Source organism: Globicephala melas, chromosome 12, assembly GCF_963455315.2.
Source record: "Globicephala melas chromosome 12, mGloMel1.2, whole genome shotgun sequence".
Taxonomy (NCBI): domain Eukaryota; kingdom Metazoa; phylum Chordata; class Mammalia; order Artiodactyla; family Delphinidae; genus Globicephala; species Globicephala melas.
The window spans coordinates 58,577,665-58,699,560 of record NC_083325.1 but is presented as its reverse complement, the minus strand read 5'-3'; the positions used below and the strand labels follow the sequence as shown (position 1 = coordinate 58,699,560).

The following is a 121,896-nucleotide window of genomic DNA, read 5'->3' as shown; positions in this document are numbered from 1 at the left end:
GGCCAAAAAGCCCTGTCAGCACCATTGTCTGAAACAAATGAGACTGTTTAAATATTTCCTGGGGAAGGAATGGCACAATCTCTCCCATTAATTGATACATTGTTAGGCAGCTCAGAAACACTTTTAAAATTAAGCTTGTATATTGCTCTCTATAATTTTCAAGTTCTTCAGCTGATTGATTTTCCTCAACCTTATCAAAGACTAATTTCTATAAAGTTGATCCATCATTCAAGTAGTTGGTACAAATTAGGTTGGACTAAGCAAGGTCAGTTCCAGGCCAAATTATGAATAAGGTTCTCCAGCGGAGTTTACTTTCATTGTCCTTAATCATGTGTTTTCCTTTAGGGACAGCCCCTTCTCACCCTCTCCAGTCTAACTTTTCTTCCCCCATCAGAATTCCCGCTGTCAGAAAAAATTTGGAAACTTAGCCACCAGGGGTAAGTGAATGATAAAACATGATTGTCTCCTCCTAAGAGCATTTATACTTTTTTTTTTTTTAAGGATGAAGTCTTGAAAGGTTTGGCATAAAGGAATAAAATGAATCTAAGTCATCAGGCAGTTGAAGGGAGGGTGGGGTAAGGGAACATAGCTTCCCAGCAATTCTGATATTGAAACAGCACGTAAAACATTGATCAGCTTCAGCTAGTTTTGCCTCCTTAAACAGAGCGTTGATTAATCAAATTGAAACAGCACCAGCTTAAACTGGTTTTGCCTCTGTAACTAGGTTGATTAATCAAACCTTGAGTTACTTTACAGAGGCAGCACTGCGCATGTGCAAGACGCGAACCCACCTCTCCAGGATGACCCCAGAACCTAGGATCTTCAGTCCACAGAACTCAAAGAATAGAAGTGTTGCCACCGGAGCCCTTTACGAAGCAAGAAGTCCTTCAATAAGGAAAATCTGGCCTCCTGCACCGTAAGTAGCTTATATGGACTAATTCAAGACTAGCCAATCAGCTTCCAAGTTTGAAATTCCCCTAACTCCTTAAATTTTGCCCTGAAGCCTGGATAGAGAGACAGATTTGAGAACTTTGTCTCCAGTTTCCTTGCCGGTCAATCTCACAATAAAGCTCTTCCTTTTCTCAAAAGCTAATGCCGTAATATTGGCTTCTGTGCGCCTGGGGCAGCCAGCCCTTGCTCGGTAGCAATCTTGCGTCATGTAGGACACCTGACTCGCCAACGTGAGCCTGGTCCTACGTCTCCATGCTGGGCTGCTGCCTGGTCAGATGACGATCTCCGCTCTGTGAACACCGGTGGTCTCATGGGAAGATGGAATAGAAGAGCATAGGGAGATCAGGGACCAGTGTTACTTGAGGTCTAAGTAAAATAGAAAGTGGCTGGTTGGCTCAAAGTAAAGCCCAGTAGGATTCGAATAGCCACCCTGAGTTTGATGATCTGTTTTCATTCCCTTCTCAAAGATGGCAACGCCCACAGTGCAGTCTCCACTCCACCCTTCCCGCTGCCAAAACAGGAGTCAGCGATCATTTGGAGAGGAGTTTTCCTCAGGAAAAACAGCCGTGTCTTTTGATGCAGAGCATACACATTCCTTGAAAGGCTTTCTGTCGAAACAGACAAGATCCCAGCCTGCCTTCCTTTCAGAGAGATGAAAATATCACAGCCTGCGGTGGTTGAGAGCGCCGTGAAAACTAAATTCCTTCGCCTTGAGGTGTAGGGATGGGTGTGTGTGTTTTATTTATTATTTACTGAGAAGCCTGCCCAAACACTGCATTTTAGGAACTGGTAAGAAATACCGATGAAAATATGAGCACCCGGGGCATGAAAGAGCCTTTGAAACTAGGACAGACTTTCATTAGAGCCCTACCTGGAGTCTGTGGGCAAGGCAGTTTGTATGCACTACCCTGTCATCCTCGCAAATCAGTTTTTAAACTTGGTTTAGGCTCCGGGAAGCAGTGAAATTGGGAATTTCAAATGAACCTCTCATTTCAGATGTGTCCATAATAGAAACCACTGGGCAGTGGGGCATAATTAACAGTCTCTCCTTCACTGAGACCGCAGAATGGCATTCATTTCACCAACTGGGCTTGACAAGAATTGGCTAGAATGTCTGAGTAGCTTTCCAGCTGCTGCTCCTGTAGCTCTGGCTTCCAGCAGTATTTGCATTCCAAATAAAACGAGGCCTGAAATAGATGTGCAATACATGTTCAAAGCTATTTTTAATCAATGATCACTTGGTTCGCTGTGAAAGATTATCAGCAGGTCACAATCCATTTCGGATTTTGCTGTGTCCTGCAGAACTGCTCTAAACACACAGCGACTTCAACTTCCTTGTGCTTCGTCAGCTCTGTGGATGAAGGGGAGGAGGGGCTTGAGTGGACGGGGCCGCACAGACATGTTTACAGTTACAAGGACCAGAGCTGGAGGGCCATTTACTTGAACTGTTTAAGTTTGTCCTGGTCCCACAGAGAAACTTTGTGGGGCAGTCATAAGCCCGGAGGATTCTGTCCTCAGAACCTCCATCCTGAAACTCGCCATGTTACTGTCCAGGAAGGCAATCAATTTCAATTCAAGGGAGAACTCAGAAAGAAATGTTTCTCATTTCTAAGCCCCTTCTAGCTGTGGGGATGCTGTGATTCCTGCATATTTCTTTATAGATAGTATCTTCCTGGAAGCTTGAGCTTTCAATAGGGACTGCTGCCAATATTATCCACTAGTTATTGTTGTTGTTTTAAATAATAGCACCTTACATTTATTTAGCACGATTACTGTTTGCAAGCAAGTCTATAATCTCATTTGCAAAAAGAATTTACATAGTATGAATATTCAAATAGTTATAATTGCATATTAATTTTGTTTAACAGAATATGCTCATATTACTTTTCCCACCCCTGTTTCTCTCTTTTCTTTTACTATAATGTGTTTTCCTTTTTGATCCAGCTCTTCTGACTTTTTTTTTTTGACTTTTTTTTTACACATCCATTGGCAACTGTATTTCAATTGATCCCCAGGACTATTAGTCTTAATCTTACAACTTAAAAATAAACCCTCTGTCTTTTACCCATAATATTCATTTTGCCGTCATTTTCCATCCTCCCCAAATGCTAGTTTATAATTTCCAAAAACATTTTGCTGTGATTTACTTAAGAGTTCAGATGTGGCTTCGTCTTTTTTCAAATTATAATAGTTGATACCAACTCATGCACATATAAACTCTGCACAAGGTTTCTAACCTCTCTGTGCCTCAGTTTCCTCATTAGTTAATTTGAGTTCATTAGCTATTGTGAGGGGTAACTGAGTTATAACACTGTAAAGTGCTGAGTGCATCTGGCACGTGGTCAGCATTCACTGAACGTTTGCTGTTACTATGTTGTTTGTCTTCCTCCACGAGAATGTGTGCTCTGTGAGGGCCAGCTCTGTGCTGAACGGCTTCCCTTTGGCCCTCCAGGTCCATGCTCTGCCTTCTCCACCCTGTGCGTTGACCCAGCAGACAGGTGTTGTATGGACCACATCAACAGTCCTTACCTGTGGCTCCAGGTTGGGTTTTGCTCCTTGTGGAGCACTGGCAGGAGACTGGAGGGAGCCGGGAGAGTGAGTTTGGGGAATTTGTTCCTCTAGATCCCTCCCTGGGGGAGTCACATCAGGATGGCTGTGTCCTTGACTGAAAGTCACAGGTCCTGTCGGATGGCCTCTCCACAAGCTTTCTATCCAGGCGCCACTGACTACTTCCTCCCTTTGCCTGCTCAAGCCCAGTGCTGGCCACTGTGACCATCCTTTGTTATTCCCCTACACTCTGCCGACACCTTAAATTACCCCTGTTTAAAGTCCCCTCAAATTCTCCAATGTGAACGTGGCTTTCTTTGCCTTCCATGACTTTGATATTTTTGAAGAGTCTGATCAGATATTTTGTAGAATGTTGCTCAGTTTGGGTTTGCCTGGTGTTTTTTCACGGTGAGCTTGCAATTTTGCGTTTTTGGGAAGGATACTTTAAGGGGTCATGTACCCTTCTCAGTGCATCGTATTGGTGGATACAGGATTCAATATGTTTTATTACTAGTGATGTTAACCTTGATCACTTGGTTAAGGTGATGTCTGCTTTACTTTATTATACCGTTACTATTTTCCTATTGTAATTAATAAGTAATTTTTGGACTATATATATATATTTTTTCTTTTCTTTTCTTTTCTTTTTTTGCGGTACGCGGGCCTCTCACTGTTGTGACTCCTCCCGTTGCGGAGCACAGGCTCCAGACGCGCAGGCTTAGCAGCCATGGCTCACGGGCCTAGCCGCTCCGCAGCATGTGGGATCTTCCCGGACCGGGGCACGAACCCGTGTCCCCTGCCTCGGCAGGTGGACTCTCAACCACTGCACCACCAGGGAAGCCCAAGGACAATATTTTGAGACTATGCAAATATCCTGTTTCTCTTCATGCTTTCACTCATTAGTTTGAGCATTCATCAGTAGATCTTGCCTGCAACAGCTAACACGGTAGTGTTCTAATGCCAATTTTCTATTTCCCTCATTCCTTCCATATTTCTTTTTTTTAAAGTATTTTATTTATTTATTTATTTATTTATTTATTTATTTATTTATAGCTGCGTTGGGTCTTCATTGCTGTGCACGGGCTTTCTCTAGCTGCTGCGAGCAGGGGCTACTCTTTGTTGCAGTGTGCGGGCTTCTCATTGTGGTGGCTTCTCTTGTTGCGGAGCATGGGCTCTAGGTGCGCCGGCTTCACTAGGTGTGGCTCGTGGGCTCTAGAGTGCAGGCTCAGTAGTTGTGGCGCATGGGCTTAGTTGTTCCGCGGCATGTGGGATCTTACCAGACCAGGGCTCGAACCCCTATCCCCTGCATTGGCAGGCGGATTCTTAACCGCTGCACCACCAGGGAAGTCCTCCATATTTCTTAATTGGAATTCATTCTTCCATAAGGAAGAGCTGTATCTTATTTATTTATTTCAGTATGGACTTGTGGATATTTATTTTATTATTAGGATTATATACAACCCCATGCTATCATTATTTATGAAGTTGATCCAGCTTTGGCTACTGGGAGCTCTTTTAGACTGGATCCTATGTCCTTTTCACATACACACATTTTTGAGCACTTCCTTATTTCTGGTACCAAAAGATGCTTCTGCTATTTGTATTTTTCTTTTTTTAAATGAGTACACTTTATTTTTTAGAGCAGTTTCAGGTTTACAAAGAAAGTGAGCAAAAAGTACAGGGAGTTCCCATATACCCCCCTCGGTTTTCCCTACTATTAATATCTTGCATTGATATGGTGTATTTATTACAATTGATGAACCAATATTGATATATTACTATTAACTTAAGTCCATAGTTTAAATTAGGGTTCACTCTTTGTGCTGTCTAGTTCTGTGGGTTTTGACAAATGCATAATGTCATGTGTCCACAATGACAGTAGCATACAGAAGAGTTTCACTAGCCTAAAAATTCCCTGTGTTCCATCTATTCTTCCCTCCTTCCCCCCAACCCAAACTGCTGGAAACCACTGACCTTGTCACTGTCTCTGTAGATTTGCCTTTTCCAGAATGTCACATAGTTGGAATCATACAGTATGATGTGTCTTCTTTCACTTAGCAATAGGTAAGGTTCTTCTATGTCTTTTCATGGCTTCATAGCTCATTTCTTATTATTACTGTATAATATTTCATTGTATGGATGTACCACCATTGATCCACTCACTGACTGAAGGACATCTTGGGTGCTTCCAAGTTTTGGCAATTATGAATAAAGCTTCTGTAAACATTTATGTGCAGGTTTTTGGAGGACATACGTTTTCAACTCATTGGCGTAAATACCTAGGAGTGTGATTGTTGCCTCATATGGTGAGACTATGTTTAACTTTGTAGGCAGCCGCCAAGCTGTCTCCCGAAGTGGCTGTTACCATTCTGCATTCTCATCAGCAGTGAATTCTTGTTGTCTTAACATCCTTCAGCATTTGGTGTTGTCAGTATTTTGGATTGTATCCATGCTAGTAGTTATGTACCAACTGTGTTGTTTAACTGGTCAAATCCAATAAAAGGTGCTGTCTGAAATGTTTGATGAAGGATGTGTCGTGAGAATCAGATTTCTTGGAATTGGGAAAGGAGCCAAAGCAGAAGCTAAGTTGAAAACAAAAAAAGAGGGACCAAGTCTCAGCCCAGTATGGCAAAATCTACCTGAAAGCAAAAATAAAACTGAATTCCCAAGTCTAGAGTCAAACTGAGGAAAGGAAGTACATTGGTATTTTTTAGTATGTGGATATCTCCTGTCTTAGTGTCTTAATTTGGGTTAGCTGGAATTTCTTCTTCAAGTACATTTATCAGAAAAGATAAATGGGTAATGTATTTTCTGACCCCATGCATCTTGGGAATGTTGGGAATGCCTTCAGGCATAGAAGACAAGTAAGCTGGAGTAGGTGGAACGTCTGTTGTGCTTTTCTGCTCAGCTTTTCTTGTTTGTCTTTTGTTGTCGTTGTTTTTGTTTTGTTTTGTTTTCAACTGAGGAAGGTTTACTCCCTCAACCCATGTATTTTTGGTATAATTATCACTTCAGAGTCGGTATGTACCTAGACCTGGTTAACTGTGATAACCTGTCCTTAATGACTTCTACAAGGGGTGGGAATATAATCCAAATAGGGCCAGTCAGGGCCTTTGAATTAAATTACATGCATGGCTTGTGAGCTGTATGGATGTACAGCTGGGCTGCGAGGGGCCATCTTCTCTGCCATGTGAATAGAGTTCATCTGTGGCAAGAGAGAATGAGGCCAACGTAAGCAAAATGAAACAAACAAAATGAAACACGCAGATCTTAGAGATGGAGAGAGAGAACGCGAGTGCTGGAGGGAAGAGAATGAGAAAATGAGAGTGGGGCTAGCTGAATTGTTTGAGATCTTTGATCAGCTGCACTGGAAGTCTTACTCTTGGACCTTCCAGTCAGACAAGCCAATAAATTTCCTTTGCTTTTCTTAAGATAGTTTGAGTTGGTTTTCTGTCCTTTACAACTAAAAAATAGTAAATATAGAATTGCTATTAGGAAAAGGCCATTGCTAGGAATAAACTCTACAGTAAAGATTTGGTTGAGTCTAAGTGTATCACAGGATGGAGAGGACCCCCATACCAAGGGCAAGAAAATCGTCCATCGTTGTTATGCTGTTCCAAAACATATGGTTAAAGGGTGACCTCTTCTTTCTTTGGGCTCAGACATGTGCCTGCTGAGACTGGAGCTTTAGAGGAATTGTCAGAATTTCAGGATGTTGCCTGCTTCTTGCACGTCTTTCAAGAAAAGAAAAAGCTTCAGTATAAATTGGTCCCTGTGAAAGCAGGAAGGAAATAGTATATAACTTCGTTAAGAGGTGCCTTTCCTCCATTTGGATGTGGGCAGTAATCTAAGACTGCTGGGGGGTCAGATAATCATGCACCTCATGGAACTACAAAAGCCAAAATCCCTGACCCAAGCTGAAGTTAGTGTTGGCAGAGGTTGGGAGGTGAGAGATGGAGTAGGGGTTGTGATTGGGAGGAATTTGAGAAATCCGGAAGCCTGATCCTTTAAGCCCCTCCCCAAACTATCCTGCTGAGCACTGGCTGGTGGGGAAGGTAACAATTCATTCCCTAGTAAACAGCCAACCCACCGGTTCAGCCTGGGCACAGCACTGATCCGTTCTGCCTCAATACCTCAGCCTGAGTCATTTAGGACTCTCGTAGCTGAAGGCTAAGAACTGCAGCTAAGAAACAGGTATGCAGAAGAGTCTGGTCTATAATCAAGGACAAGACAAGATTTCTGATTTTCACCTACGGAAGTAGACCCCATCAGTAGATGACTAGGGGTTTAAAAGTGTTGAACTTCCAGAGAAATATCAACTGGAAAGCACTTGCGATTGTTGGATTGCTAAGGCAATCCCCAGGTCCTTGTAATAACACCAAATGCAAGAGAGATGTTAAGGGGCAGGACCTCCAGAAGGATTTTTTCCTACATTCATTTTAGGCACAGCCTTGAAGAATAATGAATGTGGGCGATCTGTGCACAGGGAGAAGCCTGGGGTTGTCAGATTGGTTTCGCTGTCAAGATGTAAATTCTTGCTGTGTTATTCTGTAGGGTCTGGTACATGCTGTGGCATACATCATGGCACCCTTTCTGAATGGAGTTTTTGTTTTTTAGTTTTTTTGGCCGCACCACGAGGCATGTGGTATCTTAGTTCCCAGACCAGGGATTGAACTGCGCCCCCTGCAGTGGAAGCACGGCGTCTTAACCACTGGACCACCAGGAAAGTCCCCTGAATGGAGTTTTATTGGAAGATATGCTATTTTTCCTCCTCTACTGTGTAAGGGAGCTATAGGGGATCATTACATTGATCATAAACTGCAGGTTATTTTTTTATTATAACTATTATTATTGTACCTTTATAGTGAAAAATTTCAAACAACCACTATAAATATCAATAGAATAATGAACCCTGATGTATCCAACCTCAACAATGGTCAGCTTATAGTCAATCTGGTTTTATGCATATCTCCACTCACTAGATTATTTTGAAGCAAACCCTACGCATCGTATCATTACATCTGTTCATAAGTCGTAAGTATTATTTTAAAAAACCCGTAATACAATAACACCCAAAAAATTAACAATGATTCATTATTATTATTAAATATCCAGGTAGTGTTCAGACTTCCAGTTGTTTCTTGAATGTAATTTTAAAAATATATATTGCAGGGGCTTCCCTGGTGGCACAGTGGTTGAGAATCTGCCTGCTAATGCAGGGGACACGGGTTCGAGCCCTGGTCTGGGAGCATCCCACATGCCGTGGAGCAACTGGGCCCGTGAGCCACAACTACTGAGCCTGCGCGTCTGGAGCCTGTGCTCCGCAACGGGAGAGGCCGCAATAGTGAGAGGCCCGCGCACCGTGATGAAGAGTGGCCCCCGCTTGCCACAACTAGAGAAAGCCCTCGCACAGAAACGAAGACCCAACACAGCCAAAAATAAATAAATAAATAAAAATTAAAATATATATATATATATATATATATTGCAGGTTATTGAATCAAGAGAAACCATATCTGGATATCAGAGATGTGTACATCACCCAGAGATCCTGGGCATGGAGGTGGGGTAGTAACTGGATGTGATTCTGTGTTGTCTCTCTTTGGAGTAAGTGTGACTTTAGTTATACATTAGTTGGACATACATTTGTTGGACAAATATCAGGTGGAGGGACTTTTGAAATTGTTTGAGTTTGTGTTAAGTAGGCATGGGGGAAATGTAGTTCATATTTGCTCTTATTGTCTGCCCCCTCTTTCTTTCTATGAAGGAACTGTCTCCCTCTCATCTCATTAGGTTCTTGTGAGACTGTTAATCTAAGTGTATGTGCTGTCTGCAGGACCAGTGTGTGACTCAGGCCTGACCAATAATGGGCCAACTTCGCATCCATGGTGATTAGACATGGTCTGAATACAAGCAACCAAAGTATTCTCATGAGATTGAAAATCTCATGGATGCAGGGAGTCTGTCATCCGTTTGAATCATGAGCTAAAACAATGTGGGTATGGAATTTTTTCCTTGGCCACACTCCCTGGGATAGGGAAAGAGTGTACATAACAGTGGGAGAGAATGAGGCCAATATAGAGAGAAAAGCAGAGACAGGATGAAGCAAGAGTTGGCGGGGTTGATGGCAGGGAGGAAGAGAGAGAGGGGCAATGACAATATTTGAGCCCTTGGGTTTAGCTGTACCTAAAGTTACCTTGGAAGTTTTGTGAAACAATATATTCATTTATTTCCCCTTAAGCTAGTTAGAACTGGGTTTCCTCTCGGTTGCAACTAAAAGAGTCATAAAAACTGGGTATAAAAATCTTGAATTACAACTTTTGCCCCTCAAAATTCTATATACTCTGCTTAATTTCCTGCTAACATTTAATAATACAAAAGAGTGGAATTCCTGGTGGTCCAGTGGTTAGGATTCTGAGCTTCCAGTGCCAGGGTCTGGGGTTCCATCCCTGACTGGGGAACTAAGATCCCGCAAGCCATGTGGCACGGCCAAAATAATAATAATAATAATAGGAAGGAGAAGTTTGTGATCAGCCTGACTTCCCTCCCTTTATTATGCAATTCATTATTCCTGTCTGGATGCTTGAAGAGTTTTTTCTTTATATATATTTTCCCTCTGAAACATTATGGGCTCCTTACACCTGCATAATTGAGGCTTTTTCCAATTTGTGATTTTTTTTCAACTGTGTCTTTGATTATAATTTCTATTCCACTTGCTTTGGTTTCTTTCGCCTATAATTCATAGGTTGGATGTTTATAAGTTGGGGATGGTGGGAAATAACAACATTCTGACAGCCTCCAAAAGCAGCAGCTAGTCAGTAAAGGTCAGCTATCCAGTTTCTGGGTTGGGACAGGTCTTGCATTCTTATTCCAGGGAGCCAGAACGTTTGGGAGAATTGAACGGACTTTGTACCTTTTTTTCAGATGGGTAGTCTTTCTATTAAGGCAGCATAACACAAGGATTTACCAACTGCACTCTTCAGCACAGTTCCATCAGTATGGTGGTTAATGAAAATGTTAGTTTTTAAGTCCCCCCCTCCCTTCTGATTCATGGTTATTTTAAGGGAAATTTTAGAGAGACTGTGTCAGATGCCATTTAAAGTTGAAAGTCTTTTCTGTTGACTTAAGAGCCAGTTTCTATCATGTACTTTGTATTTTCAGCATTTACTTAATTAATTAATTCAATTCTCAAACCAGCATTATTGAGCAACTTTTATATGGCAGACCCTGTGGTTGGCTAGGCTATAAAATTGAATAAGATGCTATTCTAATTCTTAAGGACCTAGCAATCTAGTGGGTAGATAGATGTACAAAACAACCAACTACAAAGGACTGGTAAGCCTATGATATACACAGTGCTCTGGGAGCAAATTGGGAGGTGACAGACATTTGTATCCAGCTTTGTAGAATCAGTAGGAGCTTACCAAATAAATGGAGAAGAAGCATTGCTGTATTATTCTGCTATCATTGACCTGTGTCATTTGAATGGGATGTGATGGGGGCTCTGCCTGTATATGGATATTTCTTTTCAAAATTTCCCTCCACTGCCTTTAAATTTCACAAGCGTTTTCTTACAACTGACCGATCTGCATGCCACACACAGTATATGGGATGAGACGGGCAGCTTTGCCTCTCTCCTTGTCAGTTTAATTTCGCTTTTTCTCTACCCACTGGGTATGGAGATGCTGGGTTCTTACACATTTTAATTGCTTATCTATTGCAAAATATATTTATGTAATTTTGAAGGAAAGCAGTGATTTATATTAGCAGAGAATGCGAGAGTTTAAAGGGGTAATCTAGTCTAACCTCCTCATTTCCAGTTCCATTTTCTAGTTGTTAAGGTCATACAGCTAAGTAGGACCAGAGCAGGAATTACGATCACGATGATGAAGATTGCACAGCACTGGCAATTTTCACAAACATTGTTGCATTTAATGTTCACAAAGATCCTCTGAGCCTTGTATTATTATTATACCCCATTTACCAGGGAGGAAATTAAACTTAGCAATACCAAGGTATTTGTTTTAAAATGTTGTATTAAATCTCTGGACTTTCAGTCTAGTACTTTCTTTGTTACTCAGTGAAACCTCATTGGTTTTTGTTTGTTTAATTGAATTCTAATTTAAAATACTTTTCAAACTAGGATCTAGGATTATCTTTTTTTCTTTTTGTGTTTTTTTTTCTTTTAGGATTATCTTTTAAAAAAATAATAAAATGCATAAATGGTATCTAGCCCAATATCTGATTTCCTATATTTCTTATAGTCTATATCACAGGTAATATTTCCCATACTCCTTGATATTATACCGCTTTGTATTATTGTCTAGTTTGTATTTATATGATTCGTGTTATCTGAGCAAAAAGCCTTTTCCCTGTTCAAAATCTAGTAATTTTCTATTACACCCCCTCTTTGTGACTTCTTCTAAGTTCACCAACTGTCAGCTCTTTCCCGCCTCTCCATGGCAGATTGCCAGATTGTATAAATCATGCCTTTGGCTATTCTTGTCAACAACTGAAGCAGAATTTTTGCAAAAATCTTGTAAACAGTGTGTTGCAATGTTAGTGGCCTCTGCTACTAATGCCTCCCTTTTCTTTCTTTTAATATGAGGCTCAGTCCCCTTGTTTTATGAAGTGGACCATTTCATCTTTCCTCCACATGCAGCTAGCTAGGCTTTTCTCATGGATTTAGTAGAAGCTGATCTTGAAATTTTCACAAAGGTGCTTCTTCTCTTGCTCCTTTAGTTTCCATTTGGATCCCTAATGGGAGTGATGTTGAACACCCATCATCTCAAAGAGTCCTATTTTCGAATCCTGACCCTGCCACTTTCTGGTTGAGTCATCTGGGGCAAACTTTTCCAACCTCGTCTGTAAAACGGGATCACATTGCACATACCTAATGGCAGAATTGAGAAGATGGAATTACCATTGTGTTTTTCAGCCACACCACATGGCATGTGGGATCTTAGTTCCCTGACCAGGGATCGAACCCACGCCCCCTGCATTGGAAGCACAGAGTCTTAACCACTGGACTGCCAGGGAAGTCCCAAGAAGATGGAATTAGATGAGAATAGTGCCAGATACATAATGTTTACAAAAAAGAATGTTGATTGCCACTTTTATTATTCTTGTAAATAATTCTTTCTTTGGTTGAAGTTTCTCTTTGTTGTCAAGCTAACCATTCAGTAATATATCACAAACTCACCACTGCCTTCTCTCTTTTGAAACATTGTAAGTCAGTTGTTTTGTTTTTGCCTAAACTCTATTTCTTGAGCATCTTGACCCAACTCTCTTTTTAATTATTTTGCTTCATTCTTTTCCTATGAATTTTAGGGCCTACTACTCTCTGGCATCTTTAGATTGGAGCAAATGGTCCCTTTGAGTCATTCCTCTGACATTTTTAGCCACTTTATATCTCTCAGTAGTTTGGTAACTCCACATATGATCTGATAAACCAGTTCCCAAGAAGTCAGTTTTAAGATAGTGGAAAAATTGGTATCTATCACTTTACAGTGATATGCTCTGGTAGTTCTATTGCCTCATTTCCTGTTTTCCCCCCAAGCTTTTAGAAAATGCATTCACATAAATATTCTTCAATTCTGTATTGTTCATATTAATTTCATAGGCTGTGATTGATTATTTCCAATCCTGTCCCTTTTAGTTGAAGGGCAGTCAAGATCCTCTTCCAATTCTAATGCTTCTTTTTATATTCAGGAAACTCACCATTTAACAGATATAGCACCAACCGTAAATGCTAGGATACAGGGACACAGAGGGATAAAAAACATGGTCCATCCTTCAAGGAACCCATAATAAGTAAGTTGTCCCTTCCTTATTTCTTTAAAAGACATTCATATCGTTTTATTTGCATAATCGTTAAACTTGGCTTCTTACATAAATGAGTATCTAGTCCTACATCCTTGGAATAATTCTTACCATCAGGACTATCCTAAGGCTTATATTAAGGGGAAAAAAATATTAGATGGTTCCCAAAAGAAGTGGTTTGTGGTTTGGGTATAATTTGCTTAGTATTTGCATATGCCTATTTTGAAAAGACCTAGTGTTTCAAGTTAAAACACTAAGGCTATAAATGAGAGCAGATTTCTTGCTTCATGTTTGGCTGCCATAATTGATACCGATTCCAGAAACGTATAGCCAGAAGTGAGTCAACAGTTAAATGGAACAGAGAAGAGGAAAAAAAAAAAGTCTCAAGAACTCTTCTAAGACAGTAATAGCCCCCATCTGGAATTTTCCTCTCCTCTGTAAGAGCTTTTGCAGTTAGAGTGCAGTGTGGCTGGATGGAGCTCTGGTTTGCATGCTGCCGGCTGAGGGTCACTCCAAGTCCACCCCGTGCTCAGCTATTTCCCTTACTGGCCTTTGAGTTAGAGCATGGAAGACCCCCTGCCAGAATAGAAATGTTTAGACACAGAATTTTATTGCTGAAAGGGATCTTACAGATCATTATACCACAGAGATTCCCAAGCCTTTTCAAGTGTGAGAACCCCTTTTCAATCTCAATGTTTTTTGGATTCCCATGTAGTAGAACTTAAACTTGTAGTATGCATGGATTGAGAAGGTATATAATGACAATATGCCACTATGAGTTCAATAATCATTTGCATGAATTTAAACTTCGTTAATCAGAACAGCAGTTACATAAATTTGAAACAAATAGCTATACCTGTATGAGTGAGACATATCATGTATTTCATCTATAGCCTACTGGGTATACAAATGGATTTGGAGATCCCATGAATTTGGAGGGCCCTGGGGACCTGCACCTTGGAAACCATTGATCTAATCCAGTCTCCTGTTTTAACAGATGAAGATAAATGTGGTTTATGGATATTAAGTGACTTTCTAAGGATACAGCTAGTTGGTGGCAGAGTCCAGTTCATTGACACCTTTTCCACTGTGCCTCAGCTGTCTTAAACTTATCTGAAATTATTATTCATCCAGATCAGCAGAGAGAGGTACTGTAAATGAACTAGCTCAGAGGAAACTATGATTGTGTACCACACACAGGAAAACATGCTCCTGTATATAACAATAACAAAACAGATCAATTAGACTAATTAATTAGTTTGTATATAGAATTAATTAGATTGTATGCAGTTAATTAGATTGTATATAGAATTCTTGCATAACTTGTCTCACTTGACAATTACATATTTCTTGAGGATTGTAAGGAATTAGAGACCTGTGTTAGGTACTTTATAAACTGTGGAGTGAATATGAAAAATGTTGACTTTCTGGCCACAAATAATAACCCCTCTCAAAAAAAAATGCAGAGGAAGAATTAAAAACCTTAAATATTATGGGTTTTTGGCAATGAACGGGCACAAAAGTCAGCAAGAATGGACATCCTCAACTTCTGCCAAGTCAGGAGGAGCAGTTCTGGCTGCTGAGTTGAGAAGAGAAATGAGAAAAATCACCAGCCAAATAATACATTCTAATACTGGCAGACACAGGAGGGGGAGTGTGTCAGAGATATTAAAAAGCCATTCAGTGTGAGAATGATGCGATTCAGCTGGGGAAAGAAGAAAAGAACAATTGATATTTCCTGGATATTTATTAATGTTTAGATACAAGAGGTTGTACTGAGAGTCGCCAAGTCTTCAGCTTGTTTTCTCTGAGGGCTTGATACGACGTGAAAGATGCTGAACAGAGTGCGGTTCAGATCCATGCTCTCCCTGGGTGACCCATTTCTGCCAGTACTGCACTGGGTTAGAAAACTTCAGGGGTTTCCTAGACTAGCTTTAGGTCTCTTTTGATCTGGATGCCCCTTGGGAGTCTGAGTTGGTTTTGATTCCTGTGAAAATTTGGGTCATTTGGGGGTAGATCTTGCCTGGTCCAATCATATCTTTTGTGTGGATATGGTAATAATGAGGGTCCATTCAGTTATATCCAATAGTGTCTCAAGAAGGTCAAGGCTACTTATCTAGTTATGCTGTGTATCTGTTTTCCATAGATAGAGGATCTATTTCATGAGCAAAGTTTGCCATCTTCATTCCAACCAAATGATCTGAAACTATGAGCTGCAAAAGGAATCTTAAGGGAAAATAGGGCTGAACGTGAGCAAATCCATTCTCACCACCGGAAGCTGTAATTCCACCTGCATTGTCTCTGGGGGACAGCCCATCTGACTGAGTACTTAGAGAAACAGAGTAGTTATAACTGATATTGACAGAAAAGTTGTACAAACAGATCGTGATTAATTCTGTAGTCCTTACAGCTGAATATAACAAAACTGGGGTCCAGGGACTGTTGCTTTGCCTCCATGTTCTCTACCCGCTTGTTCCCGAGACTCTAGGTGTCAGAGGGAGGGAATGGCGTTTGCCATAGAGCAGAACCCTTCCTCTTCTGAGTAACTCGCCTGTTAGCGCTGCAGTGCTGGCAGCGGTCCTGAGAAGGGCTCTGCAACGTGGGCTGGTTAGCAGGAGCATTTTCACTGCAGGCAGGTTCCGTTGCCTTGGTGAAGTCCCCACGCATCTGAAGAGTGGCTCATCTGTTTCCGGCTGGGGATCGCTTGTGCTCACCCAGGCACCCATGAGAAACCTGGGAGACTGGTGAGCAGGTGCTGGCTGAACCGGGAACCTTTAAGAATCAGCCAACAAAATAGATAATTTTACTCAGTACTATTCCAGGAGGACTAAGTTTTGGAGGAAATGCTGTCAGAGAAGCGTTTTCAGTGTCAGGGGCCTAGGGCAGGAATGGTGAGTGGAGAAGGAGGAGGGAAGAGGAAGAACAGAACGAAGCAGTGAGGGGGTGAGTTGGGGGGTGAACGGGCTGAGAGATTCTTAGCACTCGGGTGGAGAGAGTTGTCTAAGAAAGATTTTAAGGATGTAGCCTTTATGATATGCTTGTAAAACCTCTCACCCTGCTGCTTCCTGAAAAATCACAGTAAACATCTACATTGTGCTCTTTCCAGTGTGGGCGTCGGACCCACCTTTGGCTATTGAGCCGTTGAAGTGTGGCTGGTCCGAACTGAGGTGCTCAGCAAGTGTAACATACGCACTGGATTTTTGGCGACTTAGTGTAGAAAAAAGAATGTAAAATATCTATTGCATTGATAATTTTTTACATTGAATACTTGTTGAAACGATAATATTTTTAGTATATTGGGTTAAAGTATATCATTAATGTTAATTTTACCTGTTTCTTTTTACTTAAAAAAATGTGTCTATTAGAACGCTTAAAACATAACGTGACTGATGTTCTATTTCTACTGGATAGCACTAATCTACATGATTCTTCAGAGCTACTGGAGTTAGATTTGTGTTTATTTTGGGTTGGTATGGGTGGTGCTACAGGGCTGTACAAGCAGACACTCACACCCTTGTCTGTTGATGGCCAAAACGGAAGGGAGGGTCAGACTTGATAAATCTCAGGCTCCAGAAGGAGCATTGGTCAGCAGCCTTTGGCAAGTACGTCTGAGTGCCGAGACCTGCAGACATTTGGAAAGATTCAGAGTCAGAGAAATATCTGGGAGAAATGGGGCCTGACTTAAATATATCGAAAGGAGACCAAGTTTTCCTACAAGAACAGAACTGGTATTAACAGAGAAACCTCAGAGGGCAAAGATGGGAAACAGCGGGGTTGGGAGAGAAGGTGCAGCCTTCTTTGCGAGTGTGTCATGCCTCAGTAAGACGGGAATAAAGACACAGACCTACTAGAGAATGGACTTGAGGACACGGGGAGGGGGAAGGATAAGCTGGGACAAAGTGAGAAAGTGGCATGGACATATATACACTACCAAATATAAAATAGATAGCTAGTGGGAAGCAGCCGCATAGCACAGGGAGATCAGCTCGGTGCTTTGTGACCACCTAGAGGAGTGGGATAGGGAGGGTGGGAGGGAGATGCAAGTGGAAGGAGATATGGGGACATATGTATACGTATAGCTGATTCACTTTGTTATAAAGCAGAAACTAACACACCATTGTAAAGCAATTATACTCCAATAAAGATGTTTAAAAAAAAACAAAAACAAGAATGCCTGATGCCTGGGAGGGAGGAGAAAGAGGAAAAGAAGAAAGGACGGAGGGGAGAGAGGAGAAGGAAGGAAATAGAACTGAATTGAGAAAAATAGCCACACAAGGCTAGACGTGGTTCGTGTGGTCCCTGATAGATCTTGTGAGTTTGAAACAGCTTGAGAAATGACCACTCCGCGGAGCAGAAATCCTCTGTAAAACCCCCACAAGTAAAGAAAAACAGGTTTCCTGAATGTTCAGTAGCAGCAGTCGTGCATCTGTTTATTTGAGAAACGGCTTTGAAGCTGCCCCAATTCTTTGTTAAGACAAGACTGGGGAGAAAGGAGTATTTGCATAAGTGATGAGGTGAAAGGGCTGCTGGCGTCCTCAAGGTTGAATGCTTCCCAGGGATACGTCCTTTAGCGCCCTCCATAGGAGGGCAGGGAGTCCCTGGCTGCATCCCTGGCACAGTGTTATTCTGTAGCGGTGTGTATATATATCGCTCAACTATTTGGAGCGACTGGGCCCTTCAAGTAACCAGAATAACATCCTTCATTTCACTTCACGGCCAGCAAAGACACTCATTCCAAAGAGTTAGTAGAAACACGTAAAACCCTTCAGTGGAGTACAGCCTCTGCTCTGGGTCTGAACAAGTTCAGTCCAATTTCTCATCCCATAACTCCTGCGTCTATGGAGCCAGGCAGTTAAAATGAATGACCCGAGGCGCTGCAAGGGTCTGAAGTGCCTCACAAATCATCAGAGAAAGATTAAATTATGTCCTGAACTTACCAAAGCCAAAAAGTGAACTAATAATATATTTTAGAAACAGTTGCTCCAAGAGCTGAAACTGAAAACATGGTGATGTTTAACTCCAATTTAATGGGAACATCCAAGTAATTAAAAGGCCCCACTCTTAAAGCTTTCTGGTTGATTGAAGGTGCTTTGCATATTGGAAACAGGTATGAAAAGCTTTTATATGTTAAGGGTTCTCTGAGGCAAAATTGTTAACACTACCCACCTGGTGGACCACCTGCATCGGTTTAGCTAGAACTAGTTAGAAATGCAAATTCTCAGGGCCCACCCCCAAATCTGCATGTTATCAACATCTTTAGGGGATTCTAGGCACGCTGAAGTTTGAGAAGCACGGGCCTAGGGGACTAGTGTGTCTCTTGGAAAGGAAGGAACACCCTTTCCTTGAACCGGGCCTCTGGGGACCACAGGTAATCCTTATTTTATGTTCTAGGCACTGGGCTAAGAACTTTACACAACTTACCTCATTTTAATCCTTCAGCAGTTCTAAGGAGGCAGTATTAGAATTAATGCCACTTTACAGATAAGGAAACTGAGATATAAAATCATTAAGCAATTTGCCCAAACCCACATGCCCTAAGTAGGAGAACCGGGATTTACATCTAGGCTGCCACTCTTTGGCAGGACGTGATTCAGTCTTTTTCACTTGGGTTTTCTTTTTTTTTTTTCTTTTTTTTTTTGCGGTACACGGGCCTCTCACTGTTGCGCCCTCTCCCGTTGTGGAGCACAGGCTCCGGACACGCAGGCTCAGCAGCCATGGCTCACGGGCCCAGCTGCTCTGCGGCATGTGGGATCCTCCTGGACCGGGGCATGAACCCGCGTCCCCTGCATCGGCAGGCGGACCCCCAACCACTGCGCCATCAGGGAAGCCCTTCATTTGGGTTTTGAGCCATCTACAAGATGGGCAGATAGGGAGTTCTGTGGGTCCTGCCCACATGGGTTTGCTTTGTCCTTTCCAAAAAGCCTGGGATTTCCTGCTTAAAAGTCCCACAGAATCTAGATGGTGGAGTGACTTCCCCAGATCACATAGTTAATGGCATAATCCTGGCTGGAGTGCAGGCTCTCTGACCTTTCATCTCATATGTTACAATAAAAAAAAAAAAACAAAAAGCAAAACTGAGACCATAAAATTGAACTGAAATACCGTCTTTTAGGAATAATGTCTGTTAAATTTGGAGGTTTACTCTTACATGACTCAAGATAGCTCAAGGAAAGGGGACTTATTTAAAAGTGGGGGTGGAGGGAGTCAGTGACACCCCTCCTTTCACCCATCGCAGTCTCTTGAAGCACACGTTCTGTTTCTCTGTTCTCTTCCTCTCCCTTCTGCAGGCAAGGCTGTCTCCACTACTGCTCTGCTTATGGGTGAATGAAAATGGCCACCCCAGCCCTGATTGGACAACATCCTTCATTTCACACGTCAGCAATCATGTGAGCATGGTTTTGTGTCTCTTATTTCTAATTCTCCAGTCAGAGGATTCTAAGCTATTCACTGATCTCTCCTATTAATCAGCCAAGTCAAGTTGTTATTAAAATAAAGGCAAGAAGGCTACCCCTTTCAGTAGGGGCATGGGGGTAATTCCAAATAATGGATTGTAGAGTAGGCAACCCTGCCCAAATGTTCTACTACATTTAAAAAAAAAATAAGATCATACCTCTTGTAGCTTTTTTTTTTTTTTTTTTACTATTTTGCCAAAATACTTCCCTGCCTATAAATAATATCGTACCTCCTCAGTTTTTGTGATGGTGATACAAACGGCATATCCACTGTGTATGGCTCTGCCTCGGTTTGCTCAACCAGTTGCTGTTGGTGGGTTTTCTTTCCTCCAGGTATTTGCCAATATAGTCAATGTTGTAATGAACAACTTTGTCATAAATCTTTGTGCCCAGTCTTAGTTCTTTTTTTAGGATAAATTCTTAAAAGGCAAAACTGCTATGTGAAGAAGTGTGGCCATTTTTAAGGCTTTAGAAAGAAATACATACCCCAGTTACCTTCTGGAAAAGCTGTCCCAGTTCAGACTCCTACCGGCAAGGGAGTAAACCTTCCCACAACCTCACCAGCACTGGGGATTATTCTTTTTTATCTTTGCCAATTTTATAGGTAAAAATTGAGCTCATTGTTCTTTTAATTTGTGTTCTGGCTGAGGTGGAGCAATTTTTTCACATGTTCACTGGCCTTTTGTATTTCTGGTTTTGCAACATATGTCTTTTGAAAACCTCAGCTGCGCTTTACACAGGAAAAAGATTTTGGCAGTTGTTATTAAATGTCTGCTTGTTCCTTATTCTAGTGGCGTCCTTTATTTGATTACCCCAACCTGAAGGTAAACCAGCATCGCGTTATTAGGATAATAGTATTTGAGTCTTCAAACAACATGTAAAGCTAAGCCTTTAGTTTATTACACTGTCCTTTATGAAGATGTTCTAGGAGAGGTGAATCGATCTTCCAAGCTATGTGATAAAATGTCTGAGACCAGAATACCTAGTTGGCTGAAATGGTGGGATAGGGGTAAAGTGAGAATATGAAAGATGTCAAAGCAGTTGGAGTTCTTAAGGGAAGAGAGTTTTTCATACTATCCTGATCTCTAAGGAGGGGGAGAGTAATCTGTATGGGAAGTTGACTGTTTCTTTTTCATCCTTGCTTTACATCCAGCATTGAAAGGATGGACCCCTATCTTCTGTTCAAGTTGAAGTGTGGGTAGTTTTGAGCCTCACAGTTACTTCCTGGGACTTTGAAAGTGATTCAGGATAGAAGACTCCCAAGAGATCAGATTGAGGTGACAGTAGGCTCATTGAGAATCACAGGTCAAGACATTCTGAGGAATGCGGGATGGTGGAGCTTGGCTACACGGGTCAGAGATGTCCTTCTGTATAGGCAGTCGCCTCTGGTTTGATTCGACAGGGTTTCCCAAGCTTCCCTCATGATAATGATCACCTGATGTATTCACTAAAAACAAACATTCCAGGCCCACTTATTCAGACTCTTCAGGCAAGGGCCTGATGATTCTACCATTAGAGAAATTTGGAAAACACAAATTCAGAGGTTCTGCGGGAAGGCCTTTTATAGCAGATAGCTTTTAGGATGTCCATTCAGCCTATATGATAGCCACCAATACAATACAATACAATTCCCTACCCCTAGGTCGGACCTTAGTACTCATGGTTGGGCTTTGTCATACCCATGTCCCTGGCTGCAAAAGAAGCCAGGCTGTGCCAGTCAGATTTTCTCTTTGTAAATTAAAAATGGTATTTAGAGGTAGCCAGTCTGTCTCTACAATTGCAATATGGAATCTCAAGAGCATGGGGCAGCTATATTCTGCCATGTGGATGAAGAAGCTGTTAAGATGGTATACAGGAAGACAGAAGAATGAAACACAGATGCCCTCTTGGCTTGCAATAGCTTGACTTGCTTTCAATAACATGTATCTCTACTAAAACACTCTAATATAAAAAAAAATCATCTGCATGTAACTAAAACCTTTACCTTGAACATCAAGTGAAGTTAATGGGTCTTCTATTTTATTTTATTTTATTTTTTGAATTAATTATTTGAAAAATTTTGCATTTTATTTTATTTATTTTTTATACAGCAGGTTCTTATTAGCCATCAGTTTTATACACATCAGTGTATACATGTCAATCCCAATCGCCCAACTCATCACACCCCCACCCCCACCCCCCGCCACTTCCCCCCTTGGTATCCATACGTTTGTTCTCTACATCTGTGTCTCTATTTCTGCCTTGCAAACAGGTTCATCTGTACCATTTTTCTAGGTTCCACATATATGCGTTAATATACTATATTTGTTTTTCTCTCTCTGACTTACTTCACTCTGTATGACAGTCTCTAGATCCATCCACGTCTCTACAAATGACCCAATTTTGTTCCTTTTTATGGCTGAGTAATATTCCATTGTATATATGTACCACATCTTCTTTATCCATTCGTCTGTTGATGGGCATTTAGGTTGCTTCCATGACCTGGCTGTTGTAAATAGTGCTGCAATGAACACTGGGGTGCATGTGTCTTTTTGAATTATGGTTTTCTCTGGGTATATGCCCAGTAGTGGGATTGCTGGGTCATGTGGTAATTCTATTTTTAGTTTTTTAAGGAACCTGCATACTGTTCTCCATACTGGCTGTATCAATTTCCATTCCCACCAACCGTGCAAGAGGGTTCCCTTTTCTCCACATCCTCTCCAGCATTTGTTGTTTGTAGATTTTCTGATGATGCCCATTCTAACTGGTGTGAGGTGATACCTCATTGTAGTTTTGATTTGCATTTCTCTAATAATTAGTGATGTTGAGCAGCTTTTCATGTGCTTCTTAGCCATCTGTATGTCTTCTTTGGAGAAATGTCTATTTAGGTCTTCTGCCCATTTTTGGGTTGGGTTGTTTGTTTTCTTAATATTGACCTGCATGAGCTGTTTATATATTTTGGAGATTAATCCTTTGTCTGTGGATTCGTTTGCAAATATTTTCTCCCATTCTGAGGGTTGTCTTTTTGTCTTGTTTATGGTTTCCTTTGCTGTGCAAAAGCTTTTAAGTTTCTTTAGGTCCCATTTGTTTATTTTTATTTCCATTACTCTAGGAGGTGGATCAAAAAAGATCTTGCTATGATTTATGTTAAAGAGTGTTCTTCTTATGTTTTCCTGTAAGAGTTTTATAGTGTCCAGTCTTACATTTAGGCCTCTAATCCATTTTGAGTTTATTTTTGTGTATGGTGTTAGGGAGTGTTATAATTTCATTCTTTTACATGTAGCTGTCCAGTTTGCCCAGCACCACTTATTGAAGAGACTGTCTTTTCTCCATTGTATATCCTTGCCTCCTTTGTCATAGATTAGTTGACCATAGGTGTGTGGGTTTACCTCTGGGCTTTCTGTCTTGTTCCATTGATCTATGTTTCTATTTTTGTTCCAGTACCATATTGTCTTGATTACTGTAGCTTTGTAGTGTAGTCTGAAGTCAGGGAGTCTGATTCCTCCAGCTCTGCTTTTTTCCCTCAAGACTGCTTTGGCTATTCGGGGTCTTTTGTGTCTCCATACAAATTTTAAGATTTTTTGTTCTAGTTCTGTAAAAAATGCCATTGGTAATTTGATAGGGATTGCATTGAATCTGTAGATTGCTTTGGGTAGTATAGTCATTTTCACAATGTTGATTCTTCCAATCCAAGAACATGGTATATCTCTCCATCTGTTGGTATCATCTTTAATTTCTTTCATCAGTGTCTTATAGTTTTCTGCATACAGGTCTTTTGTCTCCCTAGGTAGGTTTATTCCTAGGTATTTGATTCTTTTTGTTGCAGTGGTAAATGGAAGTGTTTCCTTAATTTCTCTTTCAGATTTTTCATCATTAGTGTATAGGAATGCAAGAGATTTCTGTGCATTAATTTTGTATCCTGCAACTTTACCAAATTCATTGATTAGCTCTAGTAGTTTTCTGGTGGCATCTTTAGGATTCTCTATGTATAGTATCATGTCATCTGCAAACAGTGACAGTTTTACTTCTTCTTTTCCAATTTGGCTTCCTTTTATTTCTTTTTCTTCTCTGATTGCCGTGGCTAGGACTTCTAAAACAATGTTGAATAATAGTGGTGAGAGTGGACATCCTTGTCTTGTTCCTGATCTTAGAGGAAATGCTTTCAGTTTTTCACCATTGAGAATGATGTTTGCTGTGGGTTTGTCGTATATGGCCTTTATTATGTTGAGGTAGGTTCCCTCTGTGCCCACTTTCTGGAGAGTTTTTATCATAAATGGGTGTTGAATATTGTCAAAAGCTTTTTCTGCATCTATTGAGATGATCATATGGTTTTTATTCTTCACTTTGTTAATAATGGTGTATCACATTGATTGATTTGCATATGTTGAAGAATCCTTGCATCCCTGGGATAAATCCCACTTGATCATGGTGTATGATCCTTTTAATGTGTTGTTGGATTCTGTTTGCTAGTATTTTGTTGAGGATTTTTGCATCTATATTCATCATGATACTGGTCTGTAATTTTCTTTTTTTGTAGTATCTTTTTCTGGTTTTGGTGTCAGGGTGATGGTGGCCTCATAGAATGAGTTTGAGAGTGTTCTTTCCTCTGAAATTTTTTGGAAGAGTTTGAGAAGGATGGGTGTTAGCTCTTCTGTAAATGTTTCATAGAATTCACCTGTGAGGCCATCTGGTCCTAGACTTCTGTTTGTTGGAAGATTTTTAACCACAGTTTCAATTTCATGACTTGTGATTGGCCTGTTCATATTTTCTATTTCTTCCTGGTTCAGTCTTGGGAAGTTATACCTTTCTAAGAATTTGTCCATTTCTTCCAGGTTGTCCATTTTATTGGCATAGAGTTGCTTGTAGTAGTCTCTTAGGATGCTTTGTATTTCTGCAGTGTCTGTTGTAACTTCTTTTTCATTTTTAATTTTATTGATTTGAATCCTCTCCCTTTTTTTCTTGCCGAGTCTGGCTAATGGTTTATCAATTTTGTTTATCTTCTCAAAGAACTAGCTTTTAGTTTTATTGATCTTTGCTATTGTTTTCTTAGTTTCCATTTCATTTATTTCTGCTCTGATCTTTATGATTTCTTTCCTTCTGCTAACTTTGGGTTTTGTTTGTTCTTCTTTCTCTAGATCCTTTAGGTGTAAGGTTAGATTGTTTATTTGAGATTTTTTTGTTTCTTGATGTAGGCTTGTATAGCTATAAACTTCCCTCTTAGAACTGCTTTTGCTGCATCCCATAGGCTTGGGATTGTCGTGTTTTCATTTGTCTCTAGGTATTTTTTGATTTCCTCTTTGACTTCTTCAGTGATCTCTTGGTTATTTAGTGACGTATTGTTTAGCCTCCATGTGTTTGTGTTTTTTACGTTTTTTCCCCTCTAATTCATTTCTAATCTCATAGTATTGTGGTCAGAAAAGATGCTTGAAATGATTTCAATTTTCTTAAATGTACTGAGGCTTGATTTCGGACCCAAGATATGTTCTATCCTGGAGAATGTTCCATGCGCACTTGAGAAGAAAGTGTAAACTGCTGTTTTTGGATGGAATGTCCTATAAATATCAATTAAATCTATCTGATCTATTGTGTCATTTAAAGCTTCTGTTTCCTTATTTATTTTCATTTTGGATGATCTGTCCATTGGTGTAAGTAAGGTGTTAAAGTCGCCCACAATTATTGTGTTACTGTTGATTTCCTCTTTTATAGCTGTTAGCAGTTGCCTTATGTTGAGGTGCTCCTATGTTGGGTGCATATATATTTTTAATTGTTATATCTTCTTCTTGGATTGATCCCTTGATCATTATGTAGTGTCCTTCCTTGTCTCTTGTAACATTCTTTATTTTACAGTCTATTTTATCTGATATGAGTATTGCTACTCCAGTTTTCTTTTGATTTCCATATGCATGTAATATCTTTTTCCATCCCGTCACTTTCAGTCTGTATGTGTCCCTAGGTCTGAAGTGGGTCTCTTGTAGACAGCAATATATATGGGTCTTATTTTTGTATCCATTCAGCAAGCCTGTGTCTTTTGTTTGGAGCATTTAATCCATTCACGTTTAAGGTGATTATCGATATGTATGTTCCTATGACCATTTTCTTAATTGTTTTGGGTTTGTTTTTGTAGGTCCTTTTCTTCTCTTGTGTTTCCCACTTAGAGAAGTTCCTTTAGCATTTGTTGTAGAGCTGGTTTGGTGGTGCTGAATTCTCTTAGCTTTTGCTTGTCTGTAAAGCTTTTGATTTCTCCATAGAATCTGAATGAGATCCTTGCTGGGTAGAGTAATCTTTGTTGTAGGTTCTTCCATTTCATCACTTTAAGTATATCATGCCACTCCCTCTGGCTTGTAGAGTTTCTACTGAGAAATCAGCTATTAACCTTATGGGAGTTCCCTTGTATGTTATTTGTCATTTTTCCCTTGCTGCTTTCAATAATTATTCTTTGTCTTTAATTTTTGGCAATTTGATTACTATGTGTCTCAGTGTGTTTCTCCTTGGATTTATCCTGTATGGGACTCTCTGTGCTTCCTGGACTTGATTAACTATTTCCTTTCCCATATTAGGGAAGTTTTCAACTATAATCTCTTCAAATATTTTCTCGGGTCCTTTCTCTCTCTCTTCTTCTTCTGGGACCCCTATAATGCGAACGTTGTTGCATTTAATGTTGTCCCAGAGGTCTCTTAGGCTGTCTTCATTTCTTTTCATTCTTTTTTCTTTATTCTCTTCCACAGCAGTGAATTCCACCATTCTGTCTTCCAGGTCACTTATCTGTTCTTCTGCCTCAGTTATTCTGCTATTGATTCCTTTTAGTGTAGTTTTCATTTCAGTTATTGTATTGTTCATCTCTTTGTTTGTTCTTTAATTCTTCTGGGTCTTTGTTCAACATTTCTTGCATCTTCTCGATCTTTGCCTCCATTCTTTTTCTGAGGTCCTGGGTCATCTTCAGTATCATTATTCTGAATTCTTTTTCTGGAAGGTTGCTTATCTCCACTTCATTTAGTTGTCTTTCTGGGCTTTTATCTTGTTCCTTCATCTGGTACATAGCCTTCTGCCTTTTCATGTTGTCTATCTCTCTGTGAATGTGGTTTTCGTTCCACAGGCTGCAGGATTGTAGTTCTTCTTGCTTCTGCTGTCTGCCCTCTGGTGGATGAGGCTATCTAAGAGGATTGTGCATGTTTCCTGATGGGACAGACTCTGAGTCTTCTATTTTAAAAATGAAAATTATTCTGGAAAGATTAGGGCTATCAAAAATACATAATTTGATGTAAATTACTTTAACCAGATTACTGCAAACTCTGGCAACAGGAGTGTTATTTTTAGGGAAGAGGGTGGGGAGTGGGCCATGAAGGTGATGTGAGGAGAGGCAAAATAGGTGAAGAGTCACAGCAATGGTTTTAGAGACTAACAAGGGAGCATGGAGCCTGGATATGGTCATTTCTATGTGGTGTTTACACATTTTCCCCTTGTGCTGGAGAGTGTGCAGGTATTTCCAATCTAGGCTGATCTAACCACCAGTGTGAATGTCAGGTGGCATTTAGGACCTGTCAGTTTCAGTTTTTGCTGCTGTAAATAATACCTGGTTAGGATTCTCGAACTGAAGATTAAAAACATGAGTGGGTTATTTGAAGACAACACAGTGTGCTTAGTAGAGTTGATTTAGTGTTCATTCAACTAGTCAACTCATTACACAGGTAGTTATGTTTAGCTCTTTCTCATCACACAAGGGCAAGACAAATTTTTCCTCCCTAACTCTCAGGGCTGAGTGCATATCTCTTCTGGGTGTCTTGATCCATTTTTCCCTTTTGTTCATGATTAAAGGTCTATGGACTCCTTCAGGAAGTTGTCTCAGAATTCCATTAGCATCACAGTTTCTAGACTTTCCTACCAGGTTAGTAACTTGTTTAAAGCTCACCTTCTGGTTCCTGAGATTTCTCTTTTGCTTTCTGCACATTTGGTCCTCATCCATTCTACTATCTCCTGTTTTTCCCACTATTTTCCTATTTTTCTTTCATGTGTGTAGCTGGAAGGGGAGCTCCATATCTCCCAGGAAGGCTTGCTGTTGAAGAGGGAAATATCTGACTTCCCAGGAGCTTAAGGTTCTTCATATTCTTTTAAAACAAGCCCCAACATGGGACTTCCCGGGCGGTCCAGTGGTTAAGGCTCTGCGCTTCCACTGCAGGGGCCGGTGGGGCAGGGTGTGGGTTTAATCCCTGGTCAGGGAATTAAGATCCTGCATGCCAGTGGTGTGGCTGAAAAGAAAAGGAAAAAAACAAAAAAACGCAACCCATGGAAGGAGGAAAAGCCACTGAGCTTTGAAGACATTGGCAAACCTTTCAGGATCTGAGGCACTGCTGCCTCTAACCCTTTATTGCCACATCAATGATTCATTTTGTTGTTTTAAGGACCTCCCTTCCTTTGCTAGGGAGGTACTTTTGCATTTCACTCTAAGTTCCCCAGAAAGCTACAGATGTGAGCTTAATCTAGGTTGTTTGATGCAATTACAAATTTATCTGATGGTCTGGGTGATACGTTTAGAAAAGCAGTATCTGAGGGCTGGTCCTGGAGGTCCAGTTCTAGGTCCCTGGCTGAGTTCACAAGGAAAACACATCGCAAGGAGGACATATCTGATCTCTGGGAGCCAAAAGGACCCTAAGGTTACATTCTGCCTGAGAATGGCTGGCTATGGCTCCCTGATGCTCTTCAGCTGTGGGCTGGGAAGGCATACTAGAATGAAGCTAAGAAAATCTGTGCTTTCTTGAGAGCTTCTTTTTTTAAAATTTTTTTTAAAAATTAAAAAAAAAATTTAATTGAAGTATAGTTGGTTTACAATGTTGTGTTAGTTTCTGGTGTACAGTAAGGTGATTCAGTTTTATATGTGTGTGTGTGTGTGTGTGTATATATATATGTATATTCTTTTTCAGATTCTTTTCCATTATAGGTTATTACAAGATACTGAATATGGTTCCCTGTGCTATACAGTAGGACCTTTTTGTTTATCTGTTTTATATACAGTAGTGTGTATCTGTTAATCCCAAGCTCCTAATTTATCCCTCCCCCACTTCCCCTCTGGTAACCATAAGCTTGTTTTCTATGTCTGTGAGTCTGTTTCTGTTTTGTAAATAAGGTCATTTGTATCTTTTTTAGATTCCACACATAAGAGATATCCTATGACCTTTGTCTTGACACCTTCTTAAGGAAGGGGTGTAACAATATGGAGATTTGCATGTGTAATAAATTTTTATTAACTCCTATGTCAGTTTTCAGAGTACTTTGCAAATGCGAACTCCCAGCTCTCACTGTGCATGATTTTTCTCATTTATGGCTGGGCAAACAGAAGCATAAAGAGCAGCAATGACTGGTCTGAGATCACCGAGTTAGTGAAATAGGCAGAGCTCATAGACTAATTATCTCTTACTGCACCTCTTGCCCAGCCAGTCACCCTCACCCTTAGTCTTCCCTGACAGCTGCCATCCACAGCTCCTTAGGAAAAGGGAAATTCAAGCACAGATGAAGGAAAGGAAATTGTTTCAGTCCAGTGTTCTCTTAACATTTAATTCAAACCTGTGCTGTTGGACTAGCAGCCCCCATGTGATTTAACATAGTGACGATTAAGTCTAAAGAGAAAAGCATATGTACAGTAAACTAACACTGATGCATTTTGGGGGAGAGAACTGCTGACTCGCGAAATACACATTTATTTCCACCACGTGGCTGTAGTGACTGCTATTTGTTTCTTTCTGTTCACTCAGGGATTAAATTGAGTTTAAGCAGCCTGGAACAGTTTGATGCCTTCTCCTTTCAGCCATGGCAAGTGCCAGGTGGCTCGCCTCTAGAATCTGACATCCTGTTGGTGAGGATAACGACCCACAACTGAGACCCTTTGGCTTTCTTTAGGCCCGTCTACGAGAAATAAATCAGAATGATGCAGAGCTAAGAGCGTGAACTTCGGCCACAAATGGTCTTAGGTTCGAATTCTGTCAGTAATGGTGTGACTGGGTCCTCTGTGAGAATTGTCTTTCAGGTCATGATTAAATAGCATATGATAGGTGGGTAATAATAATGATAGTAGTAATAGTAATTGTTATTAAAGCAGCCACCATTAAATGAGTACTTACCACACACCAACCACTGTGCTAAGTGGTCTCAATCTTGACAACAGCAATAGGAAACGGGTACTGCTAATAAATGTATACTTAATGTCAGTTGCTCTTTTCCTTGACTGAGTAGGTATTTACTGAGCATTGGATACATGCAGACATCATACTAGGTGTTGGTGATGTAGCATTAAATGGGTCGTGATACCACCTCTCGAGGAGTTCTTGTACTCTTGGGGGAATGGGGAAGAAGACAAAGGAAATATGAAATGATAAGGACTATCAGGGGGTATGATGGGAGCAAATGGAGGGGAGAATATGAAACAAAGTAGGAGTTAGGGAAGGTTGAACCCTCAGGGTTCTGTGGCTCAGGAGATTGCTGGACTGCTAAGGTCATGGACTTCTGAGTTCAAGTCCAACGCCCTCTACTAATCCTTCCCTCCTAGATGAGCGTCATCACTAAGACAAGACTCTGGGAAGCTTCTTCCCAAGGAAAGGATTACTTTAAGGAAAAAAAAAACAAGAACCTTTATTGTGAAAGTTTTCAAATTCACAAAAACAGAGGGAACAGAATAATAGACTCTTTTACTCATCCTCCACATTCAGTAATCATCAACATTTTGCCACATAAGCTACATGCAAAGGACACTTTTACTGGGGGGCTCTGCGGGTGATTCCGAAGAGACTATATAAATCCTTTGTCCATTTCCCCTTGTCCTATATCCATAAACTGGATCTTCTCTCCTCCCTCCGTTGTGAAGACACCCCTTGATTCTAACAGGAGAGTGAGCGTCGGGCCTGTGATCCAACCTCCATCACTGCTGGAGTAGAACAGCCCCACATATATGCTGGAATAGCATCTCCTTTTAAACAAAGACAGGATTATTATTTGCAGTAGTCAGATTTGCATTTTGCACATACGCACTTTTTTTTTAAACATCAGTCATAATGCCTGGTTTGGTGAACAATGCCTTAATCATCACATGGTCGGTGTAGTAAGACCATCTTTAGCAAATGGATTGGACACAATAGACATCTTGGTTAAGATGCTAGACCTCACTGGGTGACTATTGTCACCCACATCTATTATGTGGCAATCATCTGGTGAATGCTAGATCTGACTGTGAAAATAGATTTGCACTTTGTCTTTTTTTTTCCCTCCTTATTCTCCATCAGTCCCAGCCCCTGGAAAGGAGTCTGTCTCAGGCAGCATGCTCTGAGTAGCGATTTTGAAGGCAGGGGAAAGAAAAAACCAAAAACCAAAAATGAGTGCTTAGACTACTAACCCATGGAATTTATTTTGCGGTGCATATTTTCGATTACAAAAGAACTGATTGAGCTTATGAAACAAGACTAAGTCATATCTGGAAGGGAAATTCTCTCTAGCATTCAGTAAAGAGATTGATTGGGTTTACCAAAGTTAGAATAAGGCTGCTTTTGTTAAAAAGGAAGTGATTAGGTACAGGGGAAATCATTTTGGATTGTCAGATAAGAGTCTTAATTTCAACTCCCAGGTTCTGCTTTGATGAACCAGGCTATATTTGGCAAGGCACCTCACACCTCTGGTCTCAGTTTCCTTATCTGTAAAATACAGGTAAGGGTTTAATGATCTTCTTAGTCTCTGATATTTTGGGACTTTAAGAGGGTTTAATGCAATGCAGTGGTTAAAAGCAAGTCTTTAGGAGTTGGATAAAGCTGGGTTTCAGGCCTATGTCAGCTGCCTGTTAGCTGTGTGATCTTAAAAAATTCACTTAACCTTTCTGTTCTCCATCTTCACAGTCTGTAAAACTAGTACAGTAGTAATAGTTCAGCCAAGAACTATTAGATCAAATGTGTTGTGCTTCACATAGTTCCTGGCACATTTAAACTCAATAAATGGGATTTCTTCCTATTATGTGCTCTTGTTACCTAAATAATCAGAGATCCAGGAAGAAAAACAAAGCCCTCAACAAAATTTTACTGGAAAATGAAGCAAGATCCCTGTCCCCAGCTAGCAATATTTTCACAAGGACTTTGCTCTGATCCAGTCCTAGCATGCGTGAAGATGCCTTATGAGCTCAGTGCCGTGTCTGTGGTTCATTTCTAATTTCATTCATTTAAACAACCAGCCAGCATTCACCCAGTGCCCTCTAGGTTCTTGAGATCCTACTGGCCTTGAGGATGAAAAGGCAAATGTACCGTCTTCCCTGCTATCACGGGGCTTACAGTAGAGAGGGCAGAGGTAGACCTAAGCAATATTATCGCATTACTTTCTTCACCAGCTCTTTCTTTCTTTGTGCTTTCTGGAAATTCTTTCAGATTTGGAACTCAGAGGCCGATGCCCATTTTAAGTTTGCCTTAAAGTCAGATTTCTCTGTGATCTGAAATTCAGATGCCTCACTGGGTATCTTCTCAAACCACATAACTTCAGATTCTCTGTGTTGAAGTCTGTTATCGGTTCAATTCTTCTCCTTCTAAAAAGAGTTAAGAATATTTGAAACAAACTGGGAAAGTGTGCAGATGTTTGTACAGCTATTTGAAACAAACAAGCAAACAAAACGAGAAGAGTGAGCAGCCCGGTTCCACTTTAAAAAATAATAACCTTAGTTAACTTCTGCTGGGTCCTCTTTATAATATAAACAGGCAGTGCTCGAAGCAATTTGTATATAATCATTTATTAATCCTCACAACAGCCGTGGTAAATAGATTCGAGGATAATTCCCATTTTGCTGGTGAGAAAAACTGAGGGACAGGCAGGTTGAGTCAGTTGCTAGTCAGACAACTAGTATGTGGCTAAATTGGGATTTAATCTTACCATCTGACCCCAGAACGAGGCACATATCCAGTGGTTTCTGAATGGCACGAGATACTTGTAATAATTTTCTATTGTTTTATTAAATATTGAGCTCAAGAAAATTAAATCACAGGGGACTGCAAATATAATTCAAACTTTTATTAAATGTCAGAATATCAGATAGTTGGATGCACTTTACTTCTGGGCAATGATCCCGGTTTGAAGCATATATTTAAGTATTTGCTGCTGTGATTATTGTGTTGATTTATAGTGGCAAATCAGATTACACAGTGAGGAGGATTAAGTTACTGACACACACTTTGGGGAGGACACCTTTTGATCTTGGTTTGGGAGTTCAGATGTTCCCTTATAAGGAGCAGGCCTTCTCCTTGTCTATTTCCTTTGAACTATCTGCTCTATGGAGAGAGTTGTCATTTAACTTGAACTTGTGAGTTCTGAAAGGGACATTTATTCTTTTTCCTTCTGCAAGATGCATGCCACCAGAAATAAATGCTCTTGGTTTGTAAGTTTAGAGCTGCTATCATAACCACTTTTTGTTTAGTTTGGAAAACTCCAATCTGCTACCTACTCCATCTTTTTTTTTCTTCCTAAAAGTTCTTTCAAACATAATTCTTTTAGTGGAATAAAAGATTTTTTTTCTGCCTTAATGTACTATAAATAGTCATCTTTTTTTTAAAATTGGGGTATAGTTGCTTTACAATGTTGTGTTTCTGCTGTACAACGAAGTGAATCAGCTCTATGTATAACTATATCCCCTCCCTCTTGGACCTCCCTCCCCACCCCCCCATCCCACCCCTCTAGGTCACCACAGAGCACCGAGCTGAGCTCCCTGTGCTATACAGCAGGTTCCCACCAGCTATCTACTTTACACATGGTAATGGATATATGTCAGTCCCAATCTCCCAATTCATCTCCCGTCTCCTTCCCCCAACCCATGTCCACATGTCTGTTCTCTACGTCTGTGTCTCTATTCCTGCAAATAGGTTCATCTGTGCCATTTTTCTAGATTCCACATATATGCGTTAATATACGATATTCGTTTTTCTCTTTCTGACTCACTTCACTCTGTATGACAGACTCTAGGTCCATCCATGTCTCTACAAATGACCCAGTTTCGTTCCTTTTTATGGCTAATATTCCATATTATATATATGTACCACATCTTCTTTATCCATTCATCTGTCAGTGGACACTTAGGTTGCTTCCATGTCCTGGCTATTGTAAATAGAGCTGCAATGACCATTGTGGTACATGACGTTTTTTTTTTTTTTTTTGCTGATTCACTTTTTTTTTTAACATCTTTATTGGAGTATAATTGCTTTACAATGGTGTGTTAGTTTCTGCTTTATAAGAAAGTGAATCAGCTATACATATATCCCCATATCTCTTTCCTCTTGTGTCTCCCTCCCTCCCACCCTCCCTATCCCACCCCTCTAGGTGGTCACAAAGCACAGAGCTGATCTCCCTGTGCTATGCGGCTGCTTCCCACTAGCTATCTATTTTACATTTGGTAGTGTATATATGTCCATGCCACTCTCTCACTTCATCCCAGCCTAACCTTCCCCCTCCCTGTGTCCTCAAGTCCATTCTCTACATCTGCTTCTTTATTCCTGTCCTGCTCCTAGGTTCATCAGAACCATTTTTTTTTTTACATTCCATATATATGTGTTAGCATACGGTATTTGTTTTTCTCTTTCTGACTTACTTCACTCTGTATGACAGACTCTAGGTCCATCCACCTCACTACAAATAACTCCATTTCTTTTTATGGCTGAGTAATACTCCATTGTGTATATGTGCCACATCTTCTTTATCCATTCATCTGTCGATGGACACTTAGGTTGCTTCCATGACCTGGCTATTGTAAATAGAGCTGCAGTGAACATTGTGGTACATGACTCTTTTTGAATTATGGTTTTCTCAGTAGTGGGATTGCTGGGTCATATGGTAGCTCTCCTTTTAGTTTTTTAAAGAACCTCCATACTGTTCTCCATAGTGGCTGTATCAATTTCCATTCCCACCAACACTGCAAGAGGGTTCCCTTTTTCCACACCCTCTCCAGCGTTTATTGTTTGTAGATTTTTTGATGATGACCATTCTGACCGGTGTGAGGTGATACCTCTTTGTAGTTTGATTTGCATTTCGCTAATGATTAGTGATGTTGAGCATCTTTTCATGTGCCTCTTGGTCACCTGTATGTCTTCTTTGGAGAAATGTCTATTTAGGTGTTCTGCCCATTTTTTGATTGGGCTGTTTGGGTTTTTTTGCTACTGAGTTGCATGAGCTGTTTATATATTTTGGAGATTAATCCTTTGTCAGTTACTTCGTTTACAAATATTTTCCCCCATTCTGAGGGTTGTCTTTTACAGCTACACGTAAAAGAATGAAATTAGAACACTCCCTAACACCATACACAAAAATAAACTCAAAATGGATTAGAGACCTAAATGTAAGACCAGACACTATAAAACTCTTAGAGGAAAACATAGGAAGAACACTCTTTGACATAAATCCCAGCAGGATCTTTTTTGACCTACCTCCTAGAGTAATGGAAATAAAACCCAAAATAAACAAATGGGACCTAAAGAAACTGCAATAGTCATCTTTTAAGTCTGTATCTCCTCCAAGAAGCATCTAGATCACTTGCTTCTTGGACCGTCTTTATTCCTCTGACTTCACCCTCCATAACTCCTGAAAGCTGGCCTTAAAAATGGCCCTAATTCCAACTTCCTTTCCACCTCAGTTCCAGAATCAATCCTGGCAGGAAGTGTATCAGTCTCACCTCTGGGATTAGTTCACATTCCCGGCCTGGGCACCCAGTGACACGGTGGGCCCCATGCTCTTCCTCGTCACCCAATCCTGATAGCAGCCTCTTACCTGACATTGCAGTTGAGCCTTTCCTAAGACTCTCTTGCTACTGTGTTCCTCCCTTTGGGCTGAAACTCTGCATATCCACAAACTGTGAACTGCGCCTGACCTCATTATGCCCTTGGATAATTATGCCTCGAGACTGAGTCTGACTCTCTCCGCCCAGAGCCGAGGGCAAAGCATAAGCTGGGAATGCTGGGCTGAACGCTCTGGTTGCCTGTGGGGGCAGTTATAGGAGTGAGTGCCGAGGATAGGCTCAAGGGGCCGCGATGCCCGAGATTCTAGAAAAGGAGTTGAAGCATCACTAAACGAGGAAGGAGAAACATCATGAGCTTAGAGTTGAAGGGGTACATTATTGTACAAAAAAACAGGTGGACAGAGGTGCCCAGACTGAAACTGGGGCTGAAATGAACGGTTGGCTAGCACAGAGGCCAGGCAGGGCACTAGGTGAGGGATGGTGGTAGAAAGGACGAGTCCTGTGGGCCCTGTGACCCTTTTGTATGGCAGGCAGTGTACCTGTCAGGATGGGCTCAGGACCTTCAATTGTGCAGCTGGCCCGGCGTGTACTCTGGTTCAGGACGCCCATTCCTGCCTGCTCTTGGCTGCCAAGGCCTCAGCAAGCCTCCTGCCTGCCCGAGTCTGGGCTCTGTCCCATTTTCAGTTTAATAGAATTGATGTTACTCAGCGCTCCCAGGACACATGGCATTGCCCTGTTTGGCTCTGGTCCTGATTTCAACAGAAGGGGAAAAGAAAAGAGGGCTGCCAACAAGGCCATTTCCTTCAACTCTAAGTCCCACTGTGCCCCCGGCTTCTTATGAGTGACAAGCCTGAAGGATTCTGAGTAGCATTTTTCAATTAAAGTGTTTCATTTTATGTTTGTCTATCATAGAACATAAATAGTGGAGGGAAGAGATCATCTCTAATTAAAGTCAGCAAGTGTTTATCAAATGTCTATTAGTTATTGGTCTTACTTGTATCCCTAACCTTGTTATAAAAGTCACAGAGGCAAAAATGATATAAAATATGGTTCTAGACTTCAGGGGCTTACCCAGAAATCATTATGAATTAAAGTCTTTAATGTATATAGAAGTATAACTACTATCACAATATGATTTATGGGTTTAGATATACCATGACTCAAATTATACCAACCAAAAAGAAACCACACAGAGAAACTTTGTTGTAATCTTGCTTTCTAGCACCAGTCTCTAAAGGAATTCTAACTTTAAGCCCCAAAGTTCCAAGAGTCCCTTTGTTATAACTAGTAATAAAATCTCTCTCTCTCTCTCTCTCACTCACTCACACACACACACACACACACACACACACCCCCCCACACACACACACACTTCCACCTTGCAATGTTACTAGCAAGTCAGATCAGCTATAACGCTGGCCAGTGAATAGCTCCTGGCTGGCTGGCTGATCAGCCCATACATTGTTTGGCAAATTGGATCAAGCCACAGAAAAGTAGCCTCAGATAAAGTGAGCGATTTAACGTAATTTACTTTCTCATAGTGGGAGGCTCTGTTTAATTTTCACACCCCTGTGTCTGATGTCTTTTCATGAAATATAGTAGTCTACTTCTCAAAACTTCCCTGCTGGTGAAAAGCATGCATTTATTTTTTAAAATACATTCTTAATTTCTGGTCCATAGGAATAAACCATGCCTCTGGGATAGAAATGCATTGCATGGATACACTTTGTGAAGGTAAACACACAGAGGCATCCTACTTTCTGTTAATTAACGATAGTGATGCCAAGTTTTTATAGGAAACCAATTTTGCTTTTAAACACCAGGGAGATCTTTGAGCGTAAGAAACATTTCAATTTAGGAAAACTGTAGCATGCCCCAAAGTCCAAATGTAGCAGGTGAATTACAGTTGGTATAGAAAATTAGATGCATCAGGAATTGTTCCATGAATGTTCAGTAAATACAACTGGACCACTGAAGGCATTTTCTCAAAGCTGAAGACAACTCCAAAAGTTGGGATTTGTTCCAGCATTTTCCCAAGAGTTGGAGTTCACATGCATGGACTGGGACTGTGGGAGCTGAGAAAGGCCATAGTAGTGAACAGCCCACTGGGTAGAACCATGCCCTGGGCGGGCCAGGGCTTTGCCAGACTGATGAAGCATGGATATTCCTTGTCTCCAAATGGAGACCAAGTCTGACCTTTTTGGAGGATGGGAGTTTCAGCTTCCTCTTGTTTCTATTCATTAGGAAGTTATTTATGAATGTTCACTAACTGTGACATGACCTCCTTGGTGTATTTAAAGCAACCCTAGGCTGGTGTTGTCAAAAGTTTCATTGTACACACAGATGCTGCAAGTCAGCAGGAGCACAGAGTTTGACAGGGTGAGTGGCAAACGATGCGAGGGCTGAGTCACTGCAGAGCATGCCACACAACCCCTCTCATGTAACGGGTTCTGTTCTCGTGCCCTTACTGACTGCCCCATCTAGACTCGTCTGCCTTGGACTCTGCACCATCGTCTGCCTAGAAGCATAGTTGGTGATAAAGAATGGTGAAAGTGAGGACAGTTACTTAAAGTGGAAACCCCCAAGTCTAGGTCCTCTGAGCCCCCATAAAGGTGTCTGCACTTTGACTTCCAGGAATCAGTTCTACAGAAATACTCAAACAAGTGTCTACAAGTCCAACCGCAATGAAGACACTTACAAGAATGACAAATTGGAAACAACCTAAATGGGAGGAGGGCCATCAATTATGGTATTATTTATGCAATGGAATATAATGTAGCTGTGAAAACAGCCAAGCAGCTTTATGTGAATAAAGCTGCCCACTGTAGATTGCTGAGGAAAAAACTATCTGTCTAATCTATCTATCTATCTATCTATCTATCTATCATGATCCCATTTCTGTGTTTAAAAAATTATGTGTGTGTAGCAGTGCTGCCCTGGGGGACTGGAATTGGGAGAGCTGAGGGAAGGATCATCACTGGCTTTCTACATTTCTGTTTTACTGGGAAGTTTGCAGTTAACATGTATTACTTTTGTAACTAAATATATATTTGCAAAAAGGAGATTAAATAATTTAAAAGCTTTTCGGTCAAGATGCCCAGAGTAATCCTGGGATTACACAGTAGCCAAAAAGAATAAATCCATAATTATAAACAGAGGTTCCATCATTGCTCCAGGCTCTTGAATGAAGCATTTCATCTGAGTGTACTTCTAGGAATATGTGTTCTGTCTTTTAAGAGAAGGTGCAACTATAAGTCCAAGTTGTTTATTGGCCTGACCCCTTTGTTCTAACAGCTTAGTGATACTATTAATAACATTCATTATTCATTTCCTATTTTATGGTTTACAAAGCACTTTTCACGTCTTGAATAATACAACAAAGCTGTGAAGGGGTACTAGTATCCTTGTTTTCAGAAAAAGTAATTGGGGTTCAGGGAAATTTGGAGATATGCTCTAAATCACACAATTAAGGCAGAACTGCAGTAGGAGTCAAATAGGGATTCTATCCCCAGTTAGCCATTAATTCTAGAAGTCACTGTTTTTCTAGGTCTCAGATTCCTCAACTATGCAACTGGGACGGTGAAGTTCTCCAAGTATAAAAGTATACAATTGTTTAAGTGAAACCAAGTAGATCCTTCCTATCTAACACCCTGCAATTAACTTTGGGACAATTCTATGGATGTGTTTAAAGATACATTGTAAAGACATGGCAGTCATTCTTTCTATTAGCACATTTAGGTGTGAAGTTAAAGGCTGTATATTTGTGAAGTGATTCAAAGGACAAATTATTGCAGATTGGTTGGAAGGAACCCAAGGTGATATGGTCACATCCCTGCCATGACCCTCCATCCCAGGTGGCACAGATGGTCCTGGCCCACCAGAGGTGAATTGTAGTTCTTTCCTGGCCTTGGTAATTCCAGCTACTTATATAAGCATTCCACGTGAATTAGAGTCGAGAGATGGTTTTATACAGGTCTAGTTGGTACATGGTAGTTCTAAATAACTGTTTGCTAATAACTGGATTTGCAGTGTAAATATTTGGCGATGGGTCATAAAAGAAATTTACTTTTCCTGTGACTGAACTATTGGTCTTATTAGTACCATCTCCCAAGTAACCGATTCCTAATCTTTTCACTAATCAACACAATTTTCATGAACCTACCGCCATAAGGCTGTGTTTTTGTTTTGTTTTGTTTTTTACGGTACACGGGCCTCTCACTATTGTGGCCTCTCCCGTTGCGGAGCACAGGCTCCGGACGCGCAGGCTCGGCGGCCATGGCTCACGGGCTCAGCCGCTCTGCGGCATGTGGGATCTTCCCGGAACGGGGCACGAACCCGTGTCCCCTGCATCGGCAGGCGGACTCTCAACCACTGCGCCACCAGGGAAGCCTGGGCTGTGTTTTAAGACATAGCTTTTTGTTTTTATTCAGGAATGGTGAGGACAATAGATCAAGAGATGACTGTCATTGAAAAATTAGTTTGTTACAGTTCCCAAGGGGAGGGGCTCCGCCATGCCTGGGGGAGGGGGAGGAGAATGCGGGGAAGCGGCGGAATCAGTCAGGAGGCGGAAGGACCAAAGGAAAAACAACGGCAAGATCCCTCTTTGTGGTTTCCGCGGGGAGAAGCAGATGAGGCAGGGTAAACAAGTTTAGGATTGACTAGTTTGAATAACTCCAATGGGTTCTGGGATATAAGGGCTGTCTCTGGCTCTTTGGTACCCTGGGCCTGGTGTGATTAGGGCAGGGGGACAGTGGCTCAGCGTGCAGAAGCCCAATAAAGGCGGTGGTTAGGCTCCCACGGCTCTGAGTGGGTTGGTTTGCATATGAAAGGCGTGCTCCTGGCCCGGTCCTTAATTCTCTCTGGAATTGGCTGGCCCTGGGAGAGGCAGTCTCTCCAGGGTCAACAAGACCCCAGGTGTCCAAGCTTCAGAATAAAAAGGCATGCTACAAGGCTGATCTAAATTAGGGCAGCCTTAGAAGGAAGCAAAGAATTGTCAAGCAGCGGTGCTAATAAAAATTGGGCATATAACCTATCATTCTGTATAATATTATGTGTACTGACATAGCACACTTTCATCGTGGATCACTGGTTTGGCATTAGTAAGTCTGGGAAAGGCTTGTATGTGTTTTCTTCCAAGAGCACTAGATCACTTTGTCCTATGAGCTAGTTTATTTCTTCAGTTCTCCAGCAATGAAGCTGTACAATTAACAGGTGGCGGTGGGTTCTTAGTGGTGGGATTTTCTAGCCCCTCCCACCTCACCCCCTATACATACACACATTATTAACTTATATATATTGAGGTAGTACATACTTACAAATATGTGTGAGTGCAAGCTGACATATATACATACCTTTAATCAAGGTATAGGAAGACAAAACATAAACCTTAATTTAAGTACCATGGACTTTCAACAAAAAAGCATCTTAAAGTTGAACAGGATTTATCACATTATTGCCCCTCCACTCCCAACACCTGCCCCTTCCCTTGTCTAGTTAGAGATCTCTGAACAACGTACAAGTAAGCACACATCTTTCATTTTTTCAGGAATGACTTATGTAAAGACATCATCAGGATCAATAGATTTGTGTGCTGCTGTAATGTATGATGCCCTTGAGCAAGCCTACTTAAAAAATTAGCCCACATGTATTATTGAACACTGGTCTTATTTTTACATGTGAATGATGAGTGCCATTTGACTCTATCCTCTTCTACACACACCCACGGGGCAGGCACACCCTCTTGAACACCAGTGAGACGGGGCGAGCCACTGGCTTCTACAGAGCACCACTGGCCTGTGTTCTGAGAATTTTCTCCCCTGTAGGTCTGGCAAGACAATGCTTATACACAAACATGTTTTATACCCATTTGCTGGTCCAGCCAGAGAAGCGACGGGGCCGGGGTAGGGTGGTTTCTGAGCCAGAAGCTCTCTCTGTTGGAAGGTCCAGCTTATTAACCTCTTAGAGGTAACTAATTCCTTTCTTTCATGACCTCGCTCATGGCTGCACAGCCACCTTCCTCTAAACCCTTGCTCAAATCTCCTCTCAAGATGGTGCCAATCAGACACATGTAACCCAGTTTCTAATAACCAACCTAATGCGCTTTTCCTCTTGTCATAACATCATTCACAAGAGAACTAAGCCCCAATGCAGCAGTGACTGGGGCAGACCTTCTGCGCTTTACGTCTACACCCCAACTGTATTCTTCACACCCTTCACTGTTACGGTGCTAAGAATATAAACATTCTTCAGTGTCTCCTTCCTTTTCTTTTGTATGTTTGCTTTTGGCTGTTTCTCCATGAAGTATTCATGACCTGTCCACATTCCCCTGGATTTATTAACTTAGCTCCTTTTATATCTACTAGTTAACCTTGATGTCTTTCCTTCCTCCTGTACAACAAATTCCTCCTCTGGATCAACACTCCTCATTCAGTACACGCCTGCCTTATAAGTAACTCTCAAGATACTTGGGTCCTTTTTCAGAGTCCATGTTCACAGTTCAAAGCAACCTCTAGGGCTTTGATAACTTGGTTCAGGTAATCAGGGCAATAGCTACATATGCTCCATTGTTTTAAATTCTTGTCAGGTGGAAATCCATTCTGACTACATTCAAAGTGAAGGTGAAAAAAATAATCTTTCCAGCTGTTTGATACAGGAAAGAGCTCATTGCTCTGCACAGATCTTTAGAGCTCACCCTATGCATCTTTCCTGTGACTGTAGTGGACACATCGTTGGCGCTCAGGTTTCTCTGTTGCTTCCTGGAGCGTCCACCCACAGTCATTCTCCAGCCTTTCCCATTCCTGGATGGCAGGCAGAGCAGCACCTCGGGCGAAGGAGTGAGTGCTCAGCTGAAATAAATGCCTGGAAAAGAAGGATGCCTGCGGTGCAGGAGGATTGGCCAAGGCATTCACTCTCCAGCTGTTAGGAATTTTAATTGTCCTGTCTTGGAATTCAGTAGAACCTTGGACCATGATCAAAGGGGGAACAGGGTCAGGGAGGAGGGGAAGTAGTGGAGAATTGCGGGCTACCGTCCTACAAAGAAAGCATTTTAACAAGTATTAGTTTCCAATTGCTGTTATAACGAATTACCACCACCTTAAGGACTTAAGACAGTTTATTACCTAACAGTTGTGTAGGTCAGAAGTCCAAAGTTAGTCTCACCTGGCTAAAGCCAAGGCATCAGCGGGGCTGCATTCCTGTCTAAAAACTCTAGGGGAGAATCTGTTTCCTTGTCTTTTCCAGAGGTTTCCTGCATTCCTTGACTTGCGGTCTACTTCCTCTATCTTCAACGCCAGCAACAATGCATCTCTCTAACACTTTTTCCATTTTACACGTCTCTCTGACGGTACCCAGGAAATGTTCTCTGGTTTTAGGAATGCGTGTGATTAGATTGGACCCACTGGAGTAATCCAGGATAAACTCCCCATTTCAAGACGCTTAATCACATCTGCCATGTCCCTTTTGCCTAAGGTAACACGTTCATAGGTCCCCGGGGTGGAGTGGGCAGGTTATTCTATCCTACCACACCATGAAGTCGATATCCTCCCTGAGACAGAAAAAAGAAGTTTCTACCTTTAGACCTACCTTCTTTGTCTCCCTCAGATCTAATGGGACAGCCATAGATCTTTAAAAATTCTCTATTTGACATCAAGTAAGTGATAAGTGAAATTTTATTATAGGCAAGCAATAATAATATTATCAGTTCCATCACAATTTTTCTTTATTCAAATTACTACTTTAAGGTTTAGGGGTAACTTTCATTTCTCCTTCTCCATGTCTCTCCTTCACACATCCAGTAGCTTCCTCTGCCTTCAAGTAACTTTAATCTTCCTGACCTCCCTAGCTGTAGAATGATTCCCTCCTGCCTTTGACTGCCAAAGTTCTCCAAAAATTAATCAGCGCGTTACCGTTTTTTCCTTCACCTTCTATCCACCCCTCAGACCTCAGACGTTTGGCTCCTGCCTTAACTCCTCAACGGATGATGACCTGCCAAAGGCCCCAGGTATTATGTCACTGAGACACTTTCTCACTTTTCTATCTGCTATTGGATATTCCCATGATTCTCAACACCGTTGACCAGGCCTTTCTTGAAACTCCCCGTCCCTGGCTTGTGTGGCTCTCCTGAGTCACTCACACCATGCTGCCAGACCCTGGTCCCTCGTCCTCCACCCAGCCCTCGCCTCCAGACACGACCTCTGCTCTGCTTTTCTACCCAGACTCCCACAGATACCCGCCGAGTCTACTTTTCTAACTATTTGGTGGACATTTCTACACAGGTATCCTTCTGCCCTCTCAAACCCAAATGACCAGAGCTTAAATCTCCAAATCTCTTCTCCTTCCTGATTTATGTACCGACTTGCTTATATAAAGGTTTTTTATTCACTTTAGTCAACAGATCCATCATGATCCTAATTGTCTTGCCTTGAATTCCAGCATTGGTGTGGGACTTCTTTTATCCCATTTGGTTGACTTATTCTTTTTTTTTTTTTTTTTTTTTTTTGTGGTACACGGGCCTCTCACTGTTGCGGCCCCTCCCGCTGTGGAGCACAGGCTCCAGACGCGCAGGCCCAGCCGCTCCGAAGCATGTGGGATCTTCCCGGACCAGGGCACGAACCCGTGTCCCCTGCATCGGCAGGCGGACCCTCAACCACTGCGCCACCAGGGAAGCCCAGACTTACCTATTTTTATTCATAATGTTTCTGGCATCTCTTCCTTTGCTTCCAGTGCTGCCCTCGTGATTCTCACCACCATGGCCTGGGTGATCTGAAGTCCTTCTCAGCACTTACTTTACCACCACTGCTAGATTAATTCCTAATCTCTCTTCTTCCATCATGTCATTCTTCCTTTCTTCATTTCCTATTGTTTAAACCCTCTGCTGTCTGAATCTAATCAATATTTCCAAGTTTATCAAACTTTTCATGACAAAAATTCTAGGAGGACCAGGGTGTTCACTATCCCGTGAACATACCTTGTTCATTACTCTCGCTGGGTTCACATGGTTTTCCATTCCTGAAATACTATCTCCTTCACCACCTACTTACTCTCATAGATCTTTTGAAACTCAAGTACCAATCTCCCCATCAATACTTCTTTGGCCGTCTCCATTTTTAAGATTTCTCCTTCCTCTGAACGTATTAACATTTGCAGAGCACATGGCAAATCAGCAGAGAACTTCCATAAGGTCCAATCATCCACCCACTCATCTTCCCGCAACTGTCACCATGTCCTCATTTCTTTCCACTGTTACTATGGATGAACTCTGCAGGCACCTACCTAAGACAAGCTCTCCATTTATCTACCAGATCCCACTCCAGTATTTCTGCTTCTCTTTTCTGTATCAATTTCTCCATCCCTCCTGGATCATTTCCATCAGTACATAAGCATGCTGTTATCTTCTTATCTTCAAACAAACAAACAAACCTCTCTTAATCCCACTCCTTGCCTCTAGCTATTCATTTTTCTCCTTCCCTTTACAGCAAAACTCCTTTGAAAAAGTGATCTATCTGCACTGCTCTAACTTCTCTCTTCCTGTTCTGTCTGGAACGCATTCTAGTTGAGCTTACATCCCCAACAGTCTGCTGAAAATGCTCTTATTAAGGTCACCAAGGACCTCCTCTTTGCTAAATCCAGTGGTCAGTTCTCATTTCCCATCTTGCTTGACCAATCAGAAACGTTGTGACCTTGATGACTCTCTTCTATTTGAAACACCTTCTTCACTTGGTGTTCCAGACCCACCCTCTCCTGTCTCTCTGTCCATGCCCCTCCAGTCTCCTTTGCTAGTTCTTACTCAACTCATCATGCTTCTCAACTTGTAGCAGATTTCCATGTCTCAGTCCTTGGCCCTTTTTTCTTTTCTATCAACACTCAGTCCTTGGGTGACATCTTCCAGTCTCATGGTTTAAAGTACCATCTATATGTGGATTCTGTTGGCTTTCAAATTTATCTCTTTGCCTGAACCCCTTCCCCAAGCCCTAGATGTGTGTTTCCAATTGCTCACTCAGCATCTCCACTTAGAGATCTAATAGGCATCTCAATTTAGTGCATCCCAAACCTAGCTCTTGAGAGCGTCACTGCTCCAACCTACACTTCCCATAGTCTCCCCGTGTCCACTGATGACAACTCCACCCAGTCCCTTTCTTTCTTTTTTACCATCAGCAAATCCTGTGGGCACTACTCTCAATATCTATCTGGAATCCAACCACTCATTGTCATTCTACTATTATCACCTGGTCTAAAACACTGTCCTCTCTGTAATGATACAAATAACAGATAAGAGTGCAGGCCCTGGAGTCATAGCATGCAGGGTTCAGTCCTGGCTCTGCCACTTACTAAGGGTCTGACCTTGGGCAAGTTATTTACCCTTTCTGTGCTTCCGTTTCCTCATTTATAAAATAAGGATGATGATGAGGATGAGGAGGAGGAGGAGGGGGATGATAACTGTTACAAGGATTAAGTGAAAAACCATATAAAGTGCTTAGAACAATGCCTGGCAAATGGTATGTGATCAACAAATGTCAGATCCATACTATTATTCTATAAATCCATAAAAGCTCCATGACTGTAGGCGGGAAGTAGTAGGCAGGAAGATCGGGGAAACCGTGGACATCGCCATTCTCCTAAGGGTAAGCCATCTAGATCTTTAAATACCCAAACCCATGCTGAACCAGGCTGGGGGATAATTGTTCCCACCAACTCTGACCTGTGCCTACCACTTGATATGCTGCTTATTTTGTGCAGTTTTTACCTACTGATTTATAGAATAATAGTACATAGCTAGCATTTCTTTTTTTTTACATTTATGCTAACCATCTTTTTAAAAATTAATTAATTTATTTTTGGCTGTGTCGGGTCTTTGTTGCTGTGTGTGGGCTTTCTCTAGTTGTGGCGAGTGGGGGCTTCTCATTTCCGTGGTTTCTGTTGTTGTGGAGCACGGGCTCTAGGCACGCGGGCTTCAGTAGTTGTGGCTTGTGGGCTCTAGAGCACAGGCTCAGTAGTTGTGGCACACGGGCTTAGCTGCTCCTCAGTGTGTGGGATTTTCCTGGATCAATGCTCAAACCAGTGTCCCCTGCATTGGCAGGCAGATTCTTACCCACTGCACCACCAGGAAAGTCCCTCTAAAATTTCTTTCTTTTTAAAAAATATTTATTTATTTTATTTATGGCTGCGTTGGGTCTTCGTTGCTGTGTGCGGGCTTTCTCTAGTTGTGACAAGCGGGGGCTACTCTTCGTTGTGGTGCGTGGGCTTCTCATTGTGGTGGCTTCTCTTGTTGTGGAGCACGGGCTCTAGGTGTGTGGGCTTCAGTAGTTGTGGCTCGCGGGCTCTAGAGTGTAGGCTCAGTAGTTGTGGTGCATGGGCTTAGTTGCTCTGCAGCATGTGGGATCTTCCTGCATCAGGGCTCAAACCTGTGTCCCCTGCATTGGCAGGTGGATTCCTAACCACTGCGCCACCAGGGAAGCCCCCTCTAACATTTCTTGATCATGCACTATTTGCTATTGTCACCTCTTTTCCTTTGTCTCTAGAGTACTTCCGATAGCTCCTCTTCTCCAAATCTCCTTAGTCCTGATCCTGGCTCTATTCTGTGTTGACCTCCCCCTTTCAGGATTCTATATCTAGAGTTTGCTGTCATTGCTACCAAATATAACATTTAAAAGAGTGTTCTATAAACCCAGTTAACAATACTGCCGTGAGAGCCATTTTCAATTGTCATTTTATTGACACAAAGAACCTGGGCTTCTTTGCAAAAGTGGTTGATATGGAAAAGGGTGAACTGCTGAGTGAGGATGGAAAAAGGAAGTAATTCAAACTATGTCCACATTATTCAGGACCAAAAAAGCCAGGCAGCGTTCAGAAAAGGAAATTGAGAAATGGAAGCATTTCCCTAAATATTCAGAAAGTCCAGAAGTGGGGATTAAACTTCAGTGTTTGAAACTTCAGGGATTTCTTTTGGCTAAATTCCAGGATTCTTTGGAGAGAATCCCTTTCTGTTGTGTTTTTGTCTCAGCGGGGCTCATAAGGGCACATGCTGGCCTGGCTGGAAAACACTAAGTGACATCTCCCCCACTGTCAGCCCCCTCCCTGACTTGCCACTCACCTAGTCCAGGGCTCTTGATCACATGCAGACTACAGACACCAAATAAATTAGGCAGATGGAACTCATACATCAAAGCCACCTACTTGGACTCCTTTTTGGCCATTGGTACATTTTCTCTCTTTTTTAATCGGCCTCATAAATCTGACCCTGACAAGGTCCTACCTCTCTATACCAGCAGTCAGAGGTGAGATGGTAATTTGTCCTCAAGCTTTCATCTGCTTCTCCACTTGAGTGACCGTCAGTGCCACGTGGCACCCATTCATTACAGGGGCTCAGGTGTGGCTGTGGGGGTGTGTGTACCAAGTCCTGCCAAACTGGTGACTCCTTCCAAAAGAACAGGATGGTTCTCCAAGCACCGTGCGCAGCAGATGATCACACGCCACAGCGCCTGATGAAATACCGGCATGCTGAGAGCTGTAGAGAACACGACACGTTGTTCTGTGTTCTTCGGAGTATCTGATTCATGATAGCTGTTCACATACTGGCTAATGATTACCTGGACTCAAATAATGTTTCAAGAGGCTTACCCAAATCAAGAACTGAAAAAAAAAACAGAGTTGTCCGGGCTGGTGATGTTGCTCTCTGAAGTGGGGGGAAAATGCCTCCAGACCTGGGTTGAATTCCCATATTCGGGGTCATTTGACTCAATCTTCGTCCCCTGGTGACATTCCAGATGTGAATCTGGAATGTCGACTTTGGTCACGTGGGCAAAGTTTGGATCTCTCATCACTTGTGAAGAGCTGCCTCATGGCTTCTAGGAGCCGCAACGTGGCTGGGTCTTGGGTCCTTCCCGAGTCTGCCTTTTTCTGCCTGCCCCTTTTTAGAGGAGGCTGTCTCTTTTTCTTCTCTCATCCAGATGCTGTTTACAGCTGGCTTAATGTCCTCCTGTCCTCTCTGGGCTTTTCCAGCCCCTTGCACGGGGAGGGGACATCCAGGTTCTACCTAGGTTCCCCTAATGTGTTTTGTTTCCATAAAAACGGGCAGTCATTTTCTACAGAGGCCTTTCTCTCTAATCCATTTAGAGACCTTGAGGACTGGAGATACCTTATCGTACTCTGGCAGTTCATTTTGGTTATTTACAAAACACCATTGAAGGCTTCCCCGGTGGCGCAGTGGTTGAGAGTCCGCCTGCCGATGCAGGGGACGCGGGTTCGTGCCCCGGTCCGGGAAGATCCCACATGCCGCGGAGCGGCTGGGCCCGTAAGCCATGGCCGCTAAGCCTAAGTGTCCAGAGCCTGTGCTCCGCAACGGGAGGGGCCACAACAGTGAGAGGCCCGCGTAACGCAAAAAAACCCACAAAAAAACACCATTGAACCCCTTTATGGGCTCATAACAAAATAGCCTATCGCAAGAGCATAATGGTTTCTTGCACTTTTGAACGCCCATCATTCCACCAATGCTACAGATGATTTATGTTTGCAGGAGCCTTATGGTAAGCCTCCAGGCTTTTCACTGGGGTTCAACCCTGGGGAGAGTAACGTTCTGTACCGCACGAGGGTCATGACCTGCAGATGTGAGCAGCCACCAGATATTATTGTTGGAGATGGTAAATCACAACAGTCACAACAGCTGCCATACACATGGGGCACTTATTACACGTCAGCCTTCACATTCACTGTGTTGCTAATGCTTTATTTTCATTGTGTGTTTGATTCTCATAGCAGCTCTATTATTACTCTGATCCCCATTTTATAGATGAGGAAACAGAAGCTTGGAGTAGCTAAGCAAATCCTACTCCCCACAAAATAATCACATAGAATTTGAGCCCAAGTCCCTCCGACCCCACAGCCCAGACTCTATATGTCTTGTTGCTGTGTCATCAGAGCATATCGTGAGACTCCCCTGCCTTGGCTTTGGGGACATGCATTTTCTTGGCTTCCTTCCTGGTCCCCTTTGTGGCTCTTCCTCCCTCCATGGAGGTTTAAATGCTCCAGTGTCTTCGAGCCTGCCTTGACCCAAACCTACTGGTTTTTCTAGCCACACTCTCCCCTAAGCAGTCTCACCTAGTCCTGTGAATTTAAATATCAACATGCATTTAACACCTATCTGCTGACATTCTACAATCGAAATCTTCCCTTCCAGACTGCTGCCCTTACTCTCAGATTCATACATCCAATTGAGATTTCTAAATGGCATCTCAAACTTAACATGCCCCAAACAGAATTTTTTACTTTGTTCTCAAGAATATTCCACACCTCACTTCATGATACCACCATTCAAACACTCAAACGAGAAATGTAGGCCTGGTTCTTGATTTTTCCTTTCCCTCATCTGGACTCCCAGTAATTCCATGAGTTCAACCTCGACCCACCTCTCTTCCTCCACTGCTGTGTCTTTAGTCTGAGCTACTGACATCCCTTGTCTGAACTATTGAAATAGCCTCCTGACTGGTTTCCCTGCTTTCATACTTGCCATCCCCAGCCCCAGTTCATTTTTCACTTAGTCGTCTGTGACGTTTAATATATGAATCAACTCGTGCCCCTCCCCTCCTTAAAACCCTGCCAAGGTTTTCTTATGACCGAAGTCCAAACTTCATAGGATGCCCTTCTAGGCCATGTGTGAACTGGCTGCTGACCAACTTTGCAGCTGAATCTCATACTGCTCACTGCCTCATTCACTACTCTGTAGCTACAGTGGTGTCTTTCCAGTTCCCCAGTGATACAGAGCTCTTTCATGCCTCAGGACCTTTGCACTGGCAGTCCCCTCTCCCGGGAATGCGCTCTCCCTGGCCCACAGGTGCTCACTACATGTTAACTGAACGAACAAGAATAGTAGGTTGCCTCTCCTACAAGAATAAGATGAATAATAAGTAACAGGAAAAAAATCATGTCATCAGTAACTTATTTAGCTATTTGTATTTATGACATTTAAATGACGTGGGCTTAATGTGATTAGGCTGTGGGTTTCCTGAAGCATGTTTCTGTGTTTACGTGGATGGAGTAGGGAAGAGTGGGAGGAAACATATTTAGCATGTGATAATGATGACTCATTAATCCCGAGAGGTAGATGTTGATATCCCTGGTTTTCAGAACTTGCTCAGAGTAACTGGCTAAGGATGAGCAGGTAAGAAGTAGTAGGTCTGGAATTTATAGGTCGTCTGACTCCTGTGCACGTGTATCCCCCAGATCCTGGTGCCTCTGAGTAGATACAACTCAGAGATGAGGTTCAAGGGTAAGAAAAAGGAGAGACACCTGGAAACAAGAGATTTTGTTCACCTGGGCAGCATCATAGGCTGCTGTGAATCAGAGAGAGTACATACCTATCTTAGTTATGTCCAGCTCTGCCTTGGTTGTCAAACATGGCCTGAACGAGCTGAACTAGCCCTCAACTTAGAAAGCCAGTATCCAGACACACAGATAAGGCGGGGAATACAGTTAGGTATGGCAATAATGAGCCACCATCTGCTAAAACATCACACTCTGAGTGGGACTTAACATGGTTTTGGGTTTCTTTGAACGTGTTTTTTTTTTTTTTTTTTTCCACCATATGTGCTTAAAGGCTCCGAAAAGGAAACAGCTTAATCCAGGAATGTGAAAAAGAATGGTGACATTCCGTGGTGTGTCAGTGAAATGAGAAACTTATCAGGCATCTATTTCAGGGCTTTGTGGTATTTTCTGGTTCCAGGCTTCCAGTTAGTGACAAAATGGCAAGATGAATTACCACATGTGTAGGGTAGAGAGGAGGACCATGGCAGGTGCTACTTCTAAAATTTACTTTTGGCTTTGCCCCGGACTAAATTGACACATATACAGAAGATGCCTTGCTTCCTCCAAGGCCTCCCTGAGACAGCGTCTATCTACTTGGCTCAACCAACTTCTTCCCACTGGAAACTGATCTCCCTGCACTAGGTTTCCCTGTTGAATTTTGTCTGCACCTCTGTGACAGCACTCAGTCCAGGCATCCCTCTTTATAGCCTCTTGCATTTCTATCTTTCTCCTCCACTAACCTAAAGCTCCCTGAGGGCACAGGCCATGGGTTTTGTTTCATCTTTGCATAATGCAGTGGGACCCAGCACAATAACTTACCCTGGAGGTGCTCAATAAATGTTATTGACTTAAAATAAAATTGTTAGTGGGGAACAGTTTAGAATGATCATGTTAAAATAAGATATCTCAATTATTTGCAGAATTGACATATCATAGATCAATAACATAATTGACTCTATCCTTACATTAAATGCTGGAAAAATGTCTGATAGTACCATGAATAAACCCCTCCTCTTTTTGAGAGCCAGTGTGTGGTTTTGTTTTGGTTTTTTAATTAATTAATTAATTAATTAATTTTATTTATGGCTGCATTGGGTCTTTGTTGCTGTGGGCGGACTTTCTCTAGTTGCAGCGAGCGGGGGCTACTCTCTTATTGTGGTGTGCGGGCTTCTCATTGCGGTGGCTTCTCTTGTTGCAGAGCACGGGCTCTAGGCGCATGGGCTTCAGTAGTTGTGGCACGCAGGCTCAGTAGTCGTGGTTCGCGGGCCCTAGAGCACAGGCTCAGTAGCTGTGGCGCACGGGCTTAGTTGTTCTGCGGCATGTGGGATCTTCCTGGACTAGGGCTTGAACCTATGTCCCCTGCACTGGCAGGTGGATTCTTAACCACTGAGGCACCAGGGAAGTCCAGTGTGTGGTTTTGGTTAAACTTCATAGTGTAAATTCTACGGAATTTAAATGTTTGAGATGAGGAAAGATATTGCTTTTGGTCTTAGCAGTGGGGCAAAAGGGTGAAAGCCTTTTAGAATATTCATGGCTAGCATGGTTAGCTTAGCATAGGTATGTCAATAAATCATTGCCATAGCTCTGTGATAATTGGAGATCTCTCTCTCTCTCTCTCTCTCTCTCTCTCTCTCCCCCCCTGTGTGTGTGTGTACCTTTTTGTAAGAAAATATTTATTTAAGAACTTTCTGTGTAGAGAAATACGATGAATGTCATAAAGCACCTAGATATTATGATAAGTGTGTTTGGAGAAGGCAAAAGTGTTTTGTTTTCTCAATATTTAAACATGGCCAACACATAAATTGGGATGTTTAAATGCTACGGGACTACTGACAGTAACAAAGAAGGACTCTAGTGTAATATAGAGGATAATTCTCTCTAACCTAGAAAGGAGAGTTGGGTGCTGAAGGATGACGTCATCAAAACAGCACTGGAGGAAGATGCATTTGGCATCAGTGTCCAGGATAACTTCAGGATGATCTGCCCGTGAGCCCAGCTGTCCTGGAATCACTGGGGCCAAGGAGGGAGCTGGAATAATAATCCAGATGTGAGGTGATAGAGGCATAGTGACAGCAAGTGGTAGAAATGAAGAGGAAAGATTGGCTATAAAGACATTTAAAAGGAAGAAACCCTACCACTTTGTGAATGCGATAGAAAATTCTGAAATATTGGGTCTGAGTGTCTTGACTGACTTGTCAACACCAGAAAGAGAGAGAAGTGAGGAGGGGCAGTTGGACCACAGGGAAATATGAGTTGACCTTTAGACATACTGAGTTCTACAACACAGTGAAACGCCCAGGTGGAAATTCTCTAGCTCTATCCCTGTCGTTTTAGGACACTGTTATTCTCCAAGGGAGATATTGGTGATATCAGATCTGGAGATGGCAAAGGGAAATTTAAGACAAGTGAAGAAGAAGCTAAGTTTGAAAACGTTGAGGGCACGGCACCGCCCTCAGCACTGCTGAGACATGCCTCGGTGTTCTGGTTGGGTATGTGATCTCCCATCATCTTGACTACCTGCCAGGCTAAATGCCCTCATACATCGACTGTACTCTGGCTTAGACTCCTGCTTCTCCTCGCCTGCCAGTATTTAGCTTGTGGTCAGGGATTAGAAGATGTCAACTTTATGACTTAAAAACACAGAAGAGCATTCTTCTTTTACAGTGGGCTCAAATATGGAAGCCTCCAAATCTGTCGGGTAGATACGTAAGTCAGACATATTGAGTGGAATGCCAGTGTCTCTGATCTAGTCCTCTTGGTAAAGTTTAACTCATCCTTTGAGAGTCAACTCAAAAGTTACTGTCTCTAAGTAGCCTTCCTGACTTCCCCAGGTGGTTGGTCTCTTCATTGTCCACGTTGCCACACACTTTGTTCTGCTTTGTGCTACAGTGCACAGAAAAATCTATGTGTCTGTCTCTCACCACTAGACTGGGAGCATCCAGAAGATGGGAACCGTTGATTCATCTTTGTATTTCCCACTCCCTTAACAGAGTGGGGCTCGTGGGTGATAGTTCATTGTTGGAAATATCCAAAAGAGAAGATGTAAGAACGTGGATGGAACGATACGCAGTTGCTGTAGCAAAACCTGTACACACATCATATGTCACATCCCCGCTGATGCTGTTAATGCTACACCAGCGGAGGCAGTGCTCTCATTACCTGCTGCTGGCCCGTATTTGTAATGTGTGACATTGTTTATGGAATACTGTCAAGGGTAATCCATCACATAGTAACCTTTGGATTATATGCTGAGACTGGTCTTCAACATAGACATAAATGCACTTCAAGGATCGTGCTATTTTCTGAGAAGGGTATGATCAAGGGTTCTGGCTAGGAAAATGAAGCAGAACATTACTTTCTTTTAAGTTAAACATAAGTGCCTGAAAAAGAGGTTTCCTTCTGTCAGCCCCAGTCGGGTCATGGTTATTGTGTGAAGATAATCAGATGACTCTGAAATGTGGCAGAATATTTTTTTCTTAGAGTAACTCAGGGTTTGAAAAGGGGGTGAAGAGTTGCTAAAGGTTTGACCACCCTTGGAACTTGCAAGGTTTGTAATATCTTTATCTGATATCTTTATCTCAAGAGGTGTTTTAAAAAATAAAAGGACACATGACAACTTGAGCGAATTTCAGATATCGGCCGTGGGCTCACAGTTAAAGATATTCTCTCTGTATCCATAAAGATTTAGGAATTTACACATAGTATAGAGAGAGTATAAATAAAAGAGAGCTTCTAAGTCTCATCATTTTTGTGTAAATCCAGATAAGACTCCTTTGATGAGCTTAGCGGTTCCTGTTAAGGAAAAGCTTATAGGTGAGAGGAACACTAAAATTATAATTCTTTGTCTTCCTTAATTAGACTGAAGCTCACCATAGATCTTGCTGAAGCTGTTATAAAATTCAGGTAATAATTCACATTGTCAGGTCAGCAGAAATGGGCACGGGGCATCCAGTATGACTGAAGGATTTGCTTAAGTGATCTATCTGTGAACGGAGGTGCTCAGGAGAGGTACACAGTCTTCATGGGAAATAAACCCTCTGAAGATGCTGAGTACAAACAGCAACGAAAATAAATCCCAGCAAGTTTCTTATATCACCCTTACAGATGTCACTTCAGAGGAAATATATAAATCACATTCATACCAATTGATGTGGGGCACTAATTAGTAAGTCCCATTAAATCGTGGAGTAATGACATTCAGCATCTAATGAATGCCTCATCATCTTTTGATCATTAATATTTCACAGCATAAGAACACAAGAATTGGCATCCCTGGGCTCACGCAGCATGGTTTTCTGTCTGTGATGTGGCCCCAGGGGCACTAAGTGGCACGAGGGTATTGCTCCTTTGTCGTGAGGCTGCACAACACAATTAACTCAGGACCCTGAGTCCTAACGTTTCCTCATTGTAGAAAATGTGAATCTGCCTGCCATTCTCCGAATTAACATCTGCGACTGCCCAGTGCCCTGGAAAACAGACGCAGGCTGAGATGTTGACTTTGCTTCGCTGCTGACCCTCACAGTCCATGCAAGAAACTTGCACAGGAGATAAAAAACAAATCATTCCTCTGATTTATTACTAAGGGCTTTCTTTATTCAAAGGCAGTAATCACCTCACAGAGCAGGTGCCATTGCAAGGGCTTATTGATCCTGTGCGCTTCTAGAAATGCCAGGAGGCCGTCACTCCGGCGGGAGATGGAGGTGGTCAACGAAAAAGAAGTCCATCTCCGAGCAGGCTGGAGTGGGAGAAAATCTCTGGCCCTAGAGACCTATGGCTCCAGTGATGCTTGGTGCCTTTCTTTCAGAAGAGGGGCTGGAGCGGAGAGAGCGCTGAGAGGCTGCCGTGGGCAAGTGAGAGAGAAAGGGAGGATGACAGGGAGATAGAGCTGCCGAGGGGTCTCCGAGGCTGCATCCTTCAGGAGGACGGAGAAAGGGTCTTCGTCTCCAGATCGAGATTCCTAAGAGTTAAATATCACCACGCAGCCCGACCCGGATGGGATTTGTTTCTGGGTAGAAAACGCGACACTGATCAACATCAACTTGGACAAGTGACAAGACTAGGTCTGATGTTGGTGGATGTCTTTTCAGGTCGTTGGAGGGGAGAGGACGGCAGGCAGTGTGCTCGGGGGTAGCTGGAGAGAAACATCGCGTCCAGGGCAGCGATAGAAAGCGACAAGGAGGAGGCCAACAGAGGGACGAAAAGAGAGGGAGGAAGAGTTGAAGAAAAGTAGGGGGAAAGTAGGGACAGGGTGAAGAGGAGAGAGGAAGGGACGAGGGAGAAGTGAGGGCGGCGAGGAGGGATCCACAAGGGAAGGGGGATCGCGGGAGAGCAGGGAGGACGGGTTGGTCGCGAGGTGCAGAGCGGGCGCAGGGGTGCGCGGGGGTGGCGGCGCCGGGAGGGAGGCGAGGGGGCTGCGGGAGAGGCGGGGGGCGAGGGAGCGCTCGAGGCTCGGGGAGGCGCGGAGCGGCGGACCGGGGAGGGGGCGGGCGCGCGGTCGAAAGTGAGCCGAGGAGGGAGCGCGCCGGGCCGCGAGCCGAGGGCGGGCGGGAGGTGGGGGGCAGGTGGGGGAGCGCGGAGCGAGCGGAGGCCAAGTGCATTGTGTCTGGCGGCGGCGCGCGAGCCCACCGGCGGCCGCGGCGGGGCGGGCAGCCATGGAGCCGCGGGCGCTCGTCACGGCGCTCAGCCTCGGCCTCAGCCTCTGCTCCCTGGGGCTGCTGGTCACGGCCATCTTCACCGACCACTGGTACGAGACCGACCCCCGGCGCCACAAGGAGAGCTGCGAGCGCAGCCGCGCGGGCGCCGACCCCCCGGACCAGAAGAACCGCCTGATGCCGCTGTCTCACCTGCCGCTGCGGGACTCGCCCCCCCTCGGGCGCCGGCTGCTCCCGGGCGGCCCCGGGCGCGCCGACCCCGAGTCCTGGCGCTCGCTGCTGGGGCTCGGCGGGCTGGACGCCGAGTGCGGCCGGCCGCTCTTCGCCACCTATTCGGGCCTCTGGAGGAAGTGCTACTTCCTGGGCATCGACCGGGACATCGACACCCTCATCCTGAAAGGTGAGCGGCGGGCGCGCCCTGCGCCCCGGGCGCCCGCGCGTGGAAAGCAGCCCGCGGCTCCCCAGGGGCGCGCCTGTCCCCGCGGCCGCCTCCCCGCCGCGTCCCCGGCACATTCTTTCGTCTCCCCCACCGCCTCCTTTCTTTACCCCTCCCCTCTCTCTTTCTTTCCCCGTCCCTCCCTTGTTCTCTCCCGCTCCTCTTTCTTTCCCCGGCTCTCTTCTTTCCTCTCCATCCTCCTTTTCTTTTTCCCCTCTTCCCTCAAGTCTGGGCTTCAGCCCCCCGCCTCTATCTCCTTTGCTTCCTTGGCCTCCTTTCCCCCCTCTTCTCCTCGCCTCTCGTCCTTCGCTGTCTTTGTACACGTGCCTGACTTGGAACGCACGGGTCTGTTTTCTGGACGCTGCTCCCCGGGAAGGTAAACATCAAAAAGACCCGACCTTTCCCAGTTGGGCTCCTTCCCTTAAGTTGTACTTTCCTTTTAGAAATACCTTTGAAGGAAAAGTGGTTGCAAACCTCAGAAGAGGAGGAAAAGGGCTTTTTCTTGTATTGTGCTGATGTTGGTAGCAGACGGGACTGATGTGGTATGCCAGCCTGGCAGGCTAATGGGGAGCTCAGGAGGCGGGAGGAACCTTCCTCTAAACCCCCGAAGTGCAGGGTTCCTTTGGGTTAGACCTCAGATAACATTAATGCATTGGTGGAGGCAGCTGAATGCCGATAGGACATCTACTTTTTTCCAACCTTCCTGATGACTGGGCACACCATCCTTAGGCTAGTCACACCAGGGCGAGGAGAGTGGAAAACCGGTCCAAGCCTTTTAAAGTAGAGCTTTCCGTATTTGCACATGGAGTCTCTACAGAATCACTCTCTCTTAAATTTGTGATACCTCGTAAGGCTGTTTTTGTTGTTGTTTTGTTATTTGACACTGAGTTGTAGAGCGTCAATTTGCTCTTCTGAGGTCTAGGTGACACCTGGCTCCCATGTGCATAATCGGATCGATTGAATTTTTTTGGTAAATGTCATTCATGTAAGAATATTCAGTGTGACAGTCCTACTGCTGAGGCTTCCTTCTAACTTTCCGAGCTTGACCCTTATTACAAATTCTTTTTCTCTGAGATGGAAAGAATAAAACAACCCACCTTCTTCCCTGGGACTCATTATTGCGAAAAAAGGAGACGTCTAAAATCAGTACATTTAAAGATTTAGTAGCCATTCAGGGAAGCAAAGAAGCAGATTTGTGTTGAATTCCGGTTTGGAATGGAATTACATGGAAAGGAGGGGGTTAATAACATGTTGGCCTCAGAGTGTTGTTCGTTGGCGTATTCCTCATTTCTCAAACATGTCAACTTCTTCCTTCCCATGGCTAGCTCAGCTGGGGACTGCCATCTGAAATCTGTCTGTGTGTGGAAGGACTCCAGCGCTCTTGGGGGGAAGCAGATACACTAACCTTCCTTTGGGAAGGGAGCTGTATTCTTTCCTCTCCTAACTCACATCCAAATCTGATTTCTCCTCGTGAAGATGCTGCATAATTAATTTGGATAGTAGCACAGTACATGAACAAACTGTAAAAGCTGAATTTGGAGGTTCGGTTATGGAATGCTCGCTTAGGCAAGGCAATTTTGAAAGCTAAGCAGTGTAGTCTGTCTTTGGAAATGACTAGAGCTGCATTTCCTTACGCTCTTCCTCTGCCGAGAGTATTTGATTGCATGTAAACTGGATATAGAATAATGCCTGAAACAGCAGGGTAGAGTTCATTCAATCCAATGGCAGGCAGGAGAGGGTGTCCCACAGGACACTTGCACATTCCCCACCTCCCCACCTGGGCTGGCTAGCTGAGGTGCCGAGCTCCAGGGAAGTTCAGAATCGAATAATCCTAGAGGCTGAAGGGACTTTAGCGGTCATTCAATCCAACCTCCCCCGCATTGTTGACTCCCTTCTTCTACATCTTTCTGACAAACAGTTGTCCAGCCTAGCACTTTCCTAAGACAGAACTTGTGTGCTAATTAAAAGAATTATAGTTTTCTAGTCATAAATGCAAGTTTGTATTAAAACGATCTCAGGGCTTCCCTGGTGGCGCAGTGGTTGAGAGTCCGTCTGCCGATGCAGGGGACACGGGTTCGTGCCCCGGTCTGGGAGGATCCCACGTGCCGTGGAGAGGCTGGGCCCGTGAGCCATGGCCGCTGAGCCTGCGCATCCGGAGGCTGTGCTCCACAACGGGAGAGACCACAGCAGTGAGGCCCGCGTACCGCAAAAAAACAAAACAAAACAAAACAAAAACGATCTCAGATTTGTAATATTGATGGTGTTTAGCTAATCCTTTTTGTAGGATACTGAAGAGTTCTAGGTTGTCATCAGAAGACCTGGGCTCCATTGCTGGCTCTACTGCTAAATCGCAGGGCTTCCTCCAACAAGTGTCCAGGCCTCCTTGGCCTTCAGTTTTCTAGTTCATAGTAGGAAGGCTCACTGTTCTTTAGGGGATTTTCTAGTTCTAAAATCTGTCATTGTTGTACTAATAGCAATGTAAATTTAGCTTCCTGGGAAGCCTGACGTTATTGACATGAGGAGTTTGGAGGAAATGACAGACGTTCAGTACGTTACGTCCTTGATCATAATTTGTTGTTTGGGAGATGGCCAGAAGGGCCTCAAGTACTTTCAGTATTGCTACTCATCTACCTTGGGCTACCTACATAACTCTTCTAGATCTCAGTTTCATCATCTGTGAGATGAATGGGTGAAATGAACAGCTTTAAAATTCTGTGATTCTAAGAATAATTTCAACAGATGATTTTGACACCCATGTTAGGTAAACATTATTACCTTTGTTTTGGCATCTGTGATATGAATTTGGCATTTGTGGTGTATTTTGACATCTGTGGCTGTGGTATGAATGTCTTAAATGAGCCCTGTATAACTAGAAATCAACATGACATCTAATTAAAAACTTTGGACAACTAGGGTCCCACATTTCATTCTTACTTTCTTTTCTGAACTACCTTATGAGTCCTAAGATTTAGAAATGTTAACGATAGGAGATGAAGAAAAGTAGACTCAGATGGGAGAGTGGGGAGGGGTGGAAAGGGCCACAAGAAGTGCCTGACATACTTAATGAGCTTTTGAGGGAAAAAGAGGTCAGCCCTTTCTTCGTGTGGACTTAGAGCACAAAGCCAGGAGGTGGGGGCTTCCCTGGTGGCGCAGTGATTGAGAGTCCGCCTGCCGATGCAGGAGACGCGGGTTCGTGCCCCGGTCCGGGAAGATCCCACATGCCGCGGAGCAGCTGTGCCCGTGAGCCATGGCCGCTGAGCCTGCGCGTCCGGAGCCTGTGCTCCGCAACGGGAGAGGCCACAACAGTGAGGGGCCCGTGTACCGCAAAAACAAAAACAAAAACAAAGTCAGGAGGTGGGTGAAAGTTACAGAGGGGAAAATGTAGAGTTGATAATATGGAAGACCTCTCACAATTGGAATTGTTTACATTTCCTGGAGGCTGGGAAAATATTTCTGAGAGATGTAGAGGAAAAAGAAACAGACAATGTGGAGAATAAGAGATTGGCTTAGAAGTGCAACATATAGGCTCTGTAGTGTTCATCTACTTAAGAGAAATCACATGAGCCAGAAGAGCAGCGGTCTCTTTGGGACAAGTATTTGGGAAAATCATCAAACTCTGATTGTCACCCTTTCATTATGATTCTGTTTACTTCTAGCCCAGAGTGACCCTAGAAGGTCTCCCCTAGATTGGACCTCCAACCAGGACCTTCAGTAAGAATGGAGGTAAAGTTATAGATAAATCCGTTAAGGACCAAGACTAGAACTCGATGCTACTCTCCCAGGCTGACGAAAGACCAGCCACCAGCACAGTTTGCATACTGTTGTTTTTCCTCTTACTGTATTGACTAATCCACATTTCACTATCTTGCCCACTGGGATAACATGGGAACTTACACATGCTGTAGAGATATTAAGTTCACACTATATTATCATAGTTTACTATCCAATAAAACAAATGCCCATCGAAAGGCTGTTATGTGCAAGGTCATATTAGGGAGATTTCGGCTACACATGTGGGGATTCTTTTGTGTTTGAGCTGGTCAATTGACTAACTTATTCTTCCATACATAGACCCTTCTTGCAGTTAACTTTTGTTGCTAAGGAAGCTTTGCTTGTCACTGTAAAGACAGTCTCTGATAAGTATGCAAATGAAGTCATCCTCCACCCAGCAACAGGGGGGCTAGAATAGTTGAAGGAGCCTTGTGGTAGGAACTTGAGAGAATGGGTTTAAAGAGTAGGTTCTTGGGCTTCCCTGGTGGCGCAGTGGTTGAGAGTCCGCCTGCCGATGCAGGGGACACGGGTTCGTGCCCCGGTCCGGGAAGATCCCACGTGCCGCGGAGCGGCTGGGCCCGTGAGCCATGGCCGCTGAGCCTGCGCATCCGGAGCCTGTGCTCCGCAACGGGAGAGGCCACAACAGTGAGAGGCCCGCGTAACGCAAAATAAAAGAGTAGGTTCTTTATTCCTTCGTTCATCCAGTTTATTCCCTCAATAAATATATATTGAAAGCCAGGTATTGTTTTAGGTATAGAAGATACAGGATTGAACAAAATGGATAAAAATGCCTGCCCTAATAGAGTTTATATCAAGTGGTGGAGTTATTTTCTAGTGGATTATATAGTCATTACTCTTAGTAGGCTGTGGGAAGAACGCTGTGCAAGCTGCTAGAGCTGGTAAGTACGTGACAGAAAATACAGTGCAGAGTGATGGAGAGCTGTACCCTTTGGGGGACGCCCGGCCATTCTGTTCCAAGTGCAATTCTTAGGTTTAAACTACTGGTTGAACAGTAAAATAGGAGGACAGATGGAAGGAGACTCAGTTGGAAACATTCTATAATGCTTCTTTCAGTTACTGAAAACACTGAGTTTAATAAATAAACATTGAAGAGTCTTGTGAATACATTATGTGGAACTTTGGAGAAATTAATTTTGAATAGGAGTTAGTCATTGAAATGATATCAAAAGTGCCAACTGTTCTTACTAGCCTTAACTTTAATTGAAAAAAAAATTTTAATTAAAAAATTTCATTAAAAACAATTAACACTATTTTTCAAATAGATGTACTTTGTTTATGTAAACCAAATCCTAATATTATATATTGCCTGCAATAAACAAAAGGAAAATGAATGTTGTAGTGTTTTGTTTTTATGAAATTAAAAGTGATAGAATTTCAGCAATGTGAAGATTCTAATTCTGTAGACATACTGTTAACCTGGATAAATCATTTGGGATTGAATTCTTGAAACGTGAAATACAGCATGTCCTTGTGGTTTCAGAAGCATTTTTCCTTTAATGAGATAAACAGAGATATCAAAGACAGTAGGACATAAATACTTTGTCATTTCACTCTCTGCAAGTAAAAGAAAGTAGGAGGATTGGTAGGAATTCCTTGGGTCTCTTCTTCACTCTGCTAATGATATATCTGTTTCCCCTGTTGGCTTATTTTCCATGAAATTAATAGTCTGTACAGGACCCACTACGTTCTACCTGACACAGAAATAGATTGATGATTTTCTCCAGCTCATTTGTAGACCAAAGTATCATTTGTGTTAGAATAATTATCTCCCAAGAGCAGATGTATCTGGGAAATCTGAGAGGCAAGCACTGTTTCTCTTCCCTGACCCATTTGTTCACATACTGTCCTCAGACCTTCTCTTGGACCAGAAGATGCTGCTGGCAAAGGGATTCCTCAGTTTTGGGGGTGCTGGGGGTATCATTAAGACTTCCTTTTTCTTTCTTTACTTCTCAAGGCAGTGGTCTCCAAACTTGTCTTCAGCCTCACTCTATGTAATTTATATTTATTCATTTTAAAATCAGGTGCATGGACTGTCCTGACATATACATCATGAAACACAGACAAAAGCAACCCTTGAAGGGATGGGGTAATAAATAGAAAAAGAAGTTCAACTATTTTCACCCACACTTTCCAAAGGACTGCTTGTGTACCCCCTGGCATGTATACGCTCCTCTTGGAAGACTGCTGTTCTCACTGCACATCAGCAAAGCTGAGTTTCTCATCTGGGCAGAAGAAGAAGGACTGTTTGTTTACTATCATGGCTGACCTCTGTGGTGGGTCTCCTAGGCCACCGTTGTATCACACGTATTCATCTTGCACAGGGGACAGAAGAAGATGCATTTTATTTCTGTATCATTTCTGACCTTAGGCACAGCGTTACCCAAGTGTGATACCCTATGTTTCAACACATCCTGTTGCTAACACTCCTGAAGGTTATCTTGCATTGAAATTAGATTCTTACTCGCCTCTCTGCTACCAAAAAAAAAAAAAGATACTTGCTTCCATTCTTTCCATCTGCACAGGGAAGTCACCTTTTAAAAGTGATTCATAAACACAAAAGTGGTTGGTGCTTTAAGTGGTTTGTGATCAAAATTGCCAGAGTCAGTGCCATTTGTATCCACCATGTCTCATGGATAACATTTAGCAATGGCCTTCAGGGGAAAAACGGAAGAGTTTTTGGCTATGCCATAGAAAGTTCACATCCAGTTATACCCGAGTGGCTGTGATTTTTTCCTTAGCTCCTGATTTTTCTTTTTCAAAGCTCAAAATGAGCCGTTAAACCCCATCAGGCAGACTGCTCATAATTGCAAGTGTTCTTGATTACCACAGAAGATATGCTTTTGTTTGGGGAGCATCTGGAAGTTACGTTCCACTGAGGGAGTAACCGAGTCTCCCAGTGTCAATGCTAAATGGGAGACCATGGGGAGTGGCCACATTGAAGGAATTTAGGCAGGTCCTAGGGTTTTCCCAACAGTTACCAAGGGTGAACGCTCCTTTCCTCTTTGAGCCCACCTGCAGTGTGGTATACCCCAGGTTACTGACCTTTGACCTCTGCCAAGCAAACTGTGACCTCGGGTTGACTGTGTCCTTATTCCTGAGTCCATCTTTCTTGTGTCTGTCCACCTTGTCTTTCAGAGAGATTCCACTGTCCTTCTTTGACACTCAGTTGTGTGACCATCTGAGGCTCATTTTCCTGTATTATTTGCTGGTTAAAAGAATAAAAATAGGGCTTCCCTGGTGGCGCAGTAGTTGAGAGTCCGCCTGCCGATGCAGGGGACACGGGTTCGTGCCCTGGTCTGGGAAGATCCCACGTGCCGCGGAGCGGCTGGTCCCGTGAGCCATGGCCGCTGAGCCTGCGCGTCCGGAGCCTGTGCTCCGCAACGGGAGAGGCCACAACAGTGAGAGGCCCGCGTACCGCAAAATAAATAAATAAATAAATTTAAAAACCCATAAGAAAAACCCACTACACCATTGCTATTGTCTAAAGCTTTGCACAACTGGTTGTAAAGATTTTTATCAAAATAAAGGCGTTTTTCAGTAGAAAATGGACTTTATCTTCAAAACCTGGTAAAATTTATGATGGTTTATTTTTTCACTTTTTTACAGTGTTTCCCTGTGGTTAAAAGTGATTGCAGTGATTAATCTGTTTTATTGCAAGTTTTAACTAAAAGGATGTAGCTGAACTTGGAGCCTGAGAGAGCCCACATCGGCCCTCTTGAAGCTGACAGCCTTTGTTTGCTGCAGAGTACGGGGAAACTACAGGCTGCATTCCATCTTTCTTGTAACTCAGCCAGATAAGCTGATTGCAGACCAAATAATAATGTCATGGGGACACCCATCAGGGAATGCATTAGCAAGTGAAAAAAGGGGAACAATACAAACCATATTTCAGTTTCCGTTATCTTGACTGACTGAGGACACACTGAATTATTTTCTGTAATTTGCTGGATGTCCCCCAGTGTTCAGACTTTTAAGTATTTTGTTCATGGGAAAAAATCAATCAACTCATTTCTCCTTCAAGGACCAGAAGGTTGTAATATGTTCCCTTTTGGTTTCTCTGGGTTATTTGATACCACATAGGTAGACGGGGAAGTGATTCCAGAAGTATGTGGGAAATTCTGGATGTATAGATAATTCCAGAAGGCTTCATTGTCCCTTTACGACAGGTACCTCAACTGTAAATCAACACTGATGCCTCCATCTGCCATGCCAGTAAGCACTGACTTGTATCCTTAGCGTCTATAGCAGGCAAGATTGGGAGAGTGGGGCGTGAGGGTAGGGGTGGGAGGCTGTATGTGACTTGGATCTCTCTTGTCTACATTTTAAGGAATTTTTGTTTGGTGCGGGGGATGTAAACATTTGCTTCACTCAGAAATCAGTCAACAAATGTTACTAATGAGTGTTGAAACGAATTGCTTTTGCAAAGAAGAGGCTGCTCAGTGAAAAACACGGGTGCGGTATCCTCCTTGCCCCGTGAGGTTGTGCTTTCTCTAAGGACCCCCAGAGTAGTGAGGAAGAGGGTCTGAGCAGGCGGATGGGGCTGTTGGTTAATTTGAGTTCGAATGCCATTTCTTATGTTCTCACAATTTTGAAAACTGCTTACAGTCATGTTTACAGTTGTCATGGAATTTTTCAGCATGGGCATCCTGTTAAATGGTACTCAAGGAGGTTATCCTGAAAAGCAACAGAATCGATCACTTGTCATGGGTTTGAAAAATTACGGAACTCATCATCAGAGAGACAGTTTGACCTAGCGGAAGATAAACTGTAAGGGGGGAAGAAACTAAAAATACAATGGTCAATGATAATAATTGAGTGTGGGCCAGTTGAAGCTCAGTATGTTTGTTTTATGCCCCTGATACTTAATCACTTATTCCAGGTGATTTAATCCTTAGCATCTAACATATTTTAGGGAGAGTTTGTTTGGTGTTCAGACAATGGAGGTGTTGGTTGAAAGAAGCTAAAACGAACAAATACTAGACAAATAAAGAGGCTGAACTAGAGTGGCAGGAGAAGCGACAGTGACTGCTGACAGGAACGTTTCTGAAAAATACTGTCTTTCTGTTCAGGTGTTTGAAACAAACAAAACAAAAAGGGCACAAGGAAACTGTTTACTATTCAGCAGTAAAAGATAAAATCCAGCCAGAAGATGTCTGCTGAAGAAGCCTCAAAGTCATGTATTTCTTTCCTTTTTTCCTCAGTGTTACCTTTTCTTTCTGAAAGAAACTCAGATTGGTTGGAGGAAAATGGGTAAGCACATGTAGAATCAAAGATTCACAGAGTTGAAAGGAACTTTGAGCCGTGATCCTCACCTAATTTTTTTTCCTGTGATGCCGTGATAGAGGATTTTCATGTGCCCTACAGACTTCTGTCAATTACATGCAATTCCTAGCATACCAGCTCTGACTCGCTCCTTTTCTCTCTGAGCGTGTGTTTTCAGAATGCCTGTGACGGGGAGGGCATGTTGTTATCAGCATAATCTCGATCAGTTTTAATTTATAAAACGGAGTCTAGCTTTTGGACAGGGGAGGCCCTTTGATCTTGTATAGAGGAGGCTTAGAGACAGCCATCTGATTGGCTGTGGGAGTGGGGGCTTTATCCAGGTTGTATGTTTTTCAGGGGTGAGGCTGGTACAGGGAGCTGGTGGACACTGTGAGCATGCGTACTTCAGTCTCCCAAAGTCGTCCCCAGGCACCACCACTGATTTGGAAATTGGGAGCTGTATTAATAACTAATTACCTGTTAGCCTTATGAACAGGTCCCAACATACCTGATTTAAGAAAGTTAAAAAAAAATGACAGGAGAAATCATAAAAGGTCACAGTTTTGTTTGCCCTCCAAGTGTGACAGAGTTCTTGAAATAAATCTGTCTGAGAGCCCCTGAAAGGCGTTAAACAGAGTAGCTGACTATTCAGTAAACCACACATACAAGAGGATTCTGCAGTCATATTTGATTATGCCATGGGAGAAATTGATGCTTCTTACTAATATGCCCCAGATTTTCATTTTGGAAATTTGTGGCATAGGTATTTTCGAGAGCATGTTTTTATTTCCTAAATTATCACACAGTTCTTGTTTTAGCACTCTTCCAGTTCTATTTGCAGGTTAAAATGGCAGACCTAATTTTTTTCCCCCCTGGCTAAGTATTCTCCCATATATCTAGCTTTCCGGAGTTGCTTTTATTCCTGAAAAGGTCAGGTATGAAACATAATAATTTGGGTTGTCAGTCTAATTTTTTAAAATGCAATGAATAAAGTGCTTGATAAACATTCATCCACTCACATATGTGGGTTTATCAGTTAAGGATCTTTTAGTGCCGAATAGTAGAAAACCCAAATAAAAATGGCTTAACCTACAAGGAAAGTGTATCATCTCCCATAACAAGAACTCTGGAGGAAGCCTGTACCTAGGCTGGTTAATTAAAGATTGAATTCTGTTGGGCTTTAGTTGTCGCAACAGGGGCGATTTTGCCTTCAGGCTTGTCTCTTGCTGGTCGTCAGCAGGAGTGTCAGTCACTTCATCACATAGCAATAGTTCAAAGGCTAATAAAGCAGGAGAGAGAGGCCATGCCCCCTTTTCCTAAACCATTCTTAAAATGAGCGTAGGGCTTCCCTTGTTGAGAGTCCGCCTGCCGATGCAGGGGACACAGGTTCGTGCCCCGATCCGGGAAGATCCCACATGCCGCGGAGCGGCTGGGCCTGTGAACTGCTGAGCCTGCGCGTCCGGAGCCTGTGCTCCGCAACGGGAGAGGCCACAACAGTGAGAAGCCCGCGTACCGCAAAAAAAAAAAAAAAAAGAGTGTAACGTCCCAGAAGTCTCCCAGAAGATTTCCCACAGGCCTCATTGGTTAGAATTATGTCACATGACCATTCCTAAACCAATCCTTGGCGAGTAGAATGGGATTATGGTGATTCCCTTAGACCAATCAAGCTTCCCCTGACAATGGCTAAGGGTTCAGTCTCCCCAGGAAGCACTTGCCTGCCTGACACCTGAATAAAGTCTGGCTACTGTTAGCTCAGGAGACATGGCTGTTGTGTCCACAGCCATAGTGCCTGCCACAGCAGGAAAGTCCAAATGGCAGTTGCGTCCTACCTGTGATCATTCCATAGGGAGAACAGGACTGAGAGGAGAGCCCCGATTTCTTGCTAGCTCTTCCAGATTTACCGTATTCTCTCTCCACATCCTGCCCTCACGGGAATAGGGGAGGAAAAACCTCTTTTTCCACTATATTCCTAAATTCTCAGGTTGGGTCCTATAAATTGACTGATAAAAGACAGATTAACAAGAGAAAAACAGAAGTCATTAACGTGCATATGGAGCCCTCAGAGATGGGTAACTCAAAGTGGTGGTTAGAACTTGGGTTTATATAGCATCTTAACGAAAGAACAATACATTTTTTTAAAAATGATTTTTTATTTATTTATTTTTAAGAACAATATATTTTTAGGGAAGTGATAAGACAAAGGAAAAGGACTTTGAGTTTCTAGGGCTGACAAATTGTGGGAAGGCAAATATAAGGAGAAACTAATGGTAGATCAGGGCTAGTATTAGCAAGGATCGTTACGTAGATTCCTCTGGTACCAGCTCTGGCTGATAAAGGTCTAGACTTAGCTCTGGTAATTCACTTCTTTCCTTCCTGGTACAGAGAAGAAAGAGGGGGCACCTTTATAAATTTATGTCCTGCTTTTAGGAGAAGGGCAGAAATCTTTTCTTGTATCTGCTTCTTCTCGATTGCTTCAGCTCAAAATAATTCTTATGTCAAAGTGGCATATTTGGGGGCGGCATATTTTGCTCTTCTTCATGGGCATATCGGAGCACCCTGAAAGCCCTGTGCTTTGCTTGCCAAAGAGCTGTTTGGAACTCTTTAATCTCTGGTAACCCAGGGACTGCATGGTTGTTTTTAAGGAGGCTTATTCATAATTGCACTTTAAAAAATGGGATGTAGGGCTTCCCTGGTGGCGCAGTGGTTGAGAGTCCGCCTGCCGATGCAGGGGACGTGGGTTCGTGTCCCGGTCCAGGAAGATCCCACATGCCGCGGAGCGGCTGGGCCCGTGAGCCATGGACGCTGAGCCTGCGCGTCCGGAGCCTGTGCTCCACAACAGGAGAGGCCACAACAGTGAGAGGCCCACGTACCGCAAAAAAAAAAAAAAAAAAAAAAAAAAGGATGTAAAATGTTCAAAACTGTGCATTTTAGGGGATTTTGATGTACTCCAAGATCTGATAGTGCAGTTGTTATTAATTTAATACACACTGTATTGATGAGGTCAGTGTTGTTACACACCAGGAAGGCCACCTGAGGAAGTGGTTATTTAGCAACATATGATTCTGTGTTTGGAGGAGTGGGATGGAGGGAGAGTGTGTTCTGATGGCGCTCAGGCATCTCGGCAGGAATGTTCAAGTCAGACCACTCCAGGGCACTTCACCTTTCCTGATGGAATTGCTGTGCTCTTCTTGGACCTCTCATTTGAAACTGAGAGGCCTATTTATTAAAGCTGGATACCTCTTTAGAGCAGGAATTACAAAGCAAGAAAACAATCTGAACTATTGCAGATGGGCTGAGCTAGCAGGGTGTCAGCATAGAAGCCTCAAAAGATGGTGTAGAGCCACAAGGTATGTGGGAGGACATATATTTGGACCACCAGATTGCACGCCAATTTGTAGGTTCAAAAAGAAAAAAAGCAAGTGAGGAGGAAGGAAAGCGAGGAAAGCAGGAAGGAGCAAATGAACAACTATTTGGTGGCTCTTTGGGGAACCAGCTCTCTGGGATCTTGTTTCTTTAAATATCTATCAGGTTTATCTTTCTAAAATAAAATTGTATCATGTCTTTCCTTTGATTAAAAATCACGGTCTGATGGATTCCCCAATAAGTTAAAAATAGACTGACGCAATGATCCAGCAGTTCCACTCCTAGGAATATACCCTAGAATGGAATATACCCTAGAATGGAAAATAGGGACTCAAACAAAAACTTATACGTGAATGTTCATAGCAGCACTGTTCATAATAACCAAAAGGTGGATACAACCCAAATGTCCATGAGTGGATGAATGGATGAACAAAATGTGCTATGTCTATATAATGGAACATTACTCAGCTATGAAAAGGAACGATGTACTGGTACATGCCACAACACGGATGAACCGTGAAAACACTATGCTCGGTGAAACAAGCCAGACACAAAAGGCAAAGTATTGTAAGATTCCATTTATATGAAATATCCAGAATAAGCCAGTCCATAGAGACAGAAAACAAGGAGGGAGGAATGTGGAGTGACCGCTTCACGGGTATAGGGTTTTCTTTTGGGTTGATACCTATGTTCTGGAGATAGATAGTGGGGATGGTTGTACAACGTACTAAAGGACAAGGAATCACACACTTTAAAAAATGTGATCAAAACAAAACCAAAACCAAACCCAAAATCTCTCATGGTTTTGCACTGTCCACATCTACAAGTCTAAACTTCTTCGAAGGTCATAAAAAAGCCTTTGCCATGTGGCTCCAATTCCCTTTCTGGTTGTGTAGCCAGACACTTCTCCATGAAATCTAGGGTCAGGCTCCACCAGACCATTTGCTTTTCCCTCAGTACATGTTCCCTTCACTCTGTGTCATTGTGGAACTTGTTTCCTCTGCCTGAAATGCCACCTTCTCTTGTCCATCCGGTCGCTCTTCCTTGAAAGCTTCCTAGTGCCATTGTTACTTCCTCTCTAGACTTCCTTGACTCTCCCCTTAGCCTCTCATTACCTGCAGAATTAATTGCTTTATTAGCTGGGACCCCAGTGTGCTTTGTACTATTATAGTGCTTTCTACATTGTATTGTGGTTTATTTCCTTGTCCACTTTACCCCCTACCTTGAGGTTGGGGATGGATGCCACCCAGCTCAGTATCTGGCACATGGCGATCTTCCCATAGAATAGCTGTTGAAAAAAATTCCACTGGATTGATTCAAATCACCGTCATATCTGGTCCATTCTTTTTCACCCACTCCAGAGTTTCTCATTCAATTCAAGGACAAGGAGAAGAGAGACTTATTCTAATCTTTCAGAGACTAGGACACTAATAATTAACTCAAAGGAGATGAAGTAATTGGCATTAAAAAAAAAGCAGTAGTAGTAGTATATGTAAAAAAAGAAGCGTTTATGGTGGCTTTTATATTGAACGTATTCCAGAAATCAGCGTAAAACTAACAGGGTGCTTTTTATGGAGGATTTGCCTCACAAAATGTTCTTAATCCTTAACAAAAGGATTACATTATTCTTGCGATTTTCTTGTCTTTCTGCTTATACCCCACTGGAAGTCCCTACCTTCAAGGAACTGTTCCTTTGTTCTCTCACAGGACCTAGCTGGGTGGTTTTCAGATACTAGGAACTCAATAGATGGGTATTGTTTTCCTAGGTTTATTCCAAGTATTTTCTTGTACAGTTTTGACTTATTAAATATTCTGTTTTTCAGTAAAACTGTTGCAAGTCCAGTTACATACTTCCTTTCACCAGCAAGCACAATAGCTAGAATGAATCTGAAACACTCTTGGTGGCTGCCCTTCATCAGGCTCTTTACTGAGCTGTTCTGATGCTGTGTCAGACGTCTTAAGAGAGAGGCTCCTGTATGCTGAAAAAAAGCCTGGAGGAGCAACTGGGGTTCAAGTGGGCTTTTCGGACTCTTCAAGCTGAGATAGCTCTCCAAGAGACTGGTGGCTTTTCTGGTGTGCTGAAATGATCTCCCTCTCAGCAAGTTTATTTTGAAGGTTATTGAGGTGACAGCAGGCAGAGATTTGGGGCATCTTCTTCCCTCTGCTATTAACTAGCTGTGTGACCTTGAGCAAGTCACCTCACCTCTGCAGATCTGCATGTTCTCATTTGTACATACAGAGGTTGGATCAGTGTAACCTGCTGGGTCTCTTGGAGCATTAACTGGCTGTAACTACAGGATGCCCAGCAAACAGCAGCTTAATTAACTCCACAAAGTGTAAGGATAGAAAAAGGTCGGTTCTCCCTAGAAGCAGGTAAGTGTTAGGACAATCCAAATCTAAGAGCCTTTGTCTCTTTTCAGTTGTTCACCCACGTGCCGTTCCTTTGCTCTTTTGAATGCGACGTGCTTTCTTACTGCTAATTTTCTTTTTCATTTCCTGAGGGTTTCAAAGGAGAAAACAGGACTTTCTATATTGTTCCAGGAATTCTCTTCCGTAGGAGCTGTGTTTGCCATTTGGTTGGAAGGACTGAACTGTATAATTTTTTCCTTGTTAGATGATTTCACAGGGAATTGGTAGTAATAAGTTATATCTGGTTTTAGGAACTGAAGTTAGAGTTCATAATAGAGAGCAAAAAAGGAGCACCCTTTAGAAAATTGCATCGTATAATTTAAATTTTGCCTTACCTGCTCATTTTAAATTTTTTTGAAGAAGTTTGAGAGCTTTTGATGGAAGAAAGAAAATCATATACTTTCTTTTTGTTACTACAGGTAAAAAAATCCTAGGTTTATTCCTTTTTTGCTTCATGAGAGTATTTAATACTCATAAGCCACGTGAAGTTAAATAGAAATCCACAATCATCTGTTACGATTCGTGCTGTTCAGAAGTTTTAGAGATACGCTTTCTGAATTTAATAATCCGCTGTGTTAAATACCTGGAAGTTATATTTGACCACTTTAATTCATACATGAATCTCGATTATTCGCTTGTTTCTTTTTTGCCCTCAGATGATATTTTAGGTGGCTTGCCACACATTGTAATTGGCATAATAGTTAATTTCACTGAAAGCCCTATTCAAAAAATTTGAACATGATATGACTTTCCTTGACCCCCAATTTCTTCCTTTATGTAGATGAAAGGATACGCCCAGGTAAACCTCTTTAGGCATCCATGGCAATGATTATAATGGCAGATCTGCTGCTCCACTTCTGATGCTGGGTTGGACCAGTTTTTACTTAAATCCTTCCACACAGAGCAGAGATGAGGTAGACGAGACAATCATCTGTATCATCCCCATCACAGTCAGGCTGATTCTTATTGAGAGAGAGTGTGAGTTCCAGAAGACAATAGGGGATATGGCTGAAGGTAGCAAGCATACTACCTCACCTTTGCCCCATCATAAGCATTTTGGTCATTTGGAAGACTTAGAAGTTTATCTAAGAGGAAGAAAAAAAGAACCTGCTCAAAACAGGTTGACAGCACTGCACTGAATGGTGATGGGGAAGAGAGGGGAAGAGGCAACCCCATGGAGAATGAGAGTCATCACATAACCGTCTTAACTTTGGTCTCTCTTTTTTTTTTTTCTTTGCGGTACGTGGGCCTCTCACTGTTGTGGCCTCTCCCGTTGTGGAGCACAGGCTCCGGACGCGCAGGCCCAGCGGCCACGGCCCACGGGCCCGGCCCCTCCGCGGCACGTGGGATCCTCCCGGACCGGGGCACGAACCCGTGTCCCCTGCATCGGCAGGCGGACTCTCAACCACTGTGCCACCAGGGAAGCCCAACTTTGGTCTCTTGATTCTTAGAAAGTCTCTTCATTCTTTTGGAATTTTGTTTGTTTGTTTCCTCTTACAAACAGTAACACTAGGAAGAGTCTTACAAAGTCTGTGGGAGATTATGAACTAGGGAACTGAAATTACTCTGTAGAAGCCATATGACGAGGAGTGTGATATTCATGGAATTCATGAGAAAAAGCACTTTAAATTTACACAGCAGATTCCTTCCTCATAACCCAGAGCGGTTTTTACAAAGAGAAAAAGGAGACACGTTCTCTGACTAAGCATACGTGATTGAGGAGAATAACATTGGGACTGCTGTTAATTACTGCTTGTATGCGGAGGGGAAGGTGGCCCCGTGGAGGGGGCGGTGGGGGAGATGAGCAACCTTGGGAACTGGGAGCTGTGGCCCTGGTCCTGGCTTTTCCGCCACCCGTGGGACCTTGGCAAGTCATTTAAACCTCTCTAGATCTCAGCTTCTCATTTTTAAAGTTGAACTTCATGATTTCAAAGAGTTTTCCAGATTATTACCTTTTATGATTATTTAGAGCATCAGAAGGAAAGGGTGAGTTTTCCAGAGAGCCAAAACCTACCTTTCTGTGCCTCAAAAACTTGTTTTTATCTGACTGGATGGATATATTATTCAATGCATTACGCACATCTCTGCTTTCTGAAACAGAGAGCACTAAATTTAACTTTCGCTGAATGACTCAAGGTTGTTGCTATGAACTATGATGTAATAGCCAGGTCCCCTTGGGGAACATAGAGGTGTGTAGAACTGTGTGCCTCAGAACCAAATGACGCAGCACACTGTCCTTTACACAGAAATGATTGTGAGGTTCTGATTTTCTGTGTGTGTGTGTGCTGCTTTTCTAAATATCACTTCTTTCTGTTTCCGTTGTCTGTCTCGAGCTGTCCCTTTTTGTATTCCGCTTTGCTGCTTCTAGTGGGCTAGGAACAGGGGGTCATGGATGAAGCAAGCTGGAATTAGGTCTGAAGTTAGGGCAAACGGTCACCAGGTGAGAGGTTTCGGGAGGCAGCCCTGAGAGTGGCGATTCGGTGACTTCCTCAGGTCACTGCCTGAGGCCTTTGGGGTGTTCTGTGTCACAGTAAGCGGCCCTTGGATAAGTACAGTATCGAGGTGTCTGGCTCTTCCTGTTTATGGAATGATGTCATGTTTGTGACCATCCTTCCTAGAGGAGAAAATAAGAATGAGAGCTGGGCAGGAATGCCATAGCCCAAGGGACTACACGAGGGCTCAGAAATAGAAGTGTGTCAGCAGGAGGGCAGGTGTGCGGATCCATGACACTGTCCAGGTGACTGACCGGCAGGGCCAAGCCTCATTTATAGGGCGTCCCACAAGGTCATCCTGTTCACAGCCTTGGCTTGCAGCCATTCTCCACCGTGACAGCCCATTACTGCCTTCTTTAGATGAAGCAGATACAGGGGGATTGGCAGTGGCAATGTTGAATTAGGACCCATGGATGCTGAACTTCTGGTTAATTGTTGTTCTTTTGATCCTCGGGACCACTTGCGGGTTGCTTAAGGAAATGTAAATCGATTATTCATTTCTGTGTATTTACACGTATGTGCAAAATACAGTGTCATCCATTTCAGCATAAACGTGGACACTGACTAATTTGCACTTCTTTAATCTGCAAGCTTGGCAGTTTGGGGCGGCCTCCTACCTCCTCCATCCTCCCTCCCCACGCTCTCCCCTCTCCCACCCAGCAAAGCCAAGAATGTTATTTTAGGCTGTAGGAGCCATATTTAAAAAATACCACTGGGTTTCTCTAAGCTTTTCTGAAGTTTATAAATGAATGAATGAATGAATGAATGAATGTCACATGGGCCAGTCTCCTGTGGGGCTCTCTTTGCTGTGTTTTCTGGGCACTCATGGGAGAAAAGCAGTCAGGCCTGGTGCTGTCCTGGGGCTACAGCTCCCCTGCCCAAGAGGGGGATAGGAGCTCATCCTGGGCAGGAGGAAGCCAGGAGGGTCCAATATATGTAGCTGTGGCTTCATCCAGGATTGTGTTTATGTTAACTCCTGGGGGTGTGGGGAAAAGCCAGAAGATGATTGGTAATTAGAGAAACAGGACTGTGCCACCCATTTTGGCATGGGAGTTAAGTGAGCCACCGTTGTGTCCCACTTATGCTAGAATTTTCCTCTCTTTTAACACCATCGGGAAGGATGAGGATGGGTACAGTGTGGAAGCAACATCTGCTTTCTTCCCTTTTAAGGCTGGCCCCTCCTGACTTCTAGAAAAATACTGCCATAATCGCTCTCAGGATTCTGGAATTACAGTCCTTGTAGCAGTGCAGCCTGAGGCCTTATTTATCCACAGCTTTGACTTCTTCTTTACTGATTTGGGCTGATACTCATGCAGTCTGTTGGGCTGGTTCTAATTATTTTGGCTGTCTTAATTATTGGATTGTGCATGACCTGTTCTGTTAAAATAATTTCTCAGCAAAAAAGGAATTGAACCAGGTCAAGAGTACATGCATCTACCTAGTTCCTGTCTGCTTCTGCCTCTAACCCTTTGTGTCATATTAAATGAATCATTTTGCTTCCCTGTTTTTCATTTTTCTCTCTGTGAACACAGAGAGAATGATGTTTACCTTGTGACTTAAGATTTAGGGTCGCTAAGTGTCACACACTCTTGAAACGTAAATTGTTGCTATCGGTTTGATAGGACCATTCATGCTGCGTCCATGTAGTCTACGTCTTTCTTTCTAATTATGAACTTTCATAAACACACGCTCATGATAGAAACTGCAGAAAACTGCAAAGAAGAAAACAAAAATCAACTGTAGCCCTCCAACTTAGTTATAGAATCCTGTTCAAAGTTTGATTTCTTTTCATCCAGTCTTTATGCAAATATATATACAAAGACATGTTTCTATAATATGCTATATACTGCTTTGTATCCAGCATTGAGCCACAAGAATTTTCCAATTGTAATCATTTTTAATATCTGCAAAGTATTTTAATATGTGGGTGTGTCGCCTTCTAGCTAACTAATCACTAGTCTCTCCTACTCGAGCCTCTCCTCATATCCTTTTTTGTCTACCTGACGGAATCATCTCCCAGAAATAAAACTTGATCCTATCACTTCCCTGCTTAAATCCTTCTGCAGCTCCTGATTACTTGCTGGAGGAGGTCTCGCTGTGTGGGGGAAGGAGCTTTTCCTGCCTGGTCTCTGCCAACCTCTCCTCTTAGCTCTTTACTTCTCATCACGCTCTATCTCACACAGCACCGAACAACCTCCTGTCTGTCAGTTCCTCTCAACGCTCCTTACCTCTGCACCTTCCCTTTTGCTCTTCTGCCATCTGGGATGCCCACTCCTGCCTCTGATGCCACCACCCCTGTGACCTGGCTGTCTCTGGCTCCTTTCTAAGGTTCCCTGCAGGAGGCCTTCTCTGCCTTTCCCTCGTCGGGAACCTGTTTCTCTGGACAGTTCTGTAATGACTTGCTTGGATCCATCACTCAAATGACTCTGGGCCCCTCCAGTGCATTCTCCATGTTAGGGCAAGAGGGAAGTGATTTCTGGCCGGTTTGTTTTAAAAAATCGATTCTGATCATTGATTCTGGTCATTTACAATCTGGGGTGGCTTCCACTGGGGCTCACAATAGAGGCCAAGTCTCGATCCACGTTCAGGCTCTCCGCGATCCAGCCCCCGTCTTCTTCTCCAGCGCCATCTTCCCTGATATCTCCTCAGCCCAGTCTCGCAGGCCTTCCTCGTCAAAGCCCTCATACCTGCCCTTCCTTCTGTTCCGCGAGGATACTTCTGATGATCCTTGGGACCTCAGCCTTCTTGGACGGCCTCCACCTTTCCCTCAGCACTCAGCCACCCTCTTCTGTGCTCTCAGAGCACTGTGTGCTTCTCCCTTATGTCAGAGTTGTGATTTGGCATCTGTCTGTGCTATTATTTCCATAATGCCACTGTCCTTCACTAGACTTTAAGCTCTCTGAGGGTGAGACTTGTGTTCGTTTTCATTTATCGGTAGGATTGGCTTGGGGGAAAATCGCAAGGTCCAGTAGCTGACGTTAGAAAGGCTACCAACAAATCAAGCTAGATGAGACCAGGTCCGTCCCAAGTCACCAAGTGGGGCAATGCCAGACGCATGGAGTAGAGGTGATCTCCTATAGTTCTTGGAATAGCCTATGAAATCAACATTATCAGCCTCATTTTAACTCAGACTCAGAGATTTTCATGACGGTAGCAGGGGGGAGGGCCATAATTTAATGTTAAGTCAACCTCGAGGAGAGGGGACTGTGTGGAATGAAGAACATGCTGGTCCAGGCTGTCTACTGGGAGGTGACGGACTTCCTGGTGTGTGGTGGTGGAGCCCCAGTGTTCGTTTGTGTGTCTCAGGATGCATTTGGGCAGCTGGCTGGCTCGTTGTATGGCCTTAAACCAGCCAGGCAGAGAGAAGCGGTGCGGCCAGAAGCAGGGAGCCCTGCAGGGGCTGATTTTATCTCTGCACCTTGGTGCTCCTGGGAATTCGTGGTGTTCTCTGAGCCCTTTTGCATGTGCCCGATAGAAGTGGGGGCAGCTGTTGGCCAGGGTCCCAGGGTCCTCGGAGGGCACAGTGCTAAATCCCGAGGAAGAAGTCCCCAGGTGCTCAGACCTGAGCAAACGCAGGTACTTCTGAGCCCTGCAGGGCAACGGAGATGGCCTTTCTGCTTCTAGTCCCGGGCTTTTAAAGTTACCCCCAGAGGAGGCTGGGGGCTGTGGAGGCCCTGGGACACCGGTGATCCAGCCTCAGGCTTTGCAAACCAGACAGAGGCAGAACAGAAGTCTCTGTAAAAAGAGAATAATCCATAAAGGATGCTGCCAGAGAGTTTTAAAGCATTTCTTCCGTATTTCCTTAAATTAGGTTTTTCTTTTAATTACCTAGTTATCCTTCAGAAACTTGGAACGGCCCCACTCCTTATCAGCATATTCCTTGTCAATTATGCACGGGCTCAGGCTTATGGCGCTGAGGGTGATGCTTAAGTATGAGGCAGCTGGAAGTTCTTCCCCTTGGGCTGAGGGGAGTGATAGGAATGCTAATGGGCTGTAGCTCTGGGCTGAGCTGGCAGCTGAAGGAGAGGCCTCCCTGAGCACAGGGCTGGGGGACCGTGTGGGGAGCAGAGGAGAGGCTCATGGCCTGGCTGCTGACCCAACGGGATGAATGGGGGCTGGGGGTTAACCTGTAATTTTTGTGATTCTGATCAACTCTGCCTGCTTCCTGGGTTCTTAGCACCGTATCCTCAAATAGCTGATTGAAGTGATGCTTAGCAAAACTGCCTATTGGCACTTTTTTTTTTTCCTGCCCAGTTGTCTATGCCATTCATGCTGCTTGATGTAAAATTAGGGTCGGAAACATTTCGTGGGCATGTTTGGATGAGATGCGGGCTGAAATGTGGTGTGTGTGTGTGTGTGTGTGTGTGTGTGTGGGCACGAGCACCCACATGTGCGTTGTAAGGTGCAATGAGCACTGAAGTAAGTAAGCTACAGCTCTGGACTCTGTGCAAGGTATCTTGTCCTGTCCTCGTCCGCAGACAAGGACTTGTGACCACTAGATGTGATAAGCGCAGGTGGAAAACAGAAAGAGAATTAAAGCTCTCCTTCACGCTGTCACTGGAACTGGACCAGAGGTACATTTGTGTTTCAGGCTCAAGCACCCGACGGTTATCTTGGCTGCTTGAACTATGTGGGTAGGTGGGTAGTTCTGGTAGGAGAAAGGATGGGGACTTCAGTTTGGAGTGTGCATCTGTGGGGTGGGCCCTCTCCGCCTTCCCTCCAACAGAGATTCCCTTCAGAGGCGGGTTCCACTTGGCCAAGGAGGAGGTTCACCCCTCCAATCCTCGCTTTAGGTATTGAATCCCAACACCGCTCCCCCAGTTTGGGACCTAGGTGGGTCTGGGGCTCTGGGATGGAATCTCTGCCCCAAATGGCCCTCCTTCCCGTCCATGATTCCCACACCTTCCTCTGTCTTCCCAGCCACTCCTGTGCCCCTTTTGTGTTTCCTCTGCCTCGGTCAGGGGTTTAGGCACCTGAAAACCTGCTCGGCAAGCAGGGAAGGAAGTCTTTGCCTGCAGCGCTTTAGACAGTCTTTGTTTGTGCTTCCTTGTGAGTAGAGGGCAGTGTGAGAGCAAAGGGGATGGAAATACACAAATTAATATGACGAGAAAAGCGATGCCACGCGTCAATCCGTGCCCGCCTGCTCTGTCCTTGTTCACTTAAGAGGACTAATTAGGCATGATCAGATGTAGTCATAGTGACTCTCATCTGACAAAGTCTGTTAAGATGTCTAAGAACTGGTTCTGGAAGCAGATGCAAATTCAGTGCCAGCTCTGTCACTCGTTAGCTGTGGGATTTCAGGCAGATTATTTAACCTCTCTGAGCCTCCGTTTCCTTCTCTGTAAAATAGAACCTATCCCATGGGGGATAGAACCTGGCACATAGCAAGTCCTCAGTAAATTATCATCATCACTATTTAGCTATGTGCCTTAGTTAGTGCCTTTTTTGTGAGAGGGACAGGATATCTGCCTTATGTAACTAACAAGGATGCGGAAGAAGGCACTTTCAATACAGCATCACAGTCCGTACAATAAATAAGAGCGTGATTATCATTTTCCTATAACTACACTAAAGCAATTCTGAGGGTCTCAAAAGTGTGCTTATCTGGCTGCAGATTTATGTCCTGATTTAGAGATGCCTGGAGCTGTTGCAGGAGCCGGAACACATAGGAAATAGTGTAAAAGCTTCTAGAAACAACGGTCCTGTCCTGACTGTCATCTTCCTGCCGCTGCTGCAAATGGCTTTGAGATTTGGCTTCTTCTGCTGTAAGGTTCTTGCACTGGAAGGTGGTGAGTGCCATCCTCAGCTCTTGTTGGAGCGAATCCTTGATAATTCATCCAATCTGGAGATTGTATTGCTCCTTTGCTTCTTGTCTCTGGCACCCACCAGGCCACCCAGCTATGAGAGGGTGGACTGAAGTATCGCTAGTAAAAAAGGGAGTGAAGTTCGAACTTGTCAGTTTTGCTTAATCATTGCTTAGCCTTGATCATTACTTAGAAAAAGTTGAAAATATCGATTAAAAACAGTTTGTACTGTTTTTGGAAATTGATTTCAATCATCTGTCAAAGCCCAGGAGTACAATTCTATCAGTGATCCAGCAATAGAATAGGCTTTCCCTTTAGATCCTGAAGGCTGGCTTTAAAGGGGCTCCTAGTTTCCATTTATCTTGATGTGTATCTGTGACACCTCCCAGCATAAATCCAGCAGCTCATCTGGTGAAGAGGATACAAGAACATTGTTCACGGCAGCAAATATGTTTAAATGTTTTCACAGTCTGAGCAAAGCTATTGCCCTTGTCTATATTTTCATAAATGAGCTCTACCAGACGTTGCTTTCCTCATCTCCAGGTACAGTAGCAATTAGTCAATTCAGCTCTATCCAGGACTTATCTTCATGAAGGAAACAAACTTTTGAAAGTGTAGCTCAATTTGAAGGATTCTATCAAGGCACCTGGAAGGGGCCAAGAGTGCATTATTTTTGTTTTGTTTTGTTTTGTTTGCGGTACATGGGCCTCTCACTGTTGTGGCCTCTCCCGTTGCGGAGCACAGGCTCCGGACACGCAGGCTCAGTGGCCATGGCTCACGGGCCCAGCCGCTCCACGGCACGTGGGATCTTCCCGGACCGGGGCACGAACCCACGTCCCCTGCATCGGCCGGCGGACTCTCAACCACTGCGCCACCAGGGAAGCCCGAGTGCATTGTTTCTAAGGATCATTTGCCCTGGGACACTGCCAACACGCTCTAAAGTGGGCAGCCTTTCTCCAGTACGCTGCTCTTTTCTGAGTACTTGGGAAATTGCTAAAGTATCAGTATTTATAGGTCATCGTGTGGCAGGTGGGAGATAGCTTTCTCCCTCTCTCTCTCTCTCCCTCCCTCCCCCTCTCCCCATTTCAGAGTTGTTGTTTAGTTGCACTTTGTTACTTTTCAGTTTTTGTGGAACTATATTGTAGATTCAGAAAGTAGGTCCTCCGCCTAAAAGTCACTTGCTGAATAAATGTTTGTTGGACAGATGAGTAAGTGAAAGAAAGAATAAATGGTCAGGTGATTGACTGTTGTTGGCAAAAGGCAGTGACTGACACTTGGCCACTAATTTTTTTTCGCCAATGCTGAAGATGAGGACAAAATTACTGCTGTCCTTCAGGTCAGGACTCATGCTTCACTGGTCCTGCTTATGAAGGGGGATGGGAGGGGAAGGGGTGGATAGACACTGTCCTTTATTAAGCATCAACTATGGACTTGGCGGCGTTAGGACACTCTATGTATGTTATCTCGTTTGATCCTCGTGACAATTCTGTGAGGTTTTATTACCTCTATGTTACAGATGAGGAAACGGAGGCTCAGAGTGGTCCAGGTTATTGTTCTAAGTCACGCAGCTGCTTCCAAAGCCAGCATTCTAGTTTGCACTCTTGCATGCTGCTTCTTATACGCACATGTTAAATGCAAAAAAAGCCCCACATTCCCAAGTTTCTCCCAATATTTAGAGTGTAAATGTTTAACCTTCCGATTAAAAAATATACATATTCATTCATATTCACACGAATTGAAAAAGTCATGGGGACGGGAGAGGGAAGACAGCTTGGGTTTTCTTCCCACACTGACTATTTGGATGTCTCCCTGAATCCAGGAGATTTTAACTTCAAGTGTGTATTAACAACAGCTTGAGACCCAGGTGCTATTAAGACAGCTTTTGTCCAGACTTTATTGATCTCTCTGAGGTCAGCATGTTGTGACCAGAGCAAGAGTAACTAGAAGTGACTGTTGGCCTGTCCCTGTAACACGGTATCCCCTGTGGGAGGGAAGATACCACAGTGTGTGAGAGTCCTGCATCCACTGGGTCGATGGCTGTATTTGGTTTCACGTGAGATGGGGCTCAGGGCACAAGGCATGGGATGGGGTGTCGGTTATTAATGTGTCTGCCTTCTCTCCAATGGCATGATCGTGTCCCCCTTTCCCACACTGGCAACTCTGAGATGGCAAAAAGAGGCCAGGGTCTGTCTCCACATTTCGATTCTCTGGTCTCCTGCTAGAGAGAGAAGGTGCAGGGGAGGATAAGAGAATGGGGAGGGAGAGAGAGGCAGAGAGTACCCAGCTGGGCTGAAATCCCCCATTAAGCCGCCTAGAATCACATCCTCTCTTCAGCCTCTAATCGTAAATCCCCAACCCACCAGATACATCATTGACTGTATGCTCTGATGGTTCTGAGAAACTGAGAATCCCTGGCTTGAAAGTTTTAAATATTGTATTAGTTTCTATTGTAGACACAGCAACATAACTAAATTAAAGGACATTTAAATTTTAATTCAGCAAACCAGTCATCATCCACTACCGTAACCCAGTGAGAATTTCCACCTTTGTACAGGATCAGGCCTGTTTGAACAGTTATTTCTGGTTTTCTCCACTGTTACTTTTTCAAAAAAAAAACTTGCTGTGATGATGTTCACTCTTTCTGCAATAGGTTGAATCCCTCAGCCTTGGCATTGAACCCTCCCTCTTTGGCCCCTAGAGATCATGTGTTTACAGTTCAAGGAACTCACTTCAGTCTTGCCTTTAAGGAATAGTCCAGTTGTCTGGGTTTGTTCAGGTAAATAAAGTAGCAGCAGCAGAAGTAGTAACAGTAATAGTAGTAGTAGTAATAATAATAATAATGGAAGCTTACAGTAATAGTATTATATAAGCATTATATTATGTAAGTATGGTATATTGAATCCTCCTATGAGATAGATGGACTATTACTGTCTATATACTACAACTGAGGAAACTGATACCCAGAGAGGTTAAAGAACTAGCCAGAGGCACACAGCTAGTGAGCGGTGAAACCAGAATGCAAATCCATGCTGTCTTGCTCCAAAGAGAGTACAGAGGGAAAACAAATATAATTATATGCTTCTAAGAAGTTGATTCTCCATGAGTAATAAGAAGTAATTATAGCAGAACATGCTAGTATGTTGTGGAGAAAGAATCTAAGCAAAGAATAACATTCACACCTTTCAGACACTTGCGGTATCACCCCCTCTTGCTCTTAGTTGCTTTTGCTTTAATTGGAGTCTTATTCACCTTCATCTGGAAATCTCCTCTCTCCAGTACAGAAGCCACCAGCCACATGAGACGACTGAGAGCTTGAAATGAAAGACTTGGTGTGAAAAAAAGCGTGTCAAATACCTCATTAATAATTTTCAAAATCTTGATTGCATGTTAAAATATATTAAAATTAATATCACCTGTTTATTTTTGTAGTGTGACTATAAGAAAATTTAAAATTGTATATGTGACTTGCATTCTATTTCTACTGGACGTCAACACTCTAGATTTACTGATTTTATATCTTTCTCCTTTCAATTCTGAAGACTTCATGATGGGTTTGCCCTTCAGGACTGGTTTTGGTCATCTGGGGCTTAAAAGTCATCTTTAAGCTACTAAGCTTACTGTACTTAGTTTATTTATCTAAGCGAGGGCTGTTCATACTCATTCAAGGAGGTGATGAGGAAAACCTTTTCTTTTGTTTGTTTAGCACCTGATTCCCTCAGAAATTAAATCTCATGGACAAGAACATGGTAGCCACCCTGGCCTGTGTGCCCCACAGTTGATCTTTCCTTTTAAATTGGGATGTGCACAGGCAGAGCTGGTAGGAAAAGCGTTCTTCATTTTTCTGCCCATGGGCTAGTTATGGAATTCCAAGTTGCCTTTGAAATGTTTTAGGAAACAATGCAGACTGTTCACCGACACTTTCATCTGCTAGAGGACCTAAAGCATCAATTATACTGTAGTTGTCAGCAACCTCTTAAACGTCATGGATCCAGAGAGAAGTCACAGCCTCGACTATTGAGGAACTTGGGACATTCAGGGGGAGGCAGACTTGCTGACCTATTAGGAAATAACGAAGACTGAGTAACTAGAGTCAGATTGTGTGGCTCAGCCTCTAAAATCAAAATAAAGCCAGAGCACGGGGGGAGCTATATGGGCTGCATGCGTGGGGAAGACTTTTTGAATGAAGGCTGTAGGCCTGGAGGGCTTAGTAGGTTGTAGATCGTTCTAAGGTGAAGGCTGTAGGTATAGGAAGAAATGGGCGTGACACTGCCAGGCGACACGTCTGGGAGGGATGGGGGGAGCCCCTGGGGACCAGTCACATGTAAGTGTAAGTGAGCTGGGGGGCAGGGATAGATGATAGGGGCCCGTAGCCTGGGCTTGATTCAGGGGAAGCTGATGGTATGTTCTCGATGGGGCAAAACAGAGCTGGGTGATGAAAACCCCAGGCTTATTGCTCTCAGGGACCACCAGAAATTTTCTCATCTCCTGTTTGCCCAAGTGTGGAAGTTGGTACATTGGCACAGCGTTAAAGCTATTCAGTGTACAGTTATGTAGCACCGACCTTTTGCCAGGCACCTTAGTTTTCAGTAAACACATAATTCTCAAATACATACAACGTTACATGATGGCAAGTAAAGCTGTGTCCCACTTATAGTTATCAATTTAAAGAAACATATTAAGCTCATGATACTGTGAAAGGCAGGTGGATATAACAAAAATCTTAAAGGTTTTCATGTTCTGCTTTACGGATGGGCAGCTGAGGCTCCAGAGACCCCAGGTCTTCACACAGCAGGTTTATCTAAGAGCGGTGTGCAGGGTGGGATGGAAAATGGGGAGAGAGTGGCAAAGAGGCCAGTTAACCAGCTGTTTAGGAGTGAAGTGAAGACTCTTTAGGAGTCTTGAGAAGTGGTGAGAATGGAGAGGAAACATGAGAGCCACTGGTTAGACCCTTGTTCAGGCAGCTGTTTCATGTGTCTGTTTATCTCTCTGTGTACTTGGTTGATCTGCGATGCTCATTTAGGGTTCAGACTCCTAGTGCGTCTGATTGTTCTGTCGGTGAGCGTGGGCAGATGCCGAGAGGTAATTCATAATCCAGCGCTGACAATTATTGAGCCTTAGAGTGGGCCACATCCTGTGCGATGTCTCTCTCGTTCCTCACAATAACTCCATAACGTAACTGCCGTTATTCCCCCTCTTTTACAGATGAGGGAACCAAGGCTCAGAGAGGTAAGGTAATTTACCAAAAGTCACACAGCTGGGAGTCAAATCCGAGTCTGGCTGACCTCAAAGCCTTTAGCCACTGCATATACTGCCTCATCATTGATTGACTCTAATGACTTTTAACAGCATCTTCTGCTGTTTCTCACTTTTCTCCCTCATTTAACCTAGAGTGTGAGTTTCTGTAAGTTAGCTTAGAATTTGATTCCTTTCTCTAAGCATCAGAAACAACAGAAATTCACCAGCCCCTAAGCCCCATTTTTAACCCCTGTGCAGCATATTTTATATATCTTATTCTATGGTTTATATCATCATTAAAGTGGCTCCACTTGGCCCTTTAAAAAGCTAATTAATCACTAAATATAGACCACAAGTTGTTCTTTTCAACCCCCTGCCTGTCTCTTTCTCCCCATTGTGAGATGCCATCTGGTGCTATGAGCTCATGCTTTTTGTGTTCCTTTTCAGAGAGCCAGATTCATTGCTCTCTAAACCCGGAAAGCCAGTTCATTTCAAAGTTCGCATGCATAGCTTTGAAAAAATTTGCATCTAATGCCTCCTTGTGGATTTTCACAGTATCACTCTTCAACATATCGCATGGCATTTCTGTCTTTACCACTGTCTATGTATATATATATATACTTGTCTTTTTACCGAAAGGACTTAATTTGTCTTTGGCAAATTAAGCAACTAGAGGTCTTTTCTGGTGTGATTTTTGTCAAGTTTCATTTTGTCAGTTTTACATGTGTGCTGTAGGAAGCCAAAACTTAATAGCATACTTTACTCTTCGAATCTGTTTCACTTTCTGCTTTAACAGTGGAACAAGTGTTTAAGGAAAAGGAAATAAAAGAGCTAATCACAGGCCTCTGACACTACTGCTGATCTGTCCTTTACTCCATCTTTCTCTTCCAATTCTGCCTGAAGTCTCTAATCATCTTCCAAGGGAGTAGAGCACCAGGGCTGTAGAGCATTTTCTTGCAAACTCAAGAGAGCAGCTCTGGGTTCCCTACCACACACCCAGTCTTTGGGACCTTTGGGTTACTGCTTGTTACTCTCCAGTCCAGACCTTGTCACTCTTCCCACTTCCTTTTTCTTCTCATTTCAAGTTCTTGGCAGTCTAAATTTAACTTGGGAGCCTGCTGGGGAAGGAAAGGTAATTTGGTGATGTGTGCACTGCTTACCTCATTCCTGGCACACGTGTGGCGCTCTCCTGGGGGAGCAGGAGAGCACTGGGCTGGCCGGCTGCCTGCCTCCGTTCTGCTACTCTCTCTGTCCACTGGGATCACGCCTGTTCCCAGCAAGGGGCGGAGGAGGAGATGGGCTCTGAGAGTATTAGCAGTGATGTCAAGGGACCACATATTTCCCTGGCACAGGAGTTGGTGGAAGGCCAGCCCCGCTGAGTCCCAGAGGAGAATTCCTCCCCAATCCAAACCCTGTCTCTAGCATTAAGTAGCTTCCGTGAGATGCAGGAAGGATGAAGCCACTAAGTCAGCCACGAGCCAATCCAGTCTCCAAATAATGTGTGTTGAAAGGTATGGATAATATACAAACAGAAGGCTCAGTTAGGTATCCGCTTTGTTTCCAAAAGAGCATATGTTTGTACTAAACTGAAAAAATTTGTTTTTCACTTCAAACTGACAGTTCACTTACTAACTGCGGTTCTCGAACTTATGGTTACCAGGGGGGAAGGGTGGGGGGAGAGGGATAGATTGGGAGTTTGGGATTGACATGTACACCCTGCTATGTTTAAAATAAAATGCCTTTCCATGGAGAAAAAAAGAAAGCTGCAGTTCTCACTACCCACAGAATTAAGATGCATTTCTAAAAGCGTAAGGATTTCTAACTTTCCTGAGTGAGCATGATACAAAGTTTGGGTAACACCATATATGTTAAAAGCTTCGTTATTGCTTTGCACTGTGGCCTTGGGCTAGTTACTTAACCTCTCTGAGCCTCAGATTTTTCTACCTGCTTAATGGAGCTAATAATACCTATTTCATATTTAGCTCATAGGGGATTTTGGTGAGTATCAAATGGATTTTGTCAGTGCTTTTTTTTTTTTTGGCATCTATGAGGTGATTTCTGTGCTTTATTCTATCGATAAGGTACATTACATTAATTCATCTTCATGTGTTGAACCAACCTTACATTCCTGGCATAAATCCCATTTGGTCGTGATGTACAATCCTTTTTATATGTTGCTGAATTCACTTTGCTAGTACCTTGTTGAGGTCTTCTGAATACATATTCATAAGAAATATTTTGTAATATTCTTTTCTTGTGATACCTTTGTTTTTTGTATCAGGGCAATACTGACCTCATACAATGATGTGGGAATTGTTCCCTCCCCTTCTGTTTTTGTTTTTGTATTTTTTTGAAGAGTTTATGAAACATTGTTAATTTGTCTTTAAACATTTGGTAAAATTCACCAGTGAAGCTCTCTGGTCCTGGACTTTTCTTTGTGGGAATTTTTTTACTAAGTTAATTATTAACTCATTCTCTTTACTTGATATAGATCTGTTTAAATGTTCTATTTCTTCTTGAGTCAGTCTTGGTAATTTGTGTCTTTCTAGGAAGTTATCATTTAATCTGTATTATATAATTTGTTGGCATATAATTTTTTCACAGTATTCTCTTACACCACTTTTTATTTCTCTAAGACGGTTAGTAATGTCTTCTGTTTCATTCTTGATTTTAGTAACTTGAGTCTTCTCTCTTTATCTTAAATGGTCTAGATAAAGATTTGTCAATTTTATTAATGTTTTCAAAGAACCAAGTTTTGTTTTTTTTAATTTTCCTTATCTTTCTAGTCCCTACTTCATTTATTTCCACTCTAATTATGTAATCTCTCTCCTTCTGCTTTGGGTTTAGTTTGTTCTTCTCTTTTTAATTTCTTCAGGTGGAAAGTTAGGCTATTGATTTGAGACTTTCTCTTTTAATGTAGGCATTTGCAGGTATAAATTTCCCGGTAGGCACTGCTTTAGCTGCATCCTATAAATTTTCATATATTGTGATTTTGTTTTCATTAATCTCAAAGTGTTTTTAAATTTGCCTTGTGATTTGTTTTTGATGCATTGGTTGTTTAGAAGTGTGTTACTTAATTTCCACAAATTTCCTAATTTCCAAATTTTCCTTCTGTTATTGATTTCTAATTTCATTGTATTGTGGTCAGAGAACATACTTTGTATGACTTTCTTTAAAGTTATTGAGATTTCTTTTATTGCCTAAAATATGGGGTATGCTGGGGAGTGTTCTATTTGCACTTGAAAATTATGTATATTCTGCTGTTTGGTGGAGTGGTCTGTAGATGTGTGTTTTGTCTAGTTGGTTTATAGTGTTGTTCAAATCTTCTGTTTCCTTGTTGACCTTCTATCTAGTTGTTCCACCATTATTGAAAGTGGAATACTGAAGTGCCCAACTATTATTGTTGAATTGTCTATTTCTTCCTTTAATTCTGTCAGGTTTTTCAAGTATTTTGGGGCTTTGTTGGTAAGCGGATAAAATATGTTTATAGCTGTTATGTCTTCTTAGTGGATTGACCTTTTTATCACTACAAAATGTCTTTCTTTGTCTCTAATAACACTTTTGGTCTTAAAGTCTATTTTGCCTGATGTTAGTATAGCTATTCCGTCTCTCTTTTGGTGACTGTTTTCATGGTATATCATTTTCCATCCTTTTGCTTCCAACCTACTTGTGTCTTTGAATCTAAAGTGTGTCTCTAGTGGACATCACATAGTTGGATCACGTTGTTTTGTCTATAATGCCAATCTCTGCTTTTGGTTGGAGTGTTTGGTCTATTTATATTTTAGTCCATTTATGTTTACCTGTGTTGTAACATTACAAATGTTCTTTGTTTCTTCATGTGGATTCAGTTACTGTCCTTTCATTCAGCCTGAAGGACTCCCTTTAGTATTTCTTGTAGGGTAGGTCTGCTAGTGACACATTCTCTCAGTTTTTATTTAACTGGAAATGTCTTCATTTTCCCTTCATTTCTGAAGGATAGCTTTGCTGAATATAGAATTCTTGGTTGATAATCTTTCTTTCAGTGCTTTGAATATGTCATTCCACTCCCTTTGACTTCCATGTTTTCTGATGAGAAATCAGTTTCTAATCTTCTGAGGAGCTCTTATACATGATACATTACTTTTTTTCTTGCCGTTTTCAAGATTCTCTGTCTTTGGCTTTCAACAGTCTGGGTGTGGAGCCCTTTGAGTTTATCCTATTTGTACTTCATCAAACTTCTTAGATGTGTAGATTCATGTTTTTCATCACATTTAGGAAGTTTTGGACAACTGTTTCTTCAAATATTGTTTTTGTCCCCTTTTCCCTCTCCTCCTTTTTGGGTCTCCCATTATACTCCTCAGACTGGATAATCTCAATTGATCTATCTTCAAGTTTGCTGATTCTTTTTTCAGCCTGCTCAAAATTTTGAGCCCCTCTAGTAAATTTTTAAATTTCCATTTTTATACTTTTCAACTTCAGAATTTCTATTTGGTTTTTTTTTTTTTCTGTCTCTTTTCATACTTTCTGTCACTTTACTGATATTCTCTATTTGGTGAGACATCATTCTCACACTTGTCTTTAGTTCCTTGGACATGGTTTCCTTTAGTTCTTTGAACATATTTAAAACAGTTGATATAAAGTCTTGGGTAGGGACTTCCCTGGTGGTCCGTAGTTGAGACTCCATGCTTCCACTGCAGGGGGTGCAGGTTCGATCCCTGGTCGGGGAACTAAGATTCCACATGCCGCGCGGAAAGTCTTGGTTAGGTAAATCCAATGTCTGGGCTTCTTCAGTGACAGTTTCTATGGACTGACATTTTTCTTCTATGTAGGAGCCTTTTTCTGTGTATGTTTTATACTTTTTAATTGAAACTGGACATTTAAAATAATATAGCAACTCTGGAATTTAGATTCTCCCTCCTCCTCAGGGTTTGTTATTGTTTTTGTGTTGTTGTTTGTTCCTTTAGTGACTCTACTGAACTAATTCTGTAAAGTCTGTATCCTTTGTCATATGTGGGCCCTGAAGCCTCTGCTTGGCTAGCTTAGTGGGATGCTAATGACTGGACAGAAGTGTTCTTAACTGCCTGGAACCAATAAGTCCCCCAGTCTTTGCCAGTGGGCTCTGTGTGTGTGTTGGGGCGTGTGTTCAACTCTACGTTAACCTTCGCTTCCTGCTTACACAGAGCCTCAAGGTTAGCCCGAGGATGAGTATCAGGTGGAATGACAGTTTTGAAAAACACAAATGAGAGCTATTATTGCAGTCTGTTATCTTTTATTATTCTCAGACCAGGTCATTTGCTCTTTGTAAGCACAGGCATTTTCTGACTTATAAACACGTAACTTATATGTAAACACCGAACTTATATGCCTTAGACCTCACAACCACCGCCAGGGGCCTATGTTGAAAAAACAAAGAGAAAAATAGAAAGAGCTGTGAGCTTTTAGAGAATCTGTGGTTTCATAAGGAAAAAAAAAAAAGCTTCCATAAAAGCAGAGATAGTCCTGGGTAGTTTCTTAGCTGCCTGCATCCGCGTTACTTGGGATGTTTTGTTAAAAGTCAGGTTCCTGGCTCCATCCCATATCTTTTGAGTCAGAATATCTTGGGTTGGGTCCAGGAGTCTACATTTTAAACTAGCTCCCCAGGTGATTCTTATGCATACTGATGATTGAGAAACAAGGGAGGTGATCCTGTAGGTGCCTTCCCATCAGGGACTAAGTGGCTCATGATGTCAACTGTGCTCAAATACTAATCTCCCCTTTCAATGCCTGAGTTTTTAAAAATTTCACTTTTTTAATTACATTTACTCAAATTCCACCAATTAGAGATTTATTTGCATCTATGAGAATATTTTTTAACAGCTGCCGGAGTGAAAAGATTAACATTTACTCACAGCTCTTTTAAAATTAATCTAATCAGATTGCATTTATCCAAAAAGCTGGCCAAGGTGATTTACAAGGAAAGAAGGAAGTTTTGTTTCATTTTAATTTGACAGGAAGACAGATACTTTCGTGGGATTCAGAAGACTTTAGGGGAAAAATAGGCCTGTGTTAATTTATGCAATAAAAGCATGGATTGAGAGGGAAGGTAGGAAAAGATACTAGATAAAGCAGTGGATACTTGCCCATTTCAAAATATTGTGCATACAACCAGGAAAGGGAGGAAAAAATTTCTTTCTCCTTTCTACTTTTAATATTACCCGTTGTCTTAGAACCTAGAATTCAGATCAGTAAAATGTGTATTAAGGAATTATATCAGCTGCTGCAGGGCTACTTAGGCTCTCGTGGGCTGTCTAGAGACCTAATCACTATTTAAACCACTACGTAGAAGGCTCTTTATTGAAAAATGTCTTCTGGTTTCCAAATAACACACTTCCTGATATACTTTTTGATTCAGCCCATTTGACAGTTTGAGGTTGGATCAAATTTGGATGCGTGAAATTTATCTGTGTTCAAATTCCAAGCTGATTTCTCCCAATCATCTGTATACTTTTAGGCCATTTCTCCTTGAGGAGTTTTGTGTTTAGTTCATACAAATTCAACATTGAAAAAATAATTAGGGGAGTTTAGATTCTTATCAAATTTAATACATTCAAAAATGAAACATGATTTAAAAAATTATTTCACGTTTTGGGTCTTTACTACTCTGACTTGTCTCTATTAATGAGAGTAATCAAGAGATTCCTATCCCCTGCCCCTTCACCCCAGTTTAGGATGCATTGTCCTGCCTTCAGTTTCCAGAATCCTATTACAAATGCATGGACTAGTAAATCACATTTCTTATTTCCTTCAAGGTATTGCACAGCGATGTACAGCTATCAAGTACCACTTTTCTCAGCCGATACGCTTACGAAACATTCCTTTCAATTTGACCAAGACAATCCAGCAAGATGAATGGCACCTGCTTCGTGAGTATTTCTGGGAAGGGGTCAGAGAGGGTCAGAGAGGAAATGGTGTCTTTCTGAACAAAAAGCCTTCCCACCAGCCCTTTCAGATTTGGACTGAAAGATGCTGTGCTGATCCTGCGTGGGCCTCTGGGCCCCATCCGACTTGGTCAGAGACTCAGAGAGTCATTTCACTCTGCCATGGCCACAACTTGTTTGCAGATCAGATGTGTGAGAGTCAGGCGTGGGGCTTTGTGAGACAGTGCCGCGAGCGTGTCTGCCCTTGTGGCATCGGTATACAAGCCACCTCTGAGTGCAGTCTTTACCAAACCATGTGGTACAAGGCCCTGATCTGGCGCTTGTCTTAGTAAACCAAGGAGACTATACCTTAGGTGTGTTATTTTAGTCTTCTTTATCCAATATTCATTTTAGTTACTGTGTCTATCTCAGACCTTGGTATTTCTTCTAAAATATCTTTATGAGTGTATGTTGTAATTTTCTCAGACGGTGTCTGTTATCTCCACATCCCGATGGCAGGAACTATCTTTTTTACCGTCAGGAAAATGTGAAACTGTAGAAAGGATTGTGCAGTGTGACACCAAAGAGGATGGATATTTACCTGAAAACTGTCGATTCATGTTGCCTAGGGATAGATAATTCAGAAAAGCAAAAAACTAGGCCTAATCCTTTTTAGTGTTTACCCTAATCAGAGGTTGACATTGTCATTTCTAATGCAATCAACGCAAGGACTTCAGTGATCTTGTTTGGTGACCAAAGTCACTACAGGAAGCCAAGTAGAGTTTCATTTTGTAAAGTCAAGTCTCTCTACAGATCAAAGGGCTCTATTTTGAATCTCAAAGATGTAAATGGAAGCTCTTAAGATATTGCCCACAGCAGTGGTGTAATGTTATAAATATTATGATCAGCAAATTTAGGACTTGGAAAGTCATTGGCTAAAATGTGGTTTATTTCTGAGTAGTATCACTTCCTGAAAATTATCTCTTGCTGGCTGATCTTAATGGTCATTTCTCAGCAGATCTTAGTTCGAGCCTTATCTAAGTCTTCTTACATCTTCATTCTTTATGAGCATGTTTGGAGTTCTTTGCCTTAATCATCTATGCAGAAAGCCACACAGTCACTGGTTTTCGGCAAGAAAAGATCATCACAGGGTCCTGAAAAAGAGCCTTATCTCTTTACTCTAAGAGTTTGTACCCTGTTACTGCCCAGCAAGGCAGTACTGCGCATCCTCCTCTTAATCCTCTCTGAGGTTCTCATGGAAAGATGCTTTCAGCAGTCTCAGGCATGGCTTTTTCCAAGAAAGTCACACTTGGTGATCTGTACCGTGTTTACCAGATAAGCTTAGCATATCCCGTACTAAGGCAAATCCCATGTGGATTATATCTGAACCTTGTGCCTTTTAACGGCCATAGAAAATAAAACTCGAACCACAGGGAGTTTAGGAGGTTGTGAGAGAATGGTGACTGAGCTATGATTACACTGGATGTCTCAAAACGACTTACACCTTAATATTAAACAGCCCCTTTAAATGATCAGTGCCCGTGACCCCTAGCTCTGTGATGGTCTACACTGCCCCTTCTAGGCTGCAATGCCCTGCTTCAGTTTAGATGCTCTGAGCTAGAAATGAAAAATCCCTTGAAAAGAAAGGGATGGACCATGTGTGACAAGGGCAAGACTGAAAGCTACCGTGATCCACCCTGTATACATCATCCTGAGTTGCCAGAGGCCACAGGAACACACAGTGAGGTGGTGGCTGCCTGGGCACCTTCGCAGAGCAGCCCACGCTCACACAGCGGGGTGTGCCTCTAGTCTTGGTTCCATGTGTGTGCAGGAGTGCATGGTCCACCTTGCCTAGACCTGTTCACTGGCTTCAGCGGCAGACTTATGTTTGGGATCTGTTGCTCTAAGAAGGATCAGAGAAATTTAGCTCACGATTTTTAAAATTAGCTTCATTCAAAAAAAAGAGGGAGAGAAATAGAAAGAAACAGCAAAATAGCAGGAGGGTGGGCAACTGGAGTGGAAGTGTACCCATACATCCAGCCAGTCCGTCTCTTGCTTTGGCCTAGAAGGTGGGCCAGGGCCTGGGTTCCTGGCCCAGTGATCACAGTCGTGTTTTTGTGATAGACCAAACTTCTTGTGTGTTCAGTGGGGCTTGGCCCATGGGAACAGCCTTTTCTTAACCTGGGTACTTGGGAGCTTGGGTTGTAGGGCCTATGTTTAAGGGAAGAGGGCCTTAATGAGTAGATGTCCTATATGTGCATGTTGGGCGCTATTTCAGTTACAGTTGCCTTCACTTTCTCAAATCCTTTTTGAAAATCAGCAGGAGGAAGTATAACTTAAAAATAAAGTAATTGGCATCCTTGGTGCGCTCTTTCCCCAAAGTCAGATTAATTACAGCCACTACAGTGGTGGTGACCTATGATTCTGTTGCTCTTTGGAGGATAATAAAGATCTTTTGCAAACCTTCCTCACTCTCAGTTTACTAAGTAACTTGTTACCTCTTACCCTTGTTTACCCTGGTGTCCGCTGGTCTATTTTCTACTTGATACGGACTTCTCCATGGACTCAGGGAGGGTAGATGCTGACCCCTCAACTTGTTACACCCCATCTGTCCTCTTATGAAATACCTAGGAAGTTTATTTCCTAAATCGCCGTGGCCCTGAAGACCCTACACCTGTCCATGTAACGTATTAGTTTTCACAATGTATACGAAGCTCTTCGTTCTCGAATTTTCAATAACTCTCCTTCTTCTGCTTATTATTTTGAATGTTTGTGTTTTGAGATTAGATTTAAGAAGAATCACTGCTGGCTTCCTGGGCATGGCTGTGGCCGTCCTGCTCTGTGGCTGCATTGTGGCCATGGTCAGCTTCTTCTGGGAGGAAAGCCTGACCCAGCATGTGGCCGGACTCCTTTTCCTCATGACAGGTACGCGGAACACCTCTGACACCTCTCCCAGCAAAAGCAAAGGCCTCACTGCAGGCGGCTAGCTTCACTTTGTTATCTATCCATTAATTTTGTTTTCACTTGTGAGAAAAGCAACCAGAAGGTCATTTGGCTTTGGTGGGCAATACAGAATTTAAAGAAAACAACAGTGTTAAAAACGCAGCCCTGATTTCCCCATTGTGGCCCGTTACAAGGTTAGATGGAAATGTCTTGGGTTTAATCTTCATATGTGGCAGGTCTGATTTTTCTGTCCCATTCTTTCCTATTGTGCCCCTAACCCTGGCATGGACTCTTGGCAAACATGGGCCATTGCTTCTCAGGAGCCCTCCAGGAGAGGGTGATAGCTCAGCACAGCCCATGCCTCTGGGCTGAAGGTCAACTCAAAGTCTATTTCTTAGTGATGGAGTCATTGGTGTCATTTTTACATACAAAACATTCATTCATTTCACTCCACAGATACTTTGTGAGGACTTACTATGGACCGGGCACTTCTCTACATACTAAAGACACATAATGATTAAGGCAGACAAAATCCTTCTCCCTTTCTGTTGTGGGGAGACACAAACAATAATTTGTGATAGCGATAAAAGCTGTGAGGACGGTAAAGGAGGTGGTGTAGGGGACCCTCTTCCACATAGGGAGTGCACTGCGGGCAGAGGAAGGAACGGTGCCAAGGCCTAAGGCAGGGATGGCTTGACGTATGTGTTTCGAGCCACAGAGAGACCAATGTGGCCGGAGGGCAGGGAAGGAGAGGACAGTATCCCATGAGGTGGAGAAGCAGGCAGGGGCTTGGATTTTAATCTAAGGGTGGTGGGAACCACCAGAAGGCTTTACGCCGAGGAGTGACTTGCTGTTAAATCAGGAGATTGGAAGGGGGTGTGTGGAGACACGACTATGGTCTTTTCGATTGTCGGGTGAAGAACATTTTTGTCTAAGAAGGAGTCAGCAGCTGAGTTGATGGCTGAAATTGACTGAAGGTGGCTGCGGGGAAGAAATCTTTCTTCCCGCTTTTTCCCAGAAAATTATGTCTGTGATTAGTGAATGCCAAGTTAACAGTTTCACAAAGTACGCTGAGCATCAGGGGTAATAGCACTCTAGATGTATAGCCGTTTTGAATAAGCTTATTCCTGCTTCTCTGGAGTTCTGTCACTCAAGCGACCACAACTGGGGTTTCTAGCACTGCTTGCTGTCATGGTCACTCACTCAAGCCCGTGTTCCCTGGAGGCGGCAGCACCCCTTGGTGACTGGCACCATTTTTTCTGTCTTTCAGGGCTGACAGGTAGGTGGTGCTTTGCCTTCTGGTTGGTCAACCAGTCAGCTCCTGTAACCCAATTAACAGACAGACGTCCTTCCTTCTTTCTAAGTCCTGTCGGCGCCTTTCCGACCCCATGAGATGGCGCTGTAACCAGCAGTGACCTGCAATAACGGATGATCATTGTAAGCGTCCCGGCAGAGCATTAAAAAAAAAAAAAAGTCACCTGGCCTTTGAATAATTCTTAGCAGAAAAACAACTTAGGTTTTCCAGACTTGGGTGAATACACAGAGGCTGCAGGACTGTAGCCCAGGGAGGCTAAAATTCTAGTTTCTGAGGTTTTGGAGGAGGATTTGAACCTTCAAGACCAGCCATTGGGAGGGTGCCTGCCTACAGGATTCATTAAAATCCAAAGTGTAGGGACTTCCCTGGTGGTCCAGCGGTTAAGACTCCACGCTCCCAATGCAGGGGGTCCAGGTTCGATCTCTGGTCAGGGAACTAGATCCCGCATGCCGCAACTAAGAGCCTGCGTGCAGCAGCGAAGACCCAGCACAGCCAAATAAATAAATGCATAAATATTAAAAAAAAAAAATCCAGGGTGTAGAATGAACAGGTGAGGGTGTCAAAGAATCATAGAGGCCTGTGCTGTCCAGGGGATTTCTTTAAGCTTAATGGTCATGAAATATCTCCCCCCATTTTCTTCCCTTCCTTTATTAGTTGGGCCCCCATTTTTCTAACTCTTGTCCTCATATACATCAAAGAAGTATTCACGACCCCCCAGCCCTGGAAAGGCCCCACGTAGCATCCTCAGGAAAATGAAAGGAGCTGAGGGCCAGACAAAAGCCTCAGTAGGAGTAGTTTTTAAAGGACCCTTGTAATGTGGGTAATGCATGAATAATTTAGGATGCTCTTAGATATCAAACAATTGTTGGCATGAAAATAAATCACAGGACCATAAAGTCAGGCTCAGTGAGCATTTCTTGGGAGGCAGAGGGGCTGGTTTGGTTTTAAATGAAAGGAGGATGGGAGTTCAGTCTTGCATTGGCTCAGAGGAGAGCTAGGAGCTGAGTTTCCAAAGCCAGCCCCACCTTCCCCTGCTCAGCCCTCATTCCTGAGCCATCTATGTAACTCTGGGCCAGACTGGCTCGGGGCTCAGCAGGATTTATCATCAAAAGCCCCTGTGCAACTGTTAAAAACAAAACAAGCAGAACAATAGCCATAGTAGCAAAAACCCATTGCAACCCCAAAACACCCTAAACTTATAAACTTGAAGTTTGATGACCAGTCCGGAAGGGTGGACAGACCTACCACATAACACTGGCTTTTTTTTTTTTTTTTGCTTTTTTTTGGAATAAAGGGAAAACCCACTTATAGATCTCACTATCTGAAAAATTAGTTGTTAAAATATTTTCCTTATCCTGGACCAAATCTTGCCCAAGTCTTTGTCTCACTAAAGACAACACCAAAAGGGAGAGAAGTGGCTGTGGTTCTAAAAGGGTAGCTCAGGGCATCCTTGGGAAGGAAATGGTCTGTGTCTGGACTGTGATGGTGGCCACATAATCTGCCCACGTGGTGACATTCCGTGGAACTAAGTGCACACACACACAAGTGAGTGAGTGCATGTAAAAGTGGTGCAATCGGAATAAGGTGGATGGATTGTATCATCGTAAGTTTCCTGGTTGTGCTATTATACTAGAGTTGTGCAAGACGTTACTATTCGGGGAGATTGGGTGAAGGGTATACAGGATCTCACCGTGTTATCTCTTTCAACTGCATGTGAATCTACAATTATTTCAAAATAAAAATTTAAAAGAAAAAAACAACAACAGAAAAAAAGGAAAGAAAAAATGTTTGCCACCATCATCACATGGAAGGTATTGAATATTTTGTTTTCTGGGCTTCCATTTATCATCATACCGTAAGCGTTCCCGGTGGCCTTATATTGTTCTGTGTTCGGTTTGTAATAGCTTTTAATAGCTGCATGTTCTTCCATGGAGTAGATTTGCCACGTTATGTTCCCTTACTGTGGGATTTAGGGAGGTTTGTTTCATTTTTGCTACTACAAATAATCCCTTTCCTTTGTAAACACCAAGATAACTATGTTAATCCATTGCATGAGATAAATTAGCTGTAGGACCTTCCCACGTAGCAGCAGGAGATGAGAGCAAATAGGGTTAAAAGAATTGATTTTAATGAAGCAGAAGCGTCTTCAGCAGTCTTAGTCGGCATCACCCCACAGATTTTTGATGCTAAACTTAGCCTCTTCTAAGGCGCTGGCATCTTCATTCTCTACCTGAATTTATTAGCCAAACCTTCAATGAAGATCATCAGTGATGTGACAGTTTGAGATGTTAAAATGGAAACTTGGAAACAATCTCTCTCCTTAGGCCTTATTGCCTACTGACAGCTCTTGATTACCCACACGTGGAGCAGCAGGGCTGCTGACTGTCACTTCCCATCCCTAATTCCCTGGGGCCTCTCAAGGGGTCCTCCAGCAGGGCCAGGGGCACAGAGCCTCAAATGTAGCCTTTTGACCTCATGTCCTCTGAAGTTACACACACACCGTCACGGAGGCATATCCAGAGATAAGGGAATAAGACTTATGATCCAACAGTGAGGGGCTGCCCTTTACCAGACCACACTGCCTCCTGCGCTGCGAGTGAGCATTTCCATCAGCTTTAAATGAGGCATTCTATTAGATTGCTGTTGTGCTAGTATGATGATTATCATTTGTTAGGAATATAAATATTTTAAAAGGTTAATTTATTCAATGCAAGTATTTTTAAATACAATTTTTATGTCTCTGTAGTAGGGTTTTAATTACCCTTTAATATACTGGGAGTCTTAAAAATTGGATAAAGCTTGATCCTCCCTTGATGGGGGCCTCCATTCCCCTTCATAGGCTGTGCTCTGAGTGGCCACTGCCTACGAGGCAGGGCCTTCGGGTCAGTAGAGAAAGAAGAGACAGCCCAGGCTGCCCCAGCAAAGCTCAGGGACCGGTAACACCCACGCTAGGCCACCCATTGTTTTGCTTCAATACATTCAAATTAAAACAAAGACTCCTCTGTAGGTGTATTGAATTCTCTAGGGTATCCACTGATTATGATCTAAAACTACAGGTCCTTAATGCTGTATCTGAAGCCCTTGGGACCAGGTGCATTTTGGAATTCAGGATTTTTTTTTTTTTTTTTTTTTTAGTTTATTTATTTTTGGCTGCCTTGGGTCTTTGTTGTTGAGCGCGGGCTTTCTCTAGTTGTGGTGAGCGGGGGCTACTCTTTGTTGTGGTGTGCGGGCTTCTCATTGCGGTGGCTTCTCTTGTTGCAGAGCATGGGCCCTAGGCGCATGGGCTCAGTAGTTGTGGCTCACGGGCTCTAGAGCGCAGGCTCAGTAGTTGTGGCGCACAGGCCTAGTTGTTCCGTGGATCTTCCCGGACCAGGGCTTGAACCTCGGTTCCCTGCACTGGCAGGTGGACCCTTGACCACGGCACCACCAGGGAAGTCCCTGGAATTCAGGATTTTTAAGTTTTATTTTAGAAAGGTAATATAGTGCACGTATTCTATATTATCTAACACCCTGAGCAGGGTCTGAAATCAAGTATACATTAACATTTCTGCAGCCAAACACATGGATATTCACACTAGGTGGGATCAATAAGGACTCTAAATAGCCTATGTCACGTCAGGCCAGATTTGCCGGTCGGTGAGATTGCTGCAATCTTTGGGGAAAAGATCAGATGCTTTTCAGATTTAGTTAATTGCAGATTGTGGGTCTTGTATTTGATTTTTTTAAAAAGTGTTTTCTGTCTCTATTAGTCCTGCCCAGTCATTTAGTTAAGGCAACTTAGCAATGGCTTTTTGAGCAATCTGTGTGAAAATTAGCTTGAGGCGGTTTTTTTCTGGAATTGCAAAGAGGCCAGAATGATGGGCAGGCCGTCTTTTGAAGGAGTGAAAAAAAAAAAAATCAATGTTTATGTCTGTGGGTGTTGCAGCTATGTTTATCAAGCAGGCTAACCAGGGTGAAGCAACTTCCACTCCTTTCCGCCTTTCAAGCACATCAAAAGAGGATGGTCAAAAGAGTGGGCCGTTACCCTAACTACACCATACCAGCTGGCCATAGGCACCATGAAGTTTAGGGAAGGAAATTAGGTTGATGATTTGGGATGGCAGCATACATTTATTTCTCTTCTGATCCAAAAATATCCTTTCCGGTCTTGTAATTCTGTGATATCACTGTATCTTCTAATGAAGAACTTTGGCGGAACACCTTTTAATATTTTATAAGAAAAGTCGCCGCGTACAGCGCTCTTCAGAACAAGTAGTTACTCACCCTTTTGAAGATGCTACCAGCGGTAGCCAGGACTGAGTTTGGGACTTATAAACCCCTCTCCCCTGGCGCCACCAGCTGGGCTGAAGAGTATCAGTGGTGGTAGCCCAAGGGAACTCCTGGCTGGTCAGGGGAGAAGGGAAAGGGAAGGAAATGTCTAAGAGAAGAAGGGAGGAGAGGTGACCTCTCTCCTCGTGGCTTTTCAGGAATGACCATTAGATTTTGAACTTTTGAAATGCAAGGCTGGTACCTTATCTTTCCATGCCCTCATCCCATATCTTGCATTAACTAGATTGCTACTGACAAGAAAGCAACATTATCGGAAATAACTTGCCATCTAGGTAAATCCTACAGGAGGTGATTTAGGATGAACTGATTCTTAGGTGTGTAGAACTCACTGTATTGCAGAACTCAGTTTTCTTAAGCAGGTTTTGCACACTCCGTGTCCTCAGTGCTATTAGGCTCCATGTGGAACTTACAGGAAGTCCAGGGGTCTCTACTCCTTTTCCCTGACATGCATGCTGGAAAGTGAGTGGAAAGAACACTTGGGGTTCCTGATCAGATCAGCGTCAAAGCAATGATGGCTGTGACCATCAAGAACTTATTCAACTTAACTACCTCTAACATAATCAGAACTGGGTCTGGAACATAGTAGATGCTTATAAATAATTCTTGAATAACTGATTAAATAACACTTAAAATAGTAAAATCTTGCTTAGGCCTGTAAAAGGGATGGAAATATACTTCATACATTGACCATACACACAAACTCTCTCTCTCTCTCTCTCTCTCTCTCTCACACACACACACACACACACACACACACACACACACACACACACACACGCACGCACGCGCGCACGCACGCACAATGTTATCGGCTGAATTGTGTGCCCGCCCTGCAGCCCTGCCATTCATATGTTGAAGTTCTAGCCCCCGAGAACCTCAGAATGTGACTGTATTTGGAGACAGGGTCTTTAAAGAGGTGATTAAACTAACTAAATAAGGTCATTAGGGTAGGGCCATAATCCAGTACGATTGGTGTCCTCATAAAGAAGAGGAAACTTGGGCACAGATAGTTACAGAGGGAAGACTGAAGGCACAGGGAGAAGACCAGCATCTTTAAGCTAAAGAGGGAGGCCTTGGAAGAGACCAGCCCTGCTGGGACCTTGATCTCAGAGTTTTAGTCTCCAGAATTGTGCTAAAGTAAGTTTCTGTTGTTTCAGCCATCCAGTCTGCTGCTACTCTGTTAAGGCAGCCCGAGCAAACTAATACACATGAGGACTGTAAGACATGCATATGGAACTAAAATAGAATTCCGCAGGATCAAAACTGACCTATGACTCACTAATCTAGCTACAACAAAGATGTCTTCATCCTTTAAACACTTTTCCTTAGTGTCTTCAAAGTTAGAAGGGTTTTTCTTTCCCCTTATTAAGATATCTTGAATGGGTTAGGCCTCTTTTACAAAAGCTAGTCGCCTACATTGGAAACACTGCTTTGTCTCCTCTCGCTACATTTCTCTGTAATAATCAAACAGTCCTGCCCATCCCACAGATAACAGCTGTGGCAGCTATGCGTTTGCAAACTTCCTTAGATATGTGAGGGTCCAGAAAGGGGAAATTCTTAGATATGCTCTTTGGTTCATCTTTGCTTTTCTCTCACTCAGAACTACTTCAGGAGCATCTTGGAGGGAGAAAAAATATCCTTGGAGAGCAGTCTCTGGGGACATTTGTGGGAAGGGGAGGGGCAGACATCAGGCATATTTATGGGCTCACGTAACCTCCTCCACCCCTCCATCTCAGCTGAGTGAGTAAAGGCAGAAGGAAATAAAGCAGGTTTTCCTCAAGGTTTGGCGATGCCCTAATCCTAAAATAACTTAAGTGGCACAGAGATGTATATAATATTTCAAGATAAAATAAATACAAATAAGGGATACAAATAAGACAAAGGAGCAATCAGGTTTGTAGGGCAAGATGAATCCAAGGGTGAGATTAGTAGCCAAAAAGCATGCCATGAAGTCCCCAGTTTTTGCCCCTGGGGGGCCACTAATTTAGCTTTAGGGGAGTTTCAGCTCTCTGGCAACTCGGTCAAAAAAAGACATTCTATTAGTGACATCATTCACAGTGTCCATGAGGTAAGCACAAACTAAGTGCCCTGGGAAAGCACAACTACTCATCCTGAGGTTAAATCCTCAGGTTAGGTTTTTCTTATCTTTTTCTATTCAGTATGAACTGGTGTTGTTATGCTAAAATTCATTTCACCAAAAGCAATTTTATGGAGTTGGCAGGGGAGAGGTGCTAATAAAATCAATGTTTAGTATAAAACCAAAGAGTATGTGCAGAAAGAAAAATCCATGACATTCAAGTTTTTATTTAGCTGCATAATACCAAGTACTAGATTTACTAGGAAATTTTGGGAAATGTCCTCGCTCAATGCCATATTACAGAATAACAGAGTCACAGAAATTTGCCACTGCAAGGGACTTGAGGAACCAAATCCCCCATTTTTTTTCCCCCTAGATGAAGCTCAGAGAGATTAGGTAATTTCAAGGTCACACAGTGATTAGATGTAGAGCTGGGGACCAGAATACATATTCCCTGCATCCCAGCCCAATGCATTTGGACACGAAAGTATGCTTAAGAGTCCTAGTTTGAATTCAAGCTTTCAGAGGTCATTAAAACGATGTTACTTGTAAACAGCTTCACTTTCAGGTATTCAGCTGTGTGCAGACAGTTAAATGCAGAAGAGTTGTTTTTCCTGTGAACAGGTTATTCTGTTATTCTGTTTTACCTCTTGATACTCCAGAGATCACATTTTTCTAACTGCCTTACTACCAGCATTCATTAGAAGGACCTTGTTATATATAAACACCGTCTTTGTTTTGGCCAGTGGAAGCATTCATGTAGATGTAAGAACATTTGCTGTTCACAAGGTTTGAAAAAAGCAGAGTATTCTGTTTTTGACCGTGCCATTCCTTCATGAAAGAATTATTTCCATCATGATCGTCCTTTGGAGAACTCAAAAAATGATGTGTTTACCATAACAATTTGGAGCAAGAAAACAAGATTTTATCCTTTTTAGAAAAACAGAATCACTTTAGAGTCTAAAAGTAGAATTAGGCAAAGAGTAGGAGAGATCAAATCACCTCAGATCAAGTGTCCTTTTAATTTAAAACATTTCTAAATGCACACTTGGAAAAGGATTCAGGCAATGTGTTCTTATGTGATTTGAGTGCAGGCAGAATTCTAGCACTTAAAAATGACGTTAAGGAAAAAAAATGACATTAAGGTGATCCTTATTTCCTCCCAGTTGCTGCCTGCTCTGAGTTTGTTTTTCTGCTAGTGTTTCTGATCCCCAAAGCTCTATTAAAAAGGGGTGTGGAGATCTGTTACTTTTAGCCCTCTCCTTTCGGTTCCCAATTCTGTGTCTCTGTTTCCTATGGAGATGCTGTATAGGTCCCTAAGGCTACCAAAGCAATTTGTCAGCAAATGGTTGTAACCTCCATTGTACACAGGGATAAACCAAAGTATGAAAAAGACATGTGTAGAACTCGGAACCGAATGGAACATTCTGATACTTGACTGGGTGCCAGTTTTTGTATTGATTACCCACCTTCAGCTCAGCAACTGCCTCACTGTGATCCCATGCCCCCCCCAAAAGGAGCAGCCTTGGGGGTCCACTGTGATGAAATAGAAGCATCTACATCCTTGAATAGTAAAAATCCTGTGTTTTGGGCTTTTGAAGCATTTTTATCAGAATGCTGATTTTAGTGTTCTGAAAGGACAATTATATATAACGTGTTGGTATAAAAAGTAAAATTTGGGGTCTGTTCATTTTCCTTAGGCTACCTAAATTACCTGCATTCTGAGTGGTTGAATTATAGATCCCCTATGTATGATGTCAGCTATTTTACGACAATTCCAACATCCTGGATTTAATTTATATTACTTAAAATCTTTTTATCCATTCATTATAAAAAAAAGTGATTTTTGAGGCCCTAGAATGTGCCAGGCTCTGTGCCTTAAAAAAAACTTGTAAAAATTCATTTAAGATATTACCAGGCAACATGATAAATACTAATGATAATGGTAATTGAAAAAGAAAGACTTGGTGTGATGATTGCAACTATCTAAAACTGTGTCAACGCAGGTGTAGAACAAAAGGAAATGAAAATTGTTTGTATTAGGTTTGAGTGATTATTTTTTTCCTTAAAAATAATTAAAATTTCTACTACGTTGTTTTTAAGAATAAAAAAAATTCATGTATACATACCCATTTAATTGAGATAATTCTGAATAATTCAAGTTATCAGCATTTTCCCATCTTTTTCACTCCTATATCTCCAGAACCTAGCATACAGTCTGGCACATAAAGGTTTTGCCAATGTTTGTTGAATGAAGTAACTCAACTGAAAGAATTGTCCATCCTTTATCCGTTTGGATTCATCATCTCATCTGTTGATCTGATGTTCACGAAGGCCTGTCTGGCATTTGCCTTGTAGCAGGCAAAACCGTAACCCATCACCCTGCTCTCTTTGTATTATTTATAGGAATATTTTGCACCATTTCCCTCTGCACTTACGCCGCCAGCATCTCCTATGATCTGAACCGGGTCCCGAAGCTCATTTATAGCCTGCCTGATGATGTGGAACACGGCTACAGCTGGTCTATCTTTTGTGCCTGGTGCAGTTTAGGCTTTATTGTGGCAGCTGGAGGTCTCTGCATCGCCTACCCATTTATTAGCCGGACCAAGATTGCACATCTAAAGTCTGGTAGGGACTCCACGGTATGACTGTCCATACTCAAGTCCACTGCTTGGTGGCCCGTCCACAGTGCGGACGAACCTTGAAGGGGACGGAGCAGAGCCTGAGTCAGGATCCCAAGCACAAAATCGGTCTTGTACATTCCAGCCTGTTGCCTGCCAGCCCCTTCTGGATGACTGATGTCAAATCATGCAGAACCTCCATCCTTTCTAAGGACAAGACTACTGTGGATTCAAGTGCTTTAATGACTATTTATGCTTTGACGGCGAGGAGTAGGGAGCAGAGCCGTGGAACATTTCTGGGTTCAGAAAAAGAGGAAACCGCTATGGAAAAATTTGTATGATTGCCATTTATTTCAGAGAGTTTGTACATAACAATTACCCGAGAGTCATTTCTATTTGCAAAAGGATTCATGACAAAGCGAGTATAATTTTCTTGTCATTGTACCATGCTTGTTAAATTTAATGCAGCACCTTCAGAACTTGTCCTAATGGTGTCTTGTTGTGTCAGCACCAAACATTTGTGCATTATTTGTGGATGTTTTTTGTCACAGGGAGATTCTTCTGTTGCCTTATTTATTTTTAATTGAAGTCTCTTCTCCATCTTTGTACTGGAATCAAAATCATAAGAGAAACAGATCAACCCTGGAAGAGCTAACCTGTAATGCTATGCAGTATTGTGGGAAGTCATATCTGTCGTTCAACCTGTCTCTTTACGTTAACTGGATTTCTGCATTAAATGACTGCCCCCTTGTTAATCTGGGTGTGTTTTCCTGTCTTTGAGCTGTGGCAGTAGGTCTCCCTAGCCATTCGGACAGGTGAGAACTCTTTGTTTTTAAGAGACTTGCTTCATCTCAATTAGGTTGGTCATTTCTATTTATCATTTGTAGCAATCACACACATGCTCTTGACAATAGAGATCATTTTCCAAGCTTCTTTTAAAACCTTACCATAGTATTTTGAGTTTTTTTCTCTCCCTCTTCGTCTGTGTTTACCATCTGCCTGGTATTTAGCCACTGATAAGGATTCACAGTCTCTGGCCCTATCCTTGGACCTCCTACCCCAGTGGGTTTCAGCCTTGGCTGCACATCGGATCACCTGGTTAATCATCTTCACCTGTGCCTGAACTGGGCCCCACCCCAGACCAATTGACTTAGAATGTCTGCAGCTGGGCCTGGGCTTGAGTATTTTTCAAAAAAAAAATCTCATAATTCTGCTATTCATTTGGGATTTAGAGCCGCTGTACTGGGCCAGAGCTACAGTTATCTCCTTGATAGCTAATATTTACTTAGCACTTACTGTGTGCCAGTAACTGGGCTCTGTTTTTTCCAGGTATAATTGCATTTAATCCTCTCAAAAGCTCTATGAGGTAGTGTTGGGCTGCACCCTGCAGGCCTGCAAGCCTTGTGGATGCCCGGCCTCAAGACCAAAGAAAGAGCCCAGAGACAGCGACAGAGACATCAATTGTTTACTGGATAGGGGATCTTACACATCTGAAGCAAAAGGTCCTGGAGGGACACCCCACCATAGACGGCAGGCAGGACGTGGCAGCACTCTGCTACCTGGGGGAGAAGGAGGAATTCCCCCATTTATAGGGGGAATTGATGTCAGGTTGGCTCATCAGTTACCAAGGAAACCAGCAGCCCCTCAGGTTAAGACTATCACGAGGGCATTTGTTTCACTTTAATAAACTAGCAGGTGGAGCCCTTCTGGCCTAAGGGTCAGGAGGCGAGCACATTCCTGTGAGAAGGGTGTAGGTGAAGCGGGGACTGGTTGAGTTGAGCAGAGAATGTACAAAGAGCAAGAGAAGAACCATCTGGGGCGGCCTGACCATACAGGTAGGTAACTCTTCTTCCATTTTACTGATAATGAAGCTGAAGGGCAGACTCAGAACATTTGCTTCATTTTTTTCGACGCGTGGGTGTAGGACAAAATTAAAACCCTTCCATGGTATTTCTTTATCTTTAAACGGAAGGGTGGGCACTAGCTAACTTCTACGCTTTTCCTTTTAACTCCATCATTATCCTGTATTGTACGCACGAGAAAGATGGTCTGTAAAAGAGGGAAGGTGCTACACCAGAAGTATAACAGTGCTTCAGACTTTAATCTAATAAAAAATGTTTTTTTCCGGGTTTCCCTGGTGGCGCAGTGGTTGAGAGTCCGCCTACCGATGCCGGGGACACAGGTTCGTGCTCTGGTCCAGGAGGATCCCACATGCCGCGGAGCGGCTGGGCCCGTGAGCCATGGCCGCTGAGCCTGTGTATCCGGAGCCTGTGCTCCGCAGCGGGAGAGGCCACGACAGTGAGAAGCCCGCGTACCGCAAAAAACAAAAGCAAAAAAAATAAATGCTTTTTTCCCCTTCATTATAAAACCTGATTTGGTACTTGTAAAAGGATAATGATAATCTACCTACCCCCACCCAAAAATCAAGCCTGGTTTCCAAGTGACGGTGTCCACATATTGTTACGTAAGCCTTTTGGAAGAGGTTAGGTGATCCCGGTGACCACACAAGCTCTCACCAAGGCCTGTGGCTGTATTCCCTGGCAATCTCTCCGGCCTGTTTAATAAACCCATCCCTCTGGATGAGATCAGAGACATAGAGAAAGGAGCAATTATTTTCATTTATTACTTTCATTTATTACTTACTTTTCAAAGCAGGAGAGCTGTTTCTTTGAAGTTTTCTTTAAAGATTCCCCATAGAAGATGTCAAGACTCTTGAGCATTTATATTCCAACCACCAAAGCAGCGTCTGAGTGAGTGACTTTTGAAGTTTCTGAGAAGCTTCCCAGGGGTTTGAGGTGTGAGTGGAAGAGAGCCTCAGAATGACAGAAGGTTGAAGGGTTCACACACCAGAAAGATTTGCCCAGAAGCCAGGGGAGTTCACTTCGGATTCAAGTGTGTGTTGGCAAGAACAGAGCTTCCCTGCCTTTCAGCCAAAGTGAGCTCAGAGCAAGCTTCCTTGCTTTCTATTTACATTTCACAGAGTGTAAATGTTGCCAGTCTTGCATTTGGTTCCCAGTCCTTAGGCTTCTCTTAGGGGTGTTTTCTTAATTGGCTTGCAAATGAGGAGTAATTGAAATGGCTGCACAGTACTGCACGAGCAGAAGAATTCGTTGAGATAATTTGTTTGTTCTTCCTCTGTTTTCTCTGTCCCAATTCTAGTTGCATGCCTATAGCCAGACTGTGTTTTTTTTTTTGTTGTTGTTGTTTTTTGCCTTGGGCATTTTTTGCAGGGCAGAAGGCAGAGGTAGCTGATCTCCTTGAAGTGAGGATGCATTGGGCCCTGAAGGGAGGATAGGCCAGAGGGCTGACTTTGTAGGCTAGAAGTACTTAAGGGCATCCTGGAGACTGGAAAGAAAAAGGATGGCAGTCCTGTGATTAGCTGGGTCCATGCATTTCTTGAGGTTATCAGGACCTCGGCAAGGATGGCTATATGGGGTGTCCAGAGATACTGGAGCCCTTGGTACAGTGGCTCTCATGACCCAACCATGGTTTCAGAGCAGCAGAATCAATGGGCTGGGAAGGACCAAGCCTTGGAATAATGGGCTTCTCAGTGGCAGCCAGTCTGACCCTTGGAAGGTCCAGGGACATTGGTACAGCTGTGTGTGTGTCTGCAGTAATGAATGAGGGCTAATTCCCTCTAAACCCACAAGAAAGGACTGAATAGAAAGTAACTGGATTTACAGGACACCTGAGTTTATAGACTAAGACTCATGTCCATCTGCCATATATAGACAACATTTACCAAAAAAGAGCTCTACCCAAATCCTTGATGAGACAACCATAGGCCCCATAGGCCCCGCCTCTTACCAATGTCACTTTTGGTTTATTTGCAATGTTAGAACATTGCTGCCCACTCCAAGGGAACCCTACCCCCTCCTTCTTTACAGCACCATGGACCCTTGAGAATCAAGGGTCCAGGATGTAGGAAACTTCCCCAGAATGTAATTTCTCCATAAAAGTCCTTGTATCTGTCAACAAATATTTATTGAATTCCTACTGTGTGCCAAGTGGTATTCTAGGCACTTGGGAAACATCCATGAAGCAAAACAGACCGAGGTTCTTGCCCCTGTGAAGCTTATTCTAGTAAAATTCAGTACAATACAAGTAAAAAAGTCAAGTCACCCTTTCAAGCCCCACATGGTTTCATAAATCCCAGATTAAAGTAGTTGAACCCAGTTATTAAAATAAGTTTCTTTTGACTTAGGTTTTCATTGGCTGTATATTTCACTTCATATCATTTTATTTGAATCTATCCTCAGTAACATAAAAAGTACATTATTAACTTTTTTTGTGGTGGTGGGGGATGAGTTTGCCTCTCGAAGATTTCCCAGTTGAAAGTGAAATCTGAGAACACAAAGGTGTACTGCACCAGTACGCCTCAGTCACCCGAGCTAGGGAACCTGGTTCCTAAGGTTATCTGAGCTAAGAATGAAGAGGGGCCTGGGATCCTGGAGACTCAGGCCACAAGGTCAAGGTAACCTACCCAGTGGAGGCCAGCGCGTATGGGATGCTAAATGCCGCCAGGTCTTTCTCAGGCTGTTTCCTCTGAGCTGGGACACCTGCTCTTACTCTTCCTGGCTCCTGCTGACTTTTCCTTGTGTCTCAACACAACACTCCTAGAAGCCGGGCTTGAGCACACTCCCCTGCTTTAACCCCTTTCCTGCCCAATTACGCTCTGCATGCTAATCACCTGCTCACCCCTAACTGGCTCATAGACTCTTCTTGCAAGGTGTAAACTGTGTCTTGGTTGAGTTTTGTCTCCAGGGTTTAGTCCTGGAACCCAACAGGTGCTCATAAGCCTTTGTGGAAGAAATGCGTGAATTCAGAGTCACAGACACAAACTATCCCCTGCCCTGGACAGAACTGACTCCCTTACCACCAATTTTAGGGAACCCATGAGAAAATGAACGGTAGCGTAACAGGCTGAATGGAATGAGAATCTAGCTTGGCAAGCAAGGAGGTCTCATTAGAATAATTAAAGGGACTATTAACACACACTAACACAGATATAACTTGAAATGTGTTATGAACTAAATACTGTGGAACGTTTATTTGATGGCTCAAACAGTATTATGTTAGTAACCTCAATATTGTTCTACAATTTAAAGCTCTTCCATTTATGCGCCGATATGTCTCAAATCTCTAATTGGAATTCTGAAAGGAGTGCTTCAGAAAGGATTTCCTTTGAAAGCAAATACCTTTACTGACCAAGAACCCTTTTATTTTAAAAAATTAATTTATGTTTTAATTTTTGGCTGCATTGGGTGTTCGTTGCTACACGTGGGCTTTAGTTGCAGTGAGCAGGGGCTGCTCTTCGTTTAGGCGCGTGGGCTTCTCTTGTTGCAGAGCACCAGCTCTAGGAATGCGGGCTTCAGTAGCTGTGGTGCACGGGCTCAGTAGTTGTGGCTTGTGGGCTCTAGAGCGCAGACTCAGTAGTTGTGGCGCACGGTCTTAGTTGCTCCGCGGCATGTGGGATCTTCCCGGACCAGAGATCGAACCCATGTCCCCTGCATTAGCAGGCAGATTCTTAACCACTGCGCCACCAGGAAAGTCCTAACCCTTTGAAATTGCATTATTTGAATTTCCCCAGGCCCTGTCCTTTGACTGGAAGTTCTCCTTGCTGTAGGACAACCACAAATGCTTGAAGACACTCAGGGCACCCCACTGCGTACTGGGAACATGGCTATCCAACATACTTCCTCTTTATATACAACCTATATTTTGCCATGCTTCAAAGCAAGATTTCTAATTGTTCTAAAACAAATTGTTCAAATTCTAATTGTTCTAAACAAATTAGAACATGTCTAATTAGAACATGTCTTCTTATAGCAACCTTAAGAGGAAAACAAATTGGTTGGCTAAAAAGTAAGATACCTTTCTGTCTTTATTTCCTATTTTTTTCTCTTGTCAGTGTGTACTGTAAAATATTGCCTGCTATGTGTAAGACCTTGGGCTACACATGGACTTTTGTCAGGGCCTCTCTGCAGACAGGAATGCAGTGGCAAGAGCCAGGGGGGCAGTGGTGTAGGCGAGATTTCCAAGATAGCCAGAGCCTTGCTGGCCACCGTAAGGACACTGGGTTTTATTCTGGCAATAGAAAGCAATGAGAGTCTTTAAAGGACAACAGTGGGATCTGATTTCTACTTTAACTATGTCAGTGTTGTCGCTGGATGGAGAATGGATTAGAAGAAGGCAAGACTGGAGGTGGAGAAGCCCGTTAAGGAGGGGGTTGTTGCTGGAGTTCAGGAGACGCGATGGTGGCCACGACTACGGCGAGGAAGATAGAAGTGGGCGGATAGATTTTAGAGATGGAATTGATGAGGTGGGCTGGTAAAGTGGATGGAGAGGGGAAAGAAGGGATATTATCACGCATGACCACTAAGTAATTTTGAGAGTTAGGTTATTTACTAAGGAAATTATGGTTCTTGTATCAAAAAGGGGACACCATAATTTGAAAAAAGAAAAAACCACAAAGTTTTATGGCAAATCCAGTGTCACCTAGGATGGCACCTAGGTTAGGATAAATCCTTAACTGAGTGGAGCCCAGGATTGAAAAGCCATAGTTGAGAATATGGTCCAATGACCCCAACACGCCTTTTCTCTAACTGATCCAATGGCCAGCCTCTTCCTCTTTGGTTTCTAGTTGTTCTCCAGAAGCTGCCTATACCAGGGTTGGCAAATAGGATTCAGTTTGAGTGTGAACTTGATCAATTAGTGGTGATTGGGAAGATTTCAGTCCAGCCACAGAGGAAAGGATATAGTGATTGTGAGTGAATGGTAAGGCAGATGTCACGCCCTGGCCACCCCCAGCTTAAATCCTACCTCAGAGACTTGCCCTGCTTTCGTTAAGTTTCCATCATGTCTTAGGGCTGGCATTACTGACACTCACAAAATGCACAGACCACTGCCCCGTCATCTGCTCATTCTGGATGGCCAAAACTCAGGTGATGCCATCACCTTGAGCGTGGGTTGGTGAGGATGGATGAACTGTGCTGTCAGGCTCTTTAGGAAACGTTCTAAATCTACACAGGACCATAGAGGTAAATTCCTTCAGTAGCTGCATAGATGTGGCGTGACATCCTCTGGGGATTCTGGGAAATGCATGGACGCACTGCTGGATCGGGGGTTCATGAAGGCTCCACTAGATCCTGGCACGAAGGGCCTGGGACCCCGCTGACGATGCCCTCAGAACACAGTAAGTCCCTCACAGTCTCAGACAGATGTCACGCTCAGCATGTTTAGTTCTTGAATTAGAAAACACCATTTATTTTTATCCTCATGGCTCTGCCTGTCAATCAAGTTGACTGTGATGAGCACTTCAATACTTGCTTTAGGGATTTGGCCACGCCAGAACTGAAATTCACCCAGCTGTGGCATCAGTGGGCTTCAAACTCATTCCCCACACGTGAAACACGTCACAGCTCATCACACCGATGGAAGCTGTTAAGCATAGGAGGACAAAAGGGACCCAGACACCTGCATAAATGGTTGAGGTTTTCTCATCTCTCCCTAAGCCCTGGTTTCCATTTGTTAGTTCTGGACTCTCTCAGGTGCTCAAAAAACCACTTCCCACTTTCAAAGCACTTGATTCTAAGAGCTGGTGCTGGAGTCCTGTTCCTATCAATTCCTAGGTCTCCTTCAGGCTTGTAAATGTTAGATATAAATGAGAAGTGGAAAAGAAAGCTCTGATTCTCAAGTCCTCTCCAGTTCTGTCTCTCGACATTGATGAGATGCTGAAGGGATGGACTGTTTCCTCAGGGACGGTCCCAGGCCATGTTCCTTACAAACCTTATCTTGGTTTTCTAGCCTCTGCTTTATAGATGGAGAAACTAAGGCTCCTAGAGGTTAAACCACCTTCCCTACGGTACCAAGTAGCCGAGCCAGGGTTTGGATTCTGGCCTGCTCACGCCGAAGTCATTTCTCTTTCCACTTTTCCACATGACATCCACATCACCTACACGAAACGCAGCACAAACACCTAAAGTGCACTTTGAACCACATCTGAGCTTATTTTTCAAAATTTTATACATCTACATAGGTTCACCAGCCCCCACGTTTTTCATGGTTCCCCTTGGAAATTATTGCTCTGCAGTTTTTAATCAAGCTGCTGCATTTCTATTTTTTTCTCTTTTTTTTGCGGTACGCAGGCCTCTCACTGCTGTGGCCTCTCCCCTTGCGGTCCACAGGCTCCGGACGCGCAGGCTCAGGGGCCCAGCCGCTCTGCGGCATGTGGGATCCTCCCGGACCGGGGCACGAACCCGCGTCCCCTGCATCGGCAGGCGGGCTCTCAACTACTGCGCCACCAGGGAAGGCCTCAGGCTGCTGCATTTCTAAACCGGAGCACACACTGCCCTTTGTAATTCTGTAAAGAATGTCAGACTTTTTATAAGCATGGAAACTCTCCTTACATGAGTGACCTTCAGCAGACCCTGTCCCCTGCAGTAGCCTAAAGGTATGACAGCAATTTTAATTACCTTCTTGGCACTCCCCCGACAGAACATTTTGAGAAATTCCCATGTCAGGGTGGCTCAAAGATTAATATTTAAGTGGGCAGGTCCTCCTTCCTTTGTCCTGGGAAAGCATTCCTGATGGCTTTTTAAAAATTATTAAATAGGGCTTCCCTGGTGGCGCAGTGGTTGAGAGTTTGCCTGCCGATGCAGGGGACATGGGTTCGTGCCCCGGTCCGGGAAGATCCCACATGCCACAGAGCGGCTGGACCCGTGAGCCATGGCCGCTGAGCCTGCGCGTCCGGAGCCTGTGCTCCACAACGGGAGAGGCCACAGCGGTGAGAGGCCCGCATAACGCAAAAAAAAAAAAAAAAAAAAAAAAATTATTAAATAAAAGCAACTACTACAAAAGGAGGCTATATGGTTAGAGATAGGAACTCAGAGACTCTTGAATCTTAGTCCTTGTTTTGTGACTGTCCTGATGGGTGGTCCTGAAAGCCAGTCATCTCTACAGAACTTCTGGACACTTCCATGAGCTGATGTGATTTCCAGGGATGTTTTCAATAACCACACTTTTGAGAAGCCCACGAAATACTTTGAATACCTCTATAAACTTTTACTTATCCAAGTTGAATGAGAACTGATTTTGAAAACAGGGCATGGAAATTACACAGGCAATAAAGTAAAGTCATCTGATGTTGAGTCAAATAAGGATATCCTCCAGGTTTTTTATTATGAATCAAGGAGAGTACTTCATTTTATATTTTCTCTTGGAGAGGTTGGTCGCTGTATGGTGACTTCAAAACCAAACCAAAAACCAAACCAAACCTCAAGACAGCCTTGGGAGGTCTGTGGAGGCTCTGGTTGTCATCCTGTTGACAACAGAGGAAACTGAGACTCTGAGTATTAACCCAAGGTCTCTCAGCCAGTCTCTGGTGAGGTGTCTAATCTTCCCCAGCAGATGAGCTAATGAGGTTTTGAGGTCGCCAAAGTAGGTATCTGTATTCCTGCACACATGTCGAGGTGGCATCAGCCTCTGCTTTATATGTCTCTGCTGTGAATACAGTAAATCGCTATCATGCCAACATGTTTCTCAGATAAAGTGGACTCGGGAATGGAAACTGAACCAAGTGTGAAAGGTAATGTGGGGGAGATAACACAAGTGATTAATGCAGTATTGATTTGAAGGATGAGCCAGTTCTTAAACAAAGAATTTTCCAAATCAAGTAACAGCTTAAAGAGTGTTCACAGGAGTGGGAAAGGGTTTTCAAGAGAACTGAAGTGAAGGAGAGGGAAGAATGTGGGATGGGCTGAGGGGCTGAGAGGGTGCAGGGCGGGACAAGTGGACGCCCTCTTCTCACAACCTTGTCAGAACAAACAAACAGAACAACACATCAGATACCTCGGGGAGCCAGAGGAGTGAAGAATGTCATGGGTTAAGGTGAAATTTAGTACAATTTCGTTATTTCTAAAAGCAATCAGCCTGCGGGGCTGTGATACGCCTACATAACCAAGAAGGGTAGCACAGAAAATGTCAGGCTTTTACCTAGTAACGACTGAGCAGCTTGTTCTGTGCTGCATGATTCCATACATTCGAACGTCACAAAGGAAGAATGGGGGAAAAAATTTCCCTGCAGGGAATAACAGTTGAACACATTTCCTTTTTGGAGGGCATGGATTTGGTTAGAGTGAGGGGGAACTTGCTCTAGCATCCGGGGCCTTTCTGGCTCTGTTCATCTGGTTGGCAGATGACTATGGAAGGGAACCTTCACAGGGGCCTTCATTTACCAAATCTTTACTGAGTGCCTAGTACATGTCAGAGACTGACTTCAGTACAGGGGATAAACTGTGAGCAAATCAAAGAGGCCACTGCCTTTATGGAGTGGCCACTGTCATGGCTGAGAGACAGCCAATAGGCAAGCATGTCAGCCACATGAAGAGACATGGAGGAGTGGCTAGGAGACTAGGCGTGGAGGGTGCCGTGGTGGCTGGCTTAGGTTGGGAGGCCAGGGAGGGCCATGCTCATAAGCGGGCATTTGAGCAGAGAGCCTGAGCAGTGTAGGCGTACGGGGAAATGTCCAGGGAGAGGGCCAGCAAGTCCAAAGGCCTGAAATGGGACAGAGCTTTGCAACATTGCAGCGTCAGCAAGGAGCCAGAATGAAAGGGGGTGTGTTAGAGATGAAGTTAGAGGGGTGCCAGGGGCCAGGTCAAGACTTTGGGTTTTATTCTGAGGAAAATGGAAAATCACTGGAGGGTTTTGCGCAAGAGAGTGATATCATCTGACTTACATAAAAACAAAACCAAAAAACCTCTGGCCCAGTGAATCATGTTAGTACCCAGAGGCCAGGACTGGGCATTTGGGGACGCCTGGCAGAATATGTGGTTAATGTGCGCACTCTTCCAAGGTGCCCAACCGCAAATAGCGTAGACATACCAAGGGCAGGAGCCACAGAAGGGCAGCTAGAAGGATGGCCACTCAGTGGTAGGAAAAATGTGTAAGAGGAGGGGGATGAGCAGGGGGTGGACCCGTTGTAATTGCTCTCATTTGTTACACAGTTGAGAAGGCAGTTACTTGCTGAAGGAACTTGATGAAAACTGACAATATTAAATGATTGTGGCATTCAGGTGGCAAAATGACACTTCAAATTCTTGATTTTCTTGAACATGTTAAATTCATAGGATGTAACTAAAAGACGAAGCTAACCACACTTAGGCATGTTTTCAGTTGTTTTGTTTGTTTGTTTGTTTTTTGCGGTACGCAGGCCTCTCACTGTTGTGGCCTCTCCCGTTGCGGAGCACAGGCTCCGGACGTGCAGGCTCAGCGGCCATGGCTCACGGGCCCAGCCGCTCCGCTGCATGCGGGATCCTCCCGGACCGGGGCACGAACCCGTGTCCCCTGCATCGGCAGGCGGACTCTCAACCACTGTGCCACCAGGGAAGCCCTCAGTTGTTGTTTTTTTTTTAAACTCCCCATAAATCAATTCTTCTTCACTCTCAAATACTTTCCTGGACTCTGTTCATCTTTCTCTCTTTGTCGAGCTTTTTCAGAGAGTGCTTTCATCCCTCTATTTCCAGAGGTCGAGGATAACCCTATCTGTCATACACTGGGACCTCTGGCTATCACTCTCCTGCTCCCTGCCTGCCTCTTCACCTGGAGAGCTGTCACAGCAGCATTTCAGGCAGGGCTGCTTTACCATCGAGCATCCCCAGAGCCTGACATGCAGCAAGTTCCCAGAGATGCTTGGCAGTCGAATGAATGAAGGAGCAAATGAATGAGCGAAAGAATAAGAGAATTGAAAAGGCTATAAACACTCTGAAAATACGTAGTGTTTGTATAACATGCATGAAAATACTCAGGATTTATTACCAAGATTTTTCAGTGAAGACCTTGCATCTCACCTAATATTTGCCCCAAAGCTTTCTTGCGTAGCTCCTTGCACAATCATATTTACCTAATATCCAAGTGAGTGTTTCCTCTTGAAAAATCAATATATTTTGAATCCCTGATGGGGCTTAGTTTTCCAGGTCATGTAGAGAGTAGGTGTCTCCCCTGACAGCTGTCCGTCTCTCGCATGGCTTTCTGGGTGTCCCTTTGGTTCACTGTCCTCAGATCCACAGGCGTCTATTTGTTATCTTCTAATAGGAGCCAGTTTAATTTAGTCCAAGAAATATTAACTGTTCTTGGTGGCCACACCCTGTGCCAAAGGGGAAAAAGTCCTGTAGAATACTCCAACTAGAAGATATCCTCAAACTGTGGAAAATTCTCAAAGAGCTTTATCTCTTGTGCATTTGATATTAAAGCTATTTAGGCAGACACTGAAACCATGATTTAATTCTGCCAAGTACGCAAAGGTAATTAGAACCACCGCCTTTAATATGTCTACCACTGTCATTCAAGTCCATGAAGAAACACATTTTCTACCTGCCATTTGCGGCACCTTGGTTACACACACAAAGATGTCCACCTTCACACATTTTTTTTCTCCTAAAGATTCAGTTAAGGCTTAGGCACAGAATGAAAAAGACTGTATTGTTCAACATCTTTGAGAGGCCCAAACATTAAAAGCAATTTTGGGTGGGAGGTGGCAAAGACTATTAAACAGACCTGGAAAATTCGGCAAAAGGATAAATGCAAAACAGATGTGAACATCCTACTGAGAATGAGCTGGGCAGTGCCTGGAGGACAGGAGTGGGCTTTAGTAACCCGGGTGTGTGGGGCAGGGTCTCCAGCTGCAATCGACAGAATAGGCTCTAGGTAGTTTAGCAGAAAAGGAGTTCATTGAAAAAATATATTAAGGTGTTCAAGAGGGCAGGAAATTAGTCTAGGTGGCTACTCAACCAGGAACACCAACCAACTGACATGACAGGGCTGTTGTCACAATGACCCACTGCAGCCTCTGCTGGGTGACCATAGCACAGCTTGTACCATTGCTTTTGGGCCCTGCATGCTGCGCTCTGTCCCTACTGACTCCTGAGGCTAGATGCGTCTGACACCCTTCCAGAAAGCAGATTCCATCATGGTGCCTGCTTCATTAGAAGGGACATGGTAACAGGCATCCCTCCCACTTTCACCCCTTGGTCCCTTTTTCCTGACTTTTGGAGAAAGATCGCCATCTACTGGTCGCTGGGTCATAGCACACACAGCATCCCGCAGGGAGGCGTCTCAGCCTCTCAAGGACTTCTCTGCTGGCACAGTTGAGTGTCGAGTAGCCCATTCCACCCTGCCCTCAGGCCTTCCGTTTCAGGTGATGCGTAGATGCTATAAGACTAGAAATTCTGTGAGCCTAGGTCTGTTGCCTCACACACACCACTGTAACTGAACTCTGGTGAAAAGCATTGTGGCCGGGAAACAAATGATAGTGAATTAAGGCAATTTGGGAAGTTCATGAAAGGTGTGTCTGGTCTGGAGAATCCAAGTCCAGAGTGAGCAGTTAGTCCAGTGAGGACAAATGACTGCCCCCTCTGCAAGGGAAGGGTCTCCACTCTAACCCCCCTCCCGATGGGGTATTATAACAAGTCTCGGGGTTGGTCACTGCTGCTGAAAATTCATCAGCAGGGGCAGTAGGCAGTTAGCCTTGATGAGAAGTCCTTGTTGGGCCAATGCATTATCTCTGTCCCTTAAACCATGGCCACTTTGTCCATGAGGCCTTTGAGCGAGGGTGGCTGAGGACAGGGGCCGAAGGCACAGGGCAGGCAATCTGCCGCTTGAACACTTAGAACCTCATGCATGGTGGGAATTCTTGACTTTTCCGGTGGTTAAGACCCAAAGACTCCCACACTGGGGCCCGTTCTGAGATGTCCAGCCACATTCCTCTACCCCAGACCTCCTTCCGTGTCGCCGACCATCCTTTCCGAGTGGTAGCCACTGCCCATGACGTGGTGGGTTACCTTCCTCCCAGGTCATCTCTCCTTCTAGGTAAAGTATACAATGCAGACCACTCCAAGTTCTGGTCCCTGAGACGATCTCCTTTCCCCATTGTCCCTCGGCCCCAAGTGGGGCTGAAATGCCTCAGCAGGTGCCAGCCAAACTGGCAGAGCCGTCTCCAAACCAGATTTGACTTTTTTTTTCCTCTGGCAAACTGCTCATTGGGAATTCACCACGGGACCATGGTTGTGAGGAAGGGGAGGGGCGGGGAGGGGCAGGCAGGAGGCGCCTCGCAGGATAAGGTCCCTGCAGCTCACGGGCACCATCCGCCACGTGGCCCCCGGTGCTGATATATACCACTCCCACCTGATGAGGGTGTGCTGCCGGGCTGGGCCCACTGAACTCTTGGCTTGGTGGATCAAATTGCAAGATGGGCAGTTTAGGTCACGTGGTCACCTAGTCTCCTGTGGTCAAGTCCTCCATAGCAAGAGTTATTTCTAAGAGGAAAATAATTACTTGCATAAGAAAGCCTGGCTTTGCTCCAAAAGCTAAGAGGCTACAGCTTCACTTTCCCTATTGGGAGCTGCTGCTGGCTCCACGCAGCATCCAGGCCAGTCACAGACACTCTGAGCGTAATTAGATCTCCTGGGTCCTCCTGGCAAAATGCAGAGATGCTTACAGTGTGCCTGGACCAGCTAGAGAGCCCTCCCCTGCTCAGGCCTCCATTAAAAGTAAATGAGGGCTTCCCTGGTGGCGCAGTGGTTGAGAGTGCCTGCCGATGCAGGGGACACGGGTTCGTGCCCCGGTCCGGGAAGATCCCACATGCCGCGGAGCGGCTGGGCGCGTGAGCCGTGGCCGCTGAGCCTGCGCGTCCGGAGCCTGTGGTCCGCAATGGGAGAGGCCACAGCAGTGAGAGGCCCGCATACCACAAAAACAAACAAACAAAAAAAGTAAATGAGTCAAAGCAGCAGACCCCAGGCTGACACAGCTTTGCCTTCAGATGCCGAAGAACTCCACTGAGCATCGTGCCTCTTTCTTCTTGGTGGCACTAATAGCTGCGGTTCCTACAAAGAGACAGTATTGCTTTTGTTTGTCCATTTTGGTAGGAAGGGGGAGCCTAGGGAGTATGTGACCTTGGTCCTCCAATAATAGACACCCTTGGCCCAGGGTTCGGAAGCCATTGTGCGGATTCTTTCATTGCCGAGGGGAACCGTTCCAACTACAGGCTCAGGAACTGGGGAAATTACCACATACTTTTTCACTGACAAAATTAAAACAGTCAGAAGTGAACTTCCACGGTCTTCCACCACCACATCCGCCCACCTTCCAGCATCTGCTCCCACTTACAGTCTGTTCTACACTGCGTGTTTCTGTAATGGACATTAAATATTATTGCTAAGTAGGGGGATGATGTCACTGTAATGTGGAAATTGGGTTGGATCACAAGTGATTTTTTTCCCCCAGCACATTATTTTGTTCCACCAGATAAAAGCAGCCGAATGTGCAGGACAGCAACAGGATGAGCTGAACGGAGGAGCTGCAGAAGAATAAGGTACTTTACGTGACGCGTGCTCACTGCTCCTTCCAGGTCTTGGTGGTTTGGCCGCAGATTCTGTCTTGGAAGTGCTTGTTGTGTAACTCAGCAGCTTCTACCCTCCTACCAAATTCTAGCAAGCTGTCTTTGCCCTTTTCTTGGAAAGGTGGAATCCTTTATTTTCTGATGCATTTATTTGTTAGGTGTATAAAGTTTTTAAAAACTATGTTTGTTGGTGCTTTTGCTAGTGTGCAGTTTGCAAAGTTGGATAGGTTTGGAATGGTCTGCCCCAACGCTATTTTTTCCATAAATTGTTATTTTTAGTGCATGAGTTTGGGAATGAAAAAATGTTCAGGAGCACATTTATCCTGTTATGGCAGAAATGCCTGCATGCTTCTTCCCACTTGTAACCATGGAGAAATTATTCACGCTGTTATCAAAAGCTAATTCCTCCTCCTGTGGATTCATCCCCTTATTCAAGGACATGGCTCTGGTGTTTATCTCCCTTTTCCCAGCTCATCAGCTTTTTGCTTTTCCTGCAACATTCTCTTCAACATAAAAAAAACATGCTGCTACTTCTCCCATCTTAAGAAAAAGTCACTTCCTCGACTCCATGTCCCCTGCCACAACCTACTACCTCCATTCTTTGCTCCCTTTTCAGCAAAACTAGTGGAAAGAGTTGCCTATACTCACTACCTCTGGCTCTTTTCCCATTTTCTCTGAAGCCCAACCCAGTGTGGTTTTGCTTCTTCTCCACGCCATCAAAATTCCCATTGTCAAGGTCACTCATGACCTCCTCATTGCTAAATCCAACGGTCAGTTTCCAGTCCTTCTCTTACTAGGCTGGTTAGCAGCGTTTAATAGTTTGTCACTCCCTCCACCATATTCTTTGTTCATTTGCCTCCCAGGCCACCGCTCTTGTTTTCTTCCTGCCTCACTGGTTGTTCCTTCTCAGTCTCCCTTGCAGATCCCTCTTCTGTTGGAGGAACCTAGGGCTTGGCCCGGGTCCTCTTCCCTTCTTTCCTCCACTGCATCCTTTGGTGATCCCATCCAGTTTCCTGGCACCTTTACGCTGCAAATTCCCAAATTCCTGTCTCCAGAACAGACGTCTGGCTTAAACTGCAGACTGTATATTCAACTGCCTACTGAGCACCTGCACTTGGATGTTTAATGC

General features: G+C 43.4%; 1 protein-coding gene across 6 annotated transcripts; it reads left to right on the top strand.

Annotated features, from left to right (window-relative positions):
• Nucleotides 1–789: 789 nt before the first annotated feature.
• On the top strand, nt 790–106,131 carry TMEM178A (transmembrane protein 178A). Of its 6 annotated transcripts, none has more exons than XM_030857863.3 (5): nt 790–916; nt 19,608–19,706; nt 91,984–92,097; nt 94,879–95,016; nt 105,162–106,131. In XM_030857863.3, exons 4-5 carry the CDS (start codon nt 94,911–94,913, stop codon nt 105,401–105,403), a joined length of 348 nt encoding a protein of 115 aa, XP_030713723.1. In that variant the 5' UTR covers nt 790–916; nt 19,608–19,706; nt 91,984–92,097; nt 94,879–94,910; the 3' UTR covers nt 105,404–106,131. The 6 variants fall into 6 exon arrangements, with proteins under 6 accessions (XP_030713723.1, XP_060165545.1, XP_060165544.1 ...); XM_060309562.2 differs by lacking the exon at nt 790–916 and adding an exon at nt 16,063–16,263; XM_030857861.3 differs by lacking the exons at nt 790–916; nt 19,608–19,706 and adding an exon at nt 56,321–56,823.
• The last annotated feature ends 15,765 nt before the right edge of the window (nt 106,132–121,896 follow it).

Excerpts from the sequence above, each read along its gene's own strand:
- TMEM178A (XM_030857861.3), top strand. The coding sequence starts at position 56,424 with ATGGAGCCGCGGGCGCTCGTCACGGCGCTCAGCCTCGGCCTCAGCCTC. Across the intron at positions 56,824-91,983 it reads CGACACCCTCATCCTGAAAG|GTATTGCACAGCGATGTACA; the intron begins GTGAGCGGCGGG and ends ATTTCCTTCAAG. Across the intron at positions 95,017-105,161 it reads ACTCCTTTTCCTCATGACAG|GAATATTTTGCACCATTTCC; the intron begins GTACGCGGAACA and ends TATTATTTATAG.